Source organism: Emys orbicularis, chromosome 2, assembly GCF_028017835.1.
Source record: "Emys orbicularis isolate rEmyOrb1 chromosome 2, rEmyOrb1.hap1, whole genome shotgun sequence".
Classification (NCBI taxonomy): domain Eukaryota; kingdom Metazoa; phylum Chordata; order Testudines; family Emydidae; genus Emys; species Emys orbicularis.
The window spans coordinates 2,196,098-2,318,003 of NC_088684.1; the positions used below are offsets into that span (position 1 = coordinate 2,196,098).

The 121,906-nt window shown below is 53.3% G+C and overlaps 2 protein-coding genes and 1 non-coding gene across 4 annotated transcripts; 1 reads left to right on the forward strand and 2 right to left on the reverse strand.

Moving 5' to 3' along the window:
* The first annotated feature begins 4,634 nt into the window (after positions 1 to 4,634).
* LOC135873300 (casein kinase II subunit alpha-like) lies at positions 4,635 to 62,513 on the forward strand. Of its 2 annotated transcripts, none has more exons than XM_065397705.1 (13): positions 4,635 to 4,885; positions 42,160 to 42,295; positions 45,120 to 45,231; positions 46,758 to 46,859; positions 48,519 to 48,569; positions 50,306 to 50,365; positions 51,607 to 51,690; positions 54,354 to 54,464; positions 55,152 to 55,253; positions 58,207 to 58,307; positions 60,556 to 60,704; positions 61,679 to 61,768; positions 62,026 to 62,513. In XM_065397705.1, the coding sequence occupies exons 2-13, from the start codon at positions 42,195 to 42,197 to the stop codon at positions 62,139 to 62,141; spliced, it is 1,179 nt and encodes a 392-aa protein (XP_065253777.1). In that variant the 5' UTR covers positions 4,635 to 4,885; positions 42,160 to 42,194; the 3' UTR covers positions 62,142 to 62,513. The 2 variants fall into 2 exon arrangements, with proteins under 2 accessions (XP_065253777.1, XP_065253778.1); XM_065397706.1 differs by lacking the exon at positions 4,635 to 4,885 and adding an exon at positions 41,491 to 41,548.
* On the reverse strand, positions 59,513 to 59,706 carry LOC135875296 (U2 spliceosomal RNA). Its single transcript, XR_010561184.1, has one exon. It is a non-coding gene; the product is annotated as a U2 spliceosomal RNA (small nuclear RNA).
* A 9,843-nt stretch (positions 62,514 to 72,356) lies between the features above and the next one.
* Positions 72,357 to 99,135, reverse strand: DGAT1 (diacylglycerol O-acyltransferase 1). The gene is made up of 17 exons (XM_065400155.1): positions 98,960 to 99,135; positions 88,072 to 88,159; positions 84,602 to 84,642; positions 82,669 to 82,754; positions 81,299 to 81,351; positions 80,210 to 80,315; positions 79,728 to 79,847; positions 79,255 to 79,329; positions 78,577 to 78,680; positions 77,908 to 77,946; positions 77,211 to 77,252; positions 76,663 to 76,707; positions 76,321 to 76,433; positions 75,073 to 75,138; positions 74,574 to 74,661; positions 74,132 to 74,194; positions 72,357 to 73,733 (listed from the first exon to the last, which is right to left on the reverse strand). The coding sequence occupies exons 1-17, from the start codon at positions 99,133 to 99,135 to the stop codon at positions 73,587 to 73,589; spliced, it is 1,452 nt and encodes a 483-aa protein (XP_065256227.1). The 3' UTR covers positions 72,357 to 73,586.
* Between the last annotated feature and the right edge of the window lie 22,771 nt (positions 99,136 to 121,906).

Here is a 121,906-nt window from a genome sequence, read left to right on the forward strand (position 1 = left end):
TTCAGCTACTGCTAGTAGTCAGTGTTGCAAATCTAGGACCACTGCTATTTAATTTACCTCTGATCCCAGAGGAGGTGGGGACCCGATTTCAACCGTAACTGCAATACCCCCTTCATAGATGCTGCCCAGAGAAATTCAGTCTGCATTAGCTAGAGATGGGATTTGGGATTAATTTTTATTTGCCTTAAAAATATCAAGGGAATTTCACTTTTGTTCATAAACATCTCAAAAACTAAGAAGCTTCAAACTGGGTTATTACTTGGAGGGGAAGCTTCCTAAGACATCAGGGAGCTGTGCAGGTGACTTCCTCAGACTTCAGGGAGCAGTAGGCAACATGCTCTGTTTGAGTCAGTGCTGATCTGACCCCAGCCCAGCACTAGGAACGATATTCTTCTCCAGGGAGCAGTGGGGGAAAGGGGAGTTCAGTAGGGGGCACCCCCCTCAGTTGGGGCTGACCCCAGTGCCCCAGCACTAGGGAGCTGTTCTGCTCCAGGGAGCAGGGGGGGAAAGAGGGTTGGTAGGGGGCACCCCCCTCAGTCAGGGTTGACCCAATGCTCCCGCCCAGCACTAGGGAACTGTTCTGCTCCAGGGAGTGGTGGGGGGGAGGGTTGGTAGGGGGCACCCCCCTCAGTCGGGGCTGACCCAATGCCTCAGCCCAGCACTAGGGAGCCATCCTGCTCCAGGGAGCAGTGGCGGGAAGGGGGTTCGGTAGGGGGCAGCCCCCTCAGTCAGGGTTGACCCAATGCCCCAGCTCAGCACTAGGGAGCCATCCTGCTCCAGGGAGCAGTGGCAGGAAGGGGGTTCAGTAGGAGGCACCCCCTCAGTCAGGGTTGACCCCAATGCTACAGCCCAGCACTAGGGAGCTGTTCTGCTCCAGGGAGCAGTGGCAGGAAGGGGGTTCGGTAGGGGGCAGCCCCCTCAGTCAGGGTTGACCCAATGCTCCCGCCCAGCACTAGGGAACTGTTCTGCTTTAGGGAGCAGTGGCGGGAAGGGGGTTCAGTAGGGGGCAGCCCCCTCAGTCAGGGTTGACCCAATGCCCTGCGCCTGCCTAGCACCAGCAGGACCCGGTGGCGGCGGGGCATTGAGTCCCCTGACCCCAGTAGGACCCCCTGGGTGGGGTGGGGGGTGCCCCGCACGCAGAAGGCCCAACGCTCTATGGTCCCATGACGTACCAGGCGGCCCCCGGCCGGCGCCGTCTCTCTCCCGCACTCTATGGTGCGGGCCGGCGGGATGCGGAAGTGACCGCGTGCGAGGCCCTGGCGCCCTCTGGCGGCCCGGCCCGGCCCCTGCCGCTCCCGTCCCGCTCCAACGGCGCTGCTGCCCGGGAGCGCCGGCCGCCATATTGTCACCCCCAGCGGGCCGGGGTCCGGCAGCCCCCCGCCTCCGAGACCCGCCGCCCCCCCCAGCGGCTCCCCCCGCGGCCCGGCCAGGTGAGGAGCCGGCTGCGGCCTCCGCGCTCGGCAGGGCCCCGCCCGGGGGGCGGGGAGTTCCCCCGGATCTGCCCCGGGGCTGGGGGGGGGGGTTAGGGGAGGTTTCGGGGCGGGGGGGGAGGGTCTCCCCCCAAACTGACCCTGGTGCTGTGGGGGGAGGGGAGGTTCCCCGCAGATCTGCCTGTGATGCTATTGGGGGAGGGGCAGCATAGAGGGAGGTTCCCCCCATCTCCCCAGTGCTGCGGAGGGAGGGGGCAGTGTGAGGGGAGCCCCCCCTGGTGCTCTGGGGCAGGGGTCCCCCCCCCGGTGCCGTGGCGGGAGGAGTCAGCGTGTGGGAAGGTTTCCCCGTCACCCCAATGCCATAGGGGTGGGAACCAGTGTGTGGGGAAGCCCCCCCACCCCCATGCTCCCTGGTGCTATGGGGTGCTGGTCTAGTGTGGAGAAAGTTTTCCCATGCTGTACTACCCACTGGTGCTGTGAGGAAGAGAGGCAGCGTGAGGGGAGCTCCCCTCTGTATACCCCCACTTCCCACCCTCCGGGCAGGGGTTGGTGTGAGGGGGTGTTCCCCCTCGCCAGTCCTCCTAGTGCTGGTGTGGGAAGGGGGTGGTTTGACGTGGGCATTTCCCCCCTTTCGTATTCCCCTGGTGGTTGTGGGGAAGGCAGTTGATGAGAGTGGAGAGGTGAGATAGCGTTGGGGCAGATTCCCCTCTCCCTGTGTTCCCTGACACACTCCACACACCCCCAGCCCCAGAGGGAAGATCTCGTTTGCCCTTCCTTCCTGCTGCTGTTGTGCTAGGGGGTCAGTGTTAGAGAACATCCTCTCCACCCACTTCGATGTTCTGTTGGTGCTGCTGGGATAGTGGGGGGATCTCCTTTCTGGCCTTGCTGGAAGGGGCTTTCATGATCTGATTTAGTTGTGGATTGGTCCTGCTTTGAGCAGGGGGTTGGACTAGATACCTCCTGAGGTCCCTTCCAACCCTGATATTCTATGATCTCAAAGGACTGGCCTAGTTTCTCTTGGAGGACACATTTCCCAGCCCTACCCGTGACTCCTACCGTCATACGTCCTCATTCCCAGCTGTCAGTCCCAAGCAAGCCCGCTTGGTAACCGTGATTTTAATCGGGATCCAAATGCGTCACTCTTGTGCTAAGTGAGGCCCCAAGCAGCAGCCCTTGGATGCTATAGCTCTCAGCATGCAGTGCTCCATCTTGATATGAGTGTTCCAGGCCTCGTGTGCTTGGACTTTTAGGCTCCATGGGCTCCTTTGTTTTATTGCAGGCCTGTTGGACTCTTGGGCCTCTGGCGAGTGGCTAGTGCAGCTTGAGAATGTGTGAGGTTTGGACACCCTCTGTGCTTTAAAAGTAGACATGGACATTTGTGGATGACACCAAGCTGGGAGGGGGCGCAAGCACTTTGGAGGACAAGATTAGTATTCAAAATGACCTTGACAAATTGGAGAATGGTCTGAAATCAGGAAGATGAAATTCAGCAAAGATAAGTGCAAAGTACTGCATTCAGGAAGGAAAAAGCAAATGCACAACTACAAAATGGGGAATAAACTGGCCAGGCAGTAGTACTGCTGAAAAGCATCTGGCAGTTCTGCTGGATCACAAAACGAATATGAGTCGTCAATGTAATGCAGTTGCAAAAAAGGCTAATACCTTTCTGGGGCTTACTGACAGGAGTGTCCTAGGTACGACGTGGGAAGTAATTGTCCTGCTCTACTCGGCACTGGTGAAGGCCTCAGCTGAAGTACTGTATCCAGTTCTGGGCACCAGATGTGAATAAACTGGAGAGAGTCCAGAGGAGAGCAACAACAATGATAAAAGGGTTAGAAAACCTCACCTGTGAGGAAAGGTTAAAAAACTGGGCATGTTTAGTCTTGAGAAAGGAAGACTCAGGGGGGACCTGATAAGTCTTCAAATATGTTAAGGGTTGCTGTAAAAAGGGTGGTGATCAATTGTTCTCCATGACCGCTGAAGGAAGGATAAGAAGTAATGGGCTTAATCTGCAGCAAGGGAGATTTAGGTTAGATAGTAGGAAAAACTTTCTAACTATAAAGGCAGCTAAGTTCTGGACTAGGCTTCCAAGGGAAATTGAGGAATCCCTGTCATTTAAGAACAGGCTGGACAAACACTTGTCAGGGGTATGGTCTAGGTTTACTTGGTCCTGCCTCAGTGCAGGGCCTGGATGTAATGACCTTTCAAGATCTTTTCCAGCCCGACATTTCTGTGATTCTATGGGCAGAATAAATGAAGCTTAATTCCAGTGTAGCGGAAGAGTACTAGCTCAGTGGATTTCTGTTCTGGGGCTCAGAGTTTTCCCTCTCTAGTTTATTGTGGATTGTGTTATATTAGATGGTCTATTGCTGGATTATTTCTCTAGTCCTGTAAGTATGCAAGGCATTTTATGGGTGTATGACTTTGGACATCTAAAGAAGCATCAGGCTTTTTAGCTGTAACATCACTGGTCGCTTCCCCTTCCCTCTGACTGTATTAATGTTTATCTTAAGCAGACTTGTTTTCAGTGAAACCTGCTTTCTGTGCATGTGCTTGAAATCACTCCACCTCATTTGCTCTTGCAAGCAAAGCAGAGTCAGGCCTGATCAGTGCTTGGAATGGAGATCTCCAAGAAACATCTAGATGGTGCCAGAAGTGGCATTGGTAATGGAGAGGGTTCTCTCAAAAGGGGTTCTCTTTCTTCCTTTAGTCAGGAGTAGCGTTCAAACCCCATTGTGGTGCTGCAGGGAGGGGTTGTGTGATTCAGCAGAGGATGCTCTGTGCCAAGTCAGGATTGACCCCAGTGCCTAGTGAGGATTTAGAGGGCTGCTGGAAGTGCTGTCTGTGGATAAGATGTAAAATCAAGGGTTTGACCATTTGGGGATATTAAAGGTACTATGGTACTTTCTTCAAAAACTGGCTTATTCACCTCAGTATCATCTGCAACATTCAATTTAAGTAATTTAATTTTGCCTCCCTAAAATTTCCCTCTGATTTCAACTGGTTATGGAATTCTCCTTTAGTATCTGTTGTAAATTGCTGGGCAATGTTGTTGTGTGCTGTTAAACCACTGCTGTGTCCCACCGGAGAGGTAGCTGCATTTCAGTGCTGCTCTGATCCCTGTGTATATGTTTGCCACGCCCTTTTGGATTTCTGATGGAGGGGTGCTATAGACATGTCTGTTGTTGTTTTTTTTTTAGGGACAGGGCAATGCTGTAAGCTCCTGGCTCCGGGAGGCCCCTCAGCCCATCACTTTTCTCTGTGCTGATGGATGGAAACCACTGATAGCTGCAACGTGGAAGCACTTTTCCTTCCCTCTTGAGCTGATTGCTGCAGTGAGCTCTGCCTGGCCCAGCTGCCCCCCCCACCTGTCTGGAATGCAGCTCACGCCTTTCTCTGCCTCTCCCAGGACAGCTCAGGGCAGCATTTGGGCTATAGATTAACCAAGGTTCAAGGTAATAACTTTCTGTTCCTGGAGAATGTTCTGCTAGAATGGTCCTTTCAAAGGGAAAGTCAGTCTGAGACTGTGACCTATCTGACCTGGGCTGGAGAGTTGATACTGTTACAGGTTGTAATACGTATGGAAGTGTTTTGCCAGTCCTGGGATGTTCCCTCAGGTGTGCCCATGTATCTCTATTCTTACCTGCAGTTCCCCTGCTATCCCTGTCCTGGGACCCCTACACGATTTGCTCATGCACTGTTCCTGAGTTGCTCCCACCTCCTTCTCCCTAACATTGCTGCTTCTCTCCAGGTGTGAGGGGAGCAGCCTAGAAGTGGAGTGCTTGGGCAGCTCCACCTTGCTCTTCCGCTCACACATGCAGTGCGAGTGCGCCATGAGCAACATGCTGTTGTCACTGTGCTGCCTCGTCCTGGCCCACTTTGAGCTGTGACCTTGGACACGTGTTTCAGTCTCTTTGTGCCTCTGTCACTGTAGCTGGGAAACTTAGTCAGTCCCCAGCCTCCTCACTGAAAACGAGACGTGGGTCAGTGTAGATGCAGCCCGTGTACCATAGTGAATGGGTGATGGATAAGAAGCCAAAGAGGAAGGTCTAGCTTTCCTGAGGAAATAGAGAGAGGGTATGTGTGGGAGCAGATCCTGCTGAACTTCTCTCGTCTTCACTTGTCGGTGTCACAGGCTTGTGCCACAAGTTTGGTTTCCCTTTTATAATTAATTAGGTCTCATATCAAAAGACTGTTCCCATGGAACCAGTTGGGCTTCTTGCTGCGGAATGGCAGCGGCTGCTACTTAATCAGGGCCATAGTTGCAAAGCTTTCACTTAAGAAGGACACCTATGGCTAGTCACGCTAGATGATGCATAAACGGGAATTTTGAGTAGGAGCAGAGAGGTTATTGTACCACTGTATTTGGCACTGGTGTGAGCGCTGCTGGGATCCTGGGTCCAGTTCTGGTGCCCACAGTTCAAGAAGGAGGATGATAAATTGGAGGGGGTCAGAGAAGAGCCACGAGAATGATTAAAAGATTAGAAAACCTGCCTTGTAGTGATAGACTCAACACACTCAATCTATTTAGCTTCACAAAGAGAAGGTTAAAGGATGGCTTGATTACAGTCTGTAAGCACCTACCTGGGAAACAAATATTTAATAATGGGCTCTTCAGTCTAACAGAGAAAGGTCTAACATCCAATGGCTGGAAGTTGAAGCCCGACAAATTCAGACTGGAAATAAGGTGTACATTTTTGACAGGGTAATTAATCATTGGACCAATTTACCAAAAGTCATGGTGGATTCTCTGTCACTAACCATTTTAAAATCAAGATTGGATGGTTTTCTAAAAGATCTACTCTAGGAATTTTTGGGGGGAAGTTCTATGGCCTGTGTTATACAGGAGGTCATTGTGATCATCTAGTCTGATCACTCTGGCCTTGGAATCTCTGAATCTGTTTGTAACAGGACTTGAAATAGGTGGGAGATTCTGAATTCTGGGGCTATGAAATATCAATTTGATTATTATACCTGAATTTAGGGTAAACAGTGAGGTGACAAAATTTGCACACGATACAAAACTACTCAAGATAGTTAAGTCCCAGGCAGACTGTGAAGAGCTACAAAGGAATCTCACAAAATTGGGTGATTGGGCAACATAATGGCAGATGAAATTCAGTGTTGATAAATGCAAAGTAATGCACATTGGAAAACATAATCCCAACTATACATATAAAATGATGGGGTCTAAATTAGCTCTTACCACTCAAGAAAGAGATCTTGAGTGGTAACAGCACCCTCAGCAAGTTTGCAGATGACACTAAACTGGGAGCAAGGGTAGATACGCTGGAGGTTAGGGATAGTATACAGAGGGACCTAGACAAATTAGAGGATTGGGCCAAAAGAAATCTGATGAGGTTCAACAAGGACAAGTACAGAGTCCTGCACTTAGGACGGAAGAATCCCATACACTGCTACAGACTAGGGACCGAGTGGCTAGGCAGCAGTTCTGCAGAAAAGGACCTAGGGGTTACAGTGGACGAGAAGCTGGATATGAGTCAACAGTGTGCTCTTGTTGCCAAGAAGGCTAACGGCATACTGAGTTGCATTAGTAGGAGCATTGCCAGCAGATCGAGGGAAGTGATTATGCCCCTCTATTCTGCATTGGTGAGACCTCATCTGGAGTACTGTGTCCACATTTGGGCCCCACACTACAAGAAGGATGTGGAAAAATTGGAAAGAGTCCAGCGGAGGGCAACAAAAATGATTAGGGGGCTGGAGCACATGACTTATGAGGAGGGGCTGAGGGAACTGGGATTGTTTAGTCTGCAGAAGAGAAGAATGAGGGGGGATTTGATAGCTGCTTCCAACTACCTGAAAGGGGGTTCCAAAGAGGATGGATCTAGACTGTTCTCAGTGGTATCAGATGACAGAACAAGGAGTAATGGACTCAAGTTGCAGTGGGGGAGGTTTAGGTTGGATATTAGGAAAAACTTTTTCCCTAGGAGGGTGGTGAAGCACTGGAATGGGTTACCTAGGGAGGTGGTGGAATCTCCTTCCTTAGAAGTTTTTAAGGTCAGGCTTGACAAAGCCCTGGCTGGGATGATTTAGTTGGGGATTGGTCCTGCTTTGAGCAGGGGGTTTGGACTAGATGATCTCCTGAGGTCCCTTCCAACCCTCTGATTCTATGATTTTTGAGTCATTGTGGATAGTTCTCTGAAAACATCTGCTCAATGTGCAGCGGCAGTCAAAAAAGCGAACAGAATGTTGGGACTCGTTAGGAAAGGGATAGATAAGGAGACAGAAAATATCATAATGCCTCTATATATATCCATGGTACCCCCACATCTTGAATACTGTGTGCAGATGTGTTTGGCCCATCTCAAAAAAGATATATTGGAATTTGAAAAGGTTCAGAAAAGGGCAACAAAAATGATTAGGGGTATGGAACAGCTTCCATATGAGGAGAAATTAATAAGACTGGGACTTTTCAGCTTGGGAAAGAGACGACTAAGGAGGGATATGCTAGAGGTCTATAAAATCATGACGGGTGTGGAGAAAGTAAATAAGAAAGTGTTATTTACTCCTTCTCATAACACAAGAACTAGGAGTCACCAAATGAAATTAATAGGCAGCAGGTTTAAAAGAAAAAAAAGGAAGTATTTCTTCACACAACGCCCAGTCAACCTATGGAACTCTTTGTCAGAGGATGTTGTGAAGGCCAAGACTATAATAGGGTTAAAAAAAGAACTAGATAAGTTCACAGGGGATAGGTCCATCAATGGCTATTAGCCAGGATGGGCAGGGATGGTGTCCCCAGCCTCTGTTTGCCAGAAGCTGGGAATGGGTGACAGGGGATGGATCACTTGATGATTCCCTGTTCTGTTCATTCCCTCTGGCATTGGCCACTGTCAGAAGACAGGATACTGGGCTATATGGACCATAGGTCTGACCCAGTCTGGCCGTTCTTATGTTCTTATTTATTTTTAATATTTATTGTGGCAAGTGGAGTGTCCTTGGTTGAAATCTCAATTAAAGGTGGCCACTCAACTGGATACCCAGTTCTTCTGGAGGACTTTTGGGGCTGTTGAATCTTTAACGAAGCCAAGTGTTGAGAGAGGAGTTTATTAATAGGTGTTGACATAGATAGACAAAGGGGCAGAGCTTGAGGCAGCACTGAATAAAAATCACTTCCCCGTTCAGGTTTAACTGGATGGCCTCGCGGATGTAATTTGATCAGTTTCCTAGACCTTCACAGGCTTCTAGGGCAGTGGTTCTCAAACTTTTTTTTTTGCGGACCATTTGAAAATTGCTGAGGGTCTCGGCGGAGCCTTAATGATCTTTCCAAATGTTGTTTGTACCATGAGCTAACTATCATAAAGCGCTTTGGATAAAAGCACTATATAAAAAAACCCTTAATAATAATAAACTTTTTTTGTTCTACAAATAAAAGCACACAACTCCTATTTTAATATCAGTAGTCTTACCTTTCTAATGCAGTGGATGTGCCCTCTCTCCCCTGCCGCAGCAGCCCCTGAGCTGGGAAGGAGGGCCGTTTCTCCCCAGTAGCCGCAGCCCTGGAGCTGGGGAAAGTCGCCTCTTTCTCTGGCCACCGCAGCCCTGCACGTCCCAAATTCCCCCCACCCCCTCTTCTCACCCCGCTGCTCCCTCCCACCTACCTACCCCCTATTCCCCCCAAGGCCACCACCTCACCTTACATGTGCATCTTCTCCAGGGTCCAGGCACATAATTAGTGGAGCCATGCCTGGGCAGCTCCACTGATTAGGTGGGTGGCCCTTCATTCTCTTGTGTGCAGCCACCCAGGCACGCACCTTAGATGGAACTATCCGCGAACCACCTGAATGGAGCTCGTGGACCACTGGTGATCCACAGACCACAGTTTGAGAACCTCTATTCTAGGGGAAAAGGGTAGATGAGACATGAATTTGCAATGAAAAATAACAAGCGGAAAAGATATGTAGAATTGACTTTCGTTTCTTCTTTGTAGATCATAAAGGGCACAAGTCATTTTACTTTCTGTGCAGGCCCCCTGAAGAGGATTGTACTGCAATATTGTGATGTCTGAGCACAGTGCCTAGCACTATAGGCCCCTGATCCGTGATTGAAGCTTATGGTTCTGCAGCAATACAACTATAAATCATAATCTATATTAATTTCTATGCAAGGGTCTCAAACCCCTTTGCAAACATTCACTTGTGAATTGTTAAAACATTTCTGTGAGGTGGGTAACTATCATTATCCCCATTTAACAGATGAGGAAACTGAGTCACTGAAGTGCCCGAGGTCAGAGTTGGAGTTGGTGGCAGAGCTAGGAATGCCCGTAGGAATCCTGACTCAAGCTACCAGTCAAAACTCCCGTGTTGCAGCACTTTCCCCTATGACTACTGGTTCTCAATGCCTCAGCGTGGTGTAAGAGGTGTTGGGGGCTGCCATTTTTCAGATAGGATTCTGTGTCCACCAGAGCTCTGTCTGTGGGCATCGCAGTGCAGAATCAGGGCCCTTGATTGCCACCACTGCCCCTTTACAAGGGGCATCAAAATCGGCCTTATAATCTCCCCCCACAAAAACCATAGAATTCCTCAAGCTTTCAAAGACTTACAGTGAAACTTCATTGCCACCACGACTGTTTTCTGAACATCTTGAATCAATTAAGGACTTTTTGAGATTAAAATACTTACAATATCTCCCTTTTGAAATTTTTGTATATGTCTGATTGTCTGATGTTTTTGTCTGTGCGCTCAGTGAAATCACACTGTACCACAATGTGTGAACTGTAGCAAGGGTTTGACATTAGCTCATGCAAGAGGCAATTTTCAAAGGGAGGAATACTAAAATGTTTAAACTGCAATTATTTGAAATCTGAGCATGATTCCCTGTTGGTGGAGCTGAAATACAAAAAAAACCCATGGCATCAGAGAATATTTTTCTTGGTGACTTAAAGCTATCCAGAGCTACTTCTCCAAAAGTGAAAGAAAACTTCATTGTTAAGGCCTTGTCTACACTACGAGAGTACTTCGATTTTAGTTAATTCGACTATGTGGAATCGATATTACTAAGTCGAACGTGTGTGTCCACACTAAGGACAGTAATTCGACTTTGTGAGACTTTGTGAGTCCACACTAACGGGGCAAGCGTCGACATTGGAAGCGGTGCACTGTGGGCAGCTATCCCACAGTTCCCGCAGTCCCCCCTGCCCATTGGAATTCTGGGTCGAGCCCCAAATGCCTTCTGGGTAAAAAAATGTGTCGAGGGTGCTTTTGGGCGCCTGTCGTCATCCGTCCGTCACTCAAGCCCTCCCTCCCTCCCTGAAAGCGCCGGCGGGAAATCAGTTCGCGCGCTTTTCTGATTACTGACAGCGCGGACGCCACAGCAGTGCGAGCATGGATCCCGCTGCGACCATCGCTGCAGTTGTGGCAGTTCTCAACGCCTCGCAGCTTCTCCTACACCTGTACCAGAGGCAGCTGCAGATCAATCATGAGAGGAGGCTACGGCACTACCGTGACGGCATGAAGTCGGACACTAGCTCCGACCTCTCTGAGAACATGAGACCCAGCGCCCAGGACATCTCGCTGTCACTGGGTCTTGTTGATACTGTTGAACGGCGATTCTGGGCCCGTGAAACCAGCACGGAATGGTGGGACCGCATAGTGCTGCAGGTCTGGGATGAATCCCAGTGGCTGCGCAACTTTCGCATGCGGAAGGGGACTTTCCTCGAACTGTGTGAGTTGCTGTCCCCTGCCCTGAAGCGAAAGGACACCCGGATGCGGGCAGCCCTGACTGTCCAGAAGCGAGTGGCCATAGCCCTCTGGAAGCTCGCAACGCCAGACAGCTACCGGTCCGTCGGTAACCAGTTTGGCGTGGGCAAGTCTACCGTGGGGGTTGCTGTTATGCAAGTAGCCAGGGCAATCGTCAAGCTACTGCTATCTAAGGTAGTGACCCTGGGAAACGTGGAGCTCATCAGAGATGGCTTTGCCGAGATGGGATTCCCAAACTGCGGTGGGGCTATAGATGGGACTCACATCCCTATCCTGGCACCGGACCACCAGGCTAGCCAGTACATCAACCGGAAGGGCTACTTTTCCATGGTGCTGCAATCACTGGTGGACCATCGGGGACGTTTTACCAATATCTACGTTGGATGGCCTGGCAAGGTTCATGACGCTAGGGTGTTCAGGAACTCTGGTCTGTGTAGACGGCTGCAGGAAGGTCTTTACTTCCCGGACCACAAAGTAACTGTTGGGGATGTGGAGATGCCTACAGTCATCCTCGGGGACCCTGCATACCCGCTAATGCCCTGGCTCATGAAGCCCTACACTGGCGCACTGGACTCAGGGAAAGAACTATTCAACTACCGGCTCAGCAAGTGCAGAATGGTGGTGGAGTGTGCTTTTGGCCGTCTCAAGGGGAGATGGAGAAGCCTACTCACTCGCTGTGATCTCAGCGAGACCAATATCCCGATTGTGATAGCTGCTTGCTGTGTGCTCCACAGTTTGTGTGAGAGCAAGGGGGAGACCTATATGTCGGGGTGGGAGGTTGAGGCAAATAGCCTGGCTTCTGATTACGTCCAGCCAGACAGCAGGGCGATTAGAAGATCACAGTGGGACGCGCTGTGCATCAGGGAGGCTTTGAAAGCCAGGTTCCTGACTGAGCAGGGTCTCCAGTGACTTTTTACTTTGTGGACACAGATGCTGAACCTGCCCCCGTTTCTTTACCCAGTTACTGTTGACTATCCTTCCAAGTTACATACCCCCTTCCCCACCTTCCCAACAAATAAAATCTGTTCTGTTCTGTTAATGAACAAGGTTCTCTTTTTTACTGTTTTCGCGGGAATGTTTTAAACCGGGGACGCAGACTGTGGCGGGGGGCGGGCTTAGTGTTTTGATGCAAATGATGCTTCTAAAGTCCGGGAATGACAGGCTCCGCAGTGCTGGATTGGTTGTTTCAACGCAGCCTGCCAGCAGTCCTGGGCGGGACTGGATGTATGTGTCGGCCAAGTGACTTTCTGGCAGGGGGCGGAGGGTAACAGATCCCCTGCTGCGTGGCTCTGTGATCCAGGATAAGGACCGCGGCATAGGATCTCTAACTGCCCTCCCCCGACACAAAGTCACAGATCAACCCCCTCGCACCCCAGAACAAGAAAACCACCTCCCAGACTGACCAGGGTAACTGGTGACTGTGCTGTGTATGTGTCCTGATGCTGGACCTGCCCCCGCCTCTGTAGCCTGCTACAGGTGACTGTCCTGTCCAAGTAACAAACCCCTTCCCCCCCTTCAGACAGAATCCCCTCCAAAAGACACTCTCGGAAACAGTACTTAACAGAAACAGATGTTTTATTATGAACCGCACATGAAAAGGGGGGGGGGGGGGAGGAAACTTGGACATGGGCTAGTGTCAGATGGGTAGGAAAGGACTTTTCAAACTTTGGAACGAGAGCCTTCCATTGCTGCAGCAGTGTGCAGTGGCCGACTGACAGTTTTAACGGACCTTGCCGCCCCTCCTTCTTTGTACTTTTGGTGAGGGGGGGTGTGGGACTTGGTGGCGGGGGAGGGCGGTTAGAGATAGACAGCAGCAGTGCTCTGTCCTCCTGCCTCCGGTCTTGCAGAACATCCACTAGGCGCCGGAGCGTCTCCGTTTGCTCCCTCATTAGTCCAAGCAGGGTTTGAGTAGCCTGCTGGTCCTCCTGGCGCCACCTCTCCTCCCGTTCCATGACTGCTCTGTGCATTTGTGACAAGTTCTCCCTCCACTGTGTCGTCTGGGCTGCCTGCTCTCGTGAGCACTCCATAAGTTCATAAAACATGTCTTCCCGCGTTTTTCTCTTCCTTCTTCTAATCTGCGCTAGCCTCTGGGAGTGTGATGCCAGGCTGGGTTGGGAGACAGTCGCAGATGTGTCTGTGGGAATGGGAAAAAGGGAGTAAATTCCTGAGACAGATAAATGAAGTTGCTAACAAAGAGCATAGTCTTTCTCTGTGAACAACACCATGCACTGCACCTTTCACATGCGCACTCAGGACAAGGTCGAATTTTCGGCCCTCGCCTTATGTGTCTGGGGTCCTGCAGTTGCGATCAGAGAAGCGTTGCAGGACACCTCTACTTCTGCTGCAGGAAAACATGGTAAGCCGTAGACTTGTGGCAGCTTAAACATGTAATAGTAGCACTGGGCTCCTTTCGCACTGAATGCAAGGCCACTCTCTGCTGGCAGCAATCAGGGAAGCATGAGCTCTGCCCCTGTCCCACCACCTCGCGGCTGTCCCCGGGAAAGATCCCTGTATGCTGCCCCTCTGCCGCCTCCACAGCGTGGCTGTAAAGCAGTCCCAATACTAACATTCCCCTCCCTAATTTAAAGCAGGGCGTCATGTGTGACATAACACTCATGAGGATCTCGGAGACCGAGAGGGGAAGGATGCTGCGTGAAAGCATGCAGAGGCCTGGGCCGTATGCCGCCATGCTGTGCCGCGCACTGATCCCCGACTACCTGATGGACTCATGGCGTGGGAACGTGTGTTACCACGGGGGACCAAACAAGATCGCCCTGCCGTTGAACCTCGTGCGCATGCTGGAGCGGTACCTCCAGGAGAGCTATGCCGAGCTATCCCAGGAGGACTGTCTGTCCATTCCCGGGCACATTGACCGCCTTTTCATTTAAGTTCAGCATAACGGACTACAGAGTGGAGCGTCCTGTGGTGGACTAATCATGAATATCCGGACAGTACTTGATTTTCTATACATAGTTAGGAGTAAATAGTTCACTAAGCCAACTAAATCATGAACAACAAATTACTAATATAGTTAATATTCCTGTTTTGTTATAAATAAAAGTTTCTATGTTTAAATGAGTGACTGAAAAGCCCATTCTTAACAATATAAATATTCCACTTATGTTAAAATGAAATGTTTAGATGTTTAAAGCACTCACTGCTTGATCCTTCCCCTGATTCGGTGTCCGGGGTAAGGGCTGTGGACGGTTGGTAGGGGATCTCGGTAAGGGTGATGAAGAGCTCCTGGCTGTCGTTGAAATCAGCGGTGCAAGCGCTGTCGACTGCCTCGTCCTCCTCATCTCCTTCCTCATCTTCCCCGTCACCTAACATTTCCGAGGAGGAACCGGCCGTGGACAATATCCCATCCTCGGAGTCCACGGTCACTGGTGGGGTAGTGGTGGCGGCCGCACCTAGGATGGAATGCAGTGCCTCGTAGAAACGTGATGTGTGGGGCTGGGATCCGGAGCGTCGGTTTGCCTCTTTGGTTTTTTGGTAGCTTTGTCTCAGCTCCTTGATTTTCACGCGGCACTGCGTTGCATCCCGGCTGTATCCTCTCTCTGCCATGGCTTTAGAGATCTTCTCGTAGATCTTTGCATTCCTTCTTTTGGAGCGCAGCTCTGAAAGCACGGACTCATCGCCCCACACAGCGATGAGATCCAAGACTTCCCGATCAGTCCATGCTGGGGCCCTCTTTCTATTAGATTGCACGGCCAACTCTGCTGGAGAGCTCTGCATCGTTGCCAGTGCTGCTGAGCTCTCCACGCTGTCCAAACAGAAAATGAGATTCAAACTGGCCAGACAGGAAAAGGAATTCAAATTTTCCCGGGGCTTTTCCTGTGTGGCTGGTCAGAGCATCCGAGCTCGAAGTGCTGTCCAGAGCGTCAACAGAGTGGTGCACTGTGGGATAGCTCCCGGAGCTATTACCGTCGATTTCCATCCACACCTAGCCTAATTCGATATTGCCATTTCGAATTTAGCGCTACTCCTCTCGTTTTCGAGGATTACAGAAGTCGAATTTAAAAGAGCTCTATTTCGAACTAAGTAGCTTCCTGGTGTGGACGGGTGCAGGGTTAATTCGATGTAACGGCGCTAAATTCGATATAAGCTCCTAGTGTAGACCAGGCCTAAGAATCTCAAATAGTCTTGAGCAGGGTTTCTCAAACTGGGGTCGCCGCTTGTGTAGGGAAAGCCCCTGGCGGGCCGGGCCGGTTTGTTTACCTGCCCCTTCCGCAGGTTCGGCTGATCGCGGCTCCCACTGGCCGCGGTTCGCTGCTCTGGGCCAATGGGAGCTGCTGGAAGCAGGGGCAGGTAAACAAACCGGCCTGGCCCGCGAGGGGCTTTCCCTACACAAGCAGCGACCCCAGTTTGAGAAACCCTGGTCTTGAGTCTCTTTCACTAGCCAAGGTCATGGATTACAGTGGCAGCTTGTGGTTTGGGTTTTTTTGTGGTGGTTTCAAGGTTTTCAGTTGTGCAAATGGGCTGAGTTCAGAGAAGGAAGGTATTGTTGTCAGGCCTGTGTCTGTTGTTTGGTTCTTGGTGTTCTGAGAGGCTGTTTTGGATACAAGTGACTCTCTGAGAAGTAGGTTGGTAGCTGTATTGTTTGAGAGGGGTGAGATTCTGGAGCTGACGGGAAGCATTCTGGTTTTAGACAGTGATTCACAGTCCAGAATAGTTCCAGTAATGATCTAAGCTGTGAACTGTGGAGGACTGGCCAGCTGAGAGGCACCTGGCAGTGGAGAAAAAATATGTAAGGTTCACAACATTTGTAGTGATTAGTGCTGCCCAACAATCTAGAAATTTCAAACAGTGCTTGGGTCTTCTGTCACCCTGGTGTTGGGGCCCCAAAGGAATCCGGGGCCATAGTTAGAGAACTTGTCTGACGATTGATGCTAGGTCACCAAAAGCTCATCACCCCTTGTTGACCTTCGAGGCGGAGAGGATGAGGTTTACCACTGCATTTATGCTCCTCGGATGCAAGTATCAGTCTCTGACTGTTGCAGCCCCTTTCCCCAGGGCATTCCACATCCTGCTAAGCTTGAGCTGCTGCTTGAAGGAGAGAAAATAAACATGAGACCCCCCCCCCTCCCACAGGCTGTTTTGTAGCAGTAGTGCTGAGAGATGGGGTTCTCAAAGTTCAGGGGAAAGGACTCCTGAAGGGTTGGTTCATATGGAACCACTGGGATCACTGTCTGTTACCTCTACCCCGTGCACTTCAACCTTTTGACTCCTTGCTCTTTGAAACCTATTCCCTCTGATCAGCAGCATGGGGAGAACCTGCAGAGGTCTTGGGATTGGAAACATTGATTTGGGGAAAGACACTGATTAATTACACTCTAGGGAGCAATCCTGCGTGAGTTCCTGGTGGGGGATAGACTACTCTGGGTCTGACAGAGCATCTGTCCTCCGTGAAATACAGCTCCAGCTTTCTTGGCTATCTTATACCACCGCGCTGTCCATTTGCTAAGCTCACGGAAGGCCAGCATTAGGATTTCAGTCCCACCATCTCAGTGAGGGTCCACTAAATTTCTCCTTCCCCATATAGTTTGAATGGGAGTGGCTGATGCTCCCATGGTGTACGGCTCATTCTCTCAATGAGTTAAGCTACTGCAGTTTTGCTCCGCGTCTGAGTCTTGCCAGGCTCCTCTTGCACATGATGGTGCTTCCCATCCGGTCATCTGGTGGGCTCAGTCTCCTGGCAAAAGACCAAGAGGCAGGCCGTCCCCCACCCCCGCTTCTTGTAGTTTAACTCTATACAACAGGGAAGACAGAGTGCTAGAACTAGGAATCTTATCATGTGACTAGGGAGATCCAGTTACACCCTTACGCCAGGGGCAGTACTTGCTGGCCCCAAGGACATGAGGTTAATTTTAAATGTGAGGGAAGCTAGCCTGCGACTCTGGACACCTGGGCTCAGTTTCTGGACTTCCTCTGTGATCTTGGGCAAGTCACTTAGTTTTTCTGTGCCTCAGTTTCCTATATGTAAAATGTGAGTGTTAGCCCTGCCCTGCCTCACAGGGTGTGTGTGAGCATAAATATGTTAACGTTTGTGAGGCGCTCAGATACTATGATAATCGGGGCCATATAAGTACCTAAGATTAATGAAGGTGAGGGAAACTGCGGGTTGCACTGTAGAAGTTGGTGAGCTGTTTTTGACCATGCATCTTAATGATAACTAAGAATTATAACCTTCCCCCAAGGGGTGGGAGAGAAATGGCCAGGACAGACCTTGCCTAGTCAGCCCTTTCTCTGAGTAGCCAGCTCTGAGGAGAGCCTCTGGCTTACACAGGAAGCTGGTCTGCTCTGTTTTCACACAAGAGAACATTCTTGTGAAGTTTATGGACCAAACGCCTTCAGTTTATGAGCCTTACATTGGAATTGTGCATGTCGTCCAGCAGCGGCCAACCCAAGTTCCCTTAGTACGACTCTCCTGGCATAGCAACGAACAGAAAGATATCTTCGTTTCCCTTTGTTTTTCTGATTGTAGCGGTTGGTCCCAGCAGAATTCATTTACTCATAGAAATCAGATAGGGAGAAGTCTATTGGGTCCCGTGCAGACTTATCCCCTAAGGCCAGGGAAGGATTGTTCTGTGTAATCTATTCTCTAGTGCTTTGATCAGTCTAGGGCTTCCCCCCTCTTCCCTGGAGAGAGAATTCTGCTGCACTAATATATCTCAGGGTCAGGAGAGTTTTTCTGATGTTCTGCCTACATTTCCCTTCATTCCATTCCATTTCTCCTACATCTGCCTCCATGCTACCCTAAATAATTCAGTTACAAACGGGAATTGTATAGCCAAAACCCTTTACTGCCACATTATGAGATTTTAATTGCACAAGTCAGGAGCTGAGAGTTAATGTTCCCACCTCAGCCTTAACAATGTCTCCTCGCCTGGCTGTGGTAGGGTCCTTTAAGTGAGCACATCATAGTTGTCAGTCTGACATGCTATTTTGCAGTGAATAAGTCTTAAAGGAACTACCTTTCCTTTCACATGGGTTGAATCTTATCTTGCTCCTTAAGCTCTCGTGTTGAATTTTAATACTTGCACCTCCAGTCAGAGTTTTGAAGAACAAATGTGTGCTGGTGATTTACCTGTGAGCCTCCCTTTTGGTATAATCTCAGATAGCTGCATATGTAGCACACAGGCACCATCTCCTCCTCGTTTTCACCTGCGCCATGGACATGGGAGAGTCAGGAAGCCGGAGTAGTCAGCATCGATAGGGGAGGCAGGATCACTCCTAGGGCCATAGCTCTGGGATGCAGATTCCATACTTTAGGCAAAATGCACCTCATGAACCTATGTAAATTGTTGTTTGGTTAAATGTGGATGTAAAGTTGAAGTGCTTTCGGGCTGGTAACCTGTACCCTAATCGTTCCTTCCTGAGGGTGAATGGCTACTTCTGTGGGTGCTTCATTTATTATTCTCTAATGTGGGATGATCATGGAGTATTTGTGGCCCTGTGCCGTGAGCAGGGTATCATAATGTTATGTATTAAATGCATTGTCTTAGGCTCGTAGATGAGGGACAGACTCTGCAGTCCAGTGATGTGCTGCCAGGAGTAAGAGGCAGAGGGCTCCTGAATGGATTCCTCGAATGGTGATCACTTCTCCATGTGGGCTCGTTGCCTCTGGTGTCTCAAGCAGGCTCCCATCATGCAAACGTTTGTGTGTGTATGTGCCCATTTGCCTGCAGACTATTGGAATCTCTTAGGGCAGGGGTGGGCAAACTATGGCTCACGGGCTGCATCCGGCTCGCCAGCTGTTTTAATCCAGCCCTTGAGCTCCCGCTGGGGAGCGGGGTCTGGGGCTTGCCCCGCTCCAGCTGGGGAGCAGGATCGGGGGCCACTTTGCGCGGCTCCCGGAAGTAGTGGCATATCCCTGCTCTGGCTCCTACACATAGGGGCAGCCAGGGGGCTTTGCACGCTCCCCCTGCCCCAAGCGCCGCCTCCGCAGCTCCCATTGGCCGGGAGTTGCAGGGGCGGTGCCTGCAGACGGGGCAGCACACAGCAGAGCCGCCTGGCCGCGCCTCTGCATAGGAGCGGGGGGGGACGGGACATGCCGCTGCTTCCGGGAGCTGCTTGAGGTAAGCGCTGCCCGGAGCTTGCACCCCTGAGGCACCACCCATGCCCCAACCCCCTGCCCCATCCCTGATCCCCCTCCCGCCCTCTGAACCCCTCAGTCACAGCCTGGAGCACCGCCCTCACCCCAAACCCCTCATCCCCAGTCCAACCCCAGAGTCTGCACCCCCAGCCTGAGCCCTCTCCCCCTCCCCCCTGCACTCCACCCTCCCTGCCCCAGCCCAGAGCCCCCTCCTGCACCCTGAACTCCTCACTTCTGGCCCCACCCCGGAGCCTGCACCCCCAGCCAGAGCCCTCACCCCCTCCTGCACCTCAACCCCAATTTCATGAGCATTCACGGCCTGCCATAATTTCTATACCCAGAGGTGGCCCTCGGGCCAAAAAGTTTGCCCACTTTAGGGACTGTGGCCTGTTCTTGCAGAGGGATAGTCCTAATGCTCCAGTGTGTGTCCCTGTGGTGGGAACCTGAGCATGGGTAAAGTGGTGATGGGTAACTGCTCCTCTTCTCAGAAAGCCCTCACTTTCCAGGATCCAGACTATCCCCCTTCTCCTTAGTATCGACATGAGGCTACTAGGAGAGAGCGAGATAGAGAGAGAGACTGTGGGTTCAACTGCCGACAATATGCACATGAAACTCAGCTAGATATCTCCTTTGCTACAAATGCAACCACCACGGTCACTCAGAAGTCAGAATGCCCACAGGAAATCAGTTCTTGGATGAAGAGCAGCTGGCTCAAACTGAACTTGGGCAAGGTTAAGGGATGCTGGTTGGAAAGGGGGAAACACTTAGAATAACTAGCTGAGAGACCACTCCCACCTTCTGTTGAACTTCATAATCTTGCATCTCAACTTCTGTCTGCCCTTGACAAAATGCAGTCTTCCCCCACTTATATCCATTTAAAAAAACTGCTGCAAAAATCATTTTCTTAGCTCATCACTTTGTCACCCCCAATTTGCATCCGTCCTCTTGCTCCCTTTTCTTTCCTGATATCAAACCCAACTATTTGTCTTCACTTGGAAGCCTGTCCCTACCCTACCTACCATCTCTAGTACGCTGTCAAGATGTGGACTCCCACCCCTGCTCTACCAGTGGTTCCAGCCTTCGTTATCCACTTGTTACATTTTCAAACAAGTACTTCTATGCTGACTCCCATGTTGCTCCTCGCACATGGAGGAACTCCCTGCAAACATCTGAAAAGCCACATCATTTATTTCCTTCAAATCCCTCTTTAAAATTCTCCTTTGCCGTGATGCCTACAAAAAACTTGACAGTGGAAGGCTGCTGGTGTGCTGAGACCACTGCCTGCCATGCTGATCAGTACTGTTCCCTTGTTCTCCCCCATTGGTCTGTTTATATCCATCTGTTGTCTCTTGTCTTACATGGTAAGAGCTTTGGGGCGGGGCCACTTTTTGTTCTGGCTGTATGTTCTGTACCTGGCATAGTGGAGTCCTGGTCCCTGACTAAGCTCCTCCGTGCTACTGCAATACAAATCATAAAGAATTGAAGACGGGCTGCCCCTGTTTCTCAAGGTGGCAGGAAGCCCTGGGATCCTGTTCGGCTCTTCACTAAGTTTGGAGAACCAGGTTGTGTCAGTGTAAACATGTCTTCCTTCCCCTCCATCTTGCTAAGCAACTTTGTCCCTTCCTCAAGGCCAGGGCCTGCCCGCGGTGATTCGTACATTTATCACTTCCGGGCTGGATCACTGTGATTCACTGCATCTGAAGCTGAATGTAAAGATAGTGCATGGGCTCTGGGTGGTACAGAATGAGGCTGCCTTCCTCTTCCATTGTCTGAGATGCCGTGAGCCCATCAGGCTCGTACTCAAATCCCTCCTCTGGCTCCCAGTCATCGTCTGATCTCATTTTCCTGATCTTCAAAGCAATTAATGGATCAAGCCTCAGCTACATTTTGATCTATGAACCACTGTGACAGCTGCTCCTCTAGGACCATGCTGGTCACAAAGCCCAGGGTGAAGCACGTGAGTGCCGGGGACAAAGTGTTCAGTCAAGGGACTCTGGCTATGCAATGAACTTCCAGAGCAGAGTAGGGGAGCCAGAGTCAGACTGTCTCTATGAAACACTGCAAAACCTTCTCTTTGCAAAAGCCGTTCCACCATCAGAATGACTCAGAACATTGACAGTCCCACCTACCCAAACAAAACCTGTTACAAACAAATCAACCAACCAAAACAAAAGTATACCCCAAGCAGAGCTCTGACTTCAATGAGAGAGACGTACCAGATACTCCATGGAGTCTACTGGGGACTTCACTATTGCTGTTGGTTTTACATGGACGTGCTGGAATCCTGCGGTGACGGGTGACAGTGAAGAACCCTAAGACAGATAGATCTCATCCATCTCTTACCTCAGGGGCTTATCTAAGATCCCCCTCTCAGCATCATGGTCTAATGGAGACATGGGAATGAGGAGCACATGTGCTTCCCTAATCTCAGTCCTGGGTCCCACAGTGTGGGGAGGAATTGTAACAGAATTTCTTAGAGGGGGCTGGGGACACGTTCTTCCTGCCTGGGGAGATGTTTAGGCAAATCGTGCGCCAGAAAGGAAATGATTGCAGGCAGGATTTGGGGCTCCAGTGCTGACACAGCTGTGTAGATGACCCTTTCGAGAATGGATGCCTACAAGGCGGCAGTGATTCGGAACTGGGCTGAGTCACTTCCAGCTGAGTGCAGGCTTGCTTTTGGGGTCACTGGAGAGAGCCACTGCCTCTGGACCCCCCAGAGTTTGACTCTCGGTTGCAGTAACAAGCCCACCCAGCAGACACACCGCACATGAGGGAAATAGGGCAGACCACTGCCATCCTCGTGACTGCAGGTCCCAGCGTTCAGTGTCTTGTCTTGATCTGGGTGGCTAGGCTACATTGCATGCTGGGAGCAGTGATGTTCAGGGACTACATCAAAGGTGAGGGCAGGTGTAACCTGTTTGATCTCTCTCAAATTCAGGGCAGTCCTCAGTTGCAATAGGGCTCCCTTGGCGGGGCAGCGTTCTGGTGCTGCAGCCTCATTCCTCAGAGAAGGGCAGCTGAATTGAGTTTGCCCGTGTAGGTCTTTGTGCTACGCAGAAGTTGGGGGGAAGCCCTCCTGGGTCCCATCATGCAGTTAATTAGGAGGTGGCTGCAAAGAACTGGGCTCTGGGAAGAGCGCCCTCAGGCTGCAGGCATTTGCTGGAAAATGCTCCTCCCTCATCTCTTAGGAAATCCTTCCTCACCCCTGCTTCTGGATTCAGCCTAACCAGGGCTTGGGAGGGCCTGGCTGGCAGAGCTCTGCGGCTCCAGCCCGGCTTGTGTAGTGCTGTGCTCGCTCAGTGGAAAGGCAGAGATAAGCGTGTGCTGAGGGCAGGCGCTTCATCGCTGCCTCTCAGCCACTCGCCTTTGAACTAAGCAAACTGCTTTATTTCTGTTCAGAGTCCAGGCTTTGAAGCCACACGCGGAGCAGTTATCAGCAGCTTCCTGCCTCCTGGGGGATGGAGCAGGGTAGGGCCCTGAGGCCCATTGCAGCCCTCTTGGTTTCTGACTGCACCCACTCTACCCTCCGGTTAGACTGTCATGCTGCTAGAATCACTGTGGTTCGCTGCCTGGGGCTGAGGATTGGGACAGGAAGCTCTCCCGCTCTCCATCTGTGTCCCTGAGGACGTCTTGTGCGTTGTCCCCCTATTTATCTGCACACAGAGTTGTGGTTGTTGCATATTTATATAGTGCCATTAAAGGCACGTTGCGCTTTACACAACTCAGGAGGTGAGGGCCTGGCCCTGAAGAGTTTGCAGGATAACTGGCCCAAAAGATCTAGAGAACCGTGGTTCAGGTGCAGATCCAGGCCCGTGGTGGAGATCAGCAAGGATTCCCTTGGGAGGGTTTGAAGGAGGCTGGCGTGGCCACTTTGCCTATGGAAAGTGAGGGGATTCGAGACATCACTGCAGCCTGTCCCTCCCACCATCCCCATCCTGTGGGCACACTCGTGTATTGAGCATGGAGGCTGTGGCAGCGTGAGGCTGTAGAGTTCAGGACAGAACGTGTACAGAAATACTCAGACCTTTAGTTCAGCCAGTTGTGTGCTGTGCCACTCGCTTGTCAGATGCTGAGGCCAGTGGTATGTTGGTCTCTGCACAGAATGGCACTGAAGTGCTTCCTCCACAGGGTTTGCAGAAGCCAGCTGGAGGCAGGTGGGTATTGTGGTGATAGGCTGGTGGGGGGGCGGTGGTTCTGCCTACCAGTGGAGTCCTGAGGCCTTGTTCAGCCAGGCACGGGCTAGTGCTGAAACACTTGCTCGTGCCTGAAACGCAAATAGTTCTGCTAATGCCTGTCTGCACAAGTCGAAGGAGGCAGGGAGAGTTCTCTCCCTCCTGATCTCTGGGTAGCAGTCCAGAGGGAGGTGACTTGTTGCAGAGGGCGGCTCAGGCTGGATGCGTGTGAATAAGACAGGGGTGGTGTCCAGACTTTGGGCGGTTGAGGTGCTTTTGTTAACTACTAGAGGAGTCCAAGGGCCACACTGAATTTGTATAAAATGGAGCAGATTGCAGCTGCCTTTATCTTTCATATGGAAGCAGGGCTTTGGAGTTGTGCTCTGGCTCCGCTCCAGCTCCAGGCAAAAGCCTGCAGCTCCACTGCTCCGGAGCTGCTCCGCGCTCCAGCTCCGGGCTCCGCTCCAAAGCCCTGTATGGAAGTGTAGCCCCTGGAGACCAGGACATTAGAATCCAGATGGAGGATTGCTTGTGGGATCTCTACTCTCCACAGGCCACATCTTGGTTAAACAGGAAGGCCGACCTGGGCCAGATTTCGGCTGCCCCTAGAGTAAGGGCTTTTCCTCCATCCAGCTTGACCCTTCTGGGTGTGATATCTCTTACCTTGGAAACGAATATGCATCATAAATTCCTGCTTGTGACACTGGTGCAGGATCCTATGGAAAGGGAAGCAGTGTCATGTTTCCAGGGACAGTTGCTGATTGGGCCATCCAGGTGAGAGGAGAAGGGGTTTCTGCTGGGGGTGAGGGCCCCTTTCAGAGAGGAAGATGATGAAGATGCTGGTATTTTGGCCAGATTCCAGCAGATGGTGGTTGAATTGGTGGTCAGCAGAGGTCTGGGCTCCCTCCACCTTGGCACTTTTCAGATAAAACTCTGGACATTTCCGCAGTGAGGAAGGGGTATTGGAGGACACTATAAAAAACAGGATGGATTTGATTTAAAGCATGATTTAAATCACTAGTCAGGAAGACTCGATTTAATAATGGATTTTTACAAAAAAGTGCATTCTTGTTGGTTGTTATAACCTTAATACATATTCTTCACAACTCAGAGATAGAGGTAGGTTTCATTTTTAGAAGGTACACACTACATTTTTAAAGTGATTTATTTTGAAAACTTTTCAGATTAGTTTTACAGCTATATCAGAAAATGAATGATTGTTTGGTTATTTCATTTACCAAAGGTAATTGAAGCAGATATTTATGAAGTCATGGGGAGGTGAACTATCATTAATACTTGGAGGATTTTCTTGCCAGGCTGGATTAGGAGGAGAACATCACCAGACGGACATTGAAATTGTTTTATTTAACTAAAACAACAATGTTATGCATTCTGGATTTTTTTCTTCAACAGCAAACATATAATATTTTAACAAAACAAGCATATGAATGTTTGAATTTAGTTAAACATTCAAGTTTTTTAAAATCAGGTTTGTTTTTGTTAAAATAGTTTGTAACTAAAATAGTTAAAAGAAATATTTAAAAAAAAATCACCCTAAAATTAAATTGACTCTGTCAGCCAGGTCAACATGAGAAACTTAATATATTGTCTTCTGCAGCTAACTCAGTCGTCTTCACCTTCATTTTCCTGTTTGTTCATAATCTGGAAAAGAAAAACAAGCTTTCCTGCTTTTTCAGGCCCCAAATGATTTCTCAATTTGGAATGAATTAGTCCAAAGGAAGAAAATATTCTTTCTACACCGGCAGAAGAAGCTACTGCTGTTAAAAGTGAGATTATCACTTCAACAGTCTCTGAATCCAAGTGTTTAAGTGACTTCCACCAGTTCACTGGTGTGACTTTCTTTAAAACATCATCAGCAAACATCTATTTCTTTAATGGTTCACTCTTAGCGCTGAAGTTTATTATAGTTGGCATTCTGGAGGGATGATTGCTGGATGTCCATGTCATAGCCAACTCCTCTTCTTCACCAGTTAAGGTTTGACCCTGGTACCGAGTATTGAGAATATTTGCAAGAAAATGAGCTGGAGATAGTGCTTGTCCCATTGGCTTTTTTAATGCTTGTAATGTAACTCTGTCATTGCATATTTCTCTTTTTAAGATCTCACGCGGTTCCTTCCAGATTTCAACAGCGTCAGTAATAAAACAGCTATTTCCCTGCATTTTGTTCAAGGCTACAGAAATAGGCTTCAGGGTACTCAGTATGTGTTCAACATTTCTCTTAAGCCGAATGTTGAGAACTTTGGCTGTGACAGTGCCATCTATTTTTTCACGTTTTTGTTCACAAACTGTCATCAGATTAGGCCAGTTCTTGATATAGTGCTCAAAACAGTCCACTACTGAGTTCCATCGCACGTCTTGTGGGAGAGTTAGCTTGGTTCCTCCCACTTTTTTCAGAGCAGCTGCTGCAAAGTGATTGTTACGGAAGTATTTTGCAATTTCAACAACATTAGCCTTTATTTCTGGAACACTGAAGTCTTTGGCTAGGAGGTGCATCAAATGAGCACTGCAACCGTATGTTGGCACCTTTAAGACTAACAGAAGTATTGGGAGCATAAGCTTTCGTGGGTAAGAACCTCACTTCTTCAGATGCATACAACCGTATGTTGTTAGCTTGGGACTCTCTTCTAAAAAATTTCTTCTCATCTTGGATACATTTGCAGCATTGTCTGTGACCAAGTGCGTACTAAACATAGAATCATAGACTATCACGGTTGGAAGAGACCTCAGGAGGTCATCTAGTCCAACCCCCTGCTCAAAGCAGGACCAATCCCCAACTAAATCATCCCAGCCAGGGCTTTGTCAAGCCTGACCTTAAAAACCTCTAAGGAAGGAGATTCCCCTCCCTAGGTAACCCATTCCAGTGCTTCACCACCCTCCTAGTGAAAAAGTTTTTCCTAATATCCAACCTAAACCTTCCCCACTGTAACTTGAGATCATTACTCCTTGTTCTGTCATCTGGTACCACTGAGAACAGTCTAGATCCATCCTCTTTGGAACCCCCCTTCAGGTAGTTGAAAGCAGTTATCAAATCCCCCCCTCATTCTTCTCTTCTGCAGACTAAACAATCCCAGTTCCCTCAGCCCCTCCTCATAAGTCATGTGCTCCAGCCCCCTAATCATTTTTGTTGCCCTCCGCTGGACTCTTTCCAATTGTTCCACATCCTTCGGGCTTTGGAGCTGTGCTCCGGCTCCGCTCCAGCTCCAGGCAAAAACCTGCAGCTCCACTGCTCCGGAGCCGCTCCACCCTTCAGCTCTGGGCTCCGCTCCAAAGCCCTGTAAGTATGGGGCCCAAAACTGGACACACTACTCCAGATGAGGCCTCACCAATGTCGAATAGAGGGGAATGATCACGTCCCTCAATCTGCTGGCAATGCCCCTCCTTATACAGCCCAAAATGCCGTTAGCCTTCTTGGCAACAAGGGCACGTTGTTGACTCATATCCAGCTTCTCGTACAGTGTAACCCCTAGGGCCTTTTCTGCAGAACTGCTACCTAGCCATTCGGTCCCTAGTCTGTAGCAGTGCATGGGATTCTTCCGTCCTAAGTGCAGGACTCTGCAGTTTTCCTTGTTGAACCTTATAAGATCTCTTTTGGCCCAATCCCCTAATTTGTCTAGGTCCCTCTGTATCCTATCCCTACCCTCCAGCGTATCTACCACACCTCCCAGTTTAGTATCATCTGCAAACTTGCTGAGGGTGAAATCCACGCCATCCTCCAGATCATTAATGAAGATATTGAACAAAACCGGCCCCAGGACCGACCCTTGGGGCACTCCGCTTGATACCGGCTGCCAACTAGACATGGAGCCATTGATCACTACCCGTTGAGCCCGACGATCTAACCAGCTTTCTATCCACTTTATAGTCCATTCATCCAGCCCATACTTCTTTAACTTGCTGGCAAGAATACTGTGGGAGACCGTATCAAAAGCTTTGCTAAAGTCAAGGAATAAAATGTCCACTGCTTTCCCCTCATCCACAGACCCAGTTATCTCCTCATAGAAGGCAATTAGGTTAGTCAGGCATGACTTGCCCTTGGTGAATCCATGCTGACTGTTCCTGATCACTTTCCTCTCCTCTAAGTGCTTCAGAATTGATTCCTTGAGGACCTGCTCCATGATTTTTCCGGGGACTGAGGTGAGGCTGACTGGCCTGTAGTTCCCCAGATCCTTCTCCATCCCTTTTTTAAAGATGGGCACTACATTAGCCTTTTTCCAGTCATCCGGGACCTCCCCCGATCGCCATGAGTTTTCAAAGATAATGACCAATGGCTCTGCAATCACATCCGTCAACTCCTTTAGCACCCTCAGATGCAGCACATCCGGCCACATGGATTTGTGCTCATCCAGCTTTTCTAAATAGTCCCGAACCACTTCTTTCTCCACAGAGGCCTGGTCACCTCCTCCCCATACTGTGCTGCCCAGTGCAGCAGTCTGGGAGCTGACCTTGTTCGTGAAGACAGAGGCAAAAAAAGCATTGAGTACATTAGCTTTTTCCACATCCTCTGTCACTAGGTTGCCTCCCTCATTCAGGAAGGGGCCCACACTTTCCTTGACTTTCTTCTTGTTGCTAACATACCTGAAGAAACCCTTCTTGTTACTCTTAACATCTCTTGCTAGCTGCAACTCCAAGTGTGATTTGGCCTTCCTGATTTCACTCCTGCATGCCTGAGCAATATTTTTATACTCCTCCCTGGTCATTTGTCCAATCTTCCACTTCTTGTAAGCTTCTTTTTTGTGTTTAAGATCAGCAAGGATTTCACTGTTAAGCCAAGCTGGTCGCCTGCCATATTTACTATTCTTTCTACACATCAGGATGGTTTGTTCCTGCAGCCTCAATAAGGATTCTTCAAAATACAGCCAGCTCTCCTGGACTCCTTTCCCCTCATGTTATTCTCCCAGGGGATCCTGCCCATCAGTTCCCTGAGGGAGTCAGAGTCTGCTTTTCTGAAGTCCAGGGTCTGTATTCTGCTGCTTTCCTTTCTTCCTTCTGTCAGGATCCTGAACTCGACCATCTCATGGTCACTGCCTCCCAGGTTCCCATCCACTTTTGCTTCCCCTACTAATTCTTCCCGGTTTGTGAGCAGCAGGTCTAGAAGAGCTCTGCCCCTAGTTGGTTCCTCCAGCACTTGCACCAGGAAATTGTCCCCTACATTTTCCAAAAACTTCCTGGATTGTCTCTGCACCGCTGTATTGCTCTCCCAGCAGATATCAGGGTGATTAAAGTCTCCCATGAGAACCAGGTCCTGCGATCTAGTAACTTCTGCTTGTTGCCGGAAGAAAGCCTCGTCCACCTCATCCGCCTGGTCTGGTGGTCTATAGCAGACTCCCACCACGACATTACCCTTGTTGCTCACACTTCTAAACTTAATCCAGAGACTCTCAGGTTTTTCTGCAGTTTCGTACCGGAGCTCTGAGCAGTCATACTGCTCTCTTACATACACCTCTACCCTGATATAACACGAATTCTGATATAAGCGGTAAAGCAGTGCTCCGGGGGGGCGGGGCTGCGCACTCTTGCGGATCAAAGCAAGTTCGATATAACGAGGTTTCACCTATGACGCGGTAAGATTTTTTGGCTCCCGAGGACAGCGTTATATCGAGGTAGAGGTGTACAATGCAACCCCCCCACCTTTTCTGCCCTGCCTGTCCTTCCTGAACAGTTTATATCCATCCATGACAGTGCTCCAGTCATGTGAGTTACCCCACCAAGTCTCTGTTATTCCAATCACATCATAGTTCCTTGACTGTGCCAGGACTTCCGGTTCTCCCTGCTTGTTTCCCAGGCTTCTTGCATTTGTATATAGCACTTAGGATAACTCGCTGATTGTCCTGCTTTCTCAGTCTGAGACAGGAGTCCTCCCCTCTTGCACTCTCCTGCTCATGCTTCCTCTCGGTATCCCACTTCCCCACTTACCTCAGGGCTTTGGTCTCCTTCCCCCAGTGAACCTAGTTTAAAGCCCTCCTCGCTAGGTTAGCCAGCCTGCTTGCGAAGATGCTCTTCCCTCTCTTTGTTAGGTGGAGCCCATCTCTGCCTAGCACTCCTCCTTCTTGGAACATCATCCCACGGTCAAAGAATCCAAAGCCTTCTCTCCGACATCACCTGCGTAGCCATTCGTTGACTGCCACAATTCGACGGTCTCTACCCAGGCCTTTTCCTTCCACAGGGAGGATGGACGAGAACACCACTTGCGCCTCAAACTCCTTTATCCTTCTTCCCAGAGCCACGTAGTCTGCAGTGATCCGCTCAAGGTCATTTTTGGCAGTATCATTGGTGCCCACGTGGAGAAGCAGGAAGGGGTAGCGTTCCGAGGGCTTGATGAGTCTCAGCAGTCTCTCCGTCACATCGTGAATCCCAGCTCCTGGCAAGCAGCACACTTCTCGGTTTTCCCGTTCGGGACGGCAGATAGATGACTTAGTCCCCCTGAGGAGGGAATCCCCAACCACCACCACCCGCCTCCTTCTTTTGTCAGTGGTGGTCATGGAACCCCCATCCCTAGGACAGTGCATCTCATGCCTTCCAATCGGTTGAATCGTCATCTGCTCCCTTCCCTCAGATGTATCATCTAGTCCACTTCTGCATTAGTACCTGTGGAGAGAACATGAAAACGGTTACTCACCTGTATCTGCATTGCTGGTACATGGTCGCTCCTCTTTCTTCTTCTGGAGGTCACATGCTGCCAAATTTCTTCACCGTCCTCCTGTCCCCGCTGCGCAGCCTGCTCTGATTCTTCAGAATGTTGTGCCTGTAGAAGCATATCCTGACGTCTGTCAAGGAAATCTTCATTTTCTCTCATGCAACGCAGGGTTGATACTTGTTTTTCCAGACCTCGAACCTTCTCTTCCAATATGGAGACCAGCTTGCACTTTTTACAGACAAAGTCGCTTCTGTCCTGTGGAAGAAAGACAAACATGGCACATTTTAATTTTTTTTTTCACAGTTTGTTATAGCTTTTACTGCTACTTCTTGTAAGTATTCTGCTGTGTGTGCATTTCCTGATGTATCAGTTGTTTCGGTAAGGAAGACATTCCCTTCTTCTGTTGTCACACAAGCACATATAACAGGATCATTGTGGACATTGCTCCACCCATCAAGACTCAGGTTAACAATTTCACCCTCTAGACCTTTTGCACACTGCTCAATTTCTCTTTCATACACTTTATCCAGCAATTTGCCTGCGACATCTGCTCTGTTGGGTGGACTGTACCCTGGTCTTAATGACTGAACCATGTTAATGAAGTGTGGGTTCTCAATCATACGGAAAGGAGAGTTTGTTGCATAAACAAATGGGACAATTTTTTCATCAGTGACCTCTTTTTGTAATCTGCTGGTCCTTATCACAAACGTATCCATGGTTGTTTCTGGATGTTGGAGATTTTTTTTTCCTTTTTGCTACAGGTGATCTACTGTGGCTATGTGACCTACATGATGTGACTGAAACTCTATCATTGGCAGATAACTCTGAAACTATAGAAAATAATGGTGATGTTGAAGGTGGATAGTCTTCAGAATCCTGTATGTTGAGGATGGATTCTCCGAAACAAAATAAGTCAATGCAGTTATTTCATTATTACCACCATACTGCTCCTTTAGTGTTACTCATTGCATTCACCGACACTCAGTACTACTTTAAAGGTGAAATTGTAAAAGGAAGATCTGCCTATTTCAGCTCTTTATTTTTTATCACAACTGCATCTAAAATGATAGTACCATAGAGTAACAACTATATTTTTTGCTCAAACATGAGAATTGAAGAAGAGTCCAGAAGGAAGACAGGCAGTCCTTAAGAAAAAAGTATGAAATAAAAAAGTTTACCAACCTGAAGATCCTGCATGTTCAGACATGTTCCTTTCATTATCTTCAACGCAGCTTCCTCCTGAGAAGGAACATTTCTCATGAGGTTGTTTCATTCGGGCAACCAGGCCTTGCGTTTCTTTGTTGCATTGCTTGCATTTTGCACGCATGCCTGTCTTACCCACAGGTAGAGGAACTTCATGAAAATATTCCCCAAATGGGTCTCTTTTACGGCCTGCTGCCAGCCTAGGTTTTCCCTTCTAGTGAGAGAATGGTATGGTAGATCTCAAATCAATGAAGGCTACACTCAGAAAGACCCCAAGACTTCAGGAATATGCTGCTCAAACAGTTTCACTTTTGTTTCTACTGCCTGTCCCTCCCTTCTCATATTTATCTCCAGACTTCTTCTCCTTGTCCAGATCTATTCCGCCCCCAACAATCTTCTATTCATTGAACTTTTTGAGACTTTGCACTTTTAGAGAGAGGTAAGGGATTGACTCTGTGTACACAAATTTGCAGAGGGACAATAGTGTTGAGGTCAGTTATTTCTCACCTCTCTATATTATTTATTTATTTAAAAACATTTTTGCTGTTATCTCGGGAGACATAAATTCACAGTTTGAGAACTGCAAAACTAAGCATCTCTGATGGTGTCTTCTAGACTGAGCACTGAGTCCCATTGGGTAGATAGAAAGATTAACCTACATAATCTATATAGAAGCCCCTGGAACCCCATAAGACTGGGTCCCTAATCCATGAACTATTGGAATTTATTTACAAACATTTTCTTAAACATTACATGAATACATTGTCTCGTACTATAGAATTAGAATTTATAATCCCTATACACGGCTAGCTCTCTGAAACCTGATTCCATGATGCGATATCTTTGAGCTATCATGTATCTTAATTAAAACTTTCTTTAGATAAAAAAATGTTGAGGAAAAAACGTTTCAAAAAAATCCAATTTTTAAATTAAAAAAATCCATTTTTTTTTTATTTTTAAAAATTGTTGATTTTTATCCACCCTGATAAAAATATTCAGAACACCAACATTAGAAGACCAAATGCCATAGCCCACATATGTTTGTTATTTTAGTTTAAAAATCCACCACACAGTGGGGCCTCGACGTTGAAACGGGGAGCGAATTCCACTGTCGGGGAGCTTGATTAGCAAACAAGCTGCTGGCAGAATTTTTAAGTTAAACTTGGATAAGCCAAAAGGCCTGTCAAACCTGATCTCAATGGAGGGGTCGGAAACCCAGGATATGATATTAGAAGTTCCCCTAATGAGAGGGCCATATCTGTTAGGGCCTTTAAAAGTAAGTAAGTAAAAAGCTAAAATTAATAAGAGGAGATTTCTTTTCAAGCTGTTAGTTTAAAAAAACCTAATAACTGGGATGGGATGTTGGGGTTTCTTGTTTATTTCACTAGACTCGCGTGTGAAGCCTAAAGCACTGGGCAGCATGCTGTAGGAATTGAGCCTACGTGGCTAGAGGTTGGCTCATCTGAAACACAGGCACTGTTATATTGGATCAGACCAGGGAAACATCTAGTTCAGTATCTTGTCTCTCCCAGTGGCCGGTACCAGATGCTTCAGAGGAAGGTGGACAGTTATGGAATAACCTGCCTCTTGGGGTAGTTTTGTCCTAGCTCCAGACAGGAAGTGGTTGGCTTATTCCTTGAAGGAGGATTGATGTCCCTCCTATTTTTTTCCTCCCTGTCTGTGGTAACTGTAGTTGTTCTCCATAGTAATATCTAAGCTAGTGGTTTTCAGCTTTTCCCATACCTTGAGCCTGTTACAATAGAAACCAAGAATGGAACCCCCCTCCAATCTAGCCAACCCCAGGTTTAATCCTACTAGGCTCTTGGCCTCAGAGATATTTTGTGACTGTGAGTTCTACAGGTTTATCACATGTATTCCCTTTTATCAATTTGCTGTCTTTCAGTTTCATTGACTATGGGCCTGTTTTTGTATTATTTGAGAGGGTAAATAGGAACAGGCAATTTACCTTCTCTACCCTATTTGTTATTTTATACACCTTTGTCATTTCCTCTCTGAAGTCAACAGTCTCAGTGTCTCCTGTCCAACTCGGCCTCCCACTGATTCTGCTCTATCCTTTCTGAGATGTGGTGAACAGAACTGAACACGCTGTCCGAGCGGAGGAGGCCTCCCTGATTTATTGAATGGCAGGATGATCTCAGTATTTCCCATTTTGTATGTTCTCTCCCCAGAAATATCTTTTTCCTGAGTAGTTACAGATGGGAACTAACAAGATTTTTCCATGTCTTATTTTGAGTCTTTGAATCTCCTTAATTGGCTCTTGGTAACGATGAGAGGCAATATGATCTAGTGCTCTGAGCATATCATGGAGCGCCAGAAACTCTGATTCTAGTAATCCCAGCTCTGCTCCTGTCTCACTCTGTGACCCTGGAGAAGTTGCTTTACCTTTGTGTGCCTCAGTTTCCCAAACGGGGTAATACCTACTTCATGTGGGGCTTGTGAGGTTTACTTAGTGTTTGTCCAGGGTACTGCAAATGGAAAAGCGTTATGTAAACGCTGTGTGTTTGTGCTTTCTGTCACCTTTGGGTGGACAGGCGCCTTCGAGATGTGCCATGCAATTTCTCGCAGTTAACTTGACGGTTGGATTTCCTAGAGGAACAGAGTCCAGGATTTTGTGTGTGTTAAAGAATATATTTTTCTAAAACATAATCTATGTTGGCTGTGAAGTTTTTGGTAGTTTCCTGTTGGGCTGGGAGATCAGGACAGTTGTTGGAAGCCTACAAAGACAGCAGTTGGGTTCAGCATAAGGAAACATAAATGTCAAGGGCTGACAGATACATGTCCAATCAGAGGTAGGACAGGCCATCCTGCCTTGTCCTCTTTCAGCAAGTGTGTATGTGGTTTCTGTAGCCTATGAATGTTCTGCAGTGCTAAGCACTTGGTCAACAGTGTCTCTTTGAGCCCTTCTCCGGGTGTGTAGGTACAAGCTGCTATCAGGAATGGCTCCATGGACCACAAGTGGCCTGATATGGCTCATAGCGTGACTTGTTATTGTCTTCGTCTTCAGTACAGAGGCTTGGCACCAGGGTGGATTTGATTTAAATCAAATTGATTTAAATCACTAGTCAGGAAGACTCGATTTAATCATGGATTTCTATATAAAAGTGCATTCTTGTTGGTTGTTATAACCTTAATACATATTCTTCACAACTCAGAGATAGAGGTAGGTTACATTTTTAGAAGGTACACACTACATTTTTAAAGTGATTTATTTTGAAAACTTTTCAGATTAGTTTTACAGCTATATCAGAAAATGAATGTTTGTTTGGTTATTTCATTTACCAAAGGTAATTGAAGCAGATATTTATGAAGTCATGGGGAGGTGAACTCTCTCCAATTCAACAAGTTAATCATTAATATTTGGAGGATTTTCTTGCCAGGCTGGATTAGGAGGAGAACATCACCAGACGGACATTGAAATTGTTTTATTTAACTAAAACAACAATGTTATGTATTCTGGATTTTTTTCTTCAACAGCAAACATATAATATTTTAACAAAACAAGTATATGAATTTTTGAATTTGGTTAAACATTCGAGTTTTTTAAAATCAGGTTTGTTTTTGTTTAAATTGTTTTAAAGTAAAATAGTTAAATGAACTATTTAAAAAAAATTAAATGGACTCTGTCAGCCAGGTCAAGGTGAGAAACTTAAAAGATTGGCTTCTGCAGCTGACTCCGTCGTCTTCACCTTCATTTTCCTGTTTGTTCATCATCTGGAATTTCTCATATTTCTCTTTTTAAGATCTCACTCAGTTCCTTCCAAATTTTAACAGCATCAGCAGTAAAACAGCTCTTTTCCTGCATTTTGCTACAGAAATAGGCTTCAGGTACTCAGCATGTGTTCAACATTTCTCTTAAGCCCAATGTTGAGAACTTTAGCTGTGTGTAATGATGCGGCCTCTGGCGGGACACTACCGAGAGTATCAATTCAGGACAAATTGCTTAGAGCAGGGCAGTCACAGCCCAAGGCTGGGGTTTCTTCACTATTAAGGCACCAAACCAGCCAAACAGAGAGGACTTCGGTCTCACCCCACTGGCCAACCATAAGTCATACAAGCAATTCCCTCAGATACTCCAGTTTTCCAGTACCATCACCAGTGCCACTCATTATGGGGACGAATGGTTATGAAAACCAATACCCCAGTAAAAGAAAAAAGGTTCTCTCGATCCCAAAGGACCAAGCCCCAGACCCAGGTCACTATACCAGTCAGATCTTACCCACAAATCACGCCGTTGCCAATCCTTTAGAATCTAAAATCTAAAGGTTTATTCATAAAAAGAAAGAAATAGAGATGAGAGCTAAAACTGGTTACATGGAATCAATTACATACAGTAATGGCAAAGTTCTTGGTTCAGGCTTGTAGCAGTGATGGAATAAACTGCAGGTTCAAATCAAGTCTCTGGAACATCCCCAGCTGGGATGGGTCATTCAGTCCTTTGTTCAGAGCTTCAGTTTGTAGCAAAGTCCCTCCAGAGGTTAGACGCAGGATTGAAGACAAAATGGAGGGGTTTCCAGGGCCTTTTATATCCTCTGCCATGTGGAAGGACCCCTTTGTTCTTCCTGTGGAACATCACAGCAGCCAGGTGGAGTTTGGAATCACATGGGCAAGTCACATGTCCATGCATGACTCGGTTCTTTACAGGGAGAGCAGCCATTGCTCACATGCTGCCTTGAACGTTCCCAGGAAGACTCCTCAGATGTGGATTGGCGTCTCCCAAGGTCCATTGTCAGTTAAGTGTTTCTTGATTGGGCACTTAATCTGAATCGTCCCTTCTCAAGAAGCCGGCCAAATGCTTCACTGGTGCTACTTAGAATCAAACACACTGAGATGCAAGCACAGAGCCAATATTCATAACTTCAAATACAAAAATGATACATACAGACAGCATAATCATAACCAGCAAATTACAACCTTTTCATAGACATCTTCTTGACCTCCTTTGTACAAGATTTGGTGCAACTATAGGATGTTGGTTGCAAGAATGACTTATATGGTCACAGTTCATGTCAATACCGTCACACCCTCAACACAAAATTGATGCAGGAAGGGATGACACAAACATTGCTGACTGCATCCCAAGAGCTCCCCATCCTGGGTTCTATCTCACTACAGCTAGTATTGGGTTAGAAGCCGTATCAGTGTATAACAGAAATGGTTTATCAAAATCTTTTTACAGACCCAAGGTAAAACTTGGTTAGAACAATAGTGGATTGGATCTGCTCTTGCAGCACGGCTCCTGTATGTTTCATGTGATCTTGCCAAGAGCTAAAGAACATAGCTACTTTATTCATACAAGCTCTGGCAAATGTTTGGAACCCAATTAATATCAAGACAATGTAGATATTAATGTTGTCCATAGTATAGGAATCTTGGCATTTAGCCGTGAAAGCAATATGGCAGCGTGCCTCAGTTTCCCTTTTCATACATCACATGAAGTCTGGAATGTCTTTTCTCCTGTGAAAAGTCCCAAGACTGGTTACAGGCACTAACTGTGAAACATCTGTATCACAAGGTCTTTTAACATAAAATGTGTTCTTATGTATCACTCTTAACATGTTCAAGGGTTTTTCCAAAAGATTAGGCACATTGTACATTTTTACAGTTCTTGGTAATAGCAACACATTAGTTACAAAAATCACCATCAGCAATAACAACAAATCCATTGCAAGTGTCCATCTACAATGATTTTTGTCATGCCAGACCTTTGGCATAATACCATTGGGGTTTTGGCATTTTAGGGTTACCCTGTGGCTTCCCTTTGCAAAATTAAGTTCTCTCTTACATCAGGAAATGCACACACAGCAGAATACTTACAAGAAGTAGCAGTAAAAGCTATATCAAACTGAAAAATTTCAAATGTCTAGTACACAGCTTGGTCACAGACAATGCTGCAAATGTATCCAAGATGAGAAGAAATTATTAGAAGAGAGCGAAGAGAGTCCCAAGCTAATAACATTCGGTTGCAGTGCTCATTTGATGCACCTCCTAGCCAAAGACTTCAGTGTTCCAGAAATAAAGGCTAATGTTGTTGAAATTGCAAAATACTTCCGTAACAATCACTTTGCAGCAGCTGCTCTGAAAAAAGTGGGAGGAACCAAGCTAACTCTCCCACAAGACATGCGATGGAACTCAGTAGTGGACTGTTTTGAGCACTATATCAAGAACTGGCCTAATCTGATGACAGTTTGTGAACAAAATTGTGAAAAAATAGATGGCACTGTCACAGCCAAAGTTCTCAGCATTGGGCTTAAGAGAAATGTTGAACACATGCTGAGTACCCTGAAGCCTATTTCTGTAGCCTTGAACAAAATGCAGGGAAATAGCTGTTTTATTGCTGATGCTGTTGAAATCTGGAAGGGTGAGATCTTAAAAAGAGAAATGACAGAGTTACATTGCAAGCATTAAAAAAGCCAATGGGACAAGCACCATCTCCAGCTCATTTTCTTGCAAATATTCTCAATACTCGGTACCAGGGTCAAACCTTAACTGGTGAAGAAGAGGAGTTGGCTATGACATGGACATCCAGCAATCATCCCTCCAGAATGCCAACTATAATAAACTTCAGCGCTAAGAGTGAACCATTAAAGAAATATATGTTTGCTGATGATGTTTTAAAGAAAGTCACACCAGTGAACTGGTGGAAGTCACTTAAACACTTGGATTCAGAGACTGTTGAAGTGATAATCTCACTTTTAACAGCAGTAGCTTCTTCTGCCGGTGTAGAAAGAATATTTTCTTCCTTTGGACTAATTCATTCCAAATTGAGAAATCGTTTGGGGCCTGAAAAAGCAGGAAAGCTTGTTTTTCTTTTCCAGATGATGAACAAACAGGAAAATGAAGGTGAAGACGACAGAGTTAGCGGCAGAAGCCAATCTTTTAAGTTTCTCATGTTGACCTGGCTGACACAGTCAATTTTTTTTTTTTTAATATTTCATTTAACTATTTTACTTTAAAACAATTTTAACAAAAACAAACCTGATTTTAAAAAACTTGAATGTTTAAATTCAGAAATTCATATGCTTGTTTTGTTAAAATATTATATGTTTGCTGTTGAAGGGAAAAAAATCCAGAATGCATAACATTGTTGTTCTAGTTAAATAAAACAATTTCAATGTCCGTCTGGTGATGTTCTCCTCCTAATCCAGCCTGGCAAGAAAAGCCTCCAAATATTAATGACTAACCTGTTGAATTGGAGAGAGTTCACCTCCCCATGACTTCATAAATATCTGTTTCAATTACCTTTGGTAAATGAAATAACCAAACAATCATTCATTTTCTGATATAGCTGTAAATCTAATCTGAAAAGTTTTCAAAATAAATCACTTAAAAAATATATAGTGTGTACCTTCTAAAAATGAAACCTACCTCTATCTCTGAGTTGTGAAGGATATGTATTAAGGGTATAATCAACAAGAATGCACTTCTATGTAGAAATCCATGATTAAATCGAGTCTTCGTGACTAGTGATTTAAATCGTGATTTAAATAAAATTGATTTAAATCAAATCCATTCTGCCTCTATATGTTGTTTATTTAGTTATTTATTTAATTAAAAACATTTTTGCTGTTAACAAGCATGTTACCTCTGGAGACACAAATCCACAGTTTGAGAACTGCAACACTAAGCATCTCTGATGGTATCTTCTAGACCGGGGTGGGCAAACTTTTTGGCCCGAGGGCCACATCGGGGTTCCAAAACTGTATGGAGGGCCAGGTAGGGAAGGCTGTGCCTCCCCAAACAGCCTGGCCCCTGCCCCCTATCCGACCCCTCCCATTTCCCACCCCCTGACTGCCCCCCTCAGAACCTCCGACCCATCTAACCCCCCTGCTCCTTGTCCCCTGACCGCCCCGCCCCCTATCCACCCCCCCCGCCCCCTGACTGCCCCCCCAGCATCCCACCACCTTATCCAACCCCCCTGTCCCCTGACTGCCCTCCCAACCCCTATCCACATCCCCGCCTCCCGACAGGTCCCCCGGGACTTCCACTTCCAACCCTCCCTGTTCCCCATCCCCTGACCACCCCCCCAGAACCTCCGCCCCATCCAACCGCCCCCTCCTCCCTGACTGCCCTCCAGGGCCCCTGCTCCCTTACCCAACCCCCCCTGCTCCTTGTCCCCTAACCGCACCCTGCTGGGACCCCTACCCCTAACCGCCCCCCTGGGACCCCAACACCCCCTATCCAACCCCCCTGCTCCTTGTCCCCTAACTGCCCCCCTGGGACCCCACCTCCTATCCAACCCCTCCTGCTGCCTGCCCCCTGACAAGCCCCCCAGGACCCCACACCCTATCCAACCCCCCCTGCTTCTTGTCCCCTGACCGCCCCCTCCCAGGACGCCCTGCCCCAACTGGCCCCCTGGAACCCCACCCCCTATCGAACCCCCTCCCGGCCCCCTTCCGAATGCGTCCCTGCAAACGCGGGTGGAGGACTCAGGCGGAGCAGGGGCAGCCGTGTAGCCGGAGAGAAGTGGCGGTTTTCCCTTCAAAGCGCAGCTTTTGTCTGGCTGGCTCCACGGCCGCCCGGTGTCGTCCTGAGTCCTCTGCCCGCGTTCACGGCGCTCCCGCCACCTGCACTGCCTGCCTGCTCCCTGGAGGCGGCGGGGGAGCCTCCCTCCCCGCTCTCCTGCCCGGCGCGCCCGCGGCACGGCGAGGTGAGGCTGCGGGGGAGCCTCCCTCCCCGCTCTCCTGCCCGGCGCGCCCCCGCGGCACGGCGAGGTGAGGCTGCGGGGGAGCCTCCCTCCCCGCTCTCCTGCCCGGCGCGCCCCTGCGGCACGGCGAGGTGAGGCTGCGGGGGAGCCTCCCTCCCCGCTCTCCTGCCCGGCGCGCCCCCGCGGCACGGCGAGGTGAGGTTGCGGGGGAGCCTCCCTCCCCGCTCTCCTGCCCGGCGCGCCCGCGGCACAGCGAGGTGAGGCTGCGGGGGACCCTCCCTCCCCGCTCTCCTGCCCGGCGCGCCCCCGCGGCACGGCGAGGTGAGGCTGCGGGGGAGCCTCCCTCCCCGCTCTCCTGCCCGGCGCGCCCCCGCGGCACGGCGAGGTGAGGCTGCGGGGGAGGGGGAACAGCTTGGGAGGGGCCGGGGGCTCGGGGCCCGGCAGGACGGTCCCGCGGGCCATAGTTTGCCCATGTCTGTTCTAGACTGAGCACTGAGTCCCATTGGGTAGATAGAAAGATTAACCTAAATAATCTATACAGAAGCCCCTGGAACCCCACAAGATTGGGTCCCTAATCCATGAACTATTGGAACTCATTTACAAAACTTTTCTTAAACATGACATGAATATATTGTCTCATGCTGTAGAATTAGAATTTATAATCCCTATTCCATGATGAGATCTTTGAGCTATAATGTATCTTAATTAAAACTATCTTTAGATAGGTTTTTCCTCAAAAAGCATTTTATCAAAAAATTTCAATTTAAATAAAAAAAGTCCGATTTTTTTTTAAATCATTGATCTTTACCCCCCTGCTTGGCGGGAGGAGAGTCAGCAGGTCTCATCGTGCAGAGTTCGCTCTTCATCCTTTGGGTGCTGGGATCTGTAGTTGCCTTGGTCCCTGTGTCTCTGTTTATGGATGTTTCCGTCGGGGCTTTGAGCTCCTGGCAACGCGCCAGTGGAGTCCCTAGTATAGCGACGTTTGGGTACCCCACTCTGAGTCCATTTGTGAGTTCTGAAAGGATGTGACCTGTCGGCCCTCCTCATTGCCTAGAGCCATGGTTCTGCCCCTTTCACTGAAACCCCTTGTTCCTGGGTCTTGTGCCAGTGGGCGCCGTAATTATTCCTGGTTGTGCTGGATTGTCAGCCCACAGGAGGCTGCATTTAAGCCAGATGTGACCTGGCACAGCAGGCCTGGGGAGAGTCAAGGAACTGCTCACCCTGACCCTGAGGAAAGGGTGTGGTGACCTGCCCTGAGGCCATTCTGGCCTTTCTTCCTGCCTGGAGAAGGGACCAGTTCCCATAGGTGCCTGAGCAGGAAGGGCGGCTCCTTGTGGAGGATCCCGCCAGCTAAGCAGAATGAGGAGCTATGAAAATTGCTCAGGCAGCACATGCCATTTGGGTTGCTGCGGCTGTCACGGAGCATTACATGGGGTTTGTCTCTGCAGGCTGGCCTCTCACCCACACGATGGATGGCTGTGACCTGCTGTATTTTAGGCCCAGAAGATGTGGCCTTTGCCAGGAGTGCTCTGGGTTGGGCGGTTTGGGAGCTGCCCCTGATGTAAACCTTCCAGTCTTGAGACAGATCTGAGTTTTACCTCTGCTGGTGGTTTGTATCCTGGCTCGGTACTAACAGCTTTTTCTAGGCTCTTCCTTTTTCTGGCTTTCTCCTTTGGGGAAGCAGCTTTCAGATGGCAGCTAACTGGTTCAGTGAGGATTTGGTGGCGCTTGTTCTTAATTGCTGTGGAGCTCTTGAAACTGGAGACCAGTGGAGGGAGGTTTGTGCTGTTAGCTTAATTGGCCCCCTGGGTGGATAGCGAGTGTGCTTGGGGCAGGGAGGAGGGAGCGTGTGTGCTGCCAGAGGCTAAAAGGGCTGTCAGTTCTGCACACCCGAGGTCTTGTCACCAAGAGGAGGCCGGAATCTGGCCAGTGGCGGGAGTGTGGGCTTCCTTCATTCTCTTGCACGCATGCTGCAGTGCTGCTGACCTGAACGGGGTGAGAGGCTGGTTCTTCCCTGTGTTGGAGTAGAGCTGGAGCACAGTGCCCCTGGCAGCTAGGAACGTGTCTAGCCTCTGTCCTGGAAATACAAGCCACTGCTAGTCCTGTGTGTGCTCTCCCCAGCTCCTTTTTCCATAGACCCCTTCCCATGCTTATCCTCCCTTTCCCTTTTGCTGGTGAGTTTGATTCTCATTTCCATTGGTTTGTGTTTGTATTTTTTAGGGTGATTGAGGTGCTGATCCCCTGTCTGTGGAAGCATGTCGGGCCCAGCGCCGAGTCGAGCAAGGGTCTATGCAGATGTGAACACTCAGAGACCCCGCGAGTACTGGGACTACGAGTCACACGTCGTGGAATGGGGGTATGACTGGGGTCAGGGAAACCCCAGGGACTTCTTTACTGGCTTGTGGTATTTCTAGGTTGCTTAGCACCGTAATGTCAATGGCCCATATTGTCAAATGGGGCTAAAGTTAGGCTTCTGAAATATATATTTAAGCACCTTGATAATAATGATACCTAGCTCTTGCCATCACTAGATCTCAAAGCACTTTAGAAAGGAGGCATCTTGTTACCATTATCCCCTTTTTTAGAGATGGGGAAACTGAGGCACAGAGAAGGGCTTTGGCTTGCCCAAGTAGCAAGCCAGTGGCAAAGCGGGGTGAAGAACCCAGGTCTCCAGAGGCCTGGTCCAGTGAGCGCGCTACTAGGTCACACTGCCTAGTAGATAGAACACTAGCAATAAGTGGCTTCCCTTTCAGAGGTACTGAGCGCCTGCCATTCCAGGTCGCCAGCACCTCTGAAAATTCAGCCATTTTCATTTTGGGGCCCAGCTTTAAGCACCTACGTTTGAAAACATTGGCCTAAGTGCCTATTGCTGTGATTAGGATTTGCAGAGCATAGTCTGTAGGGGGGGTTACTGAGGATTCGGGCTTTGGTAAGTTTTTATAATTTAAAAGAAGATTAAAATCAAGTTATAGTAAATCATTTTCCAAACAAATTTTGAAGCCCCTATTGCTCTGAGCTGGTCTCTTCAGCTCTGTCTGTGCTTTGGATACTTTCCCATCATTGCTAACACCCGTGGAGCTGAACTGACTGTTAGCTTTAGGAAGCGACAAAGAGTCCTGTGGCACTTTGTAGACTAACAGACGTATTGGAGCATAAGCTTTCGTGGGTGAATACCCACTTCGTCAGACACATTTAGTGGACATTTTTTATACCTGCCTCTGGAAATTTCCACTACATGCATCTGACGAAGTGGGTATTCACCCACTAAAGCTTATGCTCCAATACGTTTGTTAGTCTATAAGGTGCCACAGGACGCTTAGTCTGGATCTGTAAAAAGCAACAAACACGGCTACCCCTCTGATACATGTTAGCTTTAGGTATAGCTAGGCATCCCGTGGCCTCTCTCGTTTTCAACACCAAGTCCTGTAACTCCACTCAGAGCAGATCTAAATGACAGCACTGAAAATGCTCTTGGCAGCCAGCAATGCCCCATAGCAGGGTTCCCAATGCTCCTAGCATCAGTGGAGCTGGTGGTAAGCTTGAAAAATGACCCTCGTGTGGAGAGGGTCTTTGCCAGTCTTGTGTGGTGGCTGGTTTGGAATGTGGGAATTCTCACCGCTGGGGAAGTGGGCTGCTCTTTGAGTGCTAGTGACTATAGGTACATCTGTAAAATAAGCTTTAGCTTTTCACTTCAAACTTCATGTGAGCTAGTACCAGGCCCACTCTGCTGTGCTGGGACTGGCAACTGTCAGTGCTAACGGCAGTGTTGAGTTTGTTCTGTCCACTGGGAACGGGACTGAGAGATACCCCCAGCCCCAAACTCATTTCATATACAGGCCACTGAACAGCCTGGACTGGGACCGGTGACCTGGAGATGAAAGGGTCCTTGTCCAATTCCTAATCTCCTGAGCCAGCCAGCCAGCCCCCAAACCTTGAGTATCTCCGGTGATGATAATTCTACATCCTCCCTTGGAAGCTTGTTCTGTCACTCAGACTGTTCTTAGAATTAACCTTTTTCCTAATACTGACCCGGAACTTTCCTGTGCTTGTTTCCCATTGAACAAGAACGGATCCCTGCTGTCTCTCGCACACAACCCACTATGTTTTCTTCATTTGCTGAGCCTGACATGGTTGGGTTGTGTGTCCATGCTGTCCACTTGTCTCCCCGTGTTTCTCTCTGTTGAGAGATCAGCTCCTTTTATTGACTCTGGTAATTTGCAATGCATGAAGTCAAACTCTCCGCCTGTTGTTCCCTTTCTTTCCCCATCTTGTTTACTCTTATCAGATCTTTGGAGGCTTGATGCCTTTCCTCCCTAACTTACCAGAAATAATTGCCAATACTTTGTTAGTTCCTTTAGTCCTCTCAGGTGAATTTCATGAGGCCCTGATGATTTAATTTAAATGCAGGTTCTCTGCGTGGTATTTATCCTATTATTTCCTGATTCCCTCTTGTTAAGATTATTTTTACAGTGCTCCAGACGTGCGTGACCCTTTATAGACAAATAGAAATGGACAGGTCCCTGCCCAGAGGAGGGCAGCATTGCATTTCAAGTATTATGTAAATCTTTGCCCTCCTTTAGTGCCTTCCATCAGTAGATGTTGGAGTTTGGAATGAATTAATCCTCACAACCCACAACTATCCATTTTGTAGATGGCAAAACTGAGGCACAAAGAGGAGACGTATTGCTCAGGGCTACTCAGGGCGGAGCTGGCAATAGACTCAAGGAGCCCTGACTCCATCTGCTCCTCAAAGGGAAGAGTGCCAAGTTTTTGAATCGCCAAAACCATCTTCTTCAGCATGGAAGTGTTTACCCTCAGGGTTCTGGGTGGATTCCATCTGGATAGCTGCATTCTTCCAGCAATAATCTGCACACACACTTGTGAATTTACACTCTGTTAAGCAGCTGTTGTGTCCCATCCCAGAGATGGTGAGTGAAGTGTTCTCTGTTAGTATCTAATCATAAAGCCCTTTGAGTCCTTTTGAGGTACACAAGAGAGCAGTATTCCTTTTCACCAGGTCTAGGATTTGTGGGTACGTTTGTGGAGCCCTGTATGCTACAGAACAGCTCCCCGTTCTCTTGCCCTCACCAGAGTCTTTGGGAGAGCTGCTCTCTGAAAATGACCCAGTGTTCAGTTCTGACCTGCGTTCTCCTCCTCCATTTTCTTTTCTCCTTGTACAGCAACCAAGACGACTACCAGCTTGTGCGGAAACTTGGCCGCGGCAAATACAGTGAAGTCTTTGAAGCCATCAACATCACCAACAATGAGAAAGTTGTGGTGAAAATCCTTAAGGTGGGTATGTTGGGCGGGGGGCTGTGAACCCCATCCTGTTCCCCACCTGGTGCTCCCTGTTCACCCCGTCCCTGTGCATTTGAGGTATGTGCTACTGATCTTTGGGTGATGGATCCTTTGCTGTGGAAGGCTGTAGTCACGAGACAGGAAGGGAGAACTTTGCATTGGCTGTCCTGTGCTCCTCTCCCTACATGCAGCTCAGATTGCTGATGTGACGAAGAGTCCGTGGGAGGGGCAGGCAGATCAGCACACATTCCCTGTGCTCCTCCTCATATTGAAACTCCACATGTTCCCGCTTTGCCCCTCTTCTCCACCATCCACTTACCCCACTCACTGTCAGAGCTTCTGAGGCTGGGGTGGGGGGTGTCTATTAACACATGCCAGTCTCTGCCCCACTTGGAGGTGCTGCGGGACACTCCCACACACACAAACAGCCACGACTTTCGTACCAGAGGCACCAGGCCTTGTTGTTGCTGCGATCTAAAACTATAGGAGCAGGGGTTGGCCATGACTATAACGGTTAAAAAAAGAACTAGAGAAGTTCACAGGGGATAGGTCCATCGATGGCTATTAGCCAGGCTGGGCAGGGATGGTGTCTCTAGCCTCTGTTTGCCCAAACCTGGGAATGGCCGACAGGGGATGGATCACTTGACGATACCCTGTTCTGTTCATTCCCTCTGGGGCGCCTGGCATTGGCCACTGTCAGCAGACAGGATACTGGGCTAGATGGACCTTTGGTCTGACCCAGTCTGGCCGTTCTTATGTTCTTATGATATACTTGGCTGAAACATCCGCTCTCCGCCCCCGAGATGGCTGCATCTCAGTGGTGCTGTGTGTGGAGTTTATGAATGCTGTGGCGGGTGAGCATTGAGGCTTCTTAGTTGCCATTTCAGTAGGTCACAGCAGCCCTGCAAATCCAGCATGAAATCCACAAGCTGAGACCAGCGTGGTTCCCCACCGCCCAGAGGAGAAGCCGTAACTGTGTCCTCGCTCCCAGGAGATGAAACCTGATGGCAGCTCAGTGTTCCAATGACTGCACCACACACAGTGTGTTATGGAAGCTCCCGTCTCCGTGGGCAGGAACGCAGACTGAGGCTACGTCCTCACTACGGGGGGGGGTCGATTTAAGATACGCAAATTCAGCTACGCGAATAGCGTAGCTGAATTTGACGTATCGGAGCCGACTTACCCCGCTGTGAGGACGGCGGCAAATCGACCTCCGCGGCTCCCCCGTCGACGGCGCTTACTCGTACCTCCGCTGGTGGAGTAGAAGCGTCGATTCGGGGATCGATGGTCGCGTCCCGACGAGACGCGATAATTCGATCCCCGAGAGATCGATTTCTACCTGCCGATTCAGGCGGGTAGTGTAGACCTGCCCTGAGCAGCACTTCAGAGACTGGATGGGGGCTGCTGTCTTCAGCCCATATCCTCCATGTGGGGTTTCCATGCTGTCTGCCCAAGTCATTGTGGCAAACGGGTCCAGTGAGGAATGTGTGGTGGTAACACTCTGATTTTCTCTTTTGTAGCCAGTAAAAAAGAAGAAAATCAAGCGTGAGATTAAGATCCTGGAGAATCTCCGAGGAGGCCCCAATATTATCAGCCTGCTAGATATAGTCAAAGATCCCGTGGTAAGAAGTGTGGGCTGGAAGGGAAGGGGTTAAAGACGAGAAGGAACCGTAGTGGCCTAGTCTGCGCTGACTAATGCCAGCTATGGTCTCACCCAGTGATTCCTACAGAACAAGTTTCTGGGCCTTGCGGCAGCGGGACGCCTCCCACACAGGGAGTCATGGGCAGGGCCATATGTTCAGCCCTCGGGGGAGGGGGGAAAGCCTCTTGCACTGCGGCGGTGATCCCCCTGGCTGATTCAGGAGCCGTGGGGTACAGGCGGGGCCTGCATGCAGCCCTCTAGTGCCCAGGTAAAGGAGGTTGTGTGTCGGGGGTATCCCCAGGTCACCTTCTATTAACTGAGACATTACCCCATTGGAACATCTGCTCTCTTGCCCCGTTTTGTGGGTCACTGGCAGGCGACTCTGCCGTGGGGCAGTCTGCCTTGCCCACCAACCTGCAGGTCAATAACAAGCTGATTTTGAACGTGTCCCCTTAGGAGCCCTTCTAGTTTGTTAATGGACAAGCGAGGCTATAGGGTGCTGCACCCCAGAGCTTCTGTCTGTGCTCTAGGTGGCACCTCCCACACTTGGAACGGGCTGGACTGACGGCTTTGCGGGGAATGGTGGAGGAGGTGGAGAAACAGGACTCTTCAGGCCCTGGCTCTGGATTGTTTTATAGGCGGGCTGGTTGTCTTGAACCCGGACACTTGCTCCTGGACTGACACCTTTAATGTAGCACGTTGCAGTAGGGGACACTGTGCCAGTCCCAGCACAGTGACTTAAAGTGAGGTTACGGTGAGAAAAGTGACAATATAATGACGGTTCACTTCTTATGCCACGTGGCAGCCTCCTTTGTCTGTCACACCTGCCTCTGGTACTGGCCAAAGGGGCATTTACTCCTCCCGTCCCCACCGAGCCAGGGCAACTCTGGGAGTCAGCAGGGTTCCATTCTGCCTGGTGCCTCAACAGCAGAATTGCCAGCTCGGTTCCTGGTGCAGGAGCTTCGTCCCAGTGGTGATGTGGGAAACAGGAGGAGTCTGGCTGGCGTTTGAGAGTCGAAGGGAAATGTGTGCTTCTGGCAACCAAACTATTGTTTTTTCACGTGAGAGCTGAGCATGCAGGATCTGGAAGCTGCCAAGAGAGGACAAATCTGGGAGCCACCAGGTGGCTTCTCGGAGCAGAGCTGTACCATAACCCCAGCAGTGCTGGTAGGCACCACTGGGATAAATCAGACCTCCGCTGGATGCAGCGTTTTCCTTCATTCCTGCCCTAAACTGCTTTGTAGTATTGCTGTTAAATACTTGCTGCATCTCACCCCAGAGGTGGCTGCATTTCATTGGTTGGTGAAGTGATTAATATATATGTATGCATGTGCTTTTTGTGTTATGGTGTGTGCAATACCATAACGTGGGGCACTACACACACAACTGGAGATGATCCTGGCCCAGGTGGCTTTCCAGTCCAGTTCTCTAGGGTAGCTGTGTGCAGTGTGATGCTGCTTGTGAAGCTCCTCAGGACCCTTTGAAAGGGAGAGCAAAGGGTTCTGGGTCCTCAATAGGGCAAGAGACCTGCTTCTTGTATCTGCCTTGCTAAACCCCTGGCTGGCTCTGTTATCTGTGTGCAGGACTAAACCACTTTCTTTTCTTTCTCTGCCTTGGAATGGCTGGTGCTGCCGCGCAGTCTCGCACGCCTGCCCTGGTCTTCGAACATGTCAACAACACAGACTTCAAGGTGAGTGAGCGCCACCACTGTAATACCAGGTCATGCGCAGATCCCTGCCCAGCACATAACTTCTGTGCCCAGCCCCTCATTGCCTCATGCAGGGGAGGGAAGGCCTTGAGTGGGCCTCTGCTGCCGAGCCCAACAGGGCCACAGGAATGGTTATTGTCACCCTTCAGTGCAAATGGGCTGGGAAGTGCTGACTCTGTGACCTGGAGTCATCACAGACTCCCTCAGGGCCGTGCTGGTGCTGTTGACTGAAGGGGCTTAAAATCTGGGGGAGGAACCCAGGAGCTTGCTGCACGGGATAGGAATTGTTGCACTGGATTGATCTTGCCGGTATCCCTCCAGCTCTGACACACTGTTCAGGGGGGTAGCCTACCTCCGCCCTGTATCCTGTCTCTGGCAGTGGCCTGTACGTGATGCTTTAGAGGAAGCTGACAGCCACCTAATGCAGTTGGCCAAATGCATGTTTGGGCCTGGGGACAAGGCCTCTAGCATGTTTACAATGGAAAAACGAGAGTGTATGAGCAGGGGGTGGGACTAGACGACCTCCTGAGGTCTCTTCCAATCCTGTGATTCTATGATTATTAGTTCTTGTTGTGAGAGTAAATGACGTAGTGGTTAGGTCCCTCTCTGTCCCCAGTGGTGTTATTTTCAGTGGTAAGTACACTTTAACCCCAGTGTCTCCTTGATGTTACAGTCAGCCCCCCTCTCCTGCGATCCCTGTTTCCTGTGTGCCAAGGGGCTCATCTCTGACCTGTCTCAGACAGGCGCCGTCTGCCCTCGGTGGGTTGTTTCAGCAGTGCCAGGCATTCTTTTTCCGTCTCAGTTCGTCTAGCTCAGGGGTTCTCAAACTGTGGGTCGGGACCCCAAAGTGGGTCACAACCCCATTTTAATGGGGTCACCAAGGCTGATGTTAGACTTGCTGGGGTCCAGGGCCCAAGCCCCACTGCCTGGGGCTGAAGCCGAAGCTCGAACCCCACTCCCTGGGCTAAGGTTACATGCTCCCCACCCAGGGCAGAAGCCCTTGGGCCTCAGCTTTGCCCCCCCGCCCCTGACCCCCCAGGGCTTTGGTCCCCCCGTCCTGGGGTCGTGTGGTAATTTTTGTTATCAGAAGGGGGTCATGGTGCAATGACGTTTGAGCCCTGCTGGGCTAGCTCCATCCGCAGTGCCAGGATCTAGTAGCACCAAGTTCTCCCTGTTCCTAGGCCTAGGACAGGAGCATCTTGGTTCATCTGCTCTACCTCCATTTCACGATGTGGGAGTAGTGGAGTGCGGATGAAGGCCTCTGTGGGTTGTGGGGTTGACCAGTTTGTGGGTTCAGCTCCTCTTCTGTTGGTATTGATGGTTCCTGGTTGTAACAGTTGGGGCACAAAGCAGACACTGTGGGCTGTGCACTAGAGACCTACCAGAGTGAGGGTTACAATCTTAAGAGCCCAGAATGGCCTGAGTCCGGCCCCAGTCCTTCAAGACCGCTTCTCCCCCTGGGCCCCTTCCAGGAGCATTCCCAGTTGGTTGGCCAGGCCTGGAGTTTCAGGGCCTGAGGTCTGAGCACAAAAGTCCTCCTCTGTTGTGCAATTCCTGCGTTGTGCAGGGGGCTAGCGAGCCCCGACGTGGTGTGCAGCGGCGCTGTTGTGCCAATGGACGTGCATGGCACTGCCCCAGAGCCTTGCAGGAGACAATAAGATGCTGTGCACAAGCGTGTGGGGCATTTCTTTAACTGCGCTCCGATTCCTTGCTTTCAGCAATTGTACCAGACGCTATCTGACTTCGACATTCGATTCTACATGTATGAAATCCTAAAGGTGAGTGCCCCAAGACAGAGGGCAGGGACCTCGCCTGTCTTCCTCAGGTGATGGGTGGGTGCTCTGTATTGCAGTGATCGGGGCGAGGTGCTACGGCTCCTCCTCGTAGTCAGAATGCAAAGGCAGGAGGCAGGGCACAGCAGCCAGTTGGCTACACAACCCCCCTGAGTTGGTGCCTGCTAGCCACATGTGATGGCTTCCTGCGCAGCAGCACGAGGAGCTCACGGGCGAATCCCAGCCAGGCAGAGGAAGCCGGCTGTAGTTTGTTGGTGAGTGGGACGATGTCTTGGGCTGGGGAGGTCCCAAAGTCACTGACTTGTGGAGGTCCTGTGCCCCTGAGAAGCCATCCATCCTCCTTCCCCACTTCAGGCCCAGTATCAGGGTTGGCGTTAGATGCAAGCAGCCAGCATGGGGCTTGCATGGGGGAGCGTGGGGTTTTCTAAGCTGACTGGCCAGCGTGAAGAGGGGGTATCAGCGCTTTGACTAGGTGTCACCCGGTCCCGCCTGACAACCATCCCCCTTCCAGCCACAGACTGGCCAGAATCCCATGGTGCAGCTCCTTAGTCACAGGGCTATCGGAATGTGTGGGCTTGAAATGAAACCTGGGTCTCCCCCTCGGCACCGGGCCGGACCACTGAGAGTCTGCGACGGAGAATTGGACCTGGGAGTTTCGCATGGTGCTGCAGCGCACTAGCCCCTGGGCCAAGGGTCAGCTTGGGAAACCAGAGATCAGGGCTGGCATGGAACTGGCATCAGTGCAGCAGGGGTAGCCAATGTGCAGACCACTGGATAGTCTTTAATGCTGCCTGTGGCTCCTGGGAAGTTTCATAGAGCGTCCTGGCAGCGCCCTCCTCTGGGTGAGTTGGTAACAAAGGTCCCTGGTTTTCCTCCGCGGGAATGCAGAGAGGTCGGAAGCAGGAGAGTATATTGGTTGGGTGATCAATCCTATGGGCTTATCTGGGGCAGTAAAAGGGCCTGCACCTGAACAGAGCCCGGAGAATGTGTGGGCTCAGATCTCGGGGTTCATGTCAGTGAAGCGGCGACTGCTCTTCCTGCTGCCTGGGTGTTCAGCCCATGGAGTTCCTGCTGTTGCATGGCTAATTCCCAGCACAGCCTGTGGATCTCTCCCTCGGTTACAGCTGCTGCCAAACCTTACATCTGACAGTGCACTTCCTGTGTCTAGGTACGCGGGGGACTTGCTAGTCAGTGACATGACCCTGCCTCTGCTGTTCTGTTCCCAGGCTCTGGATTACTGTCACAGTATGGGGGTCATGCATCGAGACGTCAAGCCACACAATGTCATGATAGACCATGAGCACAGAAAGGTAAGGTGGGGCCTGCCACAGGCTGGCTTGACTGCTGGCCCACAAAAATCCCGCAATTGAACGTGCCTTTCTTTCCCAGCCTCTGCCCTCGGGCAGGCGGGAGACACGCTGCTGAGCCGCACCGGATAGCTCAGTTGTGTGTGTTTGATGTAGTGTGATGAGGAAAGAAGCTGCGGCTGATCCGACCTTTCTAGGCCCCCCCGCCCACGGTATCTGATGCAGCAGTGAGCAGAGACCATTAGCCTTGTCTTCCAAACTCGGCTTCCAAGTCCCAATAAAGAAACCTCCTGAAAATAGCAGAGCAAAGAGTCCTCCTTTTGCACACCCGTGTGCACATTTGCTCACGCTTCTCCGTTGTGCTCCCTCAGGCTCATTTACACACCTTGCCTATCCTGATCGGAAACGTAGCGGCAGTTTGCTCAGCTGTGGTTTTAATACCATTGCTTCCTTGGACAGGCGGTTGAGTTAATGCCGCTTGGGGCACCTTTCCCCTGTGCTATGTTCCAGTCTCTCGCTCCCACTTCCTACAGTGAGGACATGGCAGCAGTGGGCACCGGGGGCTGGTGGTATGCAGGCAGCGAGTGGGTTCGAGTGGAGCCTTGCCTGGGTAGAGACTGACCAGCCCTGGCTGTAGCTAGTCCCCAGCCTGGGGTGATGAATTTGCAGCTGTCCCCCAACACTCCTGTTTGTCTGGGGATACAGGTGCCCATAAAAACGACACCTGTATCTAGTAAACTTGGTTTTATTTGCCACCTGTTTGTCAGTAACTTGGGCTTGTAAATGTAACTTTAGATTGCTCCCAGAGCCTTTGTAGTGAGCTGCCATCTGGGACCCTGGAAAAACCCCAGGACTTCAAAGGGAGGTTGCTCGGAGAGCTGTGCTGGTCATTCTCGTGTGGTGTGTGTCAAGGGCAAAACCACCTATTGCCAGCAAACCCCTGTGATCATTAGCAGGGAAAGAATGTTCCCTCTCTACCTGATCTCTCGAGCCATGTTCTTCCACTTCCTTCTGCTGGGGAGGTGAGGCCCACCTGTTCCGGTCACATCGTTCCTGGTCAACTTCCCTTCAGTTTATCCATAGCACCTTCCCAGCTCTGCCGCTGACTTAACTGCAGGGCTTTGGACAAGTCATTTCCCCTCTGGGGCGAATATTGATCTACTTCAAGGGGCTGTTTGTGAAGCTGGTTAGGAATTTGTTCACATTTAGAAAGTGCTTTGAGATCCTCAGATGTGTTGTGTTAATTCAGATGGAATAAATGGGCCCAAAGAGTCAAAGGTGTAACGTGACCTGAAACTGTCCAGCACTAAACAGTGTTAAACAGAGTTTGGGGTTTGGTACGCAGAGAGCTGCCTGCTTAGTCCCGTGGCAAACACCCCACGAAAGCGCTTTTTAACCTTTCATGAAGGATACGGAAAAGAAGGAAAACCATTTGAAGCATTTGAAATGTCAGGCATTAGGTAAAGCTTTCATTTTAATAACATCCCTTGTTCCCTTTCCCTTTAGCTGGACAGAGATTTTTAGAAGGAAAATGCCCCTGGTCTGACAGCCTCTTAGCTGTTGCTAAAGATCGTAATGACTGTCCTTTTGGGGAAGAGAGACGTTGGTAGAGACGGGCTGGAGCTGCTGCTAAAGTCCAGTCCCGTTTCAGAAAAGATAAATGACGACAAACACACACGCAAGGGGAATGAAAAGAGCAGCAAAGATAGCAAATGCAGCTTCTGTCTCTGGTGCTGACTCTGACTTGCAACCTCGCGGCTGGAAAACACAAGCATGGCATGCGGTTTGATCAGCTGCTCCGAGACTTGGCAAACTTTGTAGCCGCATCGGGTGTTCAGGGCATTGCATTTAGCTGCGTTTCTGGTCACAAAATATCCAGTCTTGTCTGACTATGCTAGACGCTTATTAGACAGAAGGCAAAAGGAGAGGGCTAAGAAAGAGAAGAAATAAGGCAGGGAAGGAAAAGGACATGGGATGGAGGGGGAGACGAAGTGTTTGGGATTTAGCGAGAGTCAGTGGAGGTGGTGATGTCGTCAGTTTCCCCCTCTCTGGCCTGGCCTGGTCAGGACATCTCGCAGAGCTGGGATGAAGGCGGGCGGGGTCCCAGTAGCCTGTGGGGGCGGCAGCCATAATGGTGAAGCTTAGTTTTCCCCTCCTCTTGTCTTGCAGTCAGCGTCACGATGGCAGCTTTTTCCCAAAAAGTCTCCTTTTGAGGACCCCAAAAGGGAGAAATGGGTGGAAAACCCCTTCCCTCCCCTCCTTATTTTGTTCACCAATTAGGCCTAATTTCTGACCTTCCAATTTTGTTCACTGATTTCAGGTCCCACCCTTCTGGTTACCAGGCATGATCTTAACACAGTCCTTGAGTTATGTCCGGGGGCCCTTTTTGTTTGTGCTAATTCAGTTTTTGTCTCCATTTGTGCCTTTTCCCATCAGCATTTGTTGGTCTAGGTTACTGTGACTCTGTATAAACTTTCTCACGGGTTTGACAGGTACGCTCACAATTAGGGTACATTTGTAGGCCCAATTATCACAGCAGATGAAAACGCAAAGTTTCTGGTTTTCTGCTGCGGTTCCTGAGTCTCCCCTGGGGAAGGGCAGAGTGCTGGGTGTACAAGACACTCAAGACCCGGCCCGGTAATGGCGCTGTCTCTTTCCCGCTACAGCTGCGACTGATAGACTGGGGGCTGGCTGAGTTCTATCATCCTGGGCAGGAGTACAATGTTCGCGTGGCCTCCAGGTATTTCAAGGGCCCGGAGCTCTTGGTAGACTACCAGGTACGTTAAGAAGCCCAGCAGGTGAACAGTGCCAGCTGCTGGCCGTGTCGGTCCTTGCAGTGATTGAGCAGCCGTTGTACAGCTCAGGGCTCCTGTTCCTGAGTCTCCTTGTGGGGAGTGGAAACACACACCGGCAGACAGTGGGGGTGCAGCTGTTCTATCCCCGCAGACACACCATGCAGGGTTGGGCACTGTCTGTGCAGCTTTCCCCTAAGAAGGGGTGTTACAGGCTAAGAGATTGGGGCTGATTCTCAGAGAAAAGAGACACTGTGGCATCAAACTAGAATCTGTCCAAGGGGTGAAAGGGCTACCATGGATGGAGGGGAGGGGACCTGGCCAGGATGAGGCCATGCTGGGGGGGGGGGGGGGGGTGACAAGCGAGGCAATGAATATAAACGAGTGCGACACAGCTGGGAGGGCTCCTCTGGGAGGAGAAAGGAAGGTGGTAGAAGAGTGACCATGAAATGCAGGTGAAACCCAGGCCTGTGAACAAGAGACTGAGGGCCCTGGGCTAACGGCATCTTGGAACTGGAGCTGTCAGCCAAACTGACACCCCCTGTTCTCTGCCGGAGGCTGAGGGATGGTGCTGGAGGGCAGGGCATGATCTCTCTCCTGAGTCAGTGGTAGCTGGCTGGGGGTGCTTGGAGCAGCTGCTGCCTCTCCCCTCTCTCCCCTTGGCTTTTCCAGATGTATGACTACAGCTTGGACATGTGGAGTTTAGGCTGCATGTTGGCCAGTATGATCTTCCGGAAGGAGCCCTTCTTCCACGGCCATGATAACTATGACCAGGTGAGCTGAGTGCCTCTGGGCACAGGACCCCACACAGCCCCTCCTTTACCCTCTAGCTGTCTTTCTGCACAAACCAGGTGAGACTCGGTGGATGAGAGAGGGGTCTAAAGAAATGCTTCAGTGCTCGGTCCTCTAAAATATCGGCACCGGCAGCCCTGCACTTGCCAGCAATCCTAGAACAGACCAGCTGTCAGCCAGACCAGCCACCAGCTCTCCGGAGCAATCCTAGGACAACAGACCGGCCCTCTAGAGAACAAGGACAATAACCACCTGCACAAGCAGGCCTGCAATATCCGACCAGTGCCTGCAGCCTCGTGTGCGCGTCACCCGAGGAGAACTAGGGGGTTGCACCCAGGGCTTAATTTGTAATGAAAGGGGGGCCAGGGCTCAAGCAATTGTTTTATGTTCATAAATGAAGCCGCAAGCCCAGAGGTGCTGGGGCTCTGAACTTCCAGGCCCGGCAGCGTCTGGGCCCTGAACCGCCAGGCCCGGTGGCGCCGGGGCCCAGCCCTGGCAAGTCCTGACACAAATGAAGCCCAGGTTGCAGCCTTTGTTGCTTCTGTAGGCTGAGCTCATTGCACGTACCAGGGTCTTGTTGCATCCCTCCAGCCCCCCATAAGCTCCCTGTGTGCCACCTTCCCATACCCCTGTATTTCAGCGACTCCCTGCAGCCCAACTCCACCCCTCCATCATGCCAGGGGCACCCACTGCTCCCCCCCACTGTTGTTTCTCTTGGGAGATGAACATGTCGACACACTGAGTGACTGTCGGAAGGATGGGCGAAGCTGAGGTGGGGGTGTTAATGGCAGCCATCAACTGGTTCTTTGAGCTATAGACAATTGCTGAGGTGCTCGAGACTGGGGCTCTGTTAAACAGATGGCAGAGGCTCTGTGTTCCCCCCGTTCCCCCCACACCACTAGAGCTCTGCCCGCTGAAGCCGAGAACGTTCCCTGACATGGACTGGAGAAGGCATTCCGAAGTTATTGCTCCATCTGAACAGACAGAGAAAGGCCATCCTTGAGCAAAGGGCCTTACAGTCTTAGCTGACAAACACGCGTGTGTCTAAGGCTCGTGTCAGGTCTACACTACAAACGTGCGTCGGCGCAGCTGTCCCGCTGTAGCGTGTCTGGTGAAGATGCTCTAACCCAGGGGTCTCAAACTCAAATGACCACGAGGGCCACATGAGGACTAGTACATTGGCCCGAGGGCCACATTACTGACACCTCCCCCCGCTGCGCTCGGCCCCGCCCCCGCTCGGCCCCTTCCCTGCCTCCAGGGGGTGTAGGAGGGGTGTGGGGTGTGGCGGGGGCTCAGGGCAGGGAGTTGGGGTGTGGGGTGCAGGAGGGGTGAGGCAGGGGGTCAGGGTGCAGGGTGCGGCAGGGGGCTTAGGGCTGGGGGTTGGGCTGCAAGAGGGGTGCAGGGTGTGGAGGGGGCTCAGGGCAGGGGGTCGTGGTGCAGGGTGCGGCAGGGGGCTTGGCAGGGGTCGGTGCGGGGTGCGGCAGGGGGCTCAGGGCAGTGGGTTGCAGTGCACGAGGGGTGCGGGGTGTGGCAGGGGGTTCAGGGCAGGGGGCGGGGTGCAGGGGGCGGCAGGGGGTCGGGGTGCAGGAGGGGGTCAGGGCAGGGGGTTCGGCTGCAGGAAGGGTTCGGGGGGCGGGCTCTGGCCCGGTGCGCACCGGGGGCCGGGAACGGGGAACCGCAGCCAATGGGAGCTGCTGGGGGCGGTGCCTGAAGCAACAGCAACACACAGACCCATGTGCCCCTCCTCCCCCAAGTTCCGGCTGCTTCCCGGAGCGGCGCAGGGGCAGGCAGGGAGCCTGCCCTGCCCCCAGTGCGTGCTGGGCTGGAGCCGCTCTAGGTAAACACTGGGGGAGGGCGGGGGGGCTGCGAGGAGCTCGCGGGCCCCAGAAAATAACCCCACGGGCCGCGTATTTGAGACCCCTGCTCTAAGCCGACAGGAGACAGCTCTCCATCGGCTTAACCCCACCTCGGTAGCTGTGTCACCCACAGCGCTGTCTACACGGGGGGCTAGGTCGGTGTAACTGCGTCGCTCAGGGGGGTGGATTTTTCACACCTCTGAGTGATGTAGTTATCCCAAAGTAAGGGTGTGGTGTAGTCCTGGCTTGGTGTACGCATATCCTGGCACGGCTGTGTTGGTGGGTGTGAAATAACCACTGCCCTAGCGCCATAGCTGTGCTGGCAATCGCAGCTCTGCCAACAGACGAGAGCTGCTGTCGACATAGCTAACGCTGCTCGGGGTGGCATTCCTACGCTGGCTGGAAATCTCTTCCTGCTGGCGTCCGCGCTAGGGGGCTAGGCTGGCCTCGGCTCTGTCGTGCAGACATAGCGGAAATCATAGTGTCCTTCAGACCTTGCTGTCAGCCAGGCCCTGGGACCTCCCCTGCACCCGGCACCTCTGCTGTCAGCAGCAGCTGAGCAGAGACCTTTCACTGCCCTCTGCCGATACTCCACCGGTCCAGGTTCCTTCGCGCCTGGGCTCCCCTCTCCTCCTCAGCTAGGGGGAGCAGCAGTCAACAGGGATGTGCTGGCGTTAGTGATGCTAATGGTCTGTCTCTGTTGAATGCTGACCTAGGGCCTTATAACCCCCTCTTAGGGCCTGGTGTATTGCACTCACTGGGGTGCCTTAAATCCGCCGTTAGTGGGCAGCCCCCAGAGGACTGTTCGGAAGGGTGAGGTGATCCCTGTTTCCAAGCAGACCCCCCCCACCGTGTGCATTGTCTCGGTGTTGTCCCTGCAGCGCTTAGCACAGAGGCTTCCAATGTCAGGCAGTGAAGTGGTGCAGGCCTGCAGCTAGGCCTCGCGTTCTGTCTCTGTGCTCTGCTGCTGTATCCCAGATGCCAGACTTGCTTGGTATGGAAAATCACGTACAGCCCAGATGTGGCTGGTGACCCTGTGCTGTTGGATTTAGTGGTTCTTTCTCTCTCCGCTCCCCCAGCTTGTGCGGATCGCGAAAGTGCTGGGAACGGAGGACCTGTACGACTACATTGACAAGTACAACATAGAGCTGGATCCCCGCTTCAATGATATCCTAGGCAGGTGGGTGCCCGGGGCAGCGGGGGGGTGGCTGGAGTTCCTGTCTCCTTCCCTCCCTGAATCTCCCCTAAGGATGTCCTGACCTAGCTTCTCCCCAGTGCAGGTAACTAGCAGTCTCACTGTACTGGCCACACTTGACCCCCTAGGTGGCCTTTTCTCCAGCAGGTGAGGTGAGCTTTACTCTGGCCTCTTAATCTGTGGTCTTGAGCTATTGCTGCAGCGAGTGGTGGTGATTAAAGCTAAGATTTAGTCACAGGTATTTTTAGTAAAAGTCACGGGCAGTAAACAAAAATTCACGGTCCGTGACCTGTCCATGACTTGTACTATATACCCCTGACTAAATCTTGGGTGCTCTGGGGCAGGGAGCGGTCCAGGACCGCCACTAGTGCTCGACGGGGGGGGCGGTCCACGGCCTGGGACCACTGCTGGTCCTCCGGGGAGGGGGGGCAGCGCGGTGGCCTGAGACTGCCCCAGCAGCCCTGGAGTCAGTCGCACTGGCCGCTGCAGAAGTCACGGAGGTCCTGGAAAGTCACAGAATCCGTGATCTCGGTGACAGACACACCGTGTCAAGATCCAAGACGATAAAGTGAGGCTGGTTCAGTACGTGAATGGAGCCTTCCCCAGAAAACAGGGTTCAGGAAGGGGTAAGGGTGATTCAGCAGGGGGAACGCTTCCCTCTGAGCGTGTACCATCCCCCAGTGTGGTGCTGGGGGTGCCGGCTGTTTTCTGGGGAGACCTAAAAGTGAGGCCCTGGGGTTTGGATTTCATTGGTAAACTTTCAGTACGTTAGACAAAGTTGAAGCGTTGTCTAGGAGAAATACAGGGACTCTCCCTATCCACGCGCCTCAGGGAGACCGCACGTCACATACATGGGGGGTAGGAGAGGCTATAATCCGTGTATCTAATACCCTGCACTTGGAAGCTCCAGTCCCATGATTCCACGTGGCTGTCGCAGCAGGTTCACAGAAGAACTCGTTTAGTAATAAAGCTCTCAGGACACCGAGATGATGGGTTAGCCCTCCTGCCTGGCCAAATTCTGACTCAGGGCAGCATCTGTGTTCAGGGGAGTTAAGGGATCAGGGGAGTTCTCTCTAGCCCCTCAGATGAGACCTCAGCTCCCTGCAGAAGTAAAGCTGGTGATTTGGTTGAGGTAACCCCATCCCTGCACTGGGCACCTCCAGAACAGTGGCTTGATGTAGCCGCTCTCTCCGCCTTGCCCCCTGGTGGCTGACTGTGTAGAGCCACCTGAAGAAAGAACAGGCGGAGGAGCTGATGACCAAGTGTGTGCTGGTTTGGGATTAATCAATTTAATACACAGTCCTCAGATAAAGGACATATCAGATATTAAACTGATAAGAACAGATAGAACTTAGACAATATTTTACTTCAAGGTCCAAGAGACCCAGACAAGGTTTTCATCTCGAGGCCAAAAGACCAAAAACATCAAGACACTTGATCAGGGCCTTGGATAGGCCAAGAGACTACTGCCCCTTGATCTTAGCTCATAGAGCCCATTAAGCAGAGCCGTAAGGCTGGCTGGTTCCTCCCTCTCGGGGAGGTAGGGTTTCTGGCTGGGTGCTGCGCTTCAGGTGGTGGCTCATCTGTGGGGAAAGCAGGGTACAGGACAGATCAGGGGGTGTCACGGTGCTGTGGAGGATGCATGCTGTAGGGGTAGGGCCCTACCAAATCACTGTCCATTTTGGGCAATTTCATGGTCATAGGATTTTAAAAATCATAAATTTCATGGTTTCAGCTATTTAAATCTGAAATGTCAGGGTGTTGTAATTGTAGGGTTGATGTCGTGAGGTTATTGTGGGGAGGGGCCTTGCCGGACTGCTACCCTTACTTCTGCGCTGCTGCTGCTGGCAGCGCTGCCTTCCGAGCTGGGCGCCCGGCCAACAGCCGCCGCTCTCCGGCCCCCCAGCTCGGACGGCAGCGCAGAAGTAAGGGTGGCAATACAGCGAGCCCCCTACAGTAACCTTGCCCCCGCGCTTGTCACTCCCTTTTGGGTCAGGCCCCCCGATTTGAGAAATGCTGGTCTCCTCTGTGAAATCCGTATAGTACAGGGTAAAAGCACACAAAAGAGCAGATTTCACAGGGGGTGACGTGTTTTTCATGGCTGTGAATTTGGTAGGGGGCTGACTTGCAGCACTGCTGGGATGGCTGGGGCGTGCGTTAGTGTGGGGGGAGCTCCAGGGGCATGGGCTAGGGTGCAGCAGGCCGGGTTCCAGGCTGTCTCCCTCCCTTGCAGACATTCCCGCAAGCGATGGGAGCGCTTCGTGCACAGCGAGAACCAGCACCTCGTGAGCACAGAGGCACTCGACTTCCTGGACAAGCTGCTGCGCTACGACCACCAGACGCGACTCACTGCCCGGGAGGCCATGGAGCACCCGTACTTCTGTGCGTAGGAGAAACGCCAGTGTTGCCTTCTCTCTCCTCCGGCCATTCTGTCCTGGCAGCCCCCATCCCCTCTCCCAGCCCTCGGATCTCAGTCCCTGCCCCGCCTCGAGCTGTGCACTGCTGGGACCTCCCCAGTCTCCTGGACAAGTGTCACTCGGGCCACAGCACGGCCAGCGTCTGGGCAGCAGCCTCCTTTCCACACCTCCCCTTGGTGCAGACGCCTGCTCTGCAGCCCACTCCGCCCTGGTCCCGCTCTATCGCTGAGCAGCGTCTCTGGGCCCCTCTGGCAACCCCATGGTTCCGTTCTTGGTCCTCTGCCCTTCTCTCTTCCTGCTCAGCCGTCTGCACTTTCCTTTCTCCTCACCCCCTGCTCGAGTGCTGCCCGTTCCTACCCAGGCACCGCACCTGTAAAACGACTGGCCATCACAATTGGGGGAAGCAAAGCGGCTTAGAGATGCTGCTCCCTGTGGGGAGAGACCAGCCCCCCAAGTGCTGGATTCCCTCCCCTTTGCTGACACTACTGTGCTGTCCGTGTCCGATGTAGATGATAAACTCCCCAGGGCAGGGAGTGAGTCACCTCCTGTCTCGAGCCCCATGCACACTGCTGCTGTTGGAATGAGTCTCTCCCGTTCTCTTTCGTGGCTGCTGATATCCAGCGTTCCCGGGGGCAGCTTGCCTGCATTGCCTGACAAAGTGAGCTGGCGGTCCCCGTCTCTTACGGGAGCGGAGTGTCCTGTGTTCAAGCTCCCGGATTTCCCACTTGCCTCCCCCACCTTGGGTGTAGCTTCACCTTTGACCCTGAGTGCGGTTCCTCCCCTGTCTGTGGCCACCTGCCAGCATCCCCCACTGGCCTGCTGCGTGGTCTCCATTGCTGCTGCTATCAGGGAGACCCTCCGAAAGCACCCAGCTCTCTCCGTGGGTTTGGAGTCTCTTGTGAGTGCGGATGCTCGTCTCAGTCACCCTTTCCCTTGCAGATCCCATAGCGAAAGATCCAGCCAGGATGGGCACCTCAGCTGGACTGTCAGCCAGTAACACACCTGTCAGCTCCTCCAGTATGTTGGCAGGTAGGGTCCTGTGTTCTGGAGCCCTGTGGTACTGAGGAGGAATGACTCCGGTCAGGGAAGATGGGCAGGGCTGCCCTTCCTGTGCCACCCACCTGACTGCCTCTCCAGGGAGCTGGATTGGCATTCTGGGGGACCCGGCCTTCGCTCTAGAGTGGGGTAGGGGGTGCCATGAGGAGCAGCCTCTGGCCGGTTCCCTCCCTGCCATTGTTCCTTTGCTGTCTCTGCTGACCTGACTCTCTGCCTTCTCCCTGGCACAGGTCTTACCTCAATGTCTGCAGCCCAGCCCATTGGCAGCTTGGCCGCATCGCCCGTCATCTCCTCTCCGAACGCTCTGGGGTCGCCGGTTCCTGCTGCAGCTGGAGTGCAGCCCTGAACTCAGTTCTCAGCCGCTGGCTTCGAGCCCTGCCACGGCTGCGCTTGCCTCGTACGCTGCTGCCCTATTCCTCCAAGCGCTGACCCACTCTGCCATCTGCGAGCAGCAGCTTTCCAGAAGGCAGGAACCGGGGGGCTCTCTGGAATTTTATTTGTATTTCTGTTGAGAATGAAAAAAGAGCAAAAACATAGGTTCCTTTTTCCCCTCTGTGCGGTAACGATCTCAAACTCTCTGGCTATGGCCAAAGGCTGATCTTGTTGTCTGTCAGGGTAAAGAGTTAGCTGCATTCTTCTCATGAGGATCATGGTTAGTGATGCAACTACAATGTAGAAATTTAAAATGGATAATAAAATTTATTTTCTATGTCCCTAACAGGACAGCATGGCCAGTGGCTTGGTCTGGGGCCAGGGACTCTGAGTGGCTTGGTGTATCCTGGGCAGGGAGTGTGTCTCGGGCGGTGACCACTAGCCAGGGTTGAGGATAGTAATGCTCCTTCTGGAGAACTCGGATTTTAAGGCCAGAAGAGGGACCGTTCTGATCACCTCGTCTGACCCCCAGCTATCATTCATTCCCCTCTGTTGCCATAGGCAGGGAGCCGGAATCCCCTGGCGTGTCCCCTCGCTCACTCACCTCCAGCTGAACTTACCGATCGGTTAGTATTTATCTGCTTTCTAGGCTGTGCCGAGGGAGCACTGGGCATCGTCCCGTTTGTCCCTCCTTCCTTGTGAGGTCCCAAAGCTCGGGCACCAGCCCCAGCCCAAACATCTGCATAGCAATTTTACAGCCCTGCAGCCTGAGCCCTGGCCAGCTGTGTAGACCCCCTCAGAATCCAAGGATGGGAGGAAGCATAGGTCCAGGGCCCAGTCAGCAGTCGGTTACAGCTGGTGTCCTGACGCCGTGCTGCAGCACTGATAGGGCCTTGCTGCTTTTTGGCTTTTGAATCTGAAACACCTGCTCCTGCAAACTCATCCGTTGCTGCACACCTAGAGGGGAGCTGTTGCTGCCGAGCTCTCTGGTATCTATAAAGCGAAGCCTTCTTCGACCATGTGTCTTCTCAGGGAACCTTCCTCTGTTAGCTGTTCCAGAGTTTGGGGCTGGAGACACTGGTGAGCAGCAGAGGTCTCAGTGTTGGGAGTTTTCAGAGGTGACCTCTCTGCCACTAGTGATAGTGAGCAGAAAGCCTCAGGTCCAGGAACCCTCCCAGCAGCCGGGCACTTTGTAAATCTCCTCAGTGAGGATAGATCTACCAGAGCCCCTTCATCGGTTCACAGACCCCGCTACGTTCATGCCTTCCAGGGCAGGGAGGGATCTTCCCCCTGTGACCTCTGTCCAGGGAAGATTTTGGGGTGACGGTGCAGAGCATTGAGACCTGATGAGGCTGTTACCACTTGCTGTCTTCTCCAATTGATGACTGCCACGGTTTCCTGGCACTTCTAGGAAGGACTGTGGATGTCTTGGACTTAAGTATCAAAGGGGTAGCTATGTTAGTCTGGATCTGTAAAAGCAGCACAGAGTCCTGTGGCACCTTTAAGACTAACAGAAGTATTGGAGCATGAGCTTTCGTGGGTGAATACGAAGTGGGTATTCACCCACGAAAGCTCATGCTCCAATACATCTGTTAGTCTATAAGGTGCCCCGGGACTCTCTGCTGTCTTGGACTTAATTTGTTCAGGTGAAGGCTGCCACCTCTTTGCTATTTTTTAGCTGACACAGGTGGCCCGGGTTGCCCTCCCAGCAATGAGGAGGTCCTGGTGATGCCCAAACCCCTCCACCCGTGTCCAAACAAGCAGGCATAGTCTCAAGTCCTCCTATGGAGCTTCAGGGGCAGTAATAGAGTTTGAGTGCATTGTGTGATCTAGTCTGATCTGCGTATACAGGCTATAGCGTTTCACCCAGTAATTCCTGCCTCAAGCCCCTATGTTTGGTGGAGCGAGAGCATTCTCTTTAGACATGTCCAGTCTTGATTGAAACGCCAAGCGATGGTGAATTCTCCGTGTCCTCAGGTCAGTTGTTCCAATAGTTACTTTCATTCCATTTGGAAATTTTGCACCTTATTCCCAGTCTGAAGTTGTCTAACTTCATTTTCTACCCCTGGGTTCTTGTTCTGACCTTGCCAGGTGAATGCTTACAGCTGAGGGGGCTATCTTCTCCCCATTGTAGGCCATGCTCGTCACCTCCTAATCCTCTCTGGGGTAAGATTCAGCTTCTCAGTCATCTCACTCTAAAGCAGTTTTTCCAGCCCTCGAATCGTCCCTGCAGCTCTTTGCCACCCCCCAGAGCAGCAGTAGAGCAGGTACCCCAGCCGTAGAGGGGCAATTAGCTGGCGCTATCCCAGCGGTCAGCAGGAGGAAGGGTAAATGCTGGGATGGCCTGTGCATGTTTCCCTGGCGGGAGAAGAGTCTCTAACCTGCTCACGCCGGGATTTGAAACCCCGAGCCGGCTAAGTGACCTGCAGCCGGTTCGCTTTCGAACCGTGCCAAGGGCACATCTGTACACGCTCGTGCTCCATACTCTCCATTTCCTCACCCTCGTGTCCTGCCCGGACACTAAGTGGTAGGGTCTAGTGAGGGTGAGGAATCCCGGGGGGCCAGCCTGTATTCCACCTTGGTCCCACGGCCCGCCAGGGATATTAGTTGGCAGCTCCTTCATGGACCTGTGAGCACAGGCATGTACCCGGTGCAGTTCACCCTGTCCCTGATCCTCATGCCGCAGAGGGACAGGTGAGACCCTGGCACACGCCTACCTTGAGTGTGCCAGGTTGCAGCTCCTATTCCGGCTTGCGCCTGTCCACTTGCCAGAACCCAACAGGACCACTGGGATTTGAAATGTCCCACAGGGCCCAGGCTGTGGTCTGTCCTCCCCTCTGGCTTGGTATTAATGGCCCTGGGGTTCTTTTACTCCTGTTTGCTCAGGAATTCTCCCCTTGTGCTGCCTGTGTGCGGGGAGAGAAGGGGCCAAAGCCCTGACCACTGGGTGTATGGAGTTAGTTCCAGCCTCCTCCATTAGTTACTCCTGGGGGGATTGTGCCAAAAAATTAAAAATCCTGCACCCAGTATTTTCAAATTCTGCACATTTTATTTGTCAAAATAACACAATATAATCACACCAGTTTCAATTATTTTTGGTCATTTATTTCAAGATATAGATGACAAAAGATTCAGGAAATGTTTTTTGACAAATAGATTCCTTTCTAAGCACGTTAATACAGAACTCAGTAATAATTCATTTAAACTACAATACAGAACCGTATTTCCCGCACCCCCCCAGAAGCAGTGCAAAGACTGGGGGGAGTTAGGGGTAACAGAGGGGCAGAGGGAGAGGGAAGTAGATTGCTGGGAAGGAGCCTGGGTGTGAACTTGGAGGGTTGTTGGGTATGGGTGGGCAAAGTATGGAACAGGTTTTTTTGCGGGGGGGGGCAGGGAGGGACTGTTAAGGAGCTTCCCCCAATGCAGGCCCTAGGCTGACCCCTAGCCTCTCCCATTCAGTCAGGCACATCTGCCCCTGTCCCCATGTGTCCCTCCACCCCTACTCCTCCCATTGCCATGTGGCTCTGTGCCCCCACTCAGCCAAACTCATGTCCCTGTCCCCCCCCCCCCAAGTCACCCTCTGTCCCTATGTACCTCTGCATCTCCTCCCCCATCACCCTGTGGCCCTGCACCTCCCTCCCCCGGTCAACCTGTGCCTCCACTCCCAGTCAACCCCTGCCCCAGTCTGTCCTCCCCCACTAGCCCATCTGACACCCCTCCCCAAGCACCCTATGCTGTCTGTCTCCCCATAGCCCCTCTCTCCTGACAGCCCCACAGGCTCTGGGAAGAAGGCAGGCTCTTTCTCTTCCCTAGCTGGGAAAGGCAATGACTAGGTAGTGGCTGTAGCTGTAGCATGTAACTGCTTCCGCCACCAGCCCTGGCCACCTATGTAAATGGCAGGTAATCACAGTCAGGCACTACACCAGCCCCTGCTTCCCCTGCACTCGGCTCCTTGCTGAGTGGTAAGTTCTCTGCCAGGCTGCCTGTGTGAGGGCCGTTTGCAGCAGCTCTGGGACTTTTCTGGACGGAGGGGGTGGGCGCTGTGTAGGTAGTTGGGCAGTGGAGAACTCCTGCTGCTGCTGCCGTACAACTAAGGTTCCCTCCCAGGGGGCTGGCGATGTCCCTTAGTGGCTGCTCAGCTCCAGCAGGCCTAGGGACCATTGTTTGGAAGGCACGAACTCTGCCCCTGGAGAGCAGCCTGCCCAGGAGGGGTCAGCGCCCATCCTCCAGCTGGTGCCCTGGTGTTCCTCTGCCCCTAGCGCTCTCCCTCCTGGGCTCCAGGGAAGGTCCGACCCTCCCATGCCTGCTGCCACAGTGGGGCCAGTGTACCTTACGCCAGCAAGTCCCACACACCTACGGCTCCCTAAGTGCTGTGTAGCTGGGCAGGGCCTGGCTCTGGAAGAGCAGCACCCCCCCAGTTCCCTTGAGCCTGGGATGCGGACAGCTGCCTCTCCCCTGAAATGCTCAGGGCTCCTTTGGCTCTGTGGTTCTGCTCCCCTGCGCACCCAGCATCACCTGGAGCCTCTTGCAGTGACGCTTAATTGCTCTGCTACCACCTTCTGGTCAGTCACTGGCCCAGGCTTCCCCCTGTAGCTCTACCTCACTGCAGAGGGGTCATTGACAACTGCTCTTTTCAGAGGAGCAGCCGTGTTAGTCTGTATCCGCAAAAAGAACAGGAGGACTTGTGGCACCTTAGAGACTAACAAATTTATTAGAGCATAAGCTTTCGTGGGCTTTGTCCTCACCCACAACTATTTCACATTTGGGGACAATATATACCTTCAAGTCAGCGGCACTGCTATGGGTACCCACATGGCCCCACAGTATGCCAACATTTTTATGGCTGACTTAGAACAACGCTTCCTTAGCTCTCGTCCCCCAACGCCCCTACTCTACTTGCGCTACATTGATGACATCTTCATCATCTGGACCCATGGAAAAGAAGCCCTTGAGGAATTCCACCATGATTTCAATAATTTCCATCCCACCATCAACCTCAGCCTAGATCAATCCACACAAGCAGTCCATTTCCTGGACACTACTGTGCTAATAAGCGATGGTCACATAAATACCACCCTATACCGGAAACCTACTGACCGCTACACTTACCTACATGCCTCCAGCTTTCATCCAGGACACACCACACAATCCATTGTCTACAGCCAAGCTCTAAGATATAACCGCATTTGCTCCAATCCCTCAGATAGAGACAAGCACCTACAAGATCTCTATCAAGCATTCTTAAAACTACAATACCCACCTGCTGAAGTGAAAAAACAGATTGACAGAGCCAGACGAGTACCCAGAAGTCACCTCCTACAAGACAGGCTCAACAAAGAAAATAACAGAACACCACTAGCTGTCACCTTCAGCCCCCAACTAAAACCTCTCCAGCGCATCATCAGAGATCTACAACCTATCCTGAAAGATGATCCTTTACTCTCACAGATCTTGGGAGACAGACCTGTCCTCGCTTACAGACAACCCCCCAACCTAAAGCAAATACTCACCAGCAACCACACATCACTGAACAAAAAACACTGACCCAGGAACCTATCCTTGTAACAAAGCCCGATGCCAACTCTGTCCACATATCTATTCAAGTGACATCATCATAGGGCCTAATCACATCAGCCATACCATCAGGGGCTCGTTCACCTGCACATCTACCAATGTGATATATGCCATCATGTGCCAGCAATGCCCCTCTGCCATGTACATTGGCCAAACCGGACAGTCTCTACGCAAAAGAATTAATGGACACAAATCTGACATCAGGAATCATAATACTCAAAAACCAGTGGGAGAACACTTTAACCTGTCTGGCCATTCTTTGACAGACCTGCGGGTGGCTATCTTAAAACAGAAAAACTTCAAAAACAGACTCCAAGGAGAGACTGCTGAGCTGGAATTGATATGCAAACTAGACACAATCAACACAGGATTAAATAAAGACTGGGAATGGCTGAGCCATTACAAACATTGAATCTATCTCCCCTTGTAAGTATTCTCACACTTGCTTCTTATCAAACTGTCTGTACTGAGCTATCTTGATTATCACTTCAAAAGTTTTTTTTCTCTTACTTAATTGGCCTCTCAGAGTTGGTAAGACAACTCCCACCTGTTCATGCTCTCTGTATGTGTGTATATATATCTCCTCAATATATGTTCCACTCTATATGCATCCGAAGAAGTGGGTTGTAGCCCACGAAAGCTTATGCTCTAATAAATGTGTTAGTCTCTAAGGTGCCACAAGTACTCCTGTTCTTTTTGCTCTTTTCATGTAACTGTCTCTAGAAAACCTTCCCAAGAGGATGGGAGTAATCAGTGCAGAGCCGTGTCTGCAGGGGCAGAGCCAGCAACTGCCCTGCCCCCTTGTGCAGGCCTATTAACCCTGCACCCCTTTGTTACCACCACTCTGCCTGGGCTCCCTGCTGGGGACCCTGACTGCAGCCACTGGCCCTGGGGCTCTGCCCGGGGAGTAGTGAAGGAGGTGGGGGTAGGGGGGAGGTCCAGTCCTCCCTCTTTCAGCTGGAGCGGACCCTGCTTGAAGACAGGGGACGGCGGGCATGGGAGGCAGCACCCACCCCCAGAAGAAGGGTAGGAACAGCAGCTGGCTGCAGCTTGCACCTTGCCCACAGCCAGCACTGGTTGCTACAAGAGGCTGTAGCCCACCCCCTCTGCACCTTACATTGACCAGGTACCCTCAGGCCAGGGTCTCATTTCCTCTGAGAAGCCATGACCACCCTCTCCTTAGTTGCACCAGCCTTGGGCCCATGATGCAGGGTGCCACCTCCCCCCTCCATTCATGGGCAGGGGTTAAGGTTAACCCGTGCCCATGATGCAGGGTGCCACCTCCCCCTTCCATTCATGGGCAGGGGTTAAGGTTAACCCTCATGGGAAAGGGTTAGGTTAGGGTTAAAATCATCAATTTGTTAGATAATTAGAAGGGAGTTTGGCCCTAGCTCCATGACTAAAGTAAGGTGCACAGGGGTGGTAAACTGCCACCTCCCTTCAGTTACTACAGGGCCAAGATGGACCCTGCTGGACCTTGAAGCTGGGGTTGGAGGGGTTTTCATCTCTCCCATGCTAGCAGATTGGCAGACAGACTTACTTTCCTTGTGACTAAGTGGTAAGGGGGTAGTATTACTCCCCTTCAGTGAGGCACCCCTGCCTTGTCTTTCCATGGCTGAGATTAAAAGCCACAGGAGATTAGGTTTGGAAGAGACCCCAGGAGGTCATCTAGGCCCACCCCCTGCTCAAAGCAGGACCAATCCCCAACTAAATCATCCCAGCCAGGGCTTTGTCAAGCCTGACCTTAAAAACCTCTAAGGAAGGAGATTCCACCACCTCCCTAGATAATCCATTCCAGTGCTTCACCACCCTCCTAGTGAAATAGTGTTTCCCAATATCCAACCTAGACCTCCCCCACTGCAACTTGAGACCATTACTCCTTGTTCTGGCATCTGCCACCACTGAGAACAGCTGAGCTCCATCCTCTTTGGAGCCCCCCCTTCACGTAGGTGAAGGCTGCTATCAAATCCCCTCACTCTTTTCTGCAACCTAAACAATCCCAGTTCCCTCAGCCTCTCCTCACAAGTCATGTGCTCCAGCCCCCTGATAATTTTGTTGCCCTCCGCTGGACTCTCTAATTTGTCCACATCCTTTCTGTAGTGGGGGCCCCAAAACTGGATGCAATACTCCAGCTGTGGCCTCACCCCTGCCAAATAGCACTAAATCACTTCCCTCGCTCCGCTGGCATTGCTCCTGCTAATGCAGCCCAAGATGCTATAAGTCTTCTCGGCAAGGAGGGCACACGGCTGACTCATATCCAACTTCTTGTCCACTGTGACCCCTACGTCCTTTTCTGCAGAACTGCTGCCTAGCCATTCGGTCCCTAGTCTGTAGCAGTGCATGGGATTCTTCCGTCCTAAGTGCAGGACTCTGCACTCGAACCTCATCAGATTTCCTTTGGCCCAGTCCTCCAATTTGTCTAGGTCACTCTGGACCCTATCCCTACCCTCCAGAGTATCTACCTCTCCCCTCAGTTTCGTGTCATCTGTGAACTTGCTGAGGGTGCAATCCATCCCCTCATCCAGATTATTGGAGATGTTGAACAAAACCAGCCCCAGGACCAAGCCCTGGGGCACTCTGCTTGACACTAGCTGCCAACTAGCCCTTGAGCTGTTAATCACTACCCCTTGAGCCTGACAGTCTAGCCAGCTTTCTATCCACTTTAGTGTCCATTCATCCAATCGATACTTTAACTTGCTGGCAAGAATACTGTGGGAGACCAACTCAAAAACTTTGCTAAAGTCATGCTAGATCACGTCCACTGCTTTCCTCATATCCCCAGAGCCAGTTCTCCTCATAGAAGGCAATCAGGTTGGTCAGGCATGACTTGCCCTTGGTGAATCCATGTTGACTGTTCCTGATCATCTTCCTCTCCAAGTGTTTCTAACTTGATTCCTTGAGGATCTGCTCCATGATTTTTCTAGGGACTGAAGTGAGGCTGTAGTCCCCCAGATTCTCCTCCTTCCCTTTTTTAAAGATTGGAAAAAGGCAAATATAGTGCCAATCGTCTGGGACCTCCCCCACTTGCTACCAGTTTTCAGAGATAATGGCCAATGGCTCTGCAATCACATCAGCCAACTCCCTCAGCACCCTTGGATGCATTAGATCTGGACCCATGGACTTGTGCACATCCAGCTTTTCTAATTAGTCCTGAACCTGTTCTGTCACCACTGAGGGCTGCTCACCTCCTCCCCATATTGTGCTGCCCAGTGCAGCAGTTTGGGAGCGGACCTTGTCTGTGAAGACCAAGGCAAAAAAAGCATTGAGTACTTCAGCTTTTTCCACATCCGCCGTCATTAGGTTGCCTCCCCCAGTCAGTAAGGGTTCCACATTGTCCCTAGCTGCCTTCTTGTTGCTAACATACCTCTAGAAACCCTTCTTGTTACTCTTAACATCCCTTGCTAGCTGCAACTCCAAGTGTGCTTTGGCCTTCCTGATTTCACTCCTGCATGCTTGAGCAATATTTAGTCATCTGTCCAAGTTTCCACTTCTTGTAAGCTTCCTTTTTGTATCTAAGCTCAAAGATTTCACTGTTAAGCCAAGTTGGTTGCCTGCCGTATTTGCTATTCTTTCTGCACATCGGGATGGTTTGTTCTTGTGCCCTCATTAAGGCTTCTTTAAAATACAGCCAGCTCTCCTGGACTCCTTTCCCCCTCATGTTATTCTCCCAGGGGATCCTGCCCATCTGTTCCCTAAGGGAGTCAAAGTCTGCTTTTTGAAGTCCAGGGACCATATTCTGCTGCTCTCCTTTCTTCCTTTTGTCAGGATCCGGAACTTGACCATCTCATGGTCACTGCTGCCCAGGTTGCCACCCACTTCTACTTCCCCTACCAATTCTTCCCTGTTTGTGAGCAGCAGGTCAAGAGGAGCACAGCCCCCAGTTGGTTCCTCCAGCACTTGTACCAGGAAGTTGTCCCCAAACACTCTCCAAAAACTTCCTGGATTGTCTGTGCACTGCTGTATTGCTCTCCCAGCAGATGTCAGGGTGATTGAATTCCCCATGAGAACCAGGGCCTGTGACCTGGAATGGAGGATAAGCATTTACTCATGAGCCAGAGGCAGCACCACCATTTCTCATGCTGGTCATTGTGGTGGAGGAAGTTCAGGCTGGCTGGGATGTTTAGCCATTGCAGCAGCACAAGCAGTTGAAGGGGGTGCCTTAGCCATGGGGTCTGGCAGCATCTGCCAAGGTTGTGTGTCTTTTCCCTTCCTTCCGGCAGATGGCGCTGGAGAGCCATTACCGGAGCTGTGTCTACAATGCCTCACTGGAGCAGGGCCTAGGTGGCAGAGGGTTCTGGCTGCTCAGATCCAGAGGTTAAGGGACGTTGCATTTACTAGATAGAATGAAAACGTGGCCTAGGTGCAGAGCTGCCCCAGTTCCCTGCCATGGCCCATCCGCAACTCCACTTGAGCTGCAGTTAGCAGAAGGGAGTTGAGATTGACCATGTGACTGCGCTGGTCCCAGCTCTGTGGAGAGGAGACCGCTGCTGCTACAGGGGGAAAATGAGCAGCTGGTCCCTTTCCTGAGAAGAGCCCATCTCCATGGAGGGGACGGGGCATGGTCACTGCCTCCCTTCCCCCCACCCCAGCAAGGAGGCCATGGGACGGTTTTGGAAAAGATGCTTTATTCACGGTTTGGCAGATACAGACGAAGTGTCAGACGTTGCTAGGGCAGACTTTTTTTTTGGAGATGGGGTAGCACAGTACTGTGGCCCCTGCATGGACGGCTCATGCCCCCCCGGAAGGGGACATTCAGCACAAATCCAGATTGGATCGGCCATCTCAGTCACACCCCAAGCAGCGCAGCCATGGAGGGCAATGCGGCCACCTGAAGTGCTCGAGGACGGACTACGGGACCTGAGGAGCCCGTGCACAGTACAGAAACCAGAGGCAACCGCAGGGTGGCCACGAACAGAGACGCCCCTACACGGGGAGCGTCACACAAGAGCCGGCAGCTCCTGGCTCACCTTGGCTGAAGCAGGAAGTACTGGTGCATGCCCGAGGAGCCCAGGGCCGTCTGCTGGGTCCTGCAGCCAGGGGCTCGCCCCAGGGAGAGGCTGGTACTGTGAAGGATTCTCAGGAGAGCTGCAGGATCAGGGCTGAGGGAGAGACCCTTCAGCGACAGCTGCCTTTTAAAGAGGAGGCAGCCAGCGTGTCTGAACATGGGACGGAGTGAGAACAAAATCTGAGACTTCAGTGAAAGTCCTTTTAAAGTGCCTTAAAAATGGCAGCTCCCAGCTGGCTGCCTCTCTGCACCGGTCAGGGCAAAGGAGCCACCACATTAAAGCTTTGACACCCTACATGGAGGCCCAGCCCTTGCTGCCGGCCGGCTCCTAGGGACGAGGCAGCAGGCGCCCATCTCCTACTGCCAAGATGGGGGCAACATTCTAGAGGCAGTCGGAGCAGAAGCATGTTCTGAAGGTTCAGCTAGCCAAGCTCTCCAGTGGGCCTCAGAAGAGGTTGGTGCTGCCTTGGGCAGGGCCCTAAACACCCCGCAAGGCCTGTTAAAGGAGCCTGGGAAATGCCCTCTCAAGAATCTGATCCTGAGCATTAACACCAGTGATAGGAGAGAAGGGTCCCATGGCACGTGGAGGGCCCTTCCTCCTCACTGGAGGACATTGCATTGATCCAACATTCAATTCACAAAAATACTCATCCCCATGGATTACACACACGTATAAAAAAAGACAAGGCAGCTTCCTTCGACTGACACCTCCACACATGTGCTGGTGCTACAGTCAGTCCCAGAGGCTTTTGGAGAGCAGCAGAAAGTGGGGGTTCTTACCCCTGGCCAGGCTCCTTGCTGACACCAGAAGGAGAGGGAGGAACAGGGAGTCCACATGCATCATTGGCTGCCTTCGTAGTTGAGCACGTAGTAGTCGTGAACGTACATCAGGACGGCTATCGGCTGCCCGATGATCAAGGAGATCCATACGGCTGCGTTCCCATAGTTGCCTCTGAGGAACCTTCCCACAAGCCAGGCCAGCGGGATCTGTGGGGAGGAGCAGTCAGAGCTTGGACTCCAGGCCTCAAAGACAGGCCGTCACGCACCAAGTGGGCAGAACAGAGCACAGATACCATGTGAGGTTAATAACCAAGACAGGCCCCATTGCCTGGCCCATGAGCCCAAAGGCAGTGGTGGGTGTCACAGAGCACTGGGAAGAAGCCACTGAAGAAGGCAGCTACAGAAGACACATGGACATTGTCAACTGCCTTGAGCCGACCGATTTATACTAGGGCAGGCATCTCCCTACGGTTCCATGTGGTTTGGTGCAGTGGAGAAGGCCCAGCTATGGGCACGAGCAGTTTTCCAGCATGCTAGACTGGAAAGTCCCTTGAAGGATCAGAAACCCAAGGAGGCAGGTGACCTTCCTACCTCCCAGGTCTTACCTGAGCCATCATCCCCATGAATGCCCACAGCCGGAACATCTTCAGGGGCACACTCACCAAGTACTGGAGGAGAGAAGATTCTGCATCAGCGCCACGCATGGCCCCAAGCCCCACTGCATTCCCCCAGAAGGTGAGAGGAGCTGCTGCTCGCCCTCCTGGATCCACCCCCCACAGCTAGGGGTGGGGAGGGATGGTTGAGCCTGCTAACCACAGCCCACCCCCAGTGTCCTCCCTTCCCCCAGGGTGGGTACCCAAGTCAGCCCAGGAGATGCCAAACTAGAGCACTGCTCTAGTCTAGAACCAGCTGCCCAGACTAGACCCCTGGAAGCATTCCCCCTGGGGACAGCGCTGAGCAGAGTTTGCCTTGTCTCCTCCCAGTGACAGCATGCAGACTGAGGTGCTAAGAGTCCCCTCCCACGTAGGGAGCAAGCCAGGTGCCAACCTCGTGGAAGAAAGCCGATGCCAGGAACACTGCAGTCTGGGCTGTCCATTTGCTGACCCCCCTCTTTATGATTGGCTTGTAGAAGTGCCTAGAACACAAGAGCAGGAGTTAGTGTGGGGGCAGGGAGCAGAGCAGTCAGGGAAGCCCAGGTTAGCAGCACTGGCTGTTTAACTAGGCGGCAGCAGCAGGGAGCGGCAGCTGATTGAGTTCTGGGAGCGTCCCCCAGCCCTGTGAGGACAAGGCACTAGGTTCTCGCAGCTGCCCCTTCCCAGGAGCATCCCCATGTGCTGATCAGCCCTGCAGCTGGCCTGCGACTGCCCCAGCAGGGCCTGCTGCTGTCGGTCCCAACGCAGGAGCTCAGGGTGTTCTCTAGTCGGCTTTTATCCACCGAGCTGGGAGCTCACAGGGCCTCACCTCCGCTCTGAGCGGAGCAGCCAGGTCAGCACATGCAGCCACACCAAGCCCCCAACAGACTGGGCGGGGAGGCCCTCAGCTGTACCTGAGACACCACTTGTGCACCGGTATGTTCCAGTTCTGCCAGAAGTACGTCACGGACTCAGAGTTCCTGGGGGAGAAAACCGGCATCAGCAACATCCCAGCCCTGGGCACGCAGGAGACCTGGGAGCAGCACAAGCCCTCTGCTCCCAATGGCCAGTCCGCTCTGGGCAGGGACTGTCACTACATCCAGCACTGTGGGGCCACGTAGGACTTCCCAGCTAGATGTCCAGCAGCAGGAGTGGGTGAGTTTTCACAGGCCCCCACTCCCCTCTGCCCCCAGCTACGCAGACCTTGCCAGACTGGGTCTCTTCGGTCTGGGAGGAGAAGTGCGTTTAACAGCAGCCCCATCCCGGGGGATCCGGCTGGACCAGTTTGGAGGGAAGGGCACCCCCTGCTCGCCGGCCAGTCATGTTTAGCCGGAACAGGGGAAGGGGCAGAGGGACCCGAAGCACAACCCTGATTTTCAACTGCAGTTCAGACTAACACCCGCCGGGTTTGTCCAGTGGCTCCCCTGGGCCTGGGTTTCCCAGGCAGCTCGGGCTGCAGTGCGTGCAGGAGTGCATGGAGCTGCAGGAAGTCCCTGGCAGAGCCGATGTGCTCTGCTGGGGTCAGACTGACCCTCCCGTGACCGGGCTGTGGCCTCTAGCAGGGTCTCAGAGGACAGCGACACCCAACCACCATCCCTGGGGAGCCAGGCTCGGACCCCCAAGCCCTCATGCTTCAGAAGGAACTGGTCAATGGCACAGCATCACGAGGAGGCAGCTGGAGGTGGTTTCCCCCCCACACACACACTTTCTTCTGAGGTATTCAGCACGGACCATTGAGACGGGACGGTCTCTCCCAGTACAGGAGCTACCCTTCCTTGCAGCACCTGCGCATGCTCCTTGGAGAGCTCCCAGCCCAGCAGGAAGGCACTGGAAGTGCTATGTAAGGGTCTTCCCAGTCTCAGGGGCTCAAGACACCCCTCACCCCAGGGGCTACACAGACAAGCCACATGGCTTCTCTACATTGCTACATGCTTTAAACAGTCACGCCTCCCATCAGGGACGAAGACGGCAGCCAGAGTCTCCAAGGTGCTGGTGCCACCAGCCCCCTGCAGCTGGCCACAATGGCTAGTTGAGTCCAAGGAGATCTCCCCCCCCCCCCCCCCCCCCCCAGGGTTGTTGATACGGGCCTGGGGCCATTGGGGGAGCTGTCCCTTTCCCTCCAGACAGCTCCTCACAGGCCCCCCAACTGGATCACTGCTCACCACCAGTCCCTGTAGAACTCCCGGTCGCCAAACTGCATCACTTCAGCCAGGACATTCAGGGACGAGTGGAAGAACCAGTAAAAGAAGATGAGCCAGATCAAGTGATTAGGGACCTGCCCAGAGAAAGGAACAGACTGAACAGACCAAGCACATTCCAGGGAATTCCCTGCTGGAGAGCAGAGCCAGCCGCCCCTGGGCATTACTGCCAGCTGCTGCCCACAAGAGGCTTGGGGACCGAATAGCAGGTTCTGCCAAGCCAGACAGGGCTGGGAGCCTGTTTCAGGAAGGCCGCCATGTCCCCAGCCCCGGAGGTAGGAGGTGAATTCTAGCTGCAGTACTCACAGCCAGCTTCAGGAGGCGCTCTATGATTCGGGAGTAGTCCATATCCTGAAAGGAGAGCTCAACGTCAGTCCCAGCTGGCCAGGACAAGTGAGGGGGGTGGGGAGAAGGCTGCTTTCAGGACTCCCCCTACTCCCTCCCAGATACCGGCACCCACAGCCTTGTTCCTTCAGTGGCGAGGCCGGTTTAGATACCAGACTGGCAGGAAGGGATGGGATCCCTGCTGACCTGTTTGCTGTGTGCACACGGAGGGCTGCTAAGGAAGCACGCACCCTCCGTGGGGCATGCCACCGGCCAGGAGAGTGGCCTTCAAGCCCGGTCAGTTTAGGCCACTGCACCGGCTGTAGTGCTGCCCCTTGTGGGGCCCTGTCTGTGGCCAGTCAGCTAGTGTATAAGAACCCCAGAGGGGGAGATGGCCGCCTCCTGCCCGCCTAGGGCTCATCCCAACAGCCCCGCAGGAGAGGAGAGATGCACAACAGGGATCTCGCCGGAGTTGGAACTGGGGAGAAGGAATCTGTAGCCCAGATATTTACGGGGGACAGGTCACTCACCCGGAAAGGTTTCATCGAGTTCTGGATAGTGGGGACCATCCACTGAAAGAGAAGTTTAGCTCTAGACAGTCAGGCTGCTCCCCCAGAGCACCAAGCCCACCCCTCACCCCAGGATCCAGGACACCCCAAACGGTCAGCTGCGGTCACTGCCTGCTTGGTAAGTCATCCACTAGACAGCGCCTGTCCCTGCCCCCCGTTCATTGCCTGTTCAGCCCCTCTAGCGGCTTGGCCGATCCCAACCTGCCCCATGGCACGCTCACCTGAAGTCCCACACACTGCCGGGGGCCTACATCTTACTTCGTTACTCACTCTGAAGCTGGCCACAGATGCTCGTCAGGGAGCCTGTGTCTGCCCTTTGTTCCTAGGGGGTCCCCCCACTGCACCAGCATCCACTCAGTTCTTAAGGGCTCAGTTCCCTGTGACGGGAACATGGCGCAGCGTCTGCGTCCTTTGATTCGGCCAGGAGGGCCCTGGAGAGGGCAGGCTCCAGCCCGCTCCGCACCAGCCACTTGGCACCGCATGCGTCAGCCAGAGGCTAACCCTGCCTGGCGATGGCGGGGGCTCCTGCCTACCACCCCACCTCTGGCAATTTCAGCTATTCCTGTGCTTGGAGTCCCCCGACGTGCCCCCTCCCACCAAGAGCTGCACAGGGAATGGTCTCTGCTGCCCCTGGAGAGGAGAGGCTCCATCCACATACCTGCTGTATCAGCCCCACCAGCAGCTGGATAAAGAAGAGCTAGAGACAAAGAGGCAGCAGCGGTGAGATCAGCAGGGCCCCTCCCCTGCGCAGCACAGGCCCATGCAGGATGCCTGGCCGCTCAGACGCTGAGATACCTGGCAGGCCCATGAGGCCCCTCAGTGCCCACCCCACCAAAGTGGCATGCCAGGCACTTGGCCACACTGGTCTGAGTCTACCCCTGCTGCCTGTGTCCCAGCATGGCCCTGCTCAGGCCAAGCCAGGAGCCTGCTCTAGGAGACCGGCGTCCTGGAGCAATGCATCCCCTGAGCTAGAGGGGTCTCCTGCCCCAAAGCGTGAAGCCCTCCCGCCCCCCAGCGGGCATGCTGCTGCCTACCAGCTAGGACAATGGGGCATTCACAGCCACAGGCATCCCCTGGGCCTGGTTAGGAGACCTCTGCTGAGACACCAGCCTTGGACCCGCCTCAGCCCACCCTCCAGAGCTGGAGTCGGTGCTGCGGGAGCAGCCACCCGGCCACGCGCTGCCAGCCCTCCGATTGGCCAGCTCTGTCCTGCTCTCCCAAGGAGAGCAGAGCCTGGGCCGCCCACAATCGGCACCTGCTGAGTCAGGGGGATTGTCGCTGGCCCAGCGCTCGGAGCAGGATGGGGCGGGGCCCGAGGCGGTCTTACCATCTCGAAGAGCCTGCGGAGCAGGAAGCGCTTGCGTATCCGGGGCGAGCGAGGGAAGTTCAGCTCATAGCAGAGCGTGGGAGCAAACAGGAAGTAGTACATGTCTGAAACAGACCAGCAGAGTCACATCAGTGACCCGGGCCCAGCGCACGCCCGCCCGCCAGCCAGGGGGGGGACCCGGGCCCAGCGCCCGCCCGCCGATAGTTACTGGGGTTCTGAACGAGCAGCACTGACACCACCTGCCCAGAGCAGCCATGGACGAGGTGTGTAGCAAGCTCTGGGACAGCCCTATGGAGCAGGGCCGCTGCCTTCAGGGAACCCCGGCGTTCAACCCTCAGCCGGGCTCTCCGAGAGCCGGCAGGGGAGGCTGCGGGTAGGTGCCAGCAGCCTGTCACCTGGGTCACTGTCTCGCCGTGGCAGAGCCGGGAGGTGACTATTAGCCCTGTTCTCCCAGGCCTGAATTCGCCTCCTATGCTCCCGAGGGAGTTCTGGGGCCAGTTCCACGCAGCCAGCAGCGCCCGTGGCCAGCTGGCCCACCTGGGATTTCAGCAGCGTCTTACTGCAGGGCACTTGCTCTGGGGAGAGCTGAGAAACCCAGGTGTGCTAGGCAATAAGCACCTCCCAGTTATCACAGCCTAATGCCCCCACCCCGCAGGCAGGGAGCTCAGGGCCAGTTACCTTTATAGGTCAGGTTAGCTGGATAGCACACCCCGCTCTGCGCCACCTCCCCATTGGCTTTCTTCGGCCCAGAAGCTGGAAGAGGAGAGAAGACAGCCATTAGCCTGAAGGCCAGGGCAGCGGTTGACACTCGCTAGCCCCACACCGTGGGAGGAGGGCAGAGACCCCCATGCGGAGATGGCAGTCGCGTTAAGGCAAAGCCAGCTGCAGCGCCAATCTCTGCAGAACCATTTGTGGCCAGGTCTGTTTCCCTTCCTGGAACGGGCGAGCCCTGTGCTCGTGCATCATGACAGAGAGACCTGGCTGCGAAGGCCCAGAGAGGGGGCTCCACTAGTTTGCAATACACACCCCCGCCCTGCAAAGGCTGTAGCAGCATTCCTGGCACTGGGGAACGGCTGCATGCGTCTGCCGCTCCAGTCACGTGGGGTAGCACAGCGCACTGCGCCAGCCGCCTGCCCACCTCCAGAGCTCACCTGGGCGCACGCGCGCAGCCTTCGCCCGGCCCCTGGCTCGGCACCACTTGTTCACGTCCCTGAAGGAGAAGAGCTTGAGGAAGAGGATGGTGTAGATGGACAAAGCGAACACAGCGCCGACTGGGGAGAGAAGTCAGGGAGCGTGAGCGACCCGTGAGGCACTGCTGCAGGGACGGCGTCCCCCGGGCGACTCACTGGCCCTGCCCCACCCTGGTTAGCGAGCGTCTAACACTGGAGGGGAGACACCCAGATCAGGCTGTCCCTAGGGGGCCAAGCCTCAGAGAGGACCAGGGTCGAGGTCAGACAGCAGCTCCCCAGAGCAGGTCGCTGCTGCAGCCTCATCCCAGGCATCCCCAGCTGACTCTGCTCCTGCCTGGGGAGCCCAGAGACCCCCCCGTGTCCCGGGGGGTCCTGCAGTGCGAGCCCACATCCGTACGCAGCCAGTGCTGAGAGCCAGGGCCCAGGAGGGGCCCACCACCTACCTGGAGTGACGGAGGAGACCACCAGCACCACCAGCGCTGGGAAACACAGGATGGTCAGGAGGTTGAACGCATGGACGACGGAGCCGACGTTCTCCGAGATGGAGCCCTGCGGGGAGCCAGGAGACATGAGGCCAGTACAGCAGCCCTGAGCCCTCTGCCCTACCCCTCCTCTGGGGAGGCTGCCCCCGTGGGCCTGATGACCTCCCCTCGGCTTGCCCCGGAGCACGGCCCAGCCGGGGAAGGCAGCACTCGCCCGCAGCCCGCTCGCTTTGCTGCGAGCACGTTCCATTACCCAGGTGCTGGGGCTCCCACCTGGCAACAGGAATCGCAGCAGCAGCTCCTCCCGCCTGGGGATGTGCCCCACGGCCCCTCAGCCAGGCCAGGCCCAGAACACGCTTGCAGCTCAGTGCGCCCCACAGCGCCGCTGTCCTGGGCGCTCCGCTCTGGCAGTGGGGCTCAGGCTCTCTGAAGGAGAGGTGCCTGCGTTCGATTTCTGCTCCCAACGATCCGAGCAGGGCCCAGCACAGACCGCTCGCTGCTCCCTGGGCCTGCAGGTAGCTGAGCTGGTAGCTGGGGACACAGCAGCGGCTGGAGACCAGGCCAGCCAAGTGAGATTCGGGCCAGGGATTTTGGGCGGCAGCCTGAGCGCTCGTTCCACTGGTCAGGTTTAGCCTAACCCCGTTCCCTCCTCCCCAAGCTGCTCCCCCACCCCCCCAAGTAACAAGCCTAAGGCCGCTGCTGGGATGCACAGAGGAGGTGGAGCCAGGGCAGAACAAGGCACCGCTCAGTGCTCAGGGCAGGGCAGGGCGTCCCCTTCCTCTGGTGTAGAGGCCAGCCTAGAGCCCCTCCCAAGCACCCCGGGAATTCCCTAGGCGGCTCACTGGGCCTGGTTTGAGCCCCCCATTCTGGCCTGGCAGGGCCGTGCCTGCAGCCTGGTGTCAGAGGACCTGTCTCGATCATCCTGCTCTTATCCTCGAGTCCCCTTCTGCCCACACATTTGCTAGGAGACTCCCATTTCCCCAGCTCCAGAGGCTGTAACCCAAGTGTGACCCGGGTGTGGCCGAGAGTGCCCAGGGGGAAGGGGCTCACCGCTGCCAGGCGTCTCTCCGTGTGCAGGGCAACCAGCGCAAACACGTTAGCCACTGTAAGCAAAGAGACAGTTAGCACACCCAGCCCCGTCGCTCGGGATCACTGCCAGGCCAGGGCCTGCTGCCGACAGCTGGGCCCCAGGGGCAGGAGGAGAGGGCCCCGAGTTCCCAGCTCAGCTGTGAAGAGCTGGCGAGACGCTGCCTCGCTCCCTGCGGAGTCTCCCAGCATGCTGAAGGACCGGTGTGGGGGAGCAGACGGCTGGTGCCCAGGACCGGGAAGGCTGAGCCCAGCATGAGGGGCAGCAGAGACTGGACAGGAGGCCCGGGGAGCAGGAAGGCACCGAGCGATGCCGTGAGAGTTCACAGCGTCCCTGGAGTCCCACTGCTCCCAGAACAGGGGTCCTGGCTTGTCCGAGCGCTCGGCTCTGCTCTCGGGGAAGGACAGGAGGGGGTTGAGCAAGGAGAGGGGCAGAGGCTAGGAGCTTGCCCCCTGCATCACTCCTGCAGGCCATGCTAGGGAGACCCCGTGCCCCCATCCTAGGGACGGATCTACAGCTGGCAACATTAGCTCTGGGTTCAGGACCTTCCCTTGTGACAGCACTTGTATCCCTGAAGGGCCCCAGCGAGCACATCGGCTCCCAGCTCAGCCAGCTCCAGACGGGACAGTGGCAGCTGATGGACAGCTAGTGACAGAGCAGGAATGACGAGAAGGCCAATGCAGCCGCCAGGGGCAGGTCTGAGTTGGACGTGGTTAAAGGCACATCTGGCCCGGACACCAGGCTGCCCCACACTAGCCAAGGATCTCACTACCGGCACCTGGGCTTTCTGCAGCATTTGTCCGAGCGCCGTGCCTGGAGGCAGGTGGAGGAGACCGTCTGCAGGGTCCGGTGGGTTAACTGCAGAGGGCCCAGCCCTCGGGCGAACGCTTGCCACGGCCAGTGCTCAAACCTCAGCAAGCAGCATGGGCTGAGGAACGAACCCTTTGGACCCCTCCGCTAGCGCCCTGGGCAGGAGAGCAGGGGGTGGGGTCTGGGCACAGATTGCTCTGTGGAGCACTCCCAGTGCTGGCAGCACCTGGTGAATGAAGGGCAGGCCTGGGGCTCGAGCAGGATCAGGGAGACCCGTGGGGAAGCCCCTCCTCCTGTCTGGCTGCAACCCCCTGGGGAGCAAGAGCCCCAAACACTGGTGATGCCGAGGGGCTGGACAGAGCCCTCAGCAGGGCACAACCCCGGCCTGTTGGAGAAGGATTGGGGGGCCCAGCGGGCCTGTCCCATCTCCAGATGGTTAGGAGAGGAGGCAGCCAGTTCCCCTGGGACCCCATCTCAGCTCAGCCCCTGGCAGGACACCGGGCCTGGATTCTCACGGACTCACCAATGACAAGGCACAAGGAGGGCCAGCTGTAGGGGTCCTTCAGGAAGAGGGAGACCACTTGGATTGGATCCACCAGGATCCCGTATCTGTAAGAGAAACGGGTCCCGGGTGAGCAGAGGGAAGCTCCCGCCTGACGTGCTGCACAGGGCTCTGGGGCTGGCTGCTGACACGGGTTCGAGTCCCCGCTGTGATCGAGCCTGCGTGGAGGAGCTGCATCCAGTGATGCCAGGGAGCGGTCAGCAGCAGGTCCCTGTTCCCCTCCTCCCCCCAGCCATGGACCATACAGCCCTGCCCCACGCCCGGCGTACAACGGGCGGGAGCGACGCGCTGCCGGCATCCCCAGAACGTTCTCCACAGGGACCGTTCCCTCCGGGGGGGGGGGGTCTCCTGCCATTAACGCAGTTACTCGTTAGCGCTCAGGAGATTAGCGAGCAGTGGGGGCGGAGGGGCTCCCCCCTCTGCTCAGAGGGGCTGGCTTTTCTCCCAGGACTCCCCTTGGGTGTCGGCTAGTTTGCAGTGGGCTCCCGTACAGTCCAGCTTGGCACGGGAACACGGAGCGCTTTGCCAGGCCAGGCCAGGCCTCCGTCCAGAGCTGGAATCCAAGCCCGCACTCAGCCGGAGGGGCTGATCAGACCCACACCGGGACTTTAAGTGCCCTGGCAGCAGCCCAGGACGAGAACTTACAGGCCCGAGCGGCGCTCGGGACCGCCCTGAGCTGCAGATTTAAGGAAAGCCCATCCCTGTACGGTCCGAGCTCCCGACTCCGCGGAGGGGGCAAGGGGCCTGGTCCTCGGACGGGCGAGGCTTGAGAGCGGCTTTCAGAAGTTGCAGTACATGTTAGTACCACAGGGTGGCACCCCTGCCCTTAGCATGTGCACAGTGGCCATGGCTAGCGCAGGGGCAGGCTCGTGAGCCCTGCGAGGGGGCTACGGAGAGGCCTGGGGCAGTGAACAGGGCATTAGCGGGAGGGGACTCTCACTGGGCCCACGCCAGATATCTGTGGGAATGTGGTCAGACCTCACCGCCCATGACCAGCACTCCAGGGTCCAGGCCCCTCTCAAGCTCGGCACCCACCTGCCATGCTGGGTTATTTGTGCAGCCCCAGGCCCGCGGGGAGCAGGTCGCCCCTCTGGCACCAATACCCACAGGTGCCAGCATAGTGCCACGCGCCCGCCTCCAGCGGGTCCCAGGGCAGGCGGAGGGGTGGCAGGCAGCACACGCTCCTAGGAGGCATGTAGACAACCCCTTGCCTGGCCTTGGTGCTTAACGAGAGGTTTCCCAGGCACAGGAGTCAGGGCCCCTTGGCCCGAGGCAGAGCTTAGACAGGGCCGGGGGGCCGTGAGAAGGGTCCCATGAGAGCAGGATCACTGCTCGAGGCCCTGCCCAGGCTCTCTGGGCAGGACACAGCACAGCCTGGGCACTCGAGCTGGTGCTGTTACAGCTGCGTACATCGGGGTGCCCAGGGGATGGTGCCGCCCAGAGATCACTGCGGAGTGCAGAACGCACCAGGTACGCACGGAGCACGGACCTTCTCCTCTAGGCCTTGGGACGGGGCGCTCCCAACTCCCCTCGGACCTTCCCACCTCGCTCTGGAGCACACAGGGCGACTCTGCAGCAGCTCACCCTTAGTGCCGGCAGGGCCCCCTCCAGCCCACCCCAGAGCAAGGCCCCGCTCCGGGGGGGCTGGGCGAGCAGTCCGCCCTATCTGGCATTACTGGGCAGTGGGGTGTGGCTCAGCGCGGGCAGGGAGAAGGGGTTTGAAAGGACCCAGGGCAGGGGAGCTAGTGAGCTGCTGACTCAGCAACTCCTGCCGCTCGTGCCATAGGTGATCGGGTCCCATCCCGCTCTGCCGTGGGAGTGTCTGCACCAGCCCCTGCCCAGCCAGAGCACCCCCCGCAGCCCGGGCCTGGGGCAGTGCGGGCTCAGCACTTACTTGATGAGGTTTTCCAGGAAGAGCCGGGCGTTGCTCAAGACCTGGAAGAGAAGGAGCCAGCGTTACTCAGGGAGGGACTGGAACTCGGCTCCACACGGGGGCTCGGCTCAGCAGGGACAGGGCTTCCAGGAGGCTCGGCTGGGGGCGGGGGGTTAGACCCTTCAGAGTGACTCACCCCAAGGGGCATCCCAGAGCCCTTCGCTGGGCTCCCTGCTTCTCCCACTCGGCCCCCCAGAAGACAGGCCTTTGCCCCCGGCAGGGCCCCAGCTGTCTGGCCACTTCTCTGTCCCTGGCGCCGATCCGGCCTCGCTCGGCACTCGCTGCTTGGGAACAGGCCCGAATCCCTCAGTGGAGCCGCTCAGAGGCTGCTCCGCGGGGCACGGGGGCAGGTCCAATCCCGGCTTACAGGGCAACTCGTTTAAGTAGCCAACAGGCCTCAGCGGGTCTCACTGCAAGCTTGGGGGCCGGGGCCACGTGTGCAGTGGTGTTGTGCCCAGCATGGCAGGGTGGGGCTGCAGAATACGAGTCCCATCCCGCCCTGTCCCCTCCCCTCGATGGAGGACAGAGCCCGCACGGCGTTCACTGCAAGTCACAGCCTTAGGCGACCGGCAGCATTGCTGAGTCCATGGGGTGCAAACCAGGCCCCCCAGCTGTTCTCTGGGGGGCAGGGACCTGCCCCCTCCCATAGGTGGGGAGACAGGACCAGTGTTTGCTGGCTCCCAGGCAGGGGGCTGAGCGAGATCAGAGCCCCAAAGGAAGATGTGGCCCCAGAGTCAGGTTGGGGCATTTCTGAGCCCCATGGAACCTGGCTGCCCCATATTGAGCAGAGGCTTGGCTGGTTTGCCAGTGCCCAAGACATGGCACTTCAGCCGGACCCTGCGTGCGCTACCCTGGGGCTGGCTGGGCTCGGCTCCAGGACGGTACCGACCCCGGGAGTTCAGGAAGTTTTGAGCAAGCGCCTGTTTCTCCATTTCCTGTGCTTGGGCAGGGAGGCCGGGCAGTCACATGCTGCTGTGTCCCTCCCCACCGCACAACAGGGCGTTCAGACCCTCTGTCCACACTTGCTCCCGGTTGGGTTTGACTTGGGAGAGGACAGCCACTTCCTACCGCGGAGCTCAGAGCCACCACCCAGCCCCTTCCAGCAGCCTGGCCCTGGGCGTCTGCAGTGCAGCTCATTGCCTGGAGAGGTTCCCTCGGCTCACTCCTGCTCGGAGCTCTCCCTGGCCTGGGCTCGGCTTTGTGCCGCAGGAGCGGCCAGTTCCCCAACCCCACAACGGGGCCTTGCTGCACAAGGCTGACCTGCCGGAGTCAGTCACGTGGCAGCTCCAAGTCAGGTTAACGCATTCGCCCTCCTGCTGCCGGCAGCTCCAGCCCCACCCTGCTGCTGCTCAGCACTCCCACGCAGCCCGCGGGAGGCAAAGGTCGCCGGGCAGTGAAGCAACAGGGACTGGTGCGGTGCCAGCAGCTTGAGGGCTGGTTACTGCAACTGCTTGGTGAGCCGCCGGGAACCCAGCAGCCCGGCACAAAGCACCCGCTGTGGGTGAGCGCTTACTGGCTAGGTGCCAAGGTTCCTGCCCCAGGGTGCTTGTGGGGCAAGATGGAGACAAGCAAACCCTGCAAGAGCTTGAGTCTCACTCCCCTTCACCAGGCGAGACCCCTCAGGCTGCTGCTCCGCCTCCCCTCCCCACAACAGCTGGCTGTCAGGGGTCGCACAGGCCACAGGGCTGGATGGGTGTACCCAGCCTCGCAGGGGTCGGGCAGGTCTAGGTGCAGCTCCAGACTGGGGCTTGGGGGGGGGGGGGCGAAGCTGCCACCCAGCACAGGTAGGGGGTTGCCAGCCAGCTTTGTCCAGCACAGGGACATGGGTCTCTGGAGTCGGCCCCGGCCCTGCTTGGCTGGTAGGGTCTGGGGTGGGAAGCTACAGAACACGTTCTACCCCCCACACCCGGGCCTGCACCGCAGGCGTCACCACCACAGCTCTGGGGAGACTGCACCTGCCCGAGGAACTGAGGGGGAACAGCCCCCACTGCAGGCCCTGTGCTGGCAGGAAGGCGTTTCTGTAACCGCCACACGAGTCACTTCCAGATCCAGCAAGAGCCTCTTCCCTCCCCCACCCCCAGGTCCCAGTGTCCCAATCTAGACGGGAGCGCTCGCATCACAAGGAGAGAAGTCAGTACAAGGGCCACTGCCAGCACAGGACGTGAGTCATGAGTGAGATAAGAGGCCACAGTGCGTGCTGCAGATCCCGGCTTCCCCAGTCCCCTTTGGAAAGGGTCGGAGGCCTTCAGCCAACAAGCGTTTCTCCTAAGGGGCCAGCAGGAGACCAGGTTCCTGCAGCTCCTCCTGCCCGACCTGGTGTCGCTGCCTCCCGGGGCAAACAAGTCCACGGATGCACAGAGCAGAGTCCACTCGCGGGTGCTGCCTCGGGTCGGAGTAGGCAGGGCATCCAGGGAGCGGATCTGCCGGCCAAGGGTCTGGGCAGGCATGTGCCAGGCTGGTTCAGGCACAGGGTGGCCTGGATCGAAGTGCTGCTAGGCCACTGGGGCCTGTCATGGGCCTTGGATCCCAGCTGGAGTCAGAGGCCACTAGAGAAACCAGAGGCCCCGATGCAGGTGTCCCGGAGGCCACTGGGGCCGAGGTCTCGCGCTGCCGGGGGGAGAGCGGCAGGCGGGTGCTGAAGCAGGTACAGACAGCGGTGCCCATTACGGAGCCCGGGGCAGTTCCGCCAGCGAGGAGGAGATGCTGCAACGGGAGGGAGTCAGACGTGGAGTGCTCACTAGTGTATTTCCTGCTGGCCCAGCACAAGGCAGGGCCCCCTTCCCAGGGACGGGGCAGCCCCCGTGGCCAGACAGCTCTGGCCCCGTACGCAGCGACGGGGAGTTCGCGCTGTGCCACGAGCGAGAGCGAGTTCTACCACGCCAAGTCTCTTCTGCTCCCTTTCCCAGGTGAGTCAAATTAACCCAGACTCCGGATTAACCAGTGCCCCGGTGCACCTGTCCTGGCTGCAGAGCCACAGCCAGAGGGGGGCATCAGACAACTCCCCCGAACAAGCTCTGAAACCTGCCGAGCGGGTCAGCTGCCGAGCTGCTCCTCCGGGCAGAGCCCAGCGCGCAGACAGGCGCCATCACTGCGCTGCCGCTGCTACCCACTTGGTGCAATTTGGTCTGGAACTGCCCTGCACCCGAGGACTGGGCTAGGCTGTTACAGGCGCAGCGTCTGGCCGGCTCATGGCCAACTGCTCTGCTCCAGGAAAGCAGTCTCCTTGCACAAGACAGGGCGCTACAGCCAGCGTGTACGTTTGGGCATTAATGCCCAGAGGAGCAGGTGCCAGAGAGCCAGGCTGGCCCCCGGGTACCAAGCCAAGCAGAGACACCAGCCTTCAGCCCTCTGGATGAGTAACACCACGGCACGGTGGGGAAAGCTGTCCCTGGCCCCCCGGTGCAGAAGGCCCAGATACTGCTCACACTCACCAGCATGACCACACACCAGTTCAGGATGCCCCGGTAGTTGCTGTACCCACTGGACGAGCTGAGCAGAGACTCCTGCACCTTGTGACACCTGGAGAGAAGTCAGAGACCCCAGCAGATTATACAAGTCCCAGTGACAGGTGAGGACCCCACCTCTCCCACGGGAGCCCAGCTCCAGCCCCCCCAACACCCACGGACATCCCTCAGTGTGCACCACAGGGCTCCAGCTTTGATCGCGTGCAGGCTACGTCCTACTAGGACATCACCCTCCCATTCACCATGCCCCAGGCCAGCCCGTGACCACTACAGCTACTGCTTGTGTGCAGAGCGAGGGAGTTCTTGCCCTCTCCTGGCATGGCCCAGCTGGTAACGAGAGCTGGCCACCACACAGCCCTGCAGGCCAGGGACCCCAGAGCTAGTCACACCGGGGGACACTTCCTGGGGTAGCTCCAGGAGTGGAGGACCAGGAAGCTAAAGGAATGGTCACAAAATGTTTAGACTTTCCTGAGTCAGACTCGGAGGCCAGAAGAACCCACCAGGTATCTCGTCTGACCTCCTGCACATCGGAGGCCACATGCTAGCCCCACAGGCTGGAATCTGGACCACGTTGGGGGGCAGCCAGACAGCCGCCATCTGATGACGGTCCTAGGACGGTTGGTGGGTCCCAGTTTGGTGGGCAGTTGGCCACCTCAGCAGGATGGAACGGGCGCTGGGGGCTCAGAGGCACTGCAGCAGGGCAGGTGTGGGAGAACCTGGCACTGTTTCTGCTGCAGAGTTAGGGAACCGAAGCGTCCCGAGCTGTCGGGAACAACCTGAGCCTGGCACAAAGGGTCTGTCTGCACAGCTGCTACACCTGGGCCGCTGGCCCATGCTGTGGGGTGTTTCACTGCAGTGGAGATGGCTGGGCTCGGGTTGGGGCCTGGACTCCAGGTCCGGTGACGTGGCAGGGTCCCTGACTTGGGCTCCAGCCCAAGCCTGGAAGTCTATAGAGCAACGAAAGCCCCACAGCCTGAGCCCCATGAGCCCGAGTCAGTTGGCACGGCCCAGCCGCGGGTGGTTCTTTACTCTGTAGACAGCTCCATAGAGCCTCAAGCTGACAACTGGCTCCCCGGGCGCCATGGGCTCTCCCAGGAGTGGCAGCTTTTTCAGGAGCTGCTCCAGACAGCGGAACGAACTCCCCCCAACTAAGGGCCATCCCAAACCTCCCCACCTTCCACTGTGGGTGCTGCTCTGCCAGACCTCTGCGGAGACACACAGCAGCAGGGACATCAGAAGCTCTACCTGAGAGAGACCCCGCACGGCACCCACTGCTCCCCTGGGGTAGGAGAACACACAGGGCAGATCAGTCACCCTGCTTCGCGCACCGCGGGAAAGCGCTCAGATACTCCGGAAGAGCCACCGCAGAACAGAACCCAGCACTGCGCTCGCTCCGGTCGCTGCAGGCATCGCCAGCGCCAGAGAGCTGAGCACACAGCACAGCGGGGCGCCGTTTTCTGAGCCGCCTCTGCCGGGGCTTCAGGGATGGCCAGTCCCCGCAATGGGGCAGTGGCCCATGGCCAAGTGCCTCACTCCCTCTCCACCCCATCGGTCCCCCGCGTAACCTGTACAACGTCCCCGACACCCAGAGATTGAGCAAGGAGTCTGGTACTGGGACATTAATCACAATCTCTTAAATGACTGGGTTAAGCCTCTTGGCCAGCCTCAGGAGTCATTCACGGGACAGGAGGGGAGTGTACCACTAGCCAATAGGAAGCAGGAGCAAGACCCTTCCCGCTCACTGGCGGTCAGCCTGCTCCGGCTCCAGGAGAGCGCCGTTCACATCAGTGATGGGCTCGGGGGAGGCTTGTCCCTCTTCCCTGCCCTGGGGACAGGCCACCAGTCCGAGCCTGGCTTGGGCAGCAAGGTGGGACACAGCTTGCTATTCCCTCCCCCCGCGAGCCTCAGGGAGGAGTTTCACCACCCGTGTTAGCGATCCCTCACGCACTGCTGCTAGTGCAGACGCCATGCTGCACCACCCAAGGGAGCTGCTGCAGGGACCAGGATACATGGCCACACGTGGCGCAGGCCCTAGGGGAGTACGGTGGTACCCAGTCCCCACATGCTGCTGGGGCAGCAGGGAGAGGCCAGACCCCCCCCCCCCCCCCAGCATTATCTCAAACAGGTCTGTGCAGCTGGAAGTTGCCTGAGGTGGTATCATGTTGACTCAAGGCCTTCCAGCCCCGGGAGCCTGCAAGGCTTGTTTGAGTCGTGCAGACAGGGCGTAAGGCCCTGCTTTCGCGGGGGGGCAGTATTTAACGAGGGTAACCACGCGTGGGCAGCGGTGTCCTGCCATGTGGATGGTGCACTCCGGGCCGGCACAGCATTGGCCATGGGACTGGTCGGCAGAGTGCCAGGAACTCCAAAGCGGACAGCACAGCCAGGGTCAGAGGTCGGACGAGAAGCAGCCGCTAGAGGGAATCAGACTGGGAGCCAGTGCCGGCACCTGCCCGGGGACACCAGTCAGCTGAAAATCCTGCTCATGGCAGCTACCTGGCCAGACACAGGGGGTTAAGCTCAGCTGGGGCCAGAACTTGGCATCAGCCCAAGCCAGATTGGCAGGGAACCGACTCCTGTATCACCTTACCTAGAAGCACTTGAGCTGGGATTATCCCAGGATCAAGGCAGGGATATCCCACCGAGTTTCCCCACCGCTAAGGGCCCTGCTGAGCCTCTTACTAGGAGACAGCCGGACAAGTCAGAGTCTGCCGGCTGCTGGGAGAGCAGACTCGGGTTTGTGCGGGTCGAGCCGGCTCGCCCCTTTTCCTGGTCCAACACTCAGGAACTCTTCTGCATGTGAACGCTAGGCAGCTGCCCGCTCTCCCCATCCAGGGCTTGGTGAGTGATGCACACAGCCAGGTCTGCGGGAAGGCAGACAGCAGGCCCCCCTCTGCACTGGTGGAGGCCAGATGCAGACTTGCCTTTCCAGAACAGCCACCCAGAGCCACCACTGCGGGGCTAGGACACAGCAGCGAGGAGCGGTATGCAGTTTAGATCCCTGCAAGGGTTTTCATTGACTTTAGAAATGGTTTGAATCATTTCTAGGCACCAAATTTAGACCCTCCACTTTCTCCTGCAGCGGCAGGCTAACCCACGCGAGCTAGAGCCAGGGCAGGAAAGGCTGAGCGTAGGCTGCAGGGAGAGATCTGCCTCTGTGTCTGGGGAGTCACCGTAATGAGGGACAGGAGTCTCTGGCTGACTGTCCTGAAGGATACCTCTATTACAGCCAACCAACCAACCTTGTGCGCACTGTGGTTGCTATTTTAGACAATGCAGTCTGATGAATTGACAGTTCTAGAGCTGGTGTCTGGTCCCTAAGAACCAAAGCCAAGAGATAAAGGACTTGCTCTGAGTCAGCTGAAGTGGAACCCAGGTGTCCTATGACACAGACATGCCATCTTTAATCGCCTGTGTCCACATTCTACAGCAGCACTTGGGGTACGTCCCCAGGGAGCTGAAAGAGTATTCGGAGCCAGAAAGATACAATCCGGTGGGGACGGGATTAAGAACCCTGAAATACAGCGAGAGGCCTCCGAGTCCAGGGCAGGGTCTCTCCTGGACTGTCTGAGCAAGAAGATTAAGGACCCCTCACCCCACAGTAGCTAGAAAGTCAGTGGCCATCCTCAGCACTGCAGCTTCCAGCAGGGTTCTGATTCCTCTCCTACTAGGTCCCTCCTGGCTGGGACTCGCTCTCCAGGGTGGAGGTTTCCCTGTAATCCTCAGAGAAAGAACAGCCTCTGCACCCGCTGATCAAACCAACTGATGTTCTTTTGATCATAACACAGGAGCAATGTCTCTCCTGCCTAGACTACAGCCGTCTGCGCCTCAGCATTTAACAGTAGGGGGCTCCTGCTGTCAGAGTGGATGCCACAGGATGCCTCTGAAGGCGGCTCTGCAGGAATGGCTCCCTTCTTACCCTTCACCCGTTCCCCTAAGGCAGCGCCTGCCCTGCCAAGGGAAGTCAAGTCTGACCACCCATTAGCCCTTGGCCGTCCATAACTCATGGAGCGCACAGGATTCTCTTTAGCCTTGTGCCCAAGGCAGAGGGACCAGAGCTCACTTAGCTCCAGGGTAAATAAAAAAAATGTTTTAAAAACAAAACCAAAAAAATTAGGTTTTCCCCCTCAAATCTGATTTAAATTTTAAAAAATTCATCTAAAGAATGTTTTAATTAATATACATTATAGCTCAAAGATCTCATCATGGAATAGGGATTATAAATTCTAATTCTACAGCATGAGACAATATAATCCTGTCATGTTTAAGAAAAGTTTTGTAAATGAGTTCCGGATTAGGGACCCAATCTTATGGGGTTCCAGGGGCTTCTGTATATTTAGGTTAATCTTTCTATCTACCCAATGGGACTCTGTGCTCAGTCTAGGAGACACCATCAGAGATGCTTAGTTTTGCAGTTCTCAAACTGTGAATTTGTGTCTCCAGAGATAACATGCTTGTTAACAGCAAAAATGTTTTTAAATAAATAGAGAGGTGAGAAATAACAGACCTGAACCCTATTGTCCCTCTGCAAATTTGTGTACACAGAGTCAATCCCTTACCTCTCTCTAAAAGTGCAAAGTCTCAAAAAGTTCAAGGACTACAAGATTGTTGGGGGAGGAATAGATCTGGACAAGGAGGAGATGTTTGGAGATAAATGTGAGAAGGGAGGGACAGGCAGTAGAAACAAAAGTGGAACTGTTTAAGCAGCATATTCCAGAAGTCTTGAGGTCTTTCTGAGTGTAGCCTTCATTGATTTGAGATCTACCATACCATTCTCTCACTAGAAGGGAAAACCTAAGGTGGCAGTTTGGGAATAAGAACCATTCAAGCAATGTGTTTGCTGATGATGTTTTAAAGAAAGTCCAAACCAGGGACCGGTGGAAGTCTAGGGTGACCAGATGAGAGACATGAAATATCGGGACGGGGAGGGCGCCACCGGAGCATAGGAAAAATTGGTGGGGGCTGAGTCCCCCGCCCCAGCTCACCTGCACTTCCCGAGCTGGCTGCCACATCCTGCTTCTCCCCCCTCCCTCCCAGCGCTCGCGTCGCCATACAGCTGATTCGTGCAAGCCTGGGAGAGAGAGTGGGGAGGAGGAGGAATGCAGCGTGCTTGGGGAAGAGGCAGGGCCAGGTCGAGGATTTGGGGAGGGATCCAATGGGGCAGGGAGGGGGCGGAGCCAGGGCTCAGTTGGGGGCAGGGGGCGCAAGCCCCCTCCGCCTGTGCACCAGAGGGCAAAATATCAGGACAATTCGCGTCCCGACCGAACATCAGTCGGGACCTGGGACAAACAAGTAAATATCGGGACAGTCCCAATAAAATTGGGCCGTCTGGTCACCCTATGGAAGTCACTTAAGCACTTGGATTCAGAGACTATTGAAGTGATAATCTCACTTTTAACAGCAGTAGCTTCTTCTGCCGGTGTAGAAAGAATATTTTCTTCCTTTGGACTAATTCATTCCAAATTGAGAAATCGTTTGGGACCTGAATCATAGAATATCAGGGTTGGAAGGGATCTCAGGAGGTCATCTAGTCCAACCCCCTGCTCAAAGCAGGACCAACCCCAACTAAATCATCCCAGCCAGGGCTTTGTCAAGTCTGACCTTAAAAACCTCTAAGGAAGGAGATTCCACCACCTTCCTAGGGAATCCATTCCAGTGCTTCCCCACCCTCCTAGGGAAATAGTGTTTCCTAATGTCCAACCTACACCTCCCCCACTGCAACTTGAGACCATTGCTCCTTGTTCTGTCATCTGCCACCACTGAGAACAGCCGAGCTCCATCCTCTTTGGAACCCCCTTCAGGTAGTTGAAAGCAGCTATCAAATCCCCCCTCATTCTTCTCTTCTGCAGACTAAACAATGCCAGTTCCCTCAGCCTCTCCTCATCAGTCATGTGCTCCAGACCCCTGGTCATTGTCGTTGAACTCACAGCCCTGGGTTTAGCCAGCCGATGCTCAAACCACTGAGCTACCCCTCCCCCCGTGGCCTCTTGTCCTCCCTCCAGGAGGGACTCATTTGTTCTCTCCAGTCTTAATACCAGCCTGAGCTCAGAGCAGAGGCTGGCTGGCGCCGCCTTCGTACAGGGCCTAAGACAGCGAGGCCCTGATCTAGGCTGCAGCCTCTCGGCACTACGGTCAGCAATTAGCTACAGAAATGCAAGGGCCGTCTCCAGGTGAAACAGATCCTAGACCTTCAGCTCAGCTCGTGCACATGAGTCAGTTTGCTTGGGACCAAGATTAAGCAGCAGATGCCGTCACGTGCTTGTGTTCTCTGTGCTCCAGATTTGGCAGCAAGTCTCACACGCTGGGTTCTATTATCAGCCTCGACGTCAGCTGAGCAATGCTCCAGGCTCATGCTCCCTCTGTAAAATCGCTGGCTCCTGTGGGGCCTGCGACTGCACCTCCCCACGCTCCCTCCCTGACACTAACTGGGAGGAGACAGGGCTTCAGATCACTGCTGGCATTTCTGCTTCAGGGCAAGAGTCACTCCCCTGCCACTCTGCTGGCTGAGACAGGTGTACGGGCCAATCAGCTCCCTCCTTCCAGAAAGCGGGCGGGAGTAGAGGAATTCCTCCCGTGCAAGGTGGGAGACAGGATTAGGAGACCAGTGTGGAGGGTAGGTGTACAGTAGCTGTCAGAACTATAAAGGGAAGGGTAACAGCCCTCCTGTGTACCATACTATAATCCCTCCTGGCCAGAGGCACCAAAATCCTTTTACCTGTAAAGGGTTAAGAAGCTCAGGTAACCTGGCTGACACCTGACCCAAAGGACCAATAAGGGGACAAGATACTTTCAAATCTTGGGGTGGGGGGGGAGAAAGGTGTTTGTTTGTGCTCTTTGTTTTGGTGAGTGTTCGCTCTTGGGACTAAGAGGAACCGGCCATCAATCCATGCTCTCCAAATCTTTCTGAGCAAGTCTCTCATATTTCAGACTTGTAAGTAAACAGCCAGGCAAGGCATGTTTGTTTTCTCAACTTGTAAATGTACCTTTTGCTAGAGTGTTTATCTCTGTTTGCTGTAACTTTGAACACAAGGCTAGAGGGGGTTCCTCTGGGCTCTAAGTTGGATTACCCTGTAAAGTTATTTCCCATCCTGATTTTACAGAGATGATTTTTACCTCTCTTTCTTTCTTTAATTAAAAGCCTTCTTTTGAAGAACCTGATTGATTTTTTCCCCTTGTTCTAAGATCCAAGGGGATTGATCTGGACTCACTAGGAATTGGTGGGGGGAAAGGGAAGGGGGGGGGGAATGATTAATTCCTCCTTTTTTTAAGATCCAAGGGGTTTTGGATCAGTGTTCACCAGGGAATTGGTGGAAGAGTCTCTCAAGGCTACCCAGGGAAGGGAGTTAGCACATTGGAAGTGGTGGCAGCAAAAGCAGATCTAAGCTGGTAGAGAAGCTTAGAGGTTTTCATGCAGGTCCCTACATCTGTAACCTAAAGTTCAGAGTGGGGAAGGAACCTTGACAGTAGCTCACATGTTGGGTCCCCACCCCAGCAAGGCCAACGGTTGGTCCCACTGTCCCAGGCACCAGGGAGAGAAGAGATGCCCAAGCTGCCAGCACAGATTGAATTTGTACAGCGAGGAGAGAACTTGTGAAATCGCTGTGGACAGACCAGCTCGGGGAATCCTGGAGAAATTCACCTCCCAGGATGCTGCTGCTCATTCCTGGCTTTGCTGAATGATCCGAGAGACAGAGAGGAGAGGGCAGGCATGCCAGTCAGAGCGGAGACCAAGCCGGGAGCCTTGCCATTACTCTCATGGAATGTCAGCATAGCTACTGCGCCCAGTGCTCTGGGGTCTCGACAGCATTTCCCAAGCTGCGGGGCATGACCCCAAACGGGGTCCTGCCTTCAGCAGAGGGGGTCACAGCAATCCCTTGTGGGCGGAGGACACCAGTTTGCGCCGCACAGCGTGACCTCACGTGCGTGGTACGTGCAAGGCCCCAATGCACAGAGGGTGCCGTTTTGTAGAGCATTCTCCACACACTGTGACCTCACGTGTACGATATGTACGAGGTCATACTGAGTGGAGGATGCCGTTCTGTAGAGCAAAAACTGGCATGATCCATGTTGTCTGGGGTCTGGGAAGGAAACTGTTCATTTAAACAGGGTTTGCCAGCAAACAGGTTGGGAACCCCCCCATGCCCCCGCCCCCCGTGAATTCACAGAACACCCAAGAGAGTCGGACTTCACACCCAGCAAGAGAAGGGAACAAAGTCACTTCACGTCTAGAGACCAGCACCATGAGCACCCAGCACTATCAGGAGGGTTGAGAGGCAGAGTTTCAGGCCAGCCAGGACCACCAGATCCCCTAGTCTGACCTGCACGTCACAGGCCACCAGCACCACCTAGCACCCGCACAGCAAACCCAGCTGTGGAGAGGAGATCACGGCAGCCTGGCCTGGTGTCTGCCACAGGCAGAGAACAGCAGGGACCCAGGGGCACTGGTCCCCCAAGGCTCCCCAATGGCAGGGCAATGTCCCAGTGAGCTACACCCAGCTAACCCTGGCACGTGACCCGCACACTGCAGGGGAAGATAACCCCCCCCCCCGAGGTCCCTGCCAGTCTGACCGGGGTGGGGGGGGGGGGGAGAGAAGAATGACACACCCCTGCCCACATATAGATCAGGGAGACCCTGGCATGTGAGCAAGAACCAGCAAGAGAGGAGGCTTGGTGCCAGCTCAGAGCCCTGACTCGCCCTGCCCAATGTCCCACCTCCTGCCATGGCCCTCCCTGATGCTTCAGAGAAAGCAGAAACTCTCAGAATACACTGGGGGGCGGGGGAATCCCTTCCTGGCCCCTGCTGATGGCTGGCTGAAACCCTGAAGCAGGAGCTTTGGGAACAGAAGACATACACTGGAAGAGAGCCCCAGGGTTGCAGAGCTCTGGCCCCCCCCATCACAAACAACCCCGTCATACAATCGCACGGTTAGTGCCGCCCCGGAGAGGCTCTCAGATGGCCGTGGAAAGCTGGCCAGTCAATGCTGATCTCTCCTCCCTGGTTACAAGTGCTGATTCGCCTGAGAGGATGTTATAAATACACGGAGGATGCTCTAAAAATGCCACCACCACATTCTGGGATTGTAGTTCTCTGGGGGGTGGTCCCAAGAGACCAGCCCCGTATTAAGATGTGGTCCTCACTTTACAGCCTGGGAACCCGTTAGAGCAAATACCTCCTGCCTGACAGCCGGGATTACTTCCCTCAGGCTATAAACCAGCCGTGAGCAGGAGCAAGGCAGGAACCCTGTTCTAGCAGTCGCTTTGGGGCAGCATTTGATACAATGTCACAAGATCCCTACCAGGGAAGTTCACTGGGCTGGCTTGGATACAAGTGTTGCCATGTGGCCTGAAACTGGCAGAAAAAGGTAAACAAAGGGATGATGAATGGCAACATGGCCAGCTGGGGCCAGGCCTCAAGAGATCTGATCTGAGTCAGGGCTGGCCTCCTTTACAATGCTAATCCTTCCCCAAACCCCTTCCCCACCTCTCACCACTCCCCAAACACTACACAGCCTCAGCGCTCTCCCCTGGGAGCAGAGGGCAGGGGCCATGCACAGGACACTGCATTCAGAGGAGTGGCCAATGCAAGATCCAGATTAGAAATATGGGCATAAAACAAAGTGGAGCCAAGTAGGCGAGACGCTCACTACACATTCGGGCACCAATGGCATAATCAAGTCGGAGCATGGGGACAGACCTGTTCTGTGCAGAGGGAATTTTAATTAAGGTTGTTAACCCACGCTCTGGGCTTATCTGCACGCACAGTTCTCTGCGCCGGTGGCAGAACTGCGCGAGTCAGACACATAACCGCAGCTACACTGCACAGACAGCCTTCGACATTGTTAGGGTCATGAGTTAACACCGTCAACACTCCAGCGAGGTGGGATCCAGACTACGGAGTACGAGGGCACACAGGAACACCAGAGGGCTCACAGACATCTCCCCCACAGTTCCCAGTGTGGGGGGCACTAGATATGGGGGGGGGCAGGAACTAGTATGTAGGGGCAGCACTAGGTGTTGGCTCTGAAGTCTGTCCCATTGCTGGAAGAGAGGCCAGATCACCCGAGCTGGAAGGGGCCACAAGGGGGGGAACTCCCTGAGCACCTGGGTCCAAAGGAACACTGGGGAAGGGGGGGGGAGAGTTCCTGAGGCTGGGGCCCATGGGGAGGGTCCCCGTGAGGGCCTGGGCTACAGGTGCCGTGGACCAGACTATAGGGGGCCCCTAGACCCCCCTCATGCACAGCACCCCCGTGGGACCCGAGCTACAGGAGCCCCGTGGGGGGTCTCGGGGGCCCCATGGGGGGGAGGAGAGACACAGGCTCTCGGGGGCCCCTAGCCCCCCCCATGCAGAGCACCCCCATGGGACCCAAGCTACAGGAGCCCCGTGGGGGGCTCCCGAGGCCCCATGGGGGGAGGAGAGACACAGGCTCTCAGGGGCCCCTAGCCCCCCCCATGCACAGCACCCCCGTGGGACCCGAGCTACAGGAGCCCGAGGGGGGCTCCCGAGGCCCCATGGGGGGAAGAGACACACAGGCTCTCGGGGGCCCCTAGCCCCCCCATGCAGAGCACCCCCATGGGACCCAAGCTACAGGAGCCCCGTGGGGGGTCTCGGGGGCCCCATGCGGGGGGAGGAGAGACACAGGCTCTCAGGGGCCCCTAGCCCCCCCCATGCACAGCACCCCCATGGGACCCAAGCTACAGGAGCCCCGTGGGGGGTCTCGGGGGCCCCATGCGGGGGGAGGAGAGACACAGGCTCTCAGGGGCCCCTAGCCCCCCCCATGCACAGCACCCCCATGGGACCCAAGCTACAGGAGCCCCGTGGGGGGAGGGGCGGGGACACGGGCTCTGGGCCCCCCCTTACCTGAAGTCCCCGCAGTTGTCGGGGTCGCTCTCCGCGGGGGGCTCCGCTGCCGGCTCCGGGACCCCCCGGGGCGGCTCCGCCTCCCGCTCGGGCTCCCCCTCGGCCGGGCTGCCCGCGCTGGGCCGCCGGGGCCCGGACCTCCTGCGGCGGGAGCCGCCCGCGCCGCGCTCCCCCATGCCTGACTCTGCGGGGCCCGCCGCGCCGGGAGCCGCGTCCCCGCCGGGCTGCGTGAGCTGCTCGCCACGCCCCTCCAGCGTGCCCCGTCCGGCTCCGCCTCCCGGCCACCGTACCCGCCCCGCGGCACCACGGGATATGTAGTCCCGGCCACGCCCCTCCAGCGTGCTCCGCCTCCCGGCCACCGTACCCGTCCCGCGGCACCACGGGATATGTAGTCCCGGCCTTGCCCCAGCGAGGCTCCGCAGGCGAGGCATGCTGGGAGATGTAGTCCCATCCCCCTCACTGCTTCCCACGCCCCGCACCCCCACACCCCTCACTGCATCCCTCCCTGTCCCACCCCCCGCACCCTCATCCCCCGTCACTGCATCCCTCCCCCATCCCATTTCGCCCTGCCCCCCACACCTACCCATCCCAGCCCTGTACCCCTTACAGCGCTCTCCCACCCATCCTCTCCATCTCCCAGAACTGCCACCCCCATGTCCCTCACCCCCTACACCCCTGCACCCCATTCACCTCCATACACTGCGGCACTCCCGTTATGTCCCTATACACCCCTGTGCTCCCCACATCCTCATGCACCTGTAGCCTTCTGCCTCCCCCGGCATCCCCATCCACCCCACATATCCCCCCACACACACCCTTCTCTCTCCTTCACTGCCCCCTCTCACCCTCCACCCTGCTCTCGTCCTTGGCCTCTTTCCCTCCCCATCCTCTCTCCTTCACCCCCCAATCTTCTCCCCTCCAGCCCACCCTCCTCCCTTCCCGGCTGGGTGATTTAGGCAGCCCCTGGAAAAGTGTATGAAAAAGTGTCTCTTGTGTAGGCAACTGTGTGCATGCATGCATTGTGTGTAAGAGACTGTGGGTCTTTGTGTAGGGAGGTGCGTGTATTGCCGCAGGTGTGTATACCTGTGTGAAGAACATTTGCAGCCTAACTCTGACTTCTATTCCTTTTGCTGGCTTGCGCGCAAAACAATTGATGACATAAAATATGTGTGTGTTCATTTCATAACAAGCTGTTAAAAGGGGCGGGAACGCTAAAAGCAATGTGTTATTTCTTAAACAGTGAACGTTGGTGACTAGTAATTGCAGAAGAGCCGACGGATCAGACGTTTCTCCCCATCTTTGTCGAGCTACGTTATAAACTCTGTGTTGCCGCCTCACTCTGTTTCTGTGCATGTCCAGCACCCACCACCCTGCAGCCCCGAGGAGCTGGGTCTCGAGGCCCTAAACAACAATTGTAACATGAAATAATGTGGAAGTCTGTGTGGTAGTGCATGCTAGGTGTGTACCCATGAATGCACATGGGGATCTGCATATACACGTGGGAGTCTGTTTCTACAGATTGATTGATCGAGCTACCTGGACAGGTGCATTGCGGTGGCTGTGCTCCCTGGATTTGTGTCTGGGCTTCAGGAGTGGGCCTTGAATGGACCAATTGCAGCTGTATAAGTGCAGGGGGTGGTACAGGGAGAGATGCAGTGTGGGGGATGGGGGTGGGGTGGGATGGGGAGGGATGCAGTGCGGGGGATGGGGGTGCGGTGGGGTGGGACGGGGAGGGATGCAGTGAGAGGGATGGGGGTGGGGTGGGATGGGGAGGGATGCAGTGTGGGGGATGGGGTGCAGGGGGTGGTACGGGGAGAGATGCAGTGTGGGGGATAGGGGTGGGGTGGGATGGGGAGGGATGCAGTGCGGGGGATGGGGTGCAGGGGTGTGGGACGGGAAGGGATGCAGTGCGGGGGATGGGGTGCAGGGGTGTAGGACGGGAAGGGATGCAGTGCGGGGGATGGGGTGCAGGGGATGGGGTGCAGGGATTGGTACGGGGAGAGATGCAGTGTGGGGGATGGGGGTGCGGTGGGTTGGGATGGGGAGGGATGCAGTGCGGGGGATGGGGTGCAGGGGGTGGTACGGGGGGATGGGGTGCAGGGTGTGGGATGGAAGGGATGCAGTGCGGGGGATGGGGTGCAGGGGGTGGTCCGAGGAGAGATGCAGTGTGGGGGATGGGGGTGCGGTGGGTTGGGATGGGGAGGGATGCAGTGCGGGGGATGGGGTGCAGGGGGTGGTCCGAGGAGAGATGCAGTGTGGGGGATGGGGGTGCGGTGGGTTGGGATGGGGAGGGATGCAGTGCGGGGGATGGGGTGCAGGGGTGTGGGACGGGGAGGGATGCAGTGCGGGGGATGGGGTGCAGGGGGTGGTACGGGGAGAGATGCAGTGAGAGGGATGGGGTGCAGGGGTGTGGGACGGGAAGGGATGCAGTGTGGGGGATGGGGTGCAGGGGGTGGTACGGGGAGAGATGCAGTGCAGGGGATGGGGTGCAGGGGGTGGTCCGAGGAGAGATGCAGTGTGGGGGATGGGGGTGCGGTGGGTTGGGATGGGGAGGGATGCAGTGCGGGGGATGGGGTGCAGGGGTGTGGGATGGGAAGGGATGCAGTGCGGGGGATGGGGTGCAGGGTGTGGGATGGAAGGGATGCAGTGCGGGGGATGGGGTGCAGGGGGTGGTCCGAGGAGAGATGCAGTGAGAGGGATGGGGTGCAGGGGTGTGGTACGGGAAGGGATGCAGTGTGGGGGATGGGGTGCAGGGGGTGGTACGGGGAGAGATGCAGTGCGGGGGATGGGGTGCAGGGGGTGGTCCGAGGAGAGATGCAGTGTGGGGGATGGGGGTGCGGTGGGTTGGGATGGGGAGGGATGCAGTGCGGGGGATGGGGTGCAGGGGTGTGGGACGGGAAGGGATGCAGTGCGGGGGATGGGGTGCAGGGTGTGGGATGGAAGGGATGCAGTGTGGGGGATAGAGGTTGCAGCCCCATTCGCAGCACTCGGAGACGGGGATACACACACCTCACACTCCCTGGGTGCCGGCAATGGGGCGACAGACAGACCGTGGGTCGCCGCAGGGCACAGGCCGCAGCTCGAGCCCAGCCACACCAGGAGCACGAGGAGACGAGGCCGGGCAGCAGCGGGAGAGACGCACTGCGCAACCCCTCAACAGCCGCCTGCCGAGCACTTGAGTGGGGCTAGTTGCTCCCCTGCCCTGCCCCAGCCAATGGGAGCTGTGCTGCAGGGTGGGGGGTGGGGCAGTGCGTGGACCCCCCCCGGCAGCCCCTAAGCCGAGGAGCCGGACATGCCGGCTGCTTCCTGACCTAGGAGCTGCGCAGTCCGCAGCACAGCCAGCAGGGAGCCTGCCAGCCCCACTGTGGCACTGCGTGAACCGGACATTCAACGGCTCGGTCAGCGGTGCTGACCGGAACCGCCAGGATCCCTTTTGGACTGGGTTTTCCAGTCCAAAACCAGACACCTGGTCACCCTACCAAGGGGTCATGGCGGTGGGTCGCCGGGCAGTCCCTGGATAGCTGGGCGGCTCCGCTGCAAAGGGGCAGGGAGAGAAAGAGCGGATAACCCATGGCCACAGTGACAGAAATGAGGGGCTGGAGGGGCCTGGAGAGGCCATGGACTTCATCCCCCCTGTGCTGGGACAGGGCTGAGGAACCCTAGACCAGCCCTGGCAGGGGTTTGTCCAACCTGGTCTTAAAACCCTCCAGTGACGGGGACCCCACAGCCCCCCTGGGCCGCCTGTCCCAGAGCTTAATTCCCCAGCCTGTTCCTGATCTCTAACCTAAACCTCCCTTGCAGCAGGTTCAGCCCATTACTTCCTGTCCTACCCTCGGTGGCCCTGGAGAACCACTGATCCCCGCCCCCAGCCCTTAACAGATTTGAAGACTGTTATCAGGTCCCCCCTCAGCCTCCCTTTTTTCAAAACTAAACATCCCCAGGTTTTAATCTTTCCTCGCATGTCAGGTTTTCTAAATCTCACAGGAGAGTTTTGGAGGGAGAAGCTCCAGTCTCTGTGCTTAGAGGTAGCGGGATTTCATGGGCTGGTGCACGTCTGTGGGTTGTGTGTCTGACTGTTTGTTTGTTGTTCTCTGTGTGACTGGGCAGTAGGCCCCTGAGTGAGCCTGGGAGCTTTGATCAGCCCGGCTGTTTGAAGTCTCTGAGTTAATCACTTCATGGTGGTGAGGGGCGGAGCTGAGCTGAACTAAGCAAGGAAGAGTTGGTATAGACTATAGAGTACTTGCTAGGTGAACTTGAGAGCTGCAAACAGGGGAGTTTCGGAGAAAGTGTGAGAGGCTCAGTACTATGTGTGATATCAAGATGGCCAGCAATGGAACAGTGGTGTGACCTGCAACGCATGTGCCATGTTCTCTTTCCTACCTCAAACCAGAAGGGATTTTCTGTGCATGAAGTGCATGTTGGTGGCGGTGCTGGAGGAAAAGATTCTTGGATTGAAGGGGCAAGTTGACACTGTACTAAGAACCAGAGAAACGGAAGAGTTCCTAGACCCCCAGGTTCAGGAAACACCAGTACCCCAGGTTCGAGGAAGAATGGAGCTGGCCACAAAGAAATTGATGAGAGAGAGAATCAGAGAAGAGGCCTGTCAGTTCATAACCACCAGAGGCAGGAGGTCACGGCAGCATTCAACACAGGTGGAGACAGACGAGGCTAGACAGACTGTGGCCCCAGAGAGAAGAGAAGCAGGAGGAATTTCGCACAGCTAGACGTTTCCAGTCAATACCAAGTCCTGAGTGTGGACACTATGGGAGATACTTCTCAGAATCCAGCAGGTCCAAGGGAACGGAGAGGTGTACGGGACAAGTGCAGATGGCAGCTCGTCCCAACCTATAAGAGAGTAGAGCTTATCCACAAAGAGTTCTCCAACCATCCAAGGAAGGCAGATGATCCTTGTTGGAGATTCAATGCTCAAAAAAATCGAAAGAACATTCTGCAAGGGATAGGTGGACAATAGGATGGTGTGCTGCCTTCCCAGAGCCAAGATACAAGATGTCACTCTAAGATTAGATAAGCTTCTGAAGTTGACAGGCAAGGGTCCATGGGTGGTCATTCATATCAGCACGAAGGACACTGCATCACAGGATATCTCGCAGAGAGTAGATGACCTCAGGACACTCAGAGGCATGCTGAAGAAGAAGAATGTCCAAGCCATGTTCTCTGAGACCCTTCCTGTCCCTTGAGCAAAGGAAGACTGAAGGCAGAAGATTCTGGCCATGAATCGCTGGCTAGGTAAGTGGTGTAGGGTGGAGGGCTTTGGTTTTGTGGAGCATTGGTCCACCTTCCATGGGGAGAGGGGGCTGTATAGGTTGGATAGCCGAATGGGGACCAATCTCCTTGGGGACAGGCTGTAATGGTCAGGAAGGGGTTAAACTAATAGCAAAGTGGTGGAGGGGGTAAAAATAGGGAAGCTTGGAGCGCTCAGCACAAAATCGCGATGTTGAGAATAGAATGAATCAAGGAGCCAAAGGACACGAAGAGAAGAAATTCTTGAATTGCCTCTACACCAATGCTAGGAGCCTGGGTGAGAGACGAGGAACTGGACTTGCTCACTGATGAATGTAAATGTGACCGAGTTGGTATTCCTGAAACCTGCTGGGCTGATTCCCATGCCTGGACTGTTAAAGTCGATGCTTATAACCTATTTAGGAAGGATTGAGTGGGCAAACGAGGAGGGAGAGTGGCACTCTATGTTAAAAATAGCATGACCTGTTTCTGAGTCACTGATAACTTGAAAGAAAATGATCTTGAATGCGTATGGATCAGTGCCCTAACAGATAAAGCACAAGATGGGGTACAGACCACCGAATCACATTAAGGAACAGGATGACCACTTCCTTACGAGCAGATCTGTGTGCTCCTGGGGGACTTCAACCTGAGTGACATATGCTGGAGGTCGCATGCTGCCAGTACTAAAACATCCTTGGAATTTCTAAGTATTACAGGTGATAATTTTCTAACTTAAAAAGTGTTGCAACCAACACGGGGGAATTCTACGTTAGAGCTTGTACTAACAGATAAGGAGGAACTGATCACGGAACTAAAAATTAAGAACATCAGAATGGCCATACTGGGTCAGACCAATTGTCCACCTCGCCCGGTATCCTGTCTTCTGACAGTGGCCGATGCCAGATGCCTCTGGGGGAGTGAAGAGAACAGGGCAATTTATCAAGTGATCCATCCCCTGTCGTCAAATCCCAGCTTCTGACAGTCAAAGATTTAGAGACACCCAGAGCAGGGGGTTGCATCCTTGACTATCCTGGCCAATAGCCATTGATGGACCCAGGGCCGGCTCCAGGGTTTTGGCCACCCCAAGCAGCCAAACAAACAAAAAAACAAAAACAAAACCAAAAAAAGCCGCGATCGCGATCTGCAGCGGCAATTCAGTGGGAGGTCCTTCGCTCCGAGCGGGAGTGAGGGACCATCCGCCAAATTGCCGCCGAACAGCTGGACGTGCCGCCCCTCGCCAGGGTGGCCGCCCCAAGCACCTGCTTGGTAAGCTGGTGCCTGGAGCCGGCCCTGGGTGGACCTAACCTCCATGAACTTATTTAGTTCTTTTTTGAACCCTGTTATAGTCTTGGCCTTCACAACATCCTCTGGCAAAGAGTTCCACAGGTTGACTGTGCGTTGTGTGAAGAAATACTTCCTTTTGCTTGTTTTCAACCCACTGCCTATTAATTTCATTGGGTGACCCCGGTTCATGTGTTATGTGAAGGGACAAATAACATTTCTTTATTTACTTTCTCCACCCCAGTCATGATTTTATAGACCTCTATCATATCCCCCCCTCAGTCGTCTCTTTTCCAAGCTGAACAGTCCTAGTCCTATTAATCTCTCCTCATACAGAAGCTGTTCCATACCCCTAATCATTTTTGTTGCCCTTTTCTGAACTTTTTCCAGTTCCAATATATCTTTTTTGAGATGGGGAGACCACATCTGCACACAGTATTCAAGCTGTGGGCGTACCATGGATTTATATAGAGGCAATAAGATATTTTCTGTCTTATTATCTATCCCTTTCCTAACGGTTACCAACATTATGTTCGCTTTTTTGACTGCCACTGCACATTGAGTGGATGTTTTCAGAGAATTATCCACAATGACTCCAAGATCTCTTTCTTGAGTGGTAACAGCCAATTTAGATCCCATCATTTTATATGTATAGTTAGGATTATGTTTTCCAATGTGCATTACTTTGCATTTATCAACATTGAATTTCATCTGCCATTTTTTTGCCCAGTCACCCAGTTTTGTGAGATTCCTTTGTAGCTCTTCTCAGTCTGCTTTAGACTTAACTATCTTGAATAGTTTTACATCATCTGCAAATTTTGCCACCTCACTGTTTACCCCCGTCCCTTTTTCCAGATCATTTATGAATATGTTGAATAGGACTGGACCCAGTATAGCCCCCGGGGGCACCACTATTTACCTCTCTCCATTCTGAAAACTGACCATTTATTCCTACCCTTTGTTTCCTATCTTTTAACCAGTCCATTAAACCAGGGGTTCTCAACCTTTTCCTTTCTGAGACCCCTCCAAACATGCTATAAAAACTCCATGGCCCACTTGTGCCACAACAACTGGTTTTCTGCATATAAAAGCCAGGGCTGGAATCAGGGAGAAGCAAACAGGGAAATTGCCCAGGGCCCCACGTCACAGAGGACACAGCAAAGCTAAGTTGCTCATGCTTCTGCGTCAGCCCCAGGTGGCGGGGCTCAGGGCCCCAGGCTTCAACCCCATGCAGTAGGACTTCGGCTTTCTGCCCTGGGCCACAGCAAGTCTAACACTGGTCCTGCTTGGCAGAGCCCCTGAAACCTGCTCATGGCCCCCCCCAAGGGGCCCCGAACCCCTGGTTGAGAATCACTGCATTAGAGGACCTTCCCTCTTATCCCATGACAGCTTACTTTGCTTAAGAGTATTTGGTGAGGGACCTTGTCAAAGGCTTTCTGAAAGTCCAAATACACTATAGCCACTGGATCACCCTTGCCCACAAGCTTGTCGACCCCCTCAAAGAATTCTAGTAGATTGGTGAGGCATGATTTCCCTTTACAAAAATCATGTTGACTCTTCCCCAACAAATCATGTTTATCTATGTGTCTGATAATTCTGTTCTTGACTGTAGTTTCAACCAATTTGCCTTGTACTGAAGTTAGGGCCTACCGTCCTTTAAGAGGATCGCCTCTGGAGCCTTTTTTAAAAATTGGCATCACATTAGCTACCCTCCAGTCATCTGGTACAGAAGCAGATTTAAATGATAGGTTGCACTCCACTGTTAGTAGTTTTGCAATTTCACATTTGAAATTGAACTTCGGAACTTTTGGGTGATACTTTGGTCATATAGAATATCAGGGTTGGAAGGGACCTCAGGAGGTCATCTAGTCCAACCCCCTGCACAAAGCAGGACCAATCCCCAGACAGATTTTTGCCCCAGAATCTTAAATGGCCTCCTCAAGGATTGAACTCACAACCCTGGGTTTAGCAGGCCAGATACCATCTGGTCCTGGTGTTTTATTACTGTTTAGTTTATCTATTTGTTCCAAAACCTCCTCTAATGACATCTCAATCTGGGACAGTTCCTCAGATTTGTCACCTAAAAAGAATGGCTCAGGTTTGGGAATCTCCCCCACATCCTCAACCATGAAGACCGATGCAAAGAACTCATTTAGTTTCTCTGCAATGGCCTTAACCCCCTTGAGTGCGCCTTTAGCATCTCGATCGTCCAGTGGCCCCACTGGTTGTTAGCAGGTTTCCTGCTTCTGATGTAGTTAAAAAAAGAATTGCTGTTACTTTTTGAGTCTTTGGCTAGCTGTTCTTCAAATTCTTTTTTGGCCTTCCTAATTGTATTTTTACACTTCAGTTGCCAGAGTTTATGCTCCTTTCTATTTTCCTCAATAGGATTTAACTTCCACTTTTTAAAGGATGCCATTTTGCCTCTCACTGCTTCTTTTACTTTGTTGTTTAGCCACAGTGGCACTTTTTTGGTTCTCTTACTATGTTTTTTTTAATTTGGGGTATACATTTAATTTGACTCTCTATTATGGTGTGTTAAAAAAATTTCCATGCAGCTTGCAGGGATTTCACTTTTTGCGCTGGACCTTTTAATTTCTGTTTCACTAACCTCCTCGTTTTTGTGTAGTTCCCCTTTCTGAAATTAAATGCTACAGTGTTGGGCCGCTGTGGTGTTTTCCCCACCACAGGGATGTTAAATTTAATTATATTATGGTCACTATTGCCAAGGGGTCCAGCTATAATCACCTCTTGCACCTGATCCTGTGCTCAACTTAGAACTAAATCGAGAATTGCCTCTCCGCTTGTGGATTCCAGGACTGGCTGCTCCAAGAACAGTAATTTAAGGTGTCAAGAAACTTTATCTCTGCATCCCATCCTGAGGTGACATGTATCCAGACAATATGGGGATAGTTGAAATCCCCCATTATTATTATTGAGTTTTTTTATTTTTATAGCCTCTCTAATCTCCCTGAGCATTTCATAGTCACTAGCACCATCCTGGTCAGGTGGTCGGTAGTATATCCCTTCTGCTATATTCTTATTATTCAAGCATGGAATTACTATAGAATCATAGAATCATAGAATATCAGGGTTGGAAGGGACCTCAGGAGGTCATCTAGTCCACCCCCCTGCTCAAAGCAGGACCAACCCCCAACTAAATCATCCCAGCCAGGGCTTTGTCAAGCCAGGCCTTAAAAACCTCCAAAGAAGGAGAGTCCACCACCTCCCTAGGTAACACATTCCAGTGCTTCACCACCCTCCTAGTGAAAAAGTTTTTCCTAATATCCAACCTAGACCTCCCCCACTGCAACTTGAGACCATTGCTCCTTGTTCTGTCATCTGCCACCACTGAGAACAGCCGAGCTCCATCCTCTTTGGAACCCCCCTTCAGGTAGTTGAAAGCAGCTATCAAATCCCCCCTCATTCTTCTCTTCTGGAGACTAAACAATCCCAGTTCCCTCAGCCTCTCCTCATAAGTCATGTGCTCCAGCCCCCTAATCATTTTTGTTGCCCTCCGCTGGACTCTTTCCAATTTTTCCACATCCTTCTTGTAGTGTGGGGCCCAAAACTGGACACAGTACTCCAGATGAGGCCTCACCAATGTCAAATAAAGGGGAACGATCACGTCCCTCGATCTGCTGGCAATGCCCCTACTTATACAGCCCAAAATGCCGTTAGCCTACTTGGCAACAAGAGCACACTGTTGACTCATATCCAGCTTCTCGTCCACTGTGACCCCTAGGTCCTTTTCTGCAGAACTGCTACCTAGCCATTCGGTCCCTAGTCTGTAGCTGTGCATGGGATTCTTCTGTCCTAAGTGCAGGGCTCTGCACTTGTCCTTGTTGAGCCTCATCAGGTTTTTTTTGGCCCAATCCTGTAATTTGTCTAGGTCCCTCTGTATCCGATCCCTACCCTCCAGCGTATCTACCACTCCTCCCAGTTTAGTGTCATCTGCAAACTTACTGAGAGTGCAGTCCACGCCATCCTCCAGATCATTAATGAAGATATTAAACAAAACCGGCCCCAGGACCGACCCTTGGGGCACTCCGCTTGAAACCAGCTGCCAACTAGACATGGAGCCATTGATCACTACCCGTTGAGCCCGACGATCTAGCCAGCTTTCTATTCACCTTACAGTCCATTCATCCAGCCCATACTTCTTTAACTTGGCGGCAAGAATACTGTGGGAGACCGTATCAAAAGCTTTGCTAAAGTCAAGGAATAACACATCCACTGCTTTCCCCTCATCCACAGAGCCAGTTATCTCATCATAGAAGGCAATTAGGTTAGTCAGGCATGACTTGCCCTTGGTGAATCCATGCTGACTGTTCCTGATCACTTTCCTCTCCTCTAAGTGTTTCATAATTGATTCCTTGAGGACCTGCTCCATGATTTTTCCAGGGACTGAGGTGAGGCTGACTGGCCTGTAGTTCCCCGGATCCTCCTTCTTCCCTTTTTTGAAGATGGGCACTACATTAGCCTTTTTCCAGTCAACCGGGACCTCCCCCGATCGCCATGAGTTTTCAAAAAATAATGGCTAATGGCTCTGCGATCTCATCCCCCAACTCCTTTAGCACCCTCGGATGCAGCGCATCCGGCCCCATGGACTTGTGCACGTCCAGTTTTTCTAAATAGTCCTGAACCACTTCTTTCTCCACAGAAGGCTGGTCACCTTCTCCCCATATTGTGCTGCCCAGTGCAGCACTCTGGGAGCTGATCTTGTTCGTGAAGACAGAGGCAAAAAAATCATTGAGTACATTAGCTTTTTCCACATCCTCGGTCACTAGGTTGCCTCCCTCATTCAGTAAGGGGCCCACACTTTCCTTGACTTTCTTCTTGTTGCTAACATACCTGAAGAAACCCTTCTAGTTACTCTTAACATCTCTTGCTAGCTGCAACTCCAAGTGTGATTTGGCCTTCCTGATTTCACTCCTGCATGCCTGAGCAATATTTTTATACTCCTCCCTGGTCATTTGTCCAATCTTCCACTTCTTGTAAGCTTTTGCGTTTAAGATCAGCAAGGATTTCACTGTTTAGCCAAGCTGGTCGCCTGCCATATTTACTATTCTTTCTACACATCGGGATGGTTTGTTCCTGCAACCGCAATAAGGATTCTTTAAAATACAGCCAGCTCTCCTGGACCCCTTTGCCCTTCATGTTATTCTCCCAGGGGATCCTGCCCATCTGTTCCCTGAGGGAGTCAAAGTCTGCTTTTCTGAAGTCCAGGGTCCGTATTCTGCTGCTCTCCTTTCTTCCTTGTGTCAGGATCCTGAACTCGACCATCTTATGGTCACTGCCTCCCAGGTTCCCATCCACTTTTGCTTCCCCTACTAATTCTTCCCTGTTTGTGAGCAGCAGGTCAAGAAAAGCTCTGCCCCTAGTTGGTTCCTCCAGCACTTGCACCAGGAAATTGTCCCCTACACTTTCCAAAAACTTCCTGGATTGTCTGTGCACCGCTGTATATCCTAGCTCCTGGCAAGCAGCAGACCTCTCAGTTTTCCCGGTTGGGGCGGCAGATAGATGACTCAGTCCCCCTGAGGAGGGAGTCCCCGACCACCACCACCCTCCTCCTCCTCTTGGGAATGGTGGTCGTGGAACCCCCATCCCTAGGACAGTGCATCTTTTGCCTTCCAATCGGTGGAGTCTCCTTCTGCTCCCTTCCCTCAGATGGGTCATCTACTCCACTCTCCGCATTAGTACCTGTAGAGAGAACATGGAAACGATTGCTCACCTGTATCTCCATTGCTGGTACATGGACGCTCCTCTTTCTCCTTCTGGAGGTCACATGCTGCCAAACTTCTTCACCATCCTTCTGTCCCTGCTGCGCCTGCTCTGAATCTTCAGAACATTGTGGCCGTAGAAGCATCTCCTGACGTCTGTCCAGGAAATCTTCATTTTCCCTTATGCAACGCAGAGTCGATACTCGTTTCTCCAGACCTTGAACCTTCTCTTCCAATATGGAGACCAGCCTGCACTTTGTACAGACAAAGTCGCTTCTGTCCTGTGGAAGAAAGACAAACATGGCACAACCTGTGCAGGTTACAACAGCTGATCGCTCACCTTCCATATCACCTTCCTCTTAAGAGCTTCCTCAGCTGTTGCAGGAACTACTCAGAGAAACCTGCAGATGAAAGCCTCAGTGTGCTCTCCCCAGGCAAACTCCCTCTGTTAGCCTCTGCTGTTTGCCGCTCAGCTGGTTCGCTGCTGACTGCCCTTATATACCAGTCAGGCCCACTCAAGGCCCACCTGGAACAAAGCACTCCCAATTCACACTTTTCAAACAAACAAGCAAGCAATCAAGCACACGGTCAAACTGACAAACTGTCCCAGCAACAGACACTCAGATACTCACCAACACAGCCCCCCTAATGCAGCACTTAGCGTTCCTCCTCTCGGACAGCTCCCAGGCAAACTCCCTCCGTTAGCCTCTGCTGTTCGCCGCTATCCAGAGAGATTCGATGGGACAGTTTGGTTCATTTAAGATTTTTATTTCATTTGACTCTACACTTTCTTTCACATATCGTGCCACTCCCCCACCAGCACGACCTGTTCTGTCCTCTCCCACTTGTCCACAACTTTCCTAAAGTGTGGTGCCTAGAACCGGACGCAGAAATCCAGCTGAGGCCTCCCCAGTGCCAAGCAGAGTGACACCATGTCCTCTTGTCTCTTAAACCCGACCCCCCTGTTAATACACCCCACGATGGTATTGGCCTTTTTTGCAACGGCATCACATTGCTGACTCAGATTCAATTTGGGATCCACTAAAACCCCCAGATCCTTTTCTGCAGTGCTGCCACCTCGCTAGGGCGTCCCCATTTTGTAGTTGTGCATTTGATTTTTCCTTCCTAAGTGCAGCACTTTGCTCTCGAGTTGATTGGATTTCATCTTGTTGGTTTCAGAGCCATTCTCCAACTCGAAGAGCTCTAATAAATAATAGGTCCTGATCATTGGCCATGATTGATATTTGCCCAGTTACAAAGCTCCCCTGCCACAAACTATTTGAGGCTCTGAGCAATCATAAAAACAAGGCGACTTCCAGCCAGGTTGCTGCATCCCGTGGCGCACGGGGTCCCAGGCGCCCGTTTCTCAGAGAGGAGGAGTCAGAGCTGTGCTGGGAGGAGATGGCAGCATGGGGCAGCCCAGAGCAGCTCTGGCTGGAAGGCCTGTTCACGCTGTTTGCTATTTAACCCGTGGCCTGAGAGTGCTGGACACAAGGAGCTGTGCTGCCAGCACTGATAGGCTGCTCCTACGATGGACTGGCACTCGCTGGGCTGCCCTTAAAGATGGGGGTGGTTGCAAAGGGCAGCTTTCAGGCTCCGGCTGGGATATTGCGCCTCCCTGTTAAAGCATCAGGCCAGGCTTGCCTAGAAATACTAGGCGCACAGGTTCAAATCCCACATCGGGAGCAACTCGACCCTTTGTCCATCCAAGGCTCTGTGCAGTCTGCTCTGTCTTTCAGACACTGATCCTCCATGTCTGCTACTTTGGTGCATTTCTGCAAAAGCCAGAGTTTACCCTGGGATCCAGACCACAATATCTCCCTACCTGCATGCTCCCTCCACCCCCATTCCCCAGGTAGCTGCATACAAGCAAGTCTGTGCGTGTAGAGTTTGATGAACACTCTCAGACTGTTCTGACCTTCACATTTCTCCTCCAATAACAAGAGCCCTGTTCTCTAGCCCCGCAGTGGCCTCGAGTGGTGGCGGGCTGGTAACTGCAGACTAAGCTGAGCTAGGCAAAGGTTTCCCTAAGAAGCTGGGTCTGGCTCCACACAAGGATGGATCTGCCCTGGCCATATGAGTAAGGTGTCACTGGAAAGCATCTCCCACCCTGCAGCCGGCCCTCCGTGATCAGGCTCGGGGAGGCCGAAGCAAGGAGATGAACGACACAGCTGGGCTGATTTCTAGCTTGGCTAAGAACCCAGGAAAGATGAAGAAATAGTTGGTGGTGATGTAAGAACAGAGAGAATCGTTAGCGGCTCCAGCACGATTTTGCAGCTGCTAGGGGAGTTTCACAAACAATGGAAATTAGAAATAAAAAAGGGTCTGGCACATCTGGGATCTCAGGGCCACTGACTCTCAACCGGGAGAAATTGACATGGCCCTCCGGAAACATTTAAACACCTAAGCTGTGATTACCTTGACTGCCTGATTCATCCGCAGGGTTTAAACCTGAGACCTCCACCACCAAAGCACAGACCTGTACTCCTGGCACTCAAGAAGTAACTGCATGAGTCACTCTCTAGCAGTGGCAGGTTCTCTTCTTCTTTAACATCTATATTGCAGTAGTGCCTAAAGGCCTTGATCCCGTTGGTCCCCATTGTGCTAGGGGCTGTACAAACATACAATGCAAGAAGCTTACAGTCTAACAGCTTCTGGTACATCCCAGTCTCTACTAGGCGAGCACTTGCTCAGAGCTCAGGAGGGGGCAAACAGGGGATGGGGGTGGCACTGCATGCCAGTATGCTGGGATGCCATGATCACTGTCGGGGTTGCCGGGGGCATGAAGTCAGGTGGGGAAACACTGAGCAGCTGATTGGACTACAGGTCCTAGCTGACATGCATACGAGGAGGAGAGGAGTGGGGAGTTATTGGGAGAAGCTCAGACCCAGCAAGTGAAGAGATGCTGCTTCCCTCTGCCCCAAACAGGCGAGCTTTCCTGCAGGCTCGATCCACCCTGCAAAGGAAGAATCGTCACTGGATCTTCTGGCCCCAGAACAGGGAGGGGCACTTGGGGGGAAGTATTTTGTTCTGGGAACTCCAGTCCCCATGACAACAGCGTTTCTGTGAGGTAACCAGCCCAGGATTCAGCCTCTGATCTTATTCACTTCCTTTGTGGTGTTCGCAAGTCCTGCTTAAGGAGCTGGCAAACGGTCTCTTTATTCTGTGTCTGATTCCAGCTGGCTGGGCATAACCACAGAGCTCCACAGACCCCTGCCCAGACTCTCTGTCTGGGAAGCTCAAGCCTTAAAGGCACAGAGCCTCAAAGGCATTTAGGTTCCTACGTCCCACTGGGCGTTTCCCATCAACCTGTTGGATTGGGGCTAATGGGGTCGTCTAGCAGTTACATGTCTGAACCCAGACGTCACTGCAAACTCCTGGCCACTAATTTCTGGCCCTTTGTCCAACCTCACAATAGCAGGGATGCCATGTCTAGCAAACATAGCTGGTGTATGCACAATCACCTGGTTAGCTGTAGCATCTCCTAGCCCGGCTAGCTCAGGGAAGTGAGACCAATTGTCTAGAATGGATACATGGGTTTTCCCCCCAGACAATGTGAACAAATCCATGTCCACATTGTTCCAAGGGGGCTGTTTTTCCTGGGCCACCAACCTGGGCTCTTGCACTGGACTGGGTCTCTATTTCTGGCATATGCGACAAACCTTAACTCCCCCCTCACCATTGCTGTTCAGGGGAGGCCAGTGGAAAACGTCTCTTCGATTTGTCAATCCCTGAATGACCTTCATGGACCTTCGGGAAGGTCTGCAAACCCTACCCGGCCATGGGTGCTGCCAGGAGCCCAGTCAGCTCCGCCCATGGCACCTGCAGTGGGTGCTGGGCTGGAAGGGAGGGGCTAAAGGGGAACCCCAGCTCAGCAGGGGGCTGGCTGGGAAGCACTCAGAGTAGCAGTTCGCAGGGAGGCTGGATGGGTGGCTACAGCTGAGCAGGACTGCTGCCTGCTTACGCCTCCCTGCCGGGAAGGTAGGCCCTCACAGGGGCCCATTTGGACGTCGCTGGGCGCTACCGATGGCCTTAGCCTCGATGCAGCAGAGGGTTCTCTGCTGGGGGGCGAGCTAAGGCCAGAGGGGTTGACAGTGAAGCTCTGCGGGTGCAAAGACTCCTTGATTTGGACTGTGACCTTGGTCTCTACTGCGCTGGGAGGGGACTGAACTCTTCGAGTGGCCTGGCTGGAGAGCAGAGCCACCAGCCTGGGCTGGAACCGTGGCTGGGGAACCTGCGGCAGAGCCGGGAAGACGTGTGCACGGGGCAGTGGCCCGATCACAATCCTTTGTAACAGGTTTTTCTGCAGCACCGTAGGACTCCCCGTCCTGGGCAGGGCCGGCTCTAGGCACCAGCAAAACAAGCTGGTGCTTGGGGCGGCACATTTTTAGGGGCGGCATGGCCGGCGCCAGAATGCCGCCCCTAAAAATGTGCCCCGGCCGCCCTAGCTCACCTCTGCTGCTGCCGCTCGCGCACCACGGCGTGCAAAACAGCTGATTCGCATGCCGCTGCTCCCCCTCCCTCCCAGGCTCTCAAACCTGGGAGGGAGGGGGAGATCCCGAGCGGCCGCGGCGCGCGAAACAGCTGATTCGCGCGCCGCTGCTTCCCCTCCCTCCCAGGCTCTCAAACCTGGGAGGGAGGGGGAGATCCCGAGTGGCTGCGGCGCGCAAAACAGCTGATTCGCGCGCCGCTGCTCACCCTCCCTCCCAGGTTTGAGAGCCTGGGAGGGAGGGGGAGACTCTGAATGGCCGCGGTGCGCGCGCCGCTACTCCCCCTCCCTCCTAGGCTTGAGAGCCTGGGGGGAGGAGGCAGGGCTGGGGATTTGGGGAAGGGGCGGAGTTGAGGCGGGGCCGGGGGTGGGGTAAGAAAAAAACGGGGGGGGGAGCAAAATTGTTTCTGCTTGTGGCGGCAAAAATCCTAGAGCCGGCCCTGGTCCTGGGGCCTTTAAACAAATCCCATCTAGTACTGAGCGTGAGTGATGGTGGAGCTTACGAATATGCTCTGCTCGCCACCCTGTGTGACTAGCCTGGGTCACGTTTCTTGGGGTCTCATCCTGAGCAGTAGGTCTGGCGAGCACAGTCCCTATGTCAGCTGACACCAGACAGGTTTTCCATCCAATTGCCGTGTACGAAATCTAGCTCTGGACTTTGCTCCACTCCACAGAACTTTTATCAAAGGCTCTAGAGCGTGTTTTCCCCAGGGCTGTTTCCACGTTACAAACGGTATATCTGTAGCTGGAAAAACCACCTCTGTGTTCCTGGGGGCAGGAGGCAGGGCGATGGCAAGAACTGGTGTAGGGTCAGTCTCAGATAACTCAGCCTCCCAGAAATAAAGCTATGGAACTTTTTATGCCCATGGTTTCAGGCCAAAGCCTCCTTCTCCCGTTGAGCGTATTGACGCTGGTTTTGTTAGTGCCCGTGGTGCACAAACCGCTGCTCTCTGGTTTTGACCCGAGTGTTGTAAAAGGACCACAATGACAGACTCCCTGGAGGTGTCCCGGGATGCGTAGTGCCTCAGGAGTGGGGCCTCTTTAACTCCTTCCATTTCTCAAGCTCTTTCTTGGCGCCCCTTGTCCGCTGGACAACTTTGCACAGCTGCGCCCTCAGGTTGCTGGGTTGGGCAGCTAGCCGAGGCACTAATTTCCCTACGTAGTCAGCAGGCCCAGGCATCTTTGTACCCACCCTTGTCTGTGGGGCCGGCCTGGTGGTGATGGCCTCAGCCTAGCTGTGTTAACCTCCCTAATACATGATTGACATGGAACGTTTTTTCCTCCTGGGAGCGTGTGGTGTTCAGGGATCACTCAGTGCACTACAGACCCCACAGCACGTCTTTTACAAAGGAGCAGAAGCTGCTTTTAAATGGCTCCCCCTGACTCAGATGCTGCATTTAAGTCTCCTTCCCTCAGCTCTTGCAAGGTCATGCCATTGGCAGACGAGCTCGGTAATGGAACAGAAAGCTGCGTTCCCGGCAATGGCAGACGCACAGCCTGCTTTCCTGTCTCCCCCCGAGTTTGGCGAGGCTCTCTTCCCTCACCGTCGTTGTCCAACACTGGCACGGGCTGGTGGATGGATGCACTAGAGGAGGCAGTTGTCAGTGTGTGACGAAGTGGGACTGTTCTTAATGTTTCCTCTGAATATTGTGTGGGTGCCTCAGTTTCTGTCCGACCCTCTGTCGCCTAGCAACTAATGGCCAGGCCCTTCCCCCCTGCAAGGGGATACTAAAGGTGTGGGAGAACAAAGAGGTCAGGTGACCTCCTGGCCCGGGAAAGGGACAAAGCCCAGAGGAGGAGGGGCTGGAGGGGGTTTCAGTTTGGAGCTGGCTGGGGACGGGAAGTGAGTGCAGACGGGGGTGTCTGGCTCGTGGGACCCCAGGATGGACCCGGCTGAGGGATCCAGTTCGCTGGACCTATAAGCTCTGTTTTAGACCGTGTTCCTGTCATCTAATAAACCTCTGTTTTACTGGCTGGCTGAGAGTCACGTCTGACTGCGAAGTGGGGGTGCAGGACCCTCTGGCTTCCCCAGGACCCCGCCTGGGCAGACTCGCTGTGGGAAGCGCACGGAGGGGCATATGCTGAATGCTCCCAGGAGAGACCCAGGAGGTGAAGCCGTGTGAGCTTCTTGCCCTGAAGATGGTCTGCTCCGAGGGAGAGGAGGCTCCCCAAAGTCCTGAGTGGCTTTGTGGGGAGCAGTTCCAGAGCATCGCCCGGGGACTCCGTGACACAGTGGCCTTGAGCTGTTCTGCTTCCAGATCTCAAATACGGTGATGACGTTGTCTTGTTGGCTCAGTTTGGCGAGCCGCGGCAGCTGCTGGGCGATGTGGTCAGGCAAGAGGCCACGTGCATGGATTTGGCTATTAATCCAGATAAAACTATGTCCCTGGCCATCCCATCCAGCAGCCTCCAGCTCCAGAGTACAACCAGGTCAGTATTCACCTGTCCGCTGGGACACTGAGCAGGTGCCACTGTCAAATCCTTGGGCAGTGTCATAGATAAACCTGGAGGATGCCGAAAGATGAGGATGTGCACATAGTAGCAGCTGATGCCGTGTGTCAGGACCTTCAGTGGCCTCCATGGGGATGTTGTCACATCAAGCCTGTGGATCTACAGAACCACGATTATACCGACTCTTCTGTATGGAAGGGAGGCCTGGGTGCCAAGCGAGGCTGAAGAACGCTCCTGGATTGACGTTTTTGAGTCTCGTTGTCTTCATCAGCTGCTCCATATCAAGTGGCAGGACAAGATCAGAAATGAGGATATTCCAAGCCAAACCCAGCTCCTGCTGCGATCAGCGCTGGTTTAGGTTTGCTACTTTCTTGGTATTATTAGAATGGAAGACTAACGAATTCCAAAGCATGGCTACCAAGGAATGCTGCTACATGGCGGCAACCACATGGGCATCAAAAGCTTTGGGTGTGCAACGAGATTACCAGTGACAGCTATAAACTGAAAATGGAACCAGATCACCTTCAGCACCTTGCCAGAGATCTATCCAGGAGGTCCTCCTCTTGCCAGGAGGCCGTGTCCCCTGGGATTTGCCATCATCATGATGGTGGTGGTATAAATTCTTAGATGTGGGGGGTTGGATGACTCAGGAGAGTGATAATGGGATATAGTTTTTCACCTCCACTTCTAATGGAGCCAGTGACCCAAAGTCATGATCATCTGATGGCTTTTGTGAGATAAATGTCTCAGTCCAGCTTCTGCTGGGACAGGAGGTCACAGAACCAAAGCCACCATGGCAGGTGTCACTAATTGCCTCGTTGCCAAGAAGGCTAACGGCATATTGGGCTGTATTAGTATGAGCATTGCCAGCAGATCGAGGAAAGTGATTATTCCCCTCTATTTGGCAGGGGTGAGGCCACATCTGGAGTATTGCATCCAGTTTTGGGCCCCCCACTACAGAAGGGATGTGGACAAATTGGAGAGAGTCCAGCAGAGGGCAACGAAAATGATTAGGGGGCTGGAGCACATGACTGATGAAGAGAGGCTGAGGGAACTGGGATTGTTTAGTTTGCAGAAAAGAAGAGTGAGGGGGGATTTGATAACAGCCTTCAACTACCTAAAGGGGGGTTCCAAAGAGGATGGAGCTAGACTGTTCTCAGTGGTGGCAGATGACAGAACAAGGAGCAATGGTCTCAAGTTGCAGTGGGGGAGGTCTAGGTTGGATATTAGGAAACACTATTTCACTAGGAGGGTGGTGAAGCACTGGAATGGGTTACCTAGAGAGGTGGTGGAATCTCCAGCCTTGGAGGTTTTTAAGGCCCGGCTTGACAAAGCCCTGGCTGGGATGATTTAGTTGGGAATTGGTCCTGCTTTGAGCAGGGGGTTGGACTAGATACCTCCTGGGGTCCCTTCCAACCCTGATATTCTATGATTCTAGGATAATTGGCCCTGGTTAGTGGCTTTGGGAGAGGACAAGGCTTGAATGGGCTGCAGAGAGCAAATTCCCCTCTCATTTACTCTCTGTGCGATGCCCAAAGATGGGCTGGGTCATAGATTCCAAGGCCAGAAGGGACCTCTTGTCCAACACAGGCCAGAAACCTGCCCCACAATAATTCCCAGAGCAGAGCTGTTAGAAAAACATCCAGTCTCGATTTAAAAATTGACAGCGATGGAGAATCCACCATGACCCTGGGTGAGGTGTTCCAATGGTTAATTACCCTCCTGGTTAAAAATGTCCGTCTTATTTCCAGTTTGAATTTCTCTAGCTTCAGCTTCCCATCATTGGATCCTGTTAAACCTTCCTCTGCTAGATTGAAGAGCCCGTTATTAAATATTTGTTCCTTGGGTAGATACTCACAGACTGGGATCACGTCACCCCTTCACCTGCTCTTTGTGAAGCTAAATAGACGGAGCTCCTGGAGTCTCTCACTCTTATAGGCAGGTTTTCTAATCCTGGAATCATTCTCGTGGCTCTTCGTGGGACCCTCTTCAACTACTGTTATCCTAACTTTGACTAAGCTGGCCAAACAATGTTCTATACTCCATATTTTTGGGCCTAACAGCACCATCCTCCTTGAACTGTGGGTTCCAGAACTGGACACAGGATTCCAGCAGCGGTCCCACAGTGCCAAATAAAGAGGTAAAATAACCTCTCTGCTCCACCTTGAGATTCCCTGGTTTATGCATCTGAGGATTGCAACAGCTGTTCCCTTGAACAGAGAGAAAATCCCTGCCCTGAAGATCGCCCAGGCTGGAGTGCAGCCAGGACTCAGCAAAGGAGGATGAGACCACATAAGAGGGGATGGAGTGGCTGGCCTGGTGGCTAAGCCATTAGACGAGGTCTTAGTTCAAATCCCTGTTCTGTCCTTGAGCCAATGGTTTAATCTTAGGGCTCTCTGTTTCCCACCTGTAACATTCCTTCCTTGGTCTGCCTATATCAAAACTTGCGGCTCTCCAGTGCAGGGACTGCCTCCATCTGTCTGTACGCCGGGGCCCTGATCCAGGCTGTGTGGAGGCACTGCTAGACTATAACAACAATGGGGTGGAGTTGGATAGGGGCAGGCTGCCTGCAAGTGACTTTGTAAACTTATTATAATGTTGTTTCAGTTTGTTTGCAGGAAGCCTTTAGACCAAAGCTGAGGCTCGTGATTGGCTGAGTAGCAGTCCCCTAGCTGCTGCCTGTGCTGTGCTAGGGCGCTGGTGGGGTGACACACACTTCGTACCATATAAATAATACACCTGACCCCGAAGCAGGGCAAGTGCACAAAACCTGCAGATGCATTTGTGGCCCAGAGAGGCTCAGTATGGCCAATGCCAGACATTACAAAATCTTGCCTCCCAAATCAGGGGGTTAGTTTAAAAACCATGAAATCTTAAATATACGGGGGGGGGTTTCTGCCTGCCGGGTGTGAGCCCTTAGGCGACACAGTTCCAAGCCTTTCTCCACAACTAGCAGGGCTAGAAACTGTTCTTTTTTTAAAATGAAAGCTGGGAGTCTCATGTAATCACATGACTCCGGGAGCTGGTGCTGCTGGAAAACACACTGAATCTTTTGAGACGTGTGCTAACAGGCTGAGAGTGGGCAGTACTGCAGGCACTGGGCTAGAATTGTGCAGACATCGCAGAGGAACGTAGCAAGGCTCACTCAGGCAGGAGCTGCACACCTGAGGTCCAGCTAGCCTAGTCTGCTGTCTCTGACAGGGCAGGGGCCAGCGCCCGACGCTGCAGCAGAAGGTGTAAGAAGCCTGCAGGAGCAGATGTGGGCTAATCTGCCCCCTACATAAATCTCACCCTGGTCTCTGCTACCCAGAGACTGGTTTAAACCCCGAAGCAGGAGGTTTCTATACTTATAGGGGCCCTAAATCATTAAACCCAAACGTCAACTATAGGGAGCACCCTGAACAGACCCCCTCACCCATGAACCTGCCCCCTCCTTCTGCTCACTCACCCATGCCCCCACCCCATCCGTGCACCCCCTTCACCCCACAGACCCCTTCACCCATGCACTCCCCACACCTTCACCCCTGCAGACCCCCTCATGTCTGCAGACCACCTCACCTATGTACTCCCCACCCCTGCAGACCCCCCACCCCTGCATCCCCTCCCCTCATCCCCAGACATGATCCCCCACCCCATTCCCCTCACCCCCAAGACCCTTCCCATGAACCCCCCCCATCCCCAGACCCCCCCACCCCTCCAGACCTCCTTACCCATGCACACCCCACCCCTGCATCCCCCCTCACCCTTGCATCCCCCCACCCT

What these genes read in the sequence shown, in the direction of transcription:
- LOC135873300 (XM_065397705.1), top strand. Translation starts at nt 42,195, where the DNA reads ATGTCGGGCCCAGCGCCGAGTCGAGCAAGGGTCTATGCAGATGTGAAC. An exon ending in TTGTGGTGAAAATCCTTAAG is followed by an intron (nt 45,232 to 46,757) that starts GTGGGTATGTTG and finishes TCTCTTTTGTAG; the next exon opens with CCAGTAAAAAAGAAGAAAAT. An exon ending in TTCAATGATATCCTAGGCAG is followed by an intron (nt 58,308 to 60,555) that starts GTGGGTGCCCGG and finishes CCTCCCTTGCAG; the next exon opens with ACATTCCCGCAAGCGATGGG.
- DGAT1 (XM_065400155.1), bottom strand. Translation starts at nt 99,135, where the DNA reads ATGGGGGAGCGCGGCGCGGGCGGCTCCCGCCGCAGGAGGTCCGGGCCC. An exon ending in AGCGCCTCCTGAAGCTGGCT is followed by an intron (nt 76,434 to 76,662) that starts GTGAGTACTGCA and finishes TTCTCTGGGCAG; the next exon opens with GTCCCTAATCACTTGATCTG. An exon ending in GAGTTCTACAGGGACTGGTG is followed by an intron (nt 75,139 to 76,320) that starts GTGAGCAGTGAT and finishes TTTCTCCCCCAG; the next exon opens with GAACTCTGAGTCCGTGACGT.